At 45.1% G+C, this 144,179-nt stretch overlaps 2 protein-coding genes across 5 annotated transcripts; one reads left to right on the top strand and one right to left on the bottom strand.

Moving 5' to 3' along the window:
* Nucleotides 1–27,051: 27,051 nt before the first annotated feature.
* RNF41 (ring finger protein 41) lies at nt 27,052–86,112 on the bottom strand. Of its 3 annotated transcripts, none has more exons than XM_040425559.1 (6): nt 85,961–86,085; nt 60,393–60,504; nt 47,803–48,074; nt 34,201–34,336; nt 31,029–31,132; nt 27,052–28,070 (listed from the first exon to the last, which is right to left on the bottom strand). In XM_040425559.1, the coding sequence occupies exons 2-6, from the start codon at nt 60,480–60,482 to the stop codon at nt 27,719–27,721; spliced, it is 954 nt and encodes a 317-aa protein (XP_040281493.1). In that variant the 5' UTR covers nt 60,483–60,504; nt 85,961–86,085; the 3' UTR covers nt 27,052–27,718. The 3 variants fall into 3 exon arrangements, with proteins under 3 accessions (XP_040281493.1, XP_040281494.1, XP_040281495.1); XM_040425560.1 differs by lacking the exon at nt 85,961–86,085 and adding an exon at nt 85,742–85,871; XM_040425561.1 differs by lacking the exon at nt 60,393–60,504 and having other exon boundaries at nt 85,961–86,112.
* An 11,571-nt stretch (nt 86,113–97,683) lies between these two features.
* Nucleotides 97,684–129,168, top strand: NABP2 (nucleic acid binding protein 2). Of its 2 annotated transcripts, none has more exons than XM_040425557.1 (7): nt 97,684–97,801; nt 108,748–108,855; nt 112,451–112,589; nt 123,914–123,985; nt 125,333–125,414; nt 125,492–125,555; nt 127,465–129,168. In XM_040425557.1, exons 2-7 carry the CDS (start codon nt 108,777–108,779, stop codon nt 127,641–127,643), a joined length of 615 nt encoding a protein of 204 aa, XP_040281491.1. In that variant the 5' UTR covers nt 97,684–97,801; nt 108,748–108,776; the 3' UTR covers nt 127,644–129,168. The 2 variants fall into 2 exon arrangements, with proteins under 2 accessions (XP_040281491.1, XP_040281492.1); XM_040425558.1 differs by having other exon boundaries at nt 97,788–97,942.
* Nucleotides 129,169–144,179: the final 15,011 nt, after the last annotated feature.

The following is a 144,179-nucleotide window of genomic DNA, read 5'->3' as shown; positions in this document are numbered from 1 at the left end:
GATCTTTTAACCCCTGGTGGGAAATTTGTTTAGTCGATTGTACGTCTCTCAATGCTGTTTTTCATTATTCACAGTATGAGTACTCAAAGTCCAATTCTCGTCAATAAATGCCCAACTTCAGGGTAAATTGTTTAACCAGCCATTAGTAAGAATTTTTTTTGAAAGCCTTAAGGATCCTAAGATCCATCTTTCATCTTCCTGTGACTTATCCATTGTGTTGGCTTCCCTTACTCAAGCTTCATTTGAACCAATTATATCTTTCTCAAATCACTATCGTCCACAAAAAGGATTAGAGAGTTGCAGGCACTTTCCACCAGGGACCCTTAATTTAAAGACTGAGGTGACTGTCTAATTCTCAGGACTATGCCTGGTTTCCACCATAAAGTTGCTTCCGGGACTAACATTAACCAAGAAATTATCTTAGGGCTCTTTCACACCTGCGTTATTGTCTTCCGGCATAGAGTTCCGTCGTCGGGGCTCTATGCCGGAAGAATCCTGATCAGGATTATCCTAATGCATTCTGAATGGAGAGTAATCCGTTCAGGATGCATCAGGATGTCTTCAGTTCCGGTACGGAACGTTTGTTGGCCGGAGAAAATACCGCAGCATGCTGCGCTTTTTGCTCCGGCCAAAAATCCGGAACACTTGCCGCAAGGCCGGATCCGGAATTAATGCCCATTGAAAGGCATTGATCCGGATCCGGCCTTAAGCTAAACGTCGTTTCGGCGCATTGCCGGAGCCGACATTTAGCTTTTTCAGAGTGGTTACCATGGCTGCCGGGACGCTAAAGTCCTGACAGCCATGGTAAGTGTAGCGGGGAGCGGGGGAGCAGTGTACTTACCGTCCGTGCGGCTCCCCGGGCGCTCCAGAGTGACGTCAGGGCGCCCCAAGCGCATGGATCACGTGATCGCATGGATCACGTCATCCATGCGCATGGGGCGCTCTGACGTCATTCTGGAGCGCCCGGGGAGCCGCACGGACTGTAAGTATACCGCTCCCCCGCTCCCCGCTCCTACTATGGCAACCAGGACTTTAATAGCGTCCTGGGTGCCATAGTAACACTGAAAGCATTTGGAAGACGGTTCCGTCTTCAAATGCTTTCAGTACACTTGCGTTTTTCCGGATCCGGAGTGTAATTCCGGCAAGTGGAGTACACGCCGGATCCGGACAACGCAAGTGTGAAAGAGGCCTTACCAGTCTTCTTTTGAGAACAACAGGATGCAGAGTAAGCTGAATGGCATACTCTAGATGTCAGAAGGAGTGCCCTTGCTTATGTTAAGGAGATGGAGCCCTTTAAGAGTTTAGAAGATCTTTTTGTCCAGCACTAAGGAGGTAACAAAAGCCACAGGGCAGGTAAAGCTGCCTTAGCCAGGTGGTTTAAAGGCAATGTACACCTGTACATGGGGGCAATTTTATCATTATTGCATTGTATTCATAAAAATATGGAGCCCTTTTCTCTGTATATGGCTGAGATGCTCTAGTAGCAGGAACTGAATTTTCTCTCTGCTCCGTCAGCCAGCTCACCTGATGGACTCCTTATCTCTGCTATCTGACATTATAAACACTCCTTTTAGCTCAGTTCCTACTCATAAGAATGTGGCTTAAATAAGTGTTTATGAGCTCTTAGTAAATTAGAGATAAGGGTTATTAGATGACCAGCACAAAGTGAAAGTAAAAAAGTACCATTCACACAGCTAGAAAAAACTGTTAACTGTTTGTGACAGGCTCAATATTTTTAATAAAGACCGATTGAAAATTTTTATTTTTTTAGCCCAATTAAATTTCAGTTACGATGCATATAACTGAATAAAGGGGATAATATTGAAGAAACTCTCTCATGGGAATATTTATTCCCTAGTTTGATATCAAGCCGATAATTTATAAGTTTTATTGCAATAGTACTATTATCCAAGATTGGGCATAAGTTTTGGCAGAGCAAGGGCTCATATCTGTCATTTTCTTGATTGAGTTTCTGCACATAATCAATTGATTTTATATCTCTCACAATTTTTAAGCCGTATTGCATAATATTCTTGTGTTGGTTGAGTAGTGTTTTGTTGGCACCATATAGTGGTGAATTCTGGGTACTGCATATCATTGTATATTATTGAAATTTACATTGATTAATTTATATACCGTATATAGATGTATGTAATATAAGGGGCATACACACATCTATATATAACAATATATACCTGGGGGACAGCCATGGACGTATATATAGATGCATGTAATAACTGGGGCATACATATATATATATACATACCCAGACATACCTGTGGCATACATGGCCACAACCTGGGGAAATGAATGGGCAGTAATAAGCCCACATATATATATCTGGGGGAAAGCCCATATATACATCCATATATATACAGATGTGTGCAATATAAGGGGCCTACACACATCTCTATATATATATATCTACCCATACCTGGGCCCATACAGGGCCAATATATATGTATATATTAAAAGACATATATACATATATTTGCATAATACTCCTTCCCTCTACAGAGTCAATCTTGGTAAATTCAATTGATTGTTTTTGTGCTGACATGCATCGACTAAGAAATTATTTGTAGAAGTCAGGTTGAATTGTGTTTATTAAAATGTTGACGCTACAATTGTGGCGTAAAAAAGTCACATATTATGGCACATGCCATATGTGCTTCATAATTTGTGACTTTTTAGGGGGCATGTCTTTACACAACAGAAGTTATATCTTTAGTATACACCAGCTTGTAGCTGGTGTAGAGTTCAGTTTCTGGCACAGAGCAGGGCATAGGTGCATCTAATTTATTGCCTCTTAATAAATTAGGTACATCTTACACCAGCGCAGGGAAATCAAGACTGGCGTATGGAAATGCCAGTGTTGATAAATCTCCCCCATTGGCTTCTATCATTCTTACCTGAAGGACAATTGTAACTATCAGGAACTGGGGAAAAAGAGCCTTGGTGGCAAAAATATCCAAAAGAGTTACACTGAAATTAGCCAAAATGACTCGGACCACTAGAGACAATATTCTATGGTCTGATGAAACCAAGATTGAATTTTTCTGGGAAACTAGTTATGATCAAGGGAAAGATGAACAGAGGAAAGTATGGAGAAATTCTTGATTAATACCAGGAATGGACTGGGAAGTTAAAGTGGCCCTAGAAAAAAAAAACTAAAAGTGGCCCCATGTTGTAGAGGTGTCCAAATTGACACCTCTTATCAGTTGCCGGATGCACATAGAGGTGACCAGGAGCAGCACACTATATGTGTAGTCTGCTTTCCTGCACATAAACGCACAAGGTAGGTTTAGCTTAGGACCTGCCTGACTGAGAACACCTTGGCGCTTGGTAGGTGGGCAGAGATGTGTTTTGATCAAAATATATCGGCTAAGAGTCTCAGATTTTATTATATCAGAATGAGGGCTTAGTCTGTATATAATGCTTGCATCTATTGAGTTAGTGTAGTATTATTTGTTTTCTGTGATTTTTTTTCATAAATGTAGCCAAGGACATCTGCATATTTATTTATCATATCGTGCAGGATGTTTTTATCTTGGTTTTTTATCTTTTTTTCCTGTGATTTTTGTCACATTATACCACCCCAACAGAGCCAAATACCACAGTCCAGCACAAAATACTGCCATCAGCCCACCGGGAAATTTCCCTGTAAGGTCTGTGGCCAATCCGCCCCTAATAGTTACTAATTTCCCTAGTTCTATTCTGGCCCTTTGTTGACATGCAGTAGCAGAGTTGTGAGTATTTGTGGGTGCCAACAAAGACTGCCTTTCCCTTCCCCCTGCTCTGCAAAGGGAGTAAATAAAATTGGTGCCCTGTCTGCAGTCTTACTGCTGGGATACTCATGTTGTATGTGTGGGACTACAAGTCCCAGCCGTACAGTACAATCATATTGCTGATACACACAGGATCTTCCCTCTACCTGTTTGTGTGCAATGTTCTGTAGACACTTCTTCACAGCCAGTAGAAGAGTACAGAGTTAAGAATTTATCCAGTCATTGTTGCTGATGGTAGAAGGGGTTAAACTCTGCTGAAGAATCCATTGGGAGGGAAGACACAGGACAGACAGCTCAGCCAGCAGATCATCAGTGCAGGGGCGTGGCCAGCATATCAGGCAGTGCAAGGGGCGTGGCTTGTTGCTACAACCAGCACAGCTCTCACAGTGACGTTCCATGCACAGAGGCAGACCTGCTCCTCCCACTCCCTCAGGCTTGTGCACGGAACGTCATCAGAGCAGGGAAGAAGCTGACATCATAGGTCATGTGACGCTCAGCTAAATAGGAAGTGAATTGAAAACCCTTACATTTGCTTAGTCAGAAACATACAAAGAACAAAAAAATAACTTGGCCAACCCCTTTAAAGGCATATTCCCAACACGAACATGTATGGCATATCAAAGGAATATTCCATAGGTAAAAGATGCAGGTCCCAGAAAAGTACATATTTGCAGAACAGGGGACCTATAATGTTATCAGAATGGCTGCTGTACCAAGACAAATAGTTTTGTGGGGAATTAAAATTCCATACCTCTGCCCTGCTGGCAACATATTACAGCAGCCAGTATTCTGTCAATGGAGAGGAACAAAGCAGTTGTTGCAGCATTTTTTTTTCTATAACCAGAAGGTAAAGTGGTATTCTAATCTCAGGCATTTATGGGGTATCTAAAGGATATACCACAACTGACAGATACAGATCCCAGCTCTGGAACCCACAACCTCTTCCCTCCCAGATGCGGCAGCTAAAGATGGCTATTTCCGTAGTCACCACTGAGCGGGCTGTGATGTGCCGTACCTCTTTGACATGGGAAAATCCCTTTAACCAACTCCAATCTTTCCTTAACGCACTCTTCCTAAGCACGATTGACGCCACCAACTTTTCGTCCCTGACAGACCCGGTGACAATACGGGAGATTAGATTGGCCCTTCAGTCAACCCCATCAGGTAAAAGCCCAGGCCTAGAGATCTGATGACCAGTGGGAGGAAACAGTTGCCCTTACACCAGTAATTTCGCTAAGTGAAGCTTTATATGCTGCACAGAGTTTATAAGACACCGGTATTTCTATTCCAAGTGGGATATAGAGCTGACTCCTGTTGTCCGAAGTGTGGAGAGTCTGATGCAAACTTGTTTCATATGCTATGGCAGTGCTCTAGTGTGAAAACTTATTGGTGTAATATTATGCAACTGATTAACAAGGTATATAGCGCGTCTTTTTCCATAAATCCTAGAATGTGTCTGCTGGGTATTTTTGATGCAGATGGCTTGCAGCAGCCGATTGTCACTGGCATCCAGAGGATGTTATACCAAGCCCGTAAAACCCTAGCGGCAAAATGGATTCAACCAGTATCGCCTGTACTCACAGAGTTTATAAATAGAATGAATGTTGTGATTCGGCTGGAGAGGGGCATTTACCTAAAACGCAACTGTCTCTCTAAATTTGAAAGTATATGGGGCCTTTGGATTGACAGGTCTGGTGTATGTAGCCCTTGGCTGGCCCTCCAGAGAAGTGGTCTGGTCTCTGGAATATTTCTTGGTTGGCTGTCCCGGGTGGGGGGGAAGTTGGGTGGGTCCATATTTTCATGTATTTGGATAAGCGTACCGGTAGGTGGAATAATTGTCTAACCGCTTTCCACGCAGCAATTGTATCTCTCAGCAATACACTTAGTTTAACTGCTCTGGGAATTTCTAAGTATTTCGTGTGTAGTATAATGTTCAAACTCCAGGGTTTGGCCATTTCCGCCTCAATTGGTAGTACCGAATAGTGCGATGTGTCCTTTAGCCAGTCTATGCTATGCCTCATCAGCCCCGCTAAATTGTACCTCCTAATGTCTGGCATGCCAACTCCCTCTTTGCCTCTTGTCCTAGTCAACTTGTTAAAAGCTATCCTCAGTCTCTTTTCTCTCCAAATGAACTTTCTAAATTCCCTGTTGAGGTTCTGGATGTCTGTATGTTTAATTAGGATTGGTAGTGTTTGCATTGGATATAATAGTTTGCTAAAACTCATCATTTTTATAAGGTGGCAGCGGCCCAAGAATGATAAGGGTAAGTTTCTCCACATCTTAAGTTCTGCTATAATCTTACTGAATAGCGGGGGGTAATTTAGGGAATAGAGTTGATCCGGGGTTTTCCCTATTCGGATTTTTCCCTATTCGGATTCCCAAATATTTTATTGAAAGTGGTGCGATGATCACCGGACAAACATCTAATGGGAGACTGTTGCGGTTTTTAGTTGGAGATAAGTCTAGTAGCTCACATTTGGTCTGGTTTATTTTAAAGCCTGATAGTTTACCGAACTCTGTTAAGAGTTCAAAGACTTTGGGCAAGTCTCCTCGGGGTTGGGATAAAAACAGTAATAGATCGTCGGCGTACAGTGCATGCGTAAGCACGATCTTTCCTATTTTGATCCCTGAAATAACTCTGGGTTTTTTCTAGCTTCCTGGAGAGCGGTTCCAGGGCTAGGTTAAAAAGTAACGGTGATAGAGGGCAGCCTTGCCTGGTGCCTTTCTGCAGTTGGAAAGGTTGTGACAGGTACCCAGGTATATGTATTCTAGCTGTGGGATCTTTATATAGGGACGAGATATATGTTCTGAATGACCCCGTAAACTTCATGGCGTCTAATACCTTGTTGAGCCACCCCCAATTTACATTATCGAAGGCTTTTTCTGCGTCTATAGCTAGCAACGCTGGGGCTGGGTACATATTTGGTGATATCTTTATGGCATCCAAGACTGCTAATACTTTTCGAATATTGTAGACTGCTGATCTTCCCGCAATAAAAATAGATTTTAAGGGCCATTGCTTTTTTATTTTTTTGTTTACCAAGCTGTGTGGGGGCAAATTATTTGCGGGATGGGCTGTAGTTTTTAATTATACCATATTTGGGTACATATTACTTTTTTATTGCTTTTTATAAAAAAAAATTTATGAGGTGCCAGTGTTTTTTATTTTTATTTTTTATGGGGTTCTCCACGTTGGATATTCGATAAGATACTTTTATTTTGTGGGTTGATACAGTGATAGCGATACCAAATTTATATTGTTTTATTCACGGTATACCACTTTTATATCATAAAATCACTTTTTATTAAACTTTTTTTTTTTGCATCACCAAATCAAAGATCCCTAACTGATTCTTCCGTCAATGTAACTGTGTGAGTTTGTTTTATTGCAGGGCGGGCTGTAATTTTTACTGGTACAATTTTGGGGTCTATGTGACTTTTTAAGCGCTTTTTTCCATTTTTTAGAAGGTGAAGTGGGCAAAAATTATAGGGTTCTCCATGTGGTATATTTGATATGATAATTTTATTCTGTGGGTTGATACGTTTATGGCGACACCAAACTTGTATAGCTTTTTTCATGTTCTATGACTTTTATATCATTAAATCACTTTTTGTTAAACTTTTTTTTGCATCACCAAAATCTAAGACCCATAACATAAATTTTTCCGTCAACATAGTTGTAGGAGGGATTATTTTTTGCGTGATGGGCTGTAGTTTTTATTGGTATTGTGACGAATAGCAGACCTCTTGCCCGCTTGACGTCACCTATGTCGAGCTCATGAGACGCGGTATGGTCAAGGGTTACCAACGCGTGACGTTACGCCCTCCAGAGGAGCAGGTAAGGTCAGCTTGGTACATTTTACACAGACACCTCTTGTCCAAGCGGGTACAGAGAGGCAACAAGCTGAAAGAGCCTGGTCACTGCCGCAGTGAAAACAGCGCTTTCTCATCCCGGGAAATCTGCCATTAGCTTCTCGTTTGATATAAGCTCGGTCCGCTAACAGGATTATATAGGGTGAGAAACCAACCCGCGGGAGCTTATAACTAGGCCGAAACACGGACGTGGGGATTCGTGATCGAGATACAAGATAGCACAAGATAAAATTATATATTTAATCGCCGTAAGGGCACACTAGATATAACACAATATATACAGAGAATATATACAGTGGTCTGAGGTTACAGATACAGGTGATATAGGTACAACAGGGTTAAGCAGAGCAAAAGTCAGTTACCGGGTAGATGAAAGTCCCTTTGGGTTATGATGGTGGAATAGTCCTCGGCTGCAGTCACGTGGGGGCAGTGATGTCAGCTGGTTCCCGGTCTCTCCAAACACATTGGCATGATGTGACCCCCTTCAGAAAGGACACGCCCGCTTGGCACAAACCTTTTAAACTGTAGCCGGTCCCTCCCCTCCCGGCCTTTGGGAGGGGTCCACCCTCCTCTCTGCTGGGCTGGCAGCAACTGACCCACAAAACCCTTTAGGGTTCATAGCTCCAGGCCAGCAGGTCACAGGGAGATGGTTCTGGGACCAACGGATCCGCCTGGGTTCCGGCTACAAGTAGCCGGAGTCTAAACATGGTACCGTTAATTGGTTTCTGTGGGGAGATATGTATATCTCCCTTCCCTGGCATCCTAGCATCAAGCCAGTACAACGTGGATGCTTGGCTTTGCCCCAGGATCACAAACAAATAACCAAATTATGCCTGGGATGGATGGACGATTCATAATTCCTTATGAAATGTAGGTGCCAACATGTCTGGGAGGTAGCATTGATCCTGGGCAAGGGCTGAGACCTCCTGCTGGGGGTTTTCCTGCAGGATTAGCTTGCCTCCAACCTGGCAGGTTGAGGTGTGACTTTATCCACCTGGGGCCTCCTCCCTTGCCAGTTGACAGCAAATGGCTGGGGGGTGGGAAAATATTTTTCATGCACACTGACTGTGTACAGTCGTGGCCAAAAGTTTTGAGAATTACATAAATATTGGAAAAGTTGCTGCTTAAGTTTTTATAATAGCAATTTGCATATACTCCAGAATGTTATGAAGAGTGATCAGATGAATTGCATAGTCCTTCTTTGCCATGAAAATTAACTTAATCCCAAAAAAAAACCTTTCCACTGCATTTCATTGCTGTCATTAAAGGACCTGCTGAGATCATTTCAGTAATCGTCTTGTTAACTCAGGTGAGAATGTTGACGAGCACAAGGCTGGAGATCATTATGTCAGGCTGATTGGGTTAAAATGGCAGACTTGACATGTTAAAAGGAGGGTGATGCTTGAAATCATTGTTCTTCCATTGTTAACCATGGTGACCTGCAAAGAAACGCGTGCAGCCATCATTGCGTTGCATAAAAATGGCTTCACAGGCAAGGATATTGTGGCTACTAAGATTGCACCTCAATCAACAATTTATAGGATCATCAAAAACTTCAAGGAAAGAGGTTCAATTCTTGTTAAGAAGGCTTCAGGGCGTCCAAGAAAGTCCAGCAAGCGCCAGGATCGTCTCCTAAAGAGGATTCAGCTGCGGGCAGGGCCGGCGCAACCATAAGGCAGACCAAGCGGAAACTATTGTGTGGGGGCAGTGTGGGGTAAATGCTATGTGGGGACAGTGTGGGGGTAAATTACTATTGTGTGGGGGCAGTGTGGGGGAAATTGCTATGTGGGGGTAGTGTGGGGAAATTGCTATGTGGGGACAAATTACTATGTGGGGGAAACTATTGTGTGGGGGCAGTGTGGCGGAAATTACTATGTGGGGAAAATTGCTATGTGGGGGAAAATTGCTATGTGGGGGCAGTGTGGGGTAATTTCTATGTGGGGGCAGTGTGGTGGAAATTACTATGTGGGGCAAATTACTATGTGGGGGCAAATTACTGTGTGGGGGAAATTACTATGTAGGGGCAATATGGGGCAAATTACTATGTAGGGGAAATTACTGTGTGGGGGCAAATTACTATGGTGGGATTACTATATGGGGCAGTGTGGTGGAAATTGCTATATGGGGGTGTTGCTATTGGGGAGGCACTGTAGGGGCAATTCTATTATTTTTGGGGACACTATACAGGGATTATTGCCTGGAGCACAATAGAGAGTGGTATTATTACTGGGGTCTCTAGGGGACATTATAGCTGCTGTGGACACTATAGGAACATTTGGGGTAATTTATCAAACTGGTGTAAAGTAGAACTGGCTTAGTTGCCCATAACAGCCAATCAGATTCCACCTTTCATATTTGACAGCTCTTTTGGAAATCCAGTTCTACTTTACACCAGTTTCATAAAGGACTCCAATTATGTCTATTAGGGTCACAATTTTTTAAGCAGTATAGTACCTTGGACATTGGGGAGAGAAACGGGCACAGTATTGGGAGTGGCAGCAGGATGACACTGTGGGGACACCAGGATGAGGAGGTTGATGGAAAAATTGAGAAATCTAACATGTCTGTGTTACAACTGTAGAGATGAGATGCGGCTGAAAGAATTTGCCATGGTGGTCTGGGTCAAACGGAGGAGAAGAGGAAAGAGAAGGTCTACATGACAGGAGATGTCACTGGATGTCAGAGGTATGTGGTGCTGTATTCTCCTCCATGTCTTTTTTATTATAATTATATGTATTTTAAATTTGGCGACCAAATTTTTCAGTTTAGGACCCAATTTGGGGTATTTTTTTTTTGTCTGAAGATGTCATATGGCCCCTGCTCAGCGCGCTGCTCAGCTGCCTCAAGTCACCTGCACTGGCTGCACAGGGGGCGTGACAGCTGCATTTTATATACATACCAGGAACGCCACGCTCTTCTCTTTACAAGCCTGTAAGTTCCTCTATCATTTAACAATATTTCAGAGATTTGCTTTACAAGGTTTCAGGGCTATTTTTACTAAGCAATGCTTCCCGGGAAGTCATCAGCCATTTGGGCCTGTCAAAGTAATCTAAGAGCAAAAGACTTGATGGAATGAAGTAGAAATAAAGTAGATGAGGTCACGTCTTCCTATATTTGTCTGCACACAGCGCTTCAGACCAGTAACATGGTCACATGCATTATTATAACCAGGGTCCTATGATACATAGAAAAATCACTCAATTGAGTAGAAATCAGAACATGTGTATTGCAGATGCTTAGACACAGTGCAAATTCCTTAGGCCTATGAACACAACAATAAGTGTAATAGCTCCGCCATAGAGATGCATGAAGCCTCAACTGTACGACCATATGCTTCTGATTTTATATGAAAGAATACAGTTTTTTTTCTTTCAAATTCCATTTTGCTCTCTCTAACAGTAAAAGAATATGGCATGCTTTATCAGACTCCTTTTGTGCAAAGGCATCAGCCCCTAAACATACGCATGAAGGTATCACCCCCTATTGGTGCCATGATACTGGCACATGGAGGGGGGAGGAGAGAGGCACTTGATACTGGCACATTAGGGGGCAGGGAGAGAGGATGGCACTATGATATCAGCACATGGGGGGGGGGGGGGGCGGCAAGAAATGGACATGAATCATGAGGGGCAGAAATGTGAAATGATGGGGGGGGGGGGGGGGCAAGAAATGGACATGAATCATGAGGGCGCCAAAATGTAGATTCGCTTGTGTTGACAAAAATCTTTGCACTGGCCCTGGCTGCGGGATCGGAGTGCCACCAGTGCAGAGCTTGCTCAGGAATGGCAGCAGGCAGGTGTGAGCGCATCTGCACGCACACTTCTCTCCAAAAAAAAACATCAGGGACAGATTGATCTTCTGCAGAAAGTATGGTGAATGGACTGCTGAGGACTGGGGCAAAGTCATATTCTCCGATGAAGCCTCTTTCCGATTGTTTGGGGCATCTGGAAAAAGGCTTGTCCGGAGAAGAAAAGGTGAGCGCTACCATCAGTCCTGTGTCATGCCAACAGTAAAGCATCCTGAGACCATTCATGTGTGGGGTTGCTTCTCATCCAAGGGAGTGGGCTCACTCACAATTTTGCCCAAAAACAAAGCCATGAATAAAGAATGGTACCAAAACACCCTCCAACAGCAACTTCTTCCAACAATCCAACAACAGTTTGGTGAAGAACAATGCATTTTCCAGCACGATGGAGCACCGTGCCATAAGGCAAAAGTGATAACTAAGTGGCTCGGGGACCAAAACATTGACATTTTGGGTCCATGGCCTGGAAACTCCCCAGATCTTAATCCCATTGAGAACTTGTGGTCAATCCTCAAGAGGCGGGTGGACAAACAAAAACCCACTAATTCTGACAAACTCCAAGAAGTGATTATGAAAGAATGGGTTGCTTGCTATCAGTCAGGAATTGGCCCAGAAGTTGATTGAGAGCATGCCCAGTCGAATTGCAGAGGTCCTGAAAAAGAAGGGCCAACACTGCAAATACTGACTCTTTGCATAAATGTCATGTAATTGTCGATAAAAGCCTTTGAAACATGAAGTGCGTGTAATTATATTTCACTACATCACAGAAACAACTGAAACAAAGATCTAAAAGCAGTTTAGCAGCAAACTTTGTGAAAACTAATATTTGTGTCATTCTCAAAACTTTTGGCCACGACTGTACATGCCAAAAGGTGAACCAAATCCTCTGGATAGATCATCAGCATCTGATCGGCGGGGGTCTGACACTCGGGATCCCCGCCAATCAGCTGTTTGAGAAGGCAGCGGCCTTCTCACTGTTTACCGCAGGCCCAGTGACATCACGACTTCAATATCAACTGGCCTGGGCGCGGCTAAGCTCTGTTCACTTGAATGGAGCATAGCCGTGCCCAGGCCAGTTGATATTGAAGTCATGACGTCACTGGGCCTGCGCTAAACAGTGAGAAGGCTGCGCTCCTGGAGCGCCGCTACCTTCTCAAACAGCTGATCGGCAGGGGTCCTGGGTGTCGGACCCCCGCCAATCAGAGGACAGATCAGTTTAAACAAACTTCAGAACCCCTTTAAGGTTGATGTGTGTGTCCCTTTAGCTTTGTCATTTCTTTGGGGGACAACTCGTTTGATGAACTGTCTGACTTTCCTGTTACCTCCAGGCAACCACGCGTCTACAGTCTCGTAATATTAAGTTCTGGTCCTTTTATCCTTTTTTTTCAAATTATTATTTGTTGTATTGTATTTTTACCTTGTGATAACTGTATATTTTATACACTGTCCTTTAGCTAGTAAAACTCCACTTTAATAAAAGCCTTCTTGTGTTCTAAACAATTTCATGACCTCAGAAGAAGCGTTACGTATATTGGTGTATTAATCCTGTGAATGCTAAAGAGAGTAGTGGGTTTCAGTGGGTAATTCGGAGTTACCTAGTTGAAGGCGTCTTGTCTGCTTAATATGACAAGTGGTGGCAGCTAATATCCCTTAGATGTGGATTTCACATAGCTAAAGGGGGAAGATTTAGCATAACCCTGTGGCTCAAAATAGAGGAGTGGGAGGTTGACCTTAAAATATGGGTGAACCTTTAAGCTCACATCCTGAGTCTAAGTCATGATGATCCTGACACAATCTATTCTGAGATTAGTTTCTCGTGACACATTGTACTTCATGTTAGTGGTACATTTCAGTTGATATGTGTCACAGCCAGACAGCTGAGAAGCGCTCACAGGAGCTTTTCAGATCCTCCTCCTTGAATTTCTTTGTTTTGGTTTAGTTTCTCATCTCGTTAGTCTATCTCAGCTGTCATGCAGTCGGACTGATTGCTGCCCTTTAAATTCCTCCCCATAATGCAGTAGTGTGCGGCTGATACAACTTCCTGGAGTGTGTGTGCATGCTGTTCCCAGTTCCCAGTTCCCAGTCGTCAGTCGTCAGTCGTCTGCAAGTTAAGTGCTGTTTATGTATTTATGATTTTCTCTTTTCTGGATCCAGGTGACCCTGACTCCCTCCGTGTCAGTGTAGGGAGCCGGTGGTCGTGTCCCCTCACTATTGTAGGGTCTTCAGGTAATAGATAGCCGAGGAACGTGGATATGCGCCCATCCACCTTTGGGGTGTTCGCATAGGCTGAGCAGTGAGGGAGAGCGGCAGGTCTATTGCAGGGGTCTCCCTTTGTTCCTTAGTTGTGGATCCATAGAGACATTGTTTATATGGTATTGTCTTGTTTCGTGTACACCATCCGTGACATTATCAGCCGCCAAAACCGTCTCAAGCATGGATCCGGTTTCACTTTTGGCTGAACGCTTTCAGGGTCTTGCTTTGGAGGTAGCTGATCTCCGTAAGACTTTTTCTCAGCTTCAAGTGACCGGTTCAGCTTGCGTTCATGGAGTTTGTGCTGAGCCTAAGATCTCGCTCCTGGATACGTTCTCCGGGGGTAGTGAGAATTTTGTGTGTTTTAGAGAGGCTTGCAAACTCCATTTTCGCCTTCTTCCCCATTCTTCTGGTGATGAAGAACGGAGGGTGGGGATCATTATATCGCTGCTCAGGGGTAACGCTCAGTCCTGGGCCTTTTCGCTGCCGGAGGGGGCTCCGTTCAGTGGATGAATTCTTTTTAGCCCTGGGTCAGATATATGATGATTCGGATCGTATTGCTCTGGCTGAGTCTAGACTACGTCTGTTATGCCAGGGTAAACAATCCGCAGAGATATACTGCTCAGAATTTCGGAGATGGGCAGCAGATACGGGTTGGAATGATGCTGCACTCCGAAGTCAATTTTGCTATGGTCTTTCAGAGGGATTGAGAGATGCATTTGCCTTTCATGAAAGACCTACCTCCTTGGATTCTGCTATGTCTCAGGCTGTTCCTATTGACAGGCGTCTTAGAGAGAGAGGAGAGATCTCTCCTTCCTGTCATACTCAGTCCCGGGACAGTGCAGCGGTCTCATTCTGTGCACAGGGGTCTCAGTCGCTGTCAGCCCCTTCTGAGCAGGAGCCCATGCAGCTGGGGTTGATTGCCTCTGACAATAGAAGATTCAGCCCGCAGGGGAGGGTTTGTTTTTGTTGTGGAGGTATAAATCATCTGACAAATGTTTGTCCCTCTAGGAGATTCAGGCAGTTTTCTGGGAGTAATAAAGAGACAAAAAGGAAAAAATCTTTTAAAAATGTTCCGTCTGTTACTATTGGCAGGGTTGAGGCGGAAATTGAAGGTTTCCCGTTTGCTTGTAGTTCCCGTTTTGTCCTGCCTGCTAGGGTGGCGCTAGAGAGCAAGAGCATTTTTTGTGAGATTTTTGTGGATAGTGGAGCAGCTGTCAACCTCATTGATAATCAATTTGCAATAACTCATGGTTTCCAGGTATGCACTTTGGGAAAAGATATTCCTGTTTTTGCTATTGATTCAGCTCCACTTTCTCAGAAATCATTAAAGGGCATAGTTCACAATATCCGTTTAATTGTGAGTGATGCTCATGTTGAGGATGTGTCATGTTTCGTCCTTAGCGGTTTGCCTACTCCTCTAGTGTTAGGGCTACCCTGGCTCACTAAACATAACCCCACCATTGATTGGCAAGCGAGGCAAATAAATGGTTGGAGTAACTTTTGCAGAGAGAATTGCCTCATAACATCTGTTTCTGAGGTTTCTACTAAGACTGTACCACCTTTCCTCTCTGAATTTTTGGATGTCTTCTCTGAGAGTGGAGTTCAGGGTTTACCTCCGCACAGGGAGTATGATTGCCCTATTAATCTCATCCCAGGCGCCAAGCTGCCTAAATCTCGTTTATACAATCTCTCCCAACCTGAGAGGGTCGCTATGCGTGCTTATATCTCTGAGAGTCTGAGAAAAGAAAACATACGACCCTCGAAGTCACCTGTTGCCGCTGGTTTTTTCTTTGTTAAGAAAAAAGATGGTTCTTTAAGACCTTGTCTGGATTTCAGGGAGCTGAACAGTATCACTATTCGTGATCCTTATCCGCTTCCTCTGATCCCGGACCTGTTTAACCAGGTTGTTGGGGCTAAAGTCTTTTCCAAATTAGACCTAAGAGGGGCATACAACCTGGTTAGGGTCAGAGAAGGAGACGAATGGAAGACGGCTTTCAATACCCCTGAGGGCCATTTTGAGAATTTGGTTATGCCTTTTGGTTTGATGAATGCCCCAGTCGTTTTTCAGCATTTCGTCAACAGCATTTTTTATCATTTAATGGGAAAATTTGTATTAGTGTATTTGGATGACATTTTGATTTTTTCTCCTGATTTCAAGACTCATAAGGAACACTTACGTCAGGTCTTGCTCATCCTGCGGGAGAATAAATTATACGCGAAACTGGAAAAATGTGTGTTTGCGGTTCCAGAGATCCAATTTCTGGGGGTTTCTTGTCTCCGCTTCTGGTTTTCGCATGGACCCCGAGAAGGTCCGCGCTGTGCTTGAGTGGGAGCTTCCTGAGAATCAGAAGGCGCTGATGCGTTTTTTGGGCTTTGCTAATTATTACAGGAAATTTATTTTGAATTATTCCTCTGTTGTTAAACCACTCACTGATATGACCAGAAAGGGGGTAGATTTTTCTTCCTGGTCGGTAGAGGCGCGTAAGGCCTTTTCTAATATCAAGGAGAGTTTTGCTTCCGCTCCCATCCTAGTACAACCTGATATTTCGTTACCCTTCATAGTTGAGGTTGATGCTTCTGAGGTAGGGGTGGGTGCGGTCTTGTCTCAGGGTTCCTCTCCTGCCAAATGGCAACCGTGTGCCTTTTTCTCAAAGAAACTCTCCTCCGCAGAGAGAAATTATGATGTGGGAGATAGGGAATTGTTGGCCATCAAGTTGGCTTTTGAGGAATGGCGCCATTGGCTAGAGGGAGCCAGACACCCTATTACCGTGTTTACTGACCATAAAAATCTGGCCTACTTGGAGTCAGCCAAGCGTCTGAACGCGAGACAGGCCAGATGGTCTTTGTTCTTTTCAAGGTTTAATTTTGTTGTCACGTTCCGCCCTGGGGTTAAGAATGTGAAGGCGGATGTCCTGTCACGTTGTTTTCCGGGAGGTGGGAATTTTGAAGACCCGGGTCCCATTTTGGCTGAAGGTGTGGTGGTCTCTGCTCTTTTTCCTGAATTGGAGGCAGAGGTGCAGGCAGCCCAGTCAGAAGCTCCTGATCTTTGTCCTCCTGGGAGGTTGTTTGTGCCTCTCGCTTTGAGACACAAGATTTTTAAAGAACACCACGATACGGTCCTTGCTGGGCACCCGGGGGCAAGAGCCACACTGGATCTCATTGCTCGGAGATTCTGGTGGCCTGCGCTTCGTAAGTCGGTTGAGGGTTTTGTGGCAGCTTGCGAGACTTGCGCTCGTGCCAAGGTCCCTCATTCACGGCCATCAGGTCCTCTCCTTCCTTTGCCCATTCCTTCCCGTCCTTGGACACATCTGTCCCTGGACTTCATAACGGACTTGCCTCGTTCCTTGGGGAAGTCTGTGATTCTGGTGGTGGTGGACCGTTTTAGCAAAATGGTGCATTTTATCCCTTTTCCTGGTTTGCCCAATGCTAAGACGCTGGCGCAGGCATTTATTGACCACATTGTCAAATTGCATGGGATTCCTTCAGACATAGTCTCTGATAGGGGCACGCAGTTTGTTTCCAGATTCTGGAAGGCTTTCTGTTCTCGCTTGGGGGTTCGGTTGTCATTCTCTTCTGCTTTCCATCCGCAGTCGAATGGCCAGACAGAGCGCGTCAATCAGAATCTGGAGACATATCTGCGCTGTTTTGTGGCGGAGAATCAGGAGGATTGGTGTTCTTTTTTGTCCCTTGCTGAGTTTGCTTTAAATAACCGTCGTCAGGAGTCCTCTGATAAGTCACCATTTTTTGGTGCATATGGGTTTCATCCGCAGTTTGGGACTTTCTCGGGAGAGGGCTCTTCTGGTTTGCCTGATGAGGACAGATTCTCCTCGTCTTTGTCATCTATTTGGCAAAAGATTCAGGATAATCTAAAGAGCATGAGTGAGAGATATAAGCGTGTGGCGGATAAGAGACGTGTGCCTGGTCCGGACCTGAATGTTGGTGATCTGGTGTGGTTGTCTACCAAGAATATCAAATTGAAGGTTCCCTCCTGGAAGTTGGGTCCTAGGTTTATTGGGCCTTACAAGATCCTGTCTGTCATCAATCCTGTTGCCTACCGTCTTGATCTTCCTCAGACTTGGAAGATCCATAATGTTTTTCATAAGTCCTTATTGAAACCTTATGTTCAACCTATTGTACCCTCGCCTTTGCCTCCTCCTCCGATTATGGTTGATGGAAATCTTGAATTTCAGGTCTCTAGGATTGTGGATTCTCGTCTTGTCCGCGGTTCCCTCCAGTACCTCGTTCATTGGGAGGGTTATGGTCCTGAGGAGAGGATGTGGGTCCCAGTGACGGACATTAAGGCCTCTCGTCTCATCAGGGCTTTCCATAGGTCCCATCCTGAGAAGGTGGGCTCTGAGTGTCCGGAGTCCACTCCTAGAGGGAGGGGTACTGTCACAGCCAGACAGCTGAGAAGCGCTCACAGGAGCTATTGAGATCCTCCTCCTTGAATTTCTTTGTTTTGGTTTAGTTTCTCATCTCGTTAGTCTATCTCAGCTGTCATGCAGTCGGACTGATTGCTGCCCTTTAAATTCCTCCCCATAATGCAGTAGTGTGCGGCTGATACAACTTCCTGGAGTGTGTGTGCATGCTGTTCCCAGTCCTCAGTCGTCTGCAAGTTAAGTGCTGTTTATGTATTTATGATTTTCTCTTTTCTGGATCCAGGTGACCCTGACTCCCTCCGTGTCAGTGTAGGGAGCCGGTGGTCGTGTCCCCTCACTATTGTAGAGTCTTCAGGTAATAGATAGCCGAGGAACGTGGATATGCGCCCATCCACCTTTGGGGTGTTCGCATAGGCTGAGCAGTGAGGGAGAGCGGCAGGTCTATTGCAGGGGTCTCCCTTTGTTCCTTAGTTGTGGATCCAGAGAGACATTGTTTATATGGTATTGTCTTGTTTCCTGTACACCATCCGTGACAATATGTTTTACCTTTATTTGAAAAAAATCCCAAATTTACAGAAAATGGGGAAAAATTAACTATTTTCTAAATTTGAATCTCTCCGCTTTTAAGATAGTGATACCTCATAAAATACTTAAGGGGTTGTCCACTTTTTGGTATTGATGACCTCATGAATATCACATCAGCAGGGGTCCAACACCCCCACCAATAAGCTGTTTGAAGAGAAGGCAGGGCTCATACGGAAGCTGCTTTTTCTGCTTTGTTTACCTGCGTGCTGCAGCAATTGCAGTGGTGAGAAGGTGTAATCACAAGTATGGCATTCCTATTCACTTCTACGGGATGGCTCTTTCCTATGCACTTGAACAGACAGAGCTGTCCCATAGAAGTGAATAGGGACAACATTCTTGTAATTACACCTGCTCACCACTGCAATTGCTGGGGTCCGTGGTTGCTCATCACCATGTTCAGTGAAGAGGTTCGGGTCTGGGTGCCACATTCAGTTTTTTCTCACACGCGTGCAAAACGCATTGCACTTGCGCGGAAAAAACTGACTGCAATTGCGTGCCTACTCGTGCGGGTTTCCCACAATGCACCCTGACCCCTATTGATGACTTCCTCCTCCTCACCCAGGTTAGGGTCGGATGCGTTCAGGGTGCATTGTGGGAAACCCGCGCAAGTAGGCACGCAATTGCAGTCAGTTTTGTCTGCGATTGCGTTCTGATGTTCAGTTTTTTCCGCGCAAGTGCAATGCGTTTTGCACGCGCGTTCGAAAAAACTGAATGTGGCACCCAGACCCGAACCTCTTCACTGAACATGGTCATGAGCAACCACGGACCCCATTAAAGTCTATTCACTGTATTATTTTGCCTTATAACATTGTTATAATGGAAAATAATAGCATTCTGTATTAAAGAATGCTAAGTATAAAGTAAATTGAGGGTTAAAAAAATAAATAAAAAACATAACTCACCTCATCCACTTGATCGCACAGCCAGCATCATCATCTTTCAGGACCTGCAAAAGGACCTTTGATGACGTAATCTTCTATCTTAATTCAGAAGGACCTGCGCTGACATCACGTCATCAAATGTCCATTTGTAGGTTCTGAAAGAAGAAGAAAGAAAACTATGCCGGCTGCGCGATCAAGTGGATGAGGGGAGTTAATTTTTTATTTTATTTTTTAACCCAAGGCACATATTACCAAGCATTCTGTATTAAGAATGCTATTATTTTCCTTTATAACAAGGTTATAAGGGAAAATAATAGTGAATAGACTTTAATGGGGTCCGGGGTTGCTCATCCCCATCTCCTAGCAACCATGTGTGAAAATTGCACTGCATCCGCACTTACTTATGATTTTCACGCAGCCCTATTAATTTCTATGGGGCCTGCGTTGCGTGAAAAACGCAGAATATAGAACATGCTGCGATTTTCACGCAACGCACAAGTGATGCATGAAAATCACCGCTCATTTGCACAGCCTTATTGAAGTGAATGGGTCCGGATTCAGTGCGGGTGCAAAGCATTCACCTCACGCATTGCACCTGTGCGGAATTCTTACCAGTGTGAAAGGGGCATATATGTGCAGGGTCTGCTCTCCTGAATGTAGATGCCCAACGGCATAGGTAGGTTTAGAGTAGGACCTGCCTGACAAACCACCTTGGCACTGGTAGGCAGGCACAGATGTGTATTGATCAAAACACATGTTATTGGCTGAGAGTCTCAGATTTTATCATATCAGAGTGAGGGCTTAATCCAGGGCTGGCCAACCTGCAGCTCTCCAGCCGTTGTAAAACTACAATTCCCACGAGGCCCTGCTGTAGGTTGATGGCTGTAAGCAGTCTGGGCATGCTGAGAGTTGTAGTTTTTCAACAGCTGGAGAGTCGCAGGTTGGCCATCCCTGGTTTAGTCCATATATAATGTTTGCATCTATTGTGTTAGCCCCAGTTGCAGGATAAAATCACAGAAAATAATGCACTGATATATTAACTCCAGTTACAGGGGGAATATAGCCCCCAGAGAGGTTGTACAGACTCACGGCAGGTTTGATCGAAATCTAAGAAAGACCAGGCAGCTCCTACAGTCTCCCTCTGTCCTGGTAGTCACATGACCGTCAAGGCCGGAACGGGAAGCGGCGTATCGCCTCCTGATCTGTATACACAGTGCACCTTTAGCGCTATGAATACAGCGATCCAGAAGGCAGGAACACCCAGGAACGGTTCCCGCCTTCTCTATGGGATGCCCTGCTGTCACTGGAGCAAGTGTGACTGAGACTTTTTAAAGTGTCAGTGATAACTCTGGAGTGAAACTTACCACACCCACATTTCAAAACTGGAGTAAAAAAGTTCCAACATTTTTGAACAAGCTAGTGCAAAAAGTCGCACAAGACCTATTTTGGGACTTTTTGAAGCCAGAATTAAGGAGTGAAGGCATGATATATCAGGGCCTCAGTGTGACTCTAGAAGGACTGAAACACTGCGATTTGCAGCCATGAATTTAAGTACAGCATTTTACAGTACCAGAAATGTGGAAGAGATAAAGAAAAAAAAGCAGTGTGTCGATTTACTTTGCGGATGTCCACCCCAGATCTCTCCTTTGTAATGCAAAGGACAAAATCTGCAATGAAATCCACATATAAAGTCACTGGGATCCTTCCATGTATTTGACGTACAGATGTACTCTTCATACACCATTTTGGTTACAGGACACATTCACAGACTGGACTAAAATATACCAACAAATGCAGTTTGCTTTTATAAAAAGTTTATTTATTCATACCTGTGCCTGGAAAAATATGCACTTTCATTTTTAAAGTATATTTTAAATATGCGAGATGTATTTGAACTGAGAACAAATCGCTGAAGCAGACATTTCTAGAGCTTTTTTCCCCTGCACAAATGAGCTCCATTTAAAATGCCACACTGCAATACATAAAGGGCGGTCAAAGCCGTACAAAAATCGCACAATATACACACAGCTGCACAACAGTGAAGTCCAGTAGTTGTAGGGAGTGTTCACTTCTCTGGGAAGCTGAAAAAGTCAAAGAAACAAGAAAAATCCTACTGGAGAGAGACAGACACCACACAGGAAACCTCAAACGCGCGCTTCCATGTGCATTTTGTAACTTCATAAGCAATTCAGTTAACGTGAAAGCGAGTGGAGCTTGACGACAAATATTCAGCTACAGTTACCCCAATTTTTTTAGCAAAATGCAAGGTTATGTGCTTACTATAGATTTTATAAGTGATACATGCCTCCATATAATACTAATCCTTGAAGACTAATTAATGTATTCATATAGATTGTACACTGAATGACTCTTCTGCCGCACCAGGAATGGAGCAAGGAGTGGACACCATGCCCCCGTGCTTTTGTAACAAGTTAAATTGCCAGGTCATTTACAGACAGGGCTATGGCAGCAAACTGTACCGTTGCCTCTAGTGAAGCCAAGTCTAGCTAAAATTCTGCACCGTACACCTCAAAATGCTTCTAACCCAATAACCAACATTCAGGGGTATTGTAAAGCCATTTTTGCAGAAGACAATCTCATTGGACTCTTCAATTCTCCAGAAAATGAACTTCACACTTACACATTATGGTTCTGACTAATAAGGAAATGGATTGTGCAGTGTAAAAAACAAAAACCTCCATAAATCTAAAATATTAAGTTTTAGAACTTCCTACTATTATCCAAGTGCCTTGATCTGAAGATATCCACTCCTGACCCCTCCACGTCTGGCTTGTGCTTGAGGGCTGTATAAAATGTCATCAGTGTGTGAAGGGGACAGCTAAACGACCCCTTCTTCTGTCACCTTTGATGCAGATTAGGAGCAGTGTGGTTTAGCTACTGAATGAGGCGGTCAGGCAGCCCCCTGCAAACACTCGGGAAATGCTGTCCTATGTCAGGCTCAAAAAGAAGTGGAGGTGCCAAGACCAGATCTCTTCAGATGGGGGGCACAATGGATGACTAAAGTATATTAGGTTCCCTAACTTGCCATTTTAGCACATGTAACCATAGCTTCTTTTAAGCGGACAACCCCTTTAAAAGGATGGGCTACGATATTTTTTACATTTTGTGTGTGCATTTTCTGTGTTTAATGGTTCCTTTAAAGACATTTATTTTTGGATCATGATTAACGTGTTTAAATGGTGAGCGATATGAGCCAGCAGGCAGAAGAGAAACCACTGCTGCACTGTATTTTCTTGCATCTGCAAATTTGACTTAAAATGGGAGAGAAGCCGTATTCTATTGGATGTGACCTGCATTACAGAGGAGCTGTCACCGCTCCCGACTTGTCTGCTTTTAGTAAATCATCGTATTCCTCGTGAATGGACAATTGTGGAGCATCTTTTCCTATAAGTGTTAAACTGATCTTTTATTCCTACTAGAAGTTTATGAATAAATTGCCAACTGAGTGTTACCAGTGACTGTGTTTGGGGATGGGGGAGGGAGTGTCCCTGCCCACTGTCTAATCAGTGCTGGCAGTGGCAGGGACAAAGAGAATGGTAACACCCAGATGGCAATTTATTCATAAATTTATAGTAGTAATAATGGCATTAACAGCACTACATAGGAGCCATACAATGCTTCAGATTATGAGGCATGCAAGGAGCTACTAAAACAGAAGAGGCGACAGGTCCTCTATGTCCTTTTTATACGTGACACTACAATCTTTAGAACAAGCATTTTTTCCAGACAAGCAAAAAACAAAACCAAAAAAACTGCCCAATTCCCACCCAAAAATCCATTGCAGTATTATGTAAAATCCTAATGTGTACCCAGAGTTGTCGGCGCAGAAAAACACAGGGGTTCTGAATTGACCATCCCACTAAATAAATCACCACATTGTAACAGCTTTTCAATGTACCTTTAGGATTGTTTTTTCTTCCTTTGTTAACATGCCAAAGATCTATTACTTGTGTGACCCCAGCAAGTAACCCAATCCCGATGTGATCTATACCAATTTAAAACAGTTTGTTAAAATAGAAGAGTCTAGAAGATTGCACAAGAATCTCACAGGCATTGCAGTATTTTTAGTAGATAACACTAATACGCAAGCAGCACACCCAGTATTTTTCCAAAACCCCTGGAAAGGAAGAAGGAAAGAAAACACATATCCAAGGGGGATTAAGAAACCTTTCCACAAGGCATTTAATATCTGTATGGAAATGAGGGATTTTCCGTCTGAAGAATCGGCTCCTGTACCAAAGCTCTGTTGTATGCTGTGGGCATTTAAAATAAATGTATCTTGGCACAAAATACACACAACTAAAGAAATCTGCAAAACGTTGTCCCTATGGGCAAAACAAATCTCACAGGGGACTTATCTCCATCATAGTTCAATTTATAGTTGGGGGTAACACGGGCAAACAAAACTGCACAGACATACCATATATTTTATGTATATTAAACAAACAAAAAAAACACACACACACACACACACACACACACATTCAAAAGACCCCAGAAATAAATGAGGCCATGGCTTGGAGCACAGGAGACATATGTTCTGCGTAACTTCAAGTTTGACTGTAAACACAAAGTGAAAGGAAAGAGAATGCAGCTGGTCAAGATTTAAAACGAGCAAACTTTTGGGGGATTTTTTTAGTTTTTGTCCCCATATTGAAATGAGTTGTCAGTCATGTCCCTTTTTTGGGTGATTAAAGGGAGTCAGTCACCTCCGAAATTGGTTTCAAAGTAAGCATACCACTATACAGAGTAGGTGCCATGTAACATAACCATACCTTTTTCTTGTGAAAATCCAAACCTCAGAATTTTTCTATGCAAGTAAGGTTTTCAGTGCACTGCTCCACCAGTAACACTGCCCAGTGCCTGTCTTTAACTGACAGTCCCCAAGATTTCAATGCCAGTAGTGATTGGCACAGGGGAGGCCAGGTGCACCGGATAGAGGGGCCCCGCCAGCAATGCAACAAAGTGGTATTTGAATAGAAATCTAAAGCATTTATGTGGTATGGTAAGGTTTCTGAGCACCTTCCCTACATGGCAGTACGCTTACTTTGAAACAGATTTTGGAGGAGACTCCGCCTGCCTACAAGTGGGTGCAGGTTTTCAAACAATTTCCACACGGATTGCTGTACTGTTCTGCACCAAATCTGTCTGTTTTTGTCCCCCATCTTCATTCACAGAAACAATTAACGTGCTGCAGATGTTGTTAAAATACCATACGGCAGGAAAATTTCTGCATGGAAATAATTTTTTTTTTAAATATGCAAAGCGCACATGAGATTTGTCAAATCTTAACTTTGCTGGTACAGCATTACGCTACAAATTTCTGCAAGAAAATCTGCACATTATCTGAGTAGCCTAACGGCTGTTCACTCAGCTTGGAGCTTCATAGCCAAGAAGGATATGTGGTTATGTAGGTGCATATAGTAAAGACTAATTCACACGTCAGTGATTTCAATCAGTGATTGTGAGCCAAAACCAGCATTGGAGCCTCCACAGAGATAACAGAAGGGAAAGATCTGCTCCTGTTCTGTGTTTAGAGACGCACCTGGTTTTGGCTCAAAATCACCAATGGAAATCACTAATCAAAACACTGACTGTGAATAAGGCCTTGTTCACGTATCAGTATTACATATATAAAAAAACAAAACAAAAAAAAACAAAAAACACACGTCCTTAATTAACCTATGAAGATGTCCGTGAAGGATCAGTGTATTTTTACCCGCCGTGTGTCATCTGTAATTCACGGACAATGCTCAGCTGAAAATTAACATTAAGAGCATTTCCTATCTGTCTTCCATGAAAAAGAAGAAGACCAAGGAGAGGGGGAGATACTAAAAAGCTTCTGCTACATAGGGAGGCATACTGGATACATTAAATCCCAAAGGTCTTAATTGGGATTATGAATCTATAAGTATTTTTTTTACTATGACTAATCCTTGTTTTATGTACATCTCTTAGACCTCAGCTTTTCAGTAAATGACTTTGAACTGATAGTATGTGATCCTTGAATAGGATCTTGACTGAAACATTAGATCCAATTGTAAGGTAGAAGCCACTATTTTTCTTTTTTAACATTTTTTTCTTGCTTAATACTTTCTTATATGTACTGATTGACACTTAGAGTGCACCAACTATAATGGGTGTAGGACATCCTTGTATATATACACCACTTGTATTCCTATTAGGATGTACCTGTTGATAAAGGCATGTTTGCCGAAACACATCCTGGTTGTAGGACATGCTATATCTTGGAATAAACGGACTTTGCAAAGACACAGCTGCTGGGATTCATTACTACATGTTGACTGTGGAGGCAGCTCCTTTTCCCGTGCAGCGTGCATTGAGCGAGTGCTGACCGGCTTTGCTACTTCCATGAAAAACAGACGCACCTGTGTCCGTGATTTTCACAGATCCATAGACTTCAATGGTTGTGTTTGATCCGCATCATGGACCAAAGTAGTGCATGTCTTCATCATTTTTTAGTTTTTTTTAACTGACCCACGGTCAGGGAAATAAAAATAAAAAAAACCTGATATGTGAACAAACGTTAAAATAAATAGGTACATGTGCGGTCCATGGAAAATGCGAACAGCACACATCCATGAAAAACGGAAGTGTGGATGAGGCCTAATGCATAAAGCACTTCAGTATAGCTGTAGTAACTTGAGCAGAGACAAAAGTACATTTACAGAATGCACAAGGTGAACAAGTAGTCTTCTCCTGTCAGTTTGCGGTAGCATGCAAGATTGACTCCTAACTTTTTACCCACTGTGTTAGGGCTCATGCACATGACCATATACCCTCTGAGACATACGGGCCATATGTCCCAGAGTGGCATACATCGTGCACACAGCATAATAGGTTACTATGATGCTGTGCACATCAGGCTGCCTGCGGGGCCATTGTCTCACACTCATGAGATCATATCAGTGCAGGACAATAGTCCCGCGTGCGGCCCAATACGCACAGCATCATAGTAACCTATGATGCTGTGCGCGCGATGTATGCCACTATGGGACATATGGCCCACTCGCGGACTGCATGTCTCAGAGGGCATACAGTCGTGTGCATGAGCCCTTAGGCTGTATATAAAACAAAGAAAAATAATTAAGACTAGAAATAAAGTAACATTATGCTCAAAACATGGGCATCATAATTAAGAACCGCACTATACATAAGCATCACAAAAGAAAATAAAAACCTGGGGGGGGAATTTTTTTTAAAATAAATCATGACATTTTTTGTGCTCCATGTTCCCTTGTGTCGAGAGTGGAATTGGGAAAAACCAAACACATACATAACCCTCCACAAAAACAATTTTCACAAAAACACACAGAATTCAAAGCAGCAAGAGCCCCACTGCACATCCATAACTACTGCATCTTCTATTCATTCAAGGTGGAGAGAAGCTGTAGTGTGGTACCTTTATATGTTCACATCTATGAGACAGGATGAGTGGCAGGACCTCTATGGAACGGCTGCATAGTCTGCTGCTAATTTATTGTGACAACAACCAAAACAAACTGAACATCTGAAGCTAGTGCCAAATGACAGAGGGTTTAAAAAAATATCTACTTCTTTATTCTAGCCTACTTGCACAAAATTCTCCTGAAAAATCCAAGTCCATGGGGGTTTGCCCAAGTCCAGGTTCAAGTCGTAGCATAACTCCCGTTACAGATACCAGTGATTTACGAGCATGCCTTTGCACCTCATAAAAATGCCCATAATTCCATTACAATGCCTCTGCTCCTTCATAAGTGTTAGAGTTTCTTCTGAATGTTGCCAAATTGTTGAAATTTGCTTTGCTCCTCGTAGGCCAATTTCCATTACTTTCAACAGACGCCAAGTGGAACTAAGAAAATGAATATGGATTGTTTGACGTTGAAGTTGATATCATAGTGCACTGTGAGGGACGATATAAATCAGATTATGTACCCTTGGAGTGTCTTCCATACAAAAGTCAACAATGGCAAGTCCTTACCCCGCACTCAGCAAATAAGCACCGCCGGCAAGAGTGGGGCCCAGAGACTGTATTTGTTAAGCGATAGCCTGGGATACAAGACCCTGCTTTTTGGAAGGAAGGATGAAGCATATGGAGAAGCACAAGGAGTGCATATATTAGTTTGTGCACAATTAAATTTCTTCAACCCCATGAGCAAATATCATCACCAGACCCGGCTCTAAAACCATGTCCTCTCCCATGTGTTGGTTCTCACAGGCCATCACCACCACAGCCTGCTTTCCTGGAATTCGTTTTGCCACGTAGTTTTCATAATATCGCCGGTTCATTTGCCTCGTCTCAAGAGTAGCCAGACCCTGCGGCCAGTTGCGTTCATGGGCATTCTCAATCAGCTCATTTACTATGGACGCCGGGCACCCACTTTCTACTAATGAGCGCTTGATGACTGCTTGCAGCACAGCATCTGGTGTGGAGATCATTCCTCCCCAGCGAGTTACACGTGCAGGTTGTAAGGAGTTCACCCACCTGTATTTAAAAATAAATAAATTACACATACATATATTTCTAGCTAGAAATTCAACTAGCTTATGTATATTAGCTTTGCAAAGAAGCATTCAGCAATTTAATCTAGTCATTTATGGCTTCTGTAGTTTAGAGAAAATTTCACCTTTTGTAACTTCTGTTCCTACTCCTTAACCTATCCATTCCCACCATTCTGGATATGGCTTATTATCCAAGTCAGGTCTCAAGGCCTGTTTTTAAGGCCTCTTTCACACTACAGTATGTCCATTTCAGTGTTTTGCGTTCCTCTTTTAACGGATCCGTTGTTCCGTTTTTTTGGTTCCGTTGTGTTTCCGTTTCGTCGTTCCGTTCAGTTTTTCCGTATGGCATATACAGTAATGACATTGAAAAAATTGGGCTGGCCATAACATTTTCAATAGATGGTTCAGAAAAAACGGAACGTGTTCCTTTTTTTTGCGGACCCATTGACTTGAATGGAGCCACGGACCGTGATTTGCGGGCAATAATAGGACATGTTCTATCTTTCAACGGAACAGAAAAACGGAAATACGGAAACGGAATGCATACGGAACACATTCCTTTTTTTTGCGGAACCATTGAAATGAATGGTTCCGTATATGGAACGCAAAAAACGGACCGCAAAACGAAAAAAAAAAAAAAAAACGGTAGTGTGAAAGAGGCCTAAGACTGAACATTAACTTATGGGATAGCTACATTACACCTGGGGACATTAGAGGCTCAGCTTGTTAAAAAGAACCTGTCACCTGTTTTTAACCATAAGAATCAGCATCCTGAGATAGTTCTTCCCCACTCCAATCATCCTATTTTTTTTTTAAACACCTCCAAGTACTTCTACAGTGCATGTTCGCTTTTTTCCAAGTTATGTTAATTAAATGTGTCTGGAGGAAAGGAGGTTTGTACACAAACATAGAAAAGGATTCTTTACGGTAAGAGCAGTGAGACTATGGAACTCTCTACCTGAGGAGGTGGTGATGGCGAGTACAATAAAGGAATTCAAAAGAGGTTTGGATGAATTTCTGGAGCGTAATATTACAGGATATAGCTACTAGAGAGGTCATTGATCCAGGGAGTTATCTGATTGCCTGAAGGGAGTCCCCCCCTTAAGTGGGGAAAATTGGCTTCTACCTTGCATTTTTTTGCCTCTCTCTGGATCAACTTGCAGGATAACAGGCCAAACTGGATGGACAAATGTCTTTTTTCAGCCTTATATACTATGTTAGCTCATCACTTCCCATTCCTAACCCCTCCTCCCGTTATAAGAGTGACAGAATCTAAAGATCCTACCCTCCTCCCGAGCTCACGTCCCAAATCCCACACATGTGCAGAACCAACCAGTCACCTCACTCACTGATGGGGGAAAAAAAATAAAAAAAATAAATAAATAAAAATCTAGAATATTCGCGATTACAAAGATATAGCACTATATTCTATAGCTTCACGAATTCTCAAAGTGCTGATATTCGCGATTAGAATATTTGCGATCAACACTACTACTGATCATATAATGTATACTGCACAGCTGCGAGACTTTGAAGAGAAGGGGTGGAGATGAGCAATCGTAGAGGGTGTGGCTGCACTCCGAAAGTCAGAACGCTGGACTCCTCTCTGAAGCATGGAGGAGGAGACAGGACTCATCTAAAGGAGCATTTACATATATGGCGGGAACATTTATTTTAGGTTTTTTTTTCCTCTGAACAGATAGTTCGCTCAGAATTGATTTTAATATTAGGCCGAATGCACACGGCCGTGAGCGGTCCGTGGTAACCCGGCCTGGATTCCTGCTGAGAGCAGGACCGCACGGAGTCATTGGTTGCTATGACGCCGTGTGCTTCATGCCGCCGCTGCACTACAGTAATACACTCGTATAGATCATACCAGTGTATTACTGTAGTGCAGCAGGAGCTCAGCATAGCACATCGCTGCTCCTGCCTGTGCCCTCTCTGCTAAAGCATGGCATATCACATAGCTGACAGCTCCTGCCTGTACATCGCACACTGGGTCCACAGTGGAATCTGTACTCCGAATGGAAAATTCATTTGCATCTAGAACAGGTTTTAAACAGACCTTATTTGAATGCTCAATTGCACTTTAAAAGGGGTTGCGCCAAGTATGAAAGTTATCCCCTATCCGCAGAATAACTGATTGGTAGGATCTGACAGCTGAGACCTCTACAAATCTCAGGAATGGGGTTTCCATGTCTCTGTCCTGATAGCGCAGCAGGACAAGCACACGCCTTGCTACTCCATTCAATCTTGGTGGGACTACTGGAAACAGAGCACCATACTTGGGATCTCTGGGAATCCCATATTGAATGAATGTAGCAGGGTGCATGCTCAGCCTGACACTCCATCAGGACAGGGACATTGGACCCCCATTCTCAGGATCAGTGAGGGAGCCAGCAGTCCTGTGGATGGGAGATGACTTTATACCTTTAAATGACATTTCACAATACATCTTGGCTGGTCTACATAAAATTAAAAAAACATGTCCTTTTCGAAACAGTTTGCTTGAGCCAGCTTTGGATTACAGGTTAAGGGTCCATTCACACGTCCGTAATTTGGGTCCGCATTCGTTCCGCAATTTGCGGACCCATTCACTTTCAATGGGGCTGGAACGGATGCAAATCCACATTTCCTGGATCCGCATCCGCATTTTCGGGATCCGCAATTTCGTTCCTGGAAAAAAATAGAACATGTCCTATTCTTGTCCGCAATTGCGGACCAGAAAAGGCATTGTCTATTATAGTGTTTGTGATTTGCGGATCCGCAAATTGCGGATTGCACATTGCAGATGTCAGTGTTTTGCAGATCCGCAAAACACTTACGGACGTGTGAATGGACCCTAAAGTTGAGATAAGGAATTGCTGATGTTTTTTTGTCAACTGTATGGGAAGTACAATTAATCTACAAGATTATGAACACAACAAATTTTGCCACTTACTCGAGAATTTCATTATACTCTATAGTTTCCTCCAAGTTCTGCAGGTTTGGGTTGGCACTGCGGATCGCCCTCATGTACGCCTTTAAAAGCTGAATGTCCCGTTTCTGAAACAGTGCAAGAGGTAACTAAATGTTATTTTAAAAATAAAATAATTGGGTATCCCTGCATACAGTTTGTATTGAAAATGGAGACAAATGCTTGGCCCTTAGGGTACTTTCACATTTGCGGCAGAGAATTCAGTCAGTCATCTGGAAAAATGGATCCGGCATTTATTTTTTCAGTCCGAGCATGCACAGACCGCAATGCCGGATCAGTTTTGGCAAAACACTCGGGGCCAGATCCGGCATTAATGCATTTCAATGGGGGAAAAAAATTTGGATCCGGCATTCCGACAAGTACTGCGATTTTATCTCCGTCCTGAAAAGTCAAAGACACTGAACTGAAGACATCCTGAACAGATTTCTCTCCATTCAGAATGCATTAGGATAAAACTGATCAGTTCTTTTCCGGTATTGAGCCCCTCTGAGGGGAACTCATGGCTGGAAAAGAGTAATGCTAGTGTGAAAGTACCCTTAGTGATGCTTTTTGAAGATAATCATGTCGTCACCAAGCCACAGGCTACAAATTATAACTATATTGACCTGTTTAGTTACCAGAAAGGAGCCCATTACAGTCTAAGAAATTTTTAGGGCAGTTAGCCGACTCCAGCATAAACACATTTCCACAGAAAGACTTTCTTCAAAAATGGACCATAACAGTCTAAACTCACATCTGTGTCAGTAACATATCCTCGTGAAAACATCAGTAAAAAAAAAAACGCAAAGCGGACTATTTTGTCCGGTAAAATGATGGATGCCATTATAGTCAATGGTGTCCACATAGAACCAATAAGTTCAGTTATATGCTGGATTCTGCGCTTCTAATATTTTCATTGTTATGCTCATGCAAGTGCAGAATGGAAATCAAATCAATAGCGCTAGTGTGAAAACAGCCCAAGATGGTGAACTAAATTTTTCTTGCGAAAGAAATATAGGATCAAGCAGTCTGAATTTCAACAGGCCCAATCCTTTCCACTCGTGACATAAGCAGCTGTCAGCCTTCCTGCAGCAACATATTTCCTCTCTGCATTTAAAACTTATGCATTAGAGATGAGCGAATTTCTGCTTATGAAATTCGTTCACACTTAGATTGTTGGTAAAAGGTGAATTGCGTTATGGATTCCGTTACCAAGGACCATAACGCAATTCTATGACGGAATGCATAACGGAATGCCTTTAGAGGCATTCCGTCATATTAGAAGTCTATGGGCTGCAAAACTGATCCATTCCGTTTCAGTTACGCAGGGGAGTCCTCTCCAGCATAACAGAAACGGGACGGATCCGTTTTGCAGCCCATAGACTTGACGGAATGAATAACGGAATGCCTCTAAAGGCATTCAGTCATAGAATTGTGTTATGGATTCCGTTACCACAGACCATAACTCAATTCACCTTTTACCAACAAATTTCTAAATATGAAACTCATCTATTATGCACGCTTGATTTTACAAACAGAAGACCCAAGGTGACAACAGCAGTGTTCCCTATATACAGAAATGTCAGCTTAAAGTGGTTGTCCAGATTTCACATATTAACCATAGGTCATTAATACCATATAAGAGGGGGTCTGACTCCTGGCTCCCCTGCCGTTCAGCTGAGAGAGCAGCTGTAATTACACTGCTCTGCCGATGCAATGTAGATGGCAAGCAGGGTGCCAGGAGTTTGACCCCCTGCCGATATTGATGACCTATCCTGAGCATAGGTCAACAATATAAGAAAACCAGATAACCCCCTTTAAAAAGGAATTGTTCAAGATTTTGATGGCCTATCCTCTGGCTATATCATCAATATGAAAAATCTGTGGGGTCTAGCTCCTGCCACTCCCGCCGATCAGCTGTTTGTAGAGTGCAGACCTCCAGTGAACCTTGCAGCCTCTTTCTAGACCAGTAACGTCATGTTAATCGGTCACACAGCCTAGTGAATGGGGCTGAGCCACAATACCAAGCACAGACACTATCCAATGGATGGCAACGTGCTTGGTAACTGCGAGGAGGCCGCAGTGCTCACTGGAGCACTGCAAACCTCTTCCTATAGCCCTTTGATATTTCCCTCAACAAAGCGCGTGTGCATGTTCTTTTCTGTGGGGGCAACCTGTAGTTTTTATTGGGACATAACCTTTTGATCAGCTAATTCGATTTTTTTCTTCAGTTACAGCTTTTACCATGCAGGATAAATAGGTTTATATTTTAATAGTTTGAACATGGCAATAACTATTAGGTTTATTTTAATATATAAAATTGGGGGAAGGAATTTCAGTTTGTAATTCATTGGACTTTATATTTTAAAAGCATTTTACTTTTTTCTTTAGTCCCTCCTGGGGTCTTGAACATGTTGAATCATTCATACCATAAACTGCAATATTATACTAGTCCAGTTTATAGGAATTCTCCACAATGCCCTGAGACTCGGCTTAACAGGCAGTTTACCATGGCAAGCCTAGGAGCCTTCACAAGGTCCCACTCTGCCATAACAACCAACTGATTTCACCCCAAACGGGTCTCAGAGGAAGCCCCCCTCCCTTTGAAAAACTTCTTAGATGCCAGTCACTACTGACAGCATTTGAGTTAAGGGACCAGGATTGGAGTTACCTCCGAACGCGGTCATTGCCTGCACGTGTCAGTTGTATAACACTGGTCAGTGATCTCAAAGCATTTACTGTATGTTGAGGATGGACCAGAAAGCCGGAACCCAAGGGGTCATGGTAAATGTCAGAATGGGAAAAATAGTGGATCAACGAGGAGTATCCTTTATTTTTTTATTCCACTAGAAGCCTTTAATTCTCTCCCCCCACCCCCTCTCCTTTGAACAACCCCATTAATAAAAGATATTCATATTACTGCTGGATTCCCAAAAATGTCAGTGAAAGAAAGGGTTAGTGAAAGAAGTTTTATTGAGCAAGGTGTGAAATGCAGTGTCAACACATTAATGGATATCTGACATATTTGCCTGTATACACTACAATACCGGTGGGTAAATAAGTTGTCATGCATATGACAGAGCCCTGTACTAAAAGAAAGCACTTTATTCCAGGAACTGAGTAGTGTTCGTAGGAGTTCCTGCTGTTCATACTATACCTGCTCAGACAGCTGGTGCTTGTTCTCAGCCGCTGATTTTTCTAGCTCCCCTATACGAGTTTGCTGCTGCTGCACTACAGAGCGAAGATGCTTTATACAGTTATGATTTGGTAGTTCATCTTTGGGCATTTCCAGGCTGAAAGATAAGAAAAAATAACCGTACATTACTAAAAGATTTAGAAAACAAGCCACAAAAAAAAAAAAAAAAAGTTCCCTGGGGATAATTTTTCCCAGGAGACTGTAGTATGTCCTGTGCAGAGAAGCAGAGGAAGTGACTGCCCAGCATCAAGTGTAACGAAAAGACCCTCAAAACAGGATTTCCTGAAGATATAAGGAAAAATGCAATGGAGGGCCTGTTGAAAGCACTGTCCGCTCTACAACACCCAGCTGAATGATTATATACTAAAGTTTGCCCAAATGCACGGGATATAAGGATAATTTAACACACTGCCTATGGAGGTGCCCAGCCATAAGAATACCATGGAAATCACCTGGCAAGGAATTCACTCCAAATGTACAGGTCAATTAAACACTTAAAGGGGTTAGCCAACCCCTATAATGCCCAGGCAACTCATACAGGTTATAAATCAAGCAACAGGCAGGTGGGTGCACCAGGAGCACATCCTTCACTCACTGCACCAAATACAAAATGGGACAGCGCCGGTGCAGGATTTCTCCACCGATCAGGAGAAGTCAGACGTCACTCAAGAGGAAGGACCTGGGCGTGCTAAATGGTTCGTAGACCGAGCCTCTAGGTTAGCATATTTTTAAAGTGTATTTTTTAGGAGAATGGCGGCAGGGACACTATTATAAAATCACACTTCTGTACTGCTGACAATAGCACATCACTAATGTCAGTCAGCTACATAACAGAATTTCAGATGACAGAAACCCTTTAACTCTGAATTCCGGCAGATGTCAATTGACATGACTAGAGATGAGCAAATTTCAGGTTATGAAATTCCATCACGCTTCATTTACTGGTAAAAGGTGAATTGCGTTATGGATTCAGTTACCACGGACCATAATGCAATGCCTTTAGAGGCATTCCATCATAATAGAAGTCTATGGTCTGCAAAACGAATCAGTCCCATTTCAGTTATGCAGGAGAGGACTCCCCGGCATAACAGAACAGATCCGTTTTGCAGCCCATAGACTTCTATTATGATGGATTGAATAACGGAATGTCTCTAAAGTCATTCTGTCATCAAAATTGCATTATGGTCCGTGGTAACGGATATTGATACCTTGGAGAGAGTTCAGAGAAGAGCTACTAAACTAGTACATGGATTGCAGGATAAAACTTACCAGGAAAGATTAAAGGACCTTAACATGTATAGCTTGGAAGAAAGACTAGACAGAGGGGATATGATAGAAACTTTTAAATACATAAAAGGGAATCAACAAGGTAAAAGAGGAGAGAATATTTAAAAGAAGAAAAACTGCTACAAGAGGACATAGTTTTAAATTAGAGGGGCAAAGGTTTAAAAGTAATATCAGGAAGTATTACTTTACTGAGAGAGTAGTGGATGCATGGAATAGCCTTCCTGCAGAAGTGGTAGCTGCAAATACAGTGAAGGAGTTTAAGCATGCATGGGATAGGCATAAGGCCACCCTTCATATAAGATAGGGCCAGCGGCTATCCATAGTACTCAGTATATTGGGCAGACTAGATGGGCCAAATGGTTCTTATCTGCCGACACATTCTATGTTTCTAATTCACCTTTTACCAGTAAACGAAGAGGGATGGAATTTCATAACCTGAAATTCGCTCATCTCTAGACATGACTATACAAGTTATGCAGGGAGGAACAGAAGTATTTGAACACCCTGCGATTTTGAAAGTTCTCCCACTTATAAATCATGGAGAGGTCTGAAATTCACATTGTAGGTGCATTCCCACTCTCAGAATAAAAAAAATAAAAAATAATGATTTTTAAAGAATGTATTGGTCTTGCACTGCTGAACATAAGTATTTGAACACCTGAGAAACAGCAAGAATTCTGGCTCTCGAAGACCTGTTACTGTACCTTTAAAAAGTCCACTTCTACGCCACTCATTAATCTAACTTAGTAGCACCTGTCTGAGCTCTTTAAAGACCCCTATCCACCTCACAGTCAGACACCAACTACTACCATGGGCAAGAGCTGTCAAAAGACAGAGAAAATTTGTGGACCTCCACAAGGCTGGAAAGGGCTACGGGGCAATTGCCAAGCAGCTTGGTGAAAATAGATCAACTGTTGGAGCAATTGTTAGAAAATGGAAGAGGCTAAAGACGATTGTCAGTCTCCCTCGGACTGGGACTCCATGCAAGATCTCACCCCATGGGGCATCACTGATAAGGTGAGCCCAGAACTACAAGGGAGGAGCTGGTCAATGACCTGAAGAGAGCTGGGACCACAGTTTCAAAGGTCACTGTCTGTAGAACACTACACATTCATGGCTTCAAATCCTGTATTGCACAGAAGGTTCAGGCTCAAGTCATCACATGTCCAGGCCAGTCTGAAGTTTGCCAATGACCATCTGGATGATCCAGAGGAGGCATGTGAGAAAGTCATATAGTCAGATGAGACCAAAGTAGAACTTTTTGGTCTAAACTTCACTCGTCGTGTTTGGAGGAAAAAGGATGAGTTGCATCCCAAGAACACCATCCCTACTGTGAAGCATGGGGTGGCAACATCATACTTTGGGGGTGCTTTTCTGCAAAGAGGACAGGACGACTGCACTGTATTAAGGAGAGGATGAATGGGGCCATATATTGTGAGATTTTGAGCAACAACCTCCTTCCCTCAGTCAGAGCATTGAAGATGGGTCGTGGCTGGGTCTACCAACATGACAACGACCTGAAGCACACAGCCAGGATAACCAAGGAGTGGCTCCGTAAGAAGCATATCAAGGTTCTGGAGTGGCCTAGCCAGTCTCCAGACCTAAATCCAATAGAACATCTCGGAGGGAGCTGAAACTCAGTGTTGCTCAGTGACAGCCCCGAAACCTGACAGATCTAGAGGAAATCTGTATGGAGGAGTGGGCCAAAATCCCTGTTGCAGTGTGTGCAAACCTGGTCAAGAACTACAGGAAACGTTTGACTTCTGTACCAAATATTAACACGGATTTTCTCAGGTGTTCAAATACTTATGTTCAGCAGTGCAAGACAAAAAAAAATTATTTAAAGGGCTTCTGTCACCCCCAAAACACATTTTTTGGGCTTGTTAAAATCCTTATTGAACGACTATTCCCTATATAGGGCTCTTACCTTGGTCTGTGGCTACGTTTCATTAAAAATCGATCTTTTAAAATATGCAAATGACTTCACTACCAGCAAGTAGGGAGTCTACATGCTGGTAGCCGCCGCAAAAAAACGCCCCCTCCTCCTGTTGATTGACCGGGCCAGCGAGCGCTCTCCTCCTCCGGCTGGCCCAGTCAGCATTTCAAGTCCCGCGCCTGTCTTCATTCGGTGCAGGCACTCAGGACGCTCGCGGGATTTGAAATGCTGACAGGGCCAGCCGGAGAAGGAGAGCTGCGATCTGCTGCAGTTAACCCCTCAGGTGCCGCAGCTCCCTGTCATAGAGGTCGGATGCCGGCTATATGATTCCTGCACCCGCCTCCTGTATTTGTATTAACAGGTCAGTTATCTTCATTGGTGGCGCAGTGCCCACAGCCCCTCCCATCTTTCTTATTGGCAGCGGCAGCAGCACAGGGGAGAGTGAGACTTTCTCCACTGTGCTGCTCAGAAGAAAATCAGCGGCGGGGCAGAGAACTATCTCCTGTGCCCCGCCACTGTATTTAACTGCAGAGCTGCGGGTCTAGTTGCAAATGGCGACATTTGTAAATTCTACGTCGCATTAGCGACTATTTTGGACCCCCCCCCCCCCCCAAACTGGTAACACCCATCTGTACATTTACTGCTGCTGACAATTCATTCGTAAACTGCTAGTAGAAATAAATGCCAGAGGAATGGCACGACATGGAGTCAGAATACATGCTTCAGAATAAAAGGTAGTTACCAAGAAATCTTTAAAGAGGACCTTTCATCTGTTTTACTTATAGGAGCCAAAATACCTGTACTTGCGGGGTACACCCTGCTGATCCTACGCTCAGCTGTGCCAAACATTCCTGGCTGTGACACTCTCCGATGTGATTGGATTGCAGCACAGCCAGAGAGAAGCCCATTGAGAAACCCTGGCGTCTTCTCCTCCTCCCTGTTCCGATGCTCAGTATTAGCATACTGAGCGTGAAAACTTCAGGAGGGCGCAGCGGGGCGTAGGAGAGATGTTAAAAACACAGGTGGCAGCAAGTACAGGTATTTAGCTCCTATAAGTAAAACTGATGAAAGGTCCTCTTTAAATTCTTAATGCCCAATTCTCATGGGACAGACTAGGTTGTCATTATAAAAAAGGTGAAACCTGAAGAAAGGCGAGGAGGTTTGCCAGCAGTTTTCACCATGGCAAACTGCTGACAACATTAGGCAGGGGCTGGGGACAGCAGGACAAACATACCTTTTGTGATCCACTCGAAGTGCTGGAGCTTCACAATCACGTGCTCCCTGCACTGAGCGGCTTCACACCCTCCCCTCTAAGTGACAGCTGTGGGGGTCTCCTGGTTGGATGCTCCAGCTATAACTCAGAGGGGAAGGGGCTCTGATGCAGCTCAACGCAGAGAGAACTTCACTGTGAAGCTCCATCCTGGGCATAGTCACACTACTACTACTGAGGAAACGTCACAAAATGGGATGTTAGTATTGCTCTGCAAACTGCTGTCCATTCATTCATAACTTTATAGACGGAATAACAGGACTGGCATGACAGTTATTACAAGAGGAATGCAAGTAGTCACTACAGGAGGTGACAGCTCCTCTTTAACACCACTTTACAGAGACTACTGAAAATTAAGCAAGCCCATAAATACATCGCATTACTTATTTGCATTCCTTGCTGGCTTATGTCTGTACGGGCTTGTTCAGTTGATTTGCACGCTAAGGCTGAGTTCACATCAGCGTTCAACCTTTCCGTTCTTCTGCTCCATTACAGGAGCAGAAGAACAGAATGGACGGATTTGGCACATAACAGTCTACGGATCCCATAGACTAATGGGGTCCCTTTAGGGTTTCCACTCAGAGGAAGATTTTTGAAGCAAAAATCTTGCTGAGTGGAAACCTAACAGACCCCATTATAGTCTATGGGGTCCGTAGGCTCCATTCATCCCAGTTATGTGCCAAAACCATTCTGTTCTCCAGCTCCTATAATGGAGCAGAACGGAAAGGCTGGTGTGAACTCAGTCTAAGCAGTGTTCTTGGCACCAGGCAGTGTACAGTAACTTCAAATAGGAAAACCTGTCCAAATACAATATACATAATATACAGCACTTCCAAAACTACTCCTATATATTCTTGGTGACTGGAGATTTAGCACAAATGCCCAGCGGTGTCTGCCCCAAAACTTGTTACTCAAACGAGCCCCTCCCTCACTGCTTTGATTGACAGGGCAGTGGCAAAGCAGCAAAGGAAGAGCTGGCCACAGAAAGGTGCAAAAGGCCTAATTTGCATTAAAAAAAAAAGAAGGTGTTTTAATCAGGTGAACCACAGCTGTGTGTATGCAAATAGTTGGATAGGGAGGTCGCTGGTGACATTCCCTTTAACCCACCTCCGGACCGCTGTACGCACAGACGCGTCCTGGAGGTGGTTGATTCATTCCTCCTGGACGCATATACGCGTCCTCTCGCGAGACGCGAGATTTCCTGTGAACGCGCGCACACAGGCGCGCGCGCTCACAGGAACGGAAGGTAAGAGAATTGATCTCCAGCCTGCCAGCGGCGATCGTTCGCTGGCAGGCTGGAGATGTGTTTTTTTTAACCCCTAACAGGTATATTAGACGCTGTTTTGATAACAGCGTCTAATATACCTGCTACCTGGTCCTCTGGTGGTCCCATTTGTTTGGATCGACCACCAGAGGACACAGGTAGCTCAGTAAAGTCCCACCAAGCACCACTACACTACACTACACCCCCCCCCCCGTCACTTATTAACCCCTTATTAGCCCCTGATCACCCCTGATCACCCCATATAGACTCCCTGATCACCCCCCTGTCATTGATTACCCCCCTGTCATTGATCAACCCCCTGTAAAGCTCCATTCAGATGTCCGCATGATTTTTACGGATCCACTGATAGATGGATCGGATCCGCAAAACGCATCCGGACGTCTGAATGAAGCCTTACAGGGGCATGATCAATGACTGTGGTTATCACCCCATATAGACTCCCTGATCACCCCCCTGTCATTGATTACCCCCCTGTAAAGCTCCATTCAGACGTCCGCATGATTTTTACGGATCCACTGATAGATGGATCGGATCCGCAAAACGCATCCGGACGTCTGAATGAAGCCTTACAGGGGCATGATCAATGACTGTGGTGATCACCCCATATAGACTCCCTGATCACCCCCCTGTAAAGCTCCATTCAGATGTCCGCATGATTTTTACGGATCCACTGATAGATGGATCGGATCCGCAAAACGCATCCGGACGTCTGAATGAAGCCTTACAGGGGCATGATCAATGACTGTGGTTATCACCCCATATAGACTCCCTGATCACCCCCCTGTCATTGATCACCCCCCTGTCATTGATTACCCCCCTGTAAAGCTCCATTCAGACGTCCGCATGATTTTTACGGATCCACTGATAGATGGATCGGATCCGCAAAACGCATCCGGACGTCTGAATGAAGCCTTACAGGGGCATGATCAATGACTGTGGTGATCACCCCATATAGACTCCCTGATCACCCCCCTGTCATTGATTACCCCCCTGTCATTGATCACCCCCCTGTAAAGCTCCATTCAGACGTCCGCATGATTTTTACGGATCCACTGATAGATGGATCGGATCCGCAAAACGCATCCGGACGTCTGAATGAAGCCTTACAGGGGCATGATCAATGACTGTGGTGATCACCCCATATAGACTCCCTGATCACCCCCCTGTCATTGATTACCCCCCTGTCATTGATCACCCCCCTGTAAAGCTCCATTCAGACGTCCGCATGATTTTTACGGATCCACTGATAGATGGATCGGATCCGCAAAACGCATCCGGACGTCTGAATGAAGCCTTACACGGGCGTGATCAATGACTGTGGTTATCACCCCATATAGACTCCCTGATCACCCCCCTGTCATTGATCACCACCCCTGTCATTGATCACCCCCCCTGTCATTGATCACCCCCCCTGTCATTGATCACCCCCCCTGTCATTGATCACCCCCCCTGTCATTGATCAACCCCCCTGTCAGGCTCCATTCAGACATTTTTTTGGCCCAAGTTAGCGGAATTATTATTTTTTTTTCTTACAAAGTCTCATATTCCACTAACTTGTGACAAAAAATAAAATCTCACATGAACTCACCATACCCCTCACGGAATCCAAATGCGTAAAATTTTTTAGACATTTATATTCCAGACTTCTTCTCACGCTTTAGGGCCCCTAGAATGCCAGGGCAGTATAAATACCCCACATGTGACCCCATTTCGGAAAGAAGACACCCCCAGGTATTCAGTGAGGGGCATATTGAGTCCATGAAAGATTGAAATTTTTGTCCCAAGTTAGCGGAACGGGAGACTTTGTGAGAAAAAAATAAAAAATATCAATTTCCGCTAACTTGTGCCAAAAAAAAAAATTTCTATGAACTCGCCATGCCCCTCATTGAATACCTTGGGGTGTCTTCTTTCCAAAATGGGGTCACATGTGGGGTATTTATACTGCCCTGGCATTCTAGGGGCCCCAAAGCGTGAGAAGAAGTCTGGTATCCAAATGTCTAAAAATGCCCTCCTAAAAGGAATTTGGGCCCCTTTGCGCATCTAGGCTGCAAAAAAGTGTCACACATCTGGTATCGCCGTACTCAGGAGAAGTTGGGGAATGTGTTTTGGGGTGTCATTTTACATATACCCATGCTGGGTGAGATAAATATCTTGGTCAAATGCCAACTTTGTATAAAAAAATGGGAAAAGTTGTCTTTTGCCAAGATATTTCTCTCACCCAGCATGGGTATATGTAAAAAGACACCCCAAAACACATTCCCCAACTTCTCCCGAGTACGGAGATACCAGATGTGTGACACTTTTTTGCAGCCTAGGTGGGCAAAGGGGCCCATATTCCAAAGAGCACCTTTCTGATTTCACTGGTCATTTACCTACTTACCACACATTAGGGCCCCTGGAAAATGCCAGGGCAGTATAACTACCCCACAAGTGACCCCATTTTGGAAAGAAGACACCCCAAGGTATTCCGTGAGGGGCATGGCGAGTTCCTAGAATTTTTTATTTTTTGTCACAAGTTAGTGGAAAATGATGATTTTTTTTTTTTTTTTTTTTTTCATACAAAGTCTCATATTCCACTAACTTGTGACAAAAAATAAAAACTTCCATGAACTCACTATGCCCATCAGCGAATACCTTGGGGTCTATTCTTTCCAAAATGGGGTCACTTGTGGGGTAGGTATAATGCCCTGGTATTTTAGGGGCCCAAATGTGTGGTAAGGAGTTTGAAATCAAATTCTGTAAAAAATGACGAGTGAAATCCGAAAGGTGCTCTTTGGAATATGGGCCCCTTTGCCCACCTAGGCTGCAAAAAAGTGTCACACATCTGGTATCTCCGTATTCAGGAGAAGTTGGGGAATGTGTTTTGGGGTGTCTTTTTACATATACCCATGCTGGGTGAGAGAAATATCTTGGCAAAAGACAACTTTTCCCATTTTTTTATACAAAGTTGGCATTTGACCAAGATATTTATCTCACCCAGCATGGGTATATGTAAAATGACACCCCAAAACACATTCCCCAACTTCTACTGAATACGGAGATACCAGATGTGTGACACTTTTTTGCAGCCTAGGTGGGCAAAGGGGCCCACATTCCAAAGAGCACCTTTCGGTTTTCACTGGTCAGTTTTTACAGAATTTGATTTCAAACTCCTTACCACACATTTGGGCCCCTAGAATGCCAGGGCAGTATAACTACCCCACAAGTGACCCCATTTTGGAAAGAAGAGACCCCAAGGTATTTCGTGATGGGCATAGTGAGTTCATGGAAGTTTTTATTTTTTGTCACAAGTTAGTGGAATATGAGACTTTGTAAGAAAAAAAAAATAAAAATAAAAAATCATCATTTTCCGCTAACTTGTGACAAAAAATAAAAAGTTCTATGAACTCACTATGCCCATCAGCGAATACCTTAGGGTGTGTACTTTCCGAAATGGGGTCATTTGTGGGGTGTTTGTACTGTCTGGGCATTGTAGAACCTCAGGAAACATGACAGGTGCTCAGAAAGTCAGAGCTGCTTCAAAAAGTGGAAATTCACATTTTTGTACCATAGTTTGTAAACGCTATAACTTTTACCCAAACCATTTTTTTTTTACCCAAACATTTTTTTTTTATCAAAGACATGTAGAACAATAAATTTAGAGCAAAATTTATATATGGATGTCATTTTTTTTGCAAAATTTTACAACTGAAAGTGAAAAATGTCATTTTTTTGCAAAAAAATCGTTAAATTTCGATTAATAACAAAAAAAGTAAAAATGTCAGCAGCAATGAAATACCACCAAATGAAAGCTCTATTAGTGAGAAGAAAAGGAGGTAAAATTCATTTGGGTGGTAAGTTGCATGACCGAGCAATAAATGGTGAAAGTAGTGTAGGTCAGAAGTGTAAAAAGTGGCCTGGTCTTTCAGGGTGTTTAAGCACTGGGGGCTGAGGTGGTTAAAGGCTATAAACACTTTTTTTTTAAGTCAATCTTAATTGTTTTGTAAAACAAAAACAGAAAAATAACTTCAGTACCTGTAGCCTTTAAGAATTCACTAGCAATGACTACAGTTAGGGCTCATTCAGACAACTGTATATTTGTTTCAATCAAGTACTTGGGGCGACACCCGCGGACCGTGCACCCACAACCCACGCAGTGCCGCCCGACATCTATTACAAAACTGTATATCTGTGTCCGCATCAGTCCTGCAATTTTCCATTGAGTAAATGTATGGAGTGGGCTGCTGCAGTGAGCCGGCTACTTACGTGGCGGGTGCCGGCGAACCCCTTCATTTAACCCCTCATTTGCCGTGATCAACACAGACCATGGCACCTGAAAGATAATGCAGAGGGATGCAGCTCCCTCTGCCTTCCGATCGGAGCCCCGCAGTGAAATTGTGGGGCTCCGATTGGTTACCATGGCAGCCTTGACGCTGCTGAAGCCTTTCAGGCCTACTATGGCAAGTTCCCTGCTGCTCTGTGTATGAGGCGTGGACAGTGTAAAAATCCTATTCACCCTAAGAGATCTCCATTAAGGTGAATAGGACAAGGGATCAAAATATCACAGGTTCTATAATAATAGATTAACAAAAAAATAAAATGAAATCCACAGAATAAGGACATCAAGCCACACAGTGATGTCAAAACCGCAAAAAACCTTGGCGGAGTTGTGTGTGGTTCTTTCAATTTAAACCCACAACTTGTTTCCTGTTTACCAATAACTAAAGTAAATTAAATGGTGCCCTAAAATGCATCCTGTCCCATATGGCTATATGAACGAAAAATTAAAAAGAAAAGTTATTGCTATTTGAACGTGGGGGTAGTGAAGAGAGGAAAACAAAAACAACAAATGCAAAACCAAAAGTAGTCCCAGTACTTAGGGGTTAACCACAGTGAATGCCATAAATTCCACAAAATAAATGTTAACTAACTTTTTTTCATCTTTCCCTCTGAAATCATTAATACACCAACTGCTTGAACAAAGAGGGAAATGTTAATGGTCCTTAAAGGGAACCGGTCATCAACTTTATGCTGACCTCACAGAGCATAAATTCATGACAGAAATGCTGATGTCAGCGGTGTGTAACTCATGAGCTAAAAGTAAGTGGTTGCTGAAAACCAAACTCAATTATTGCAGCCCAGGCCTTGGGGGGGAAGGGGGAATAAAAGAGTCCAATCTACTTAAGAGTCATGGTTATTCATAATCACCTGCTCTGTCACCCATCTGCTGATTGGTAGTTCTCTCCTAGAGAGAAAGGGAGAAAACTAGGTAGAAGACTGTCAGTCATCAGCAGGTGGGCAGGGGGAGCAGGACTTCATGAATAACCAGGACTCTTCTCAGGTGGTCAGGACTTTTTCCAGGCCCAGTCTGCAATGATTGTGATGTTGGTTCTCGGCAACCACTTACTTTTATAGTATAAATGACAGACCGCTGAAATCAACTCACCTGTCTCTACTATATACTGCCGTTAGTATGGGCAGCACAAAGTTGATGACAGGTTCCCTTTAAAAGGGTTTTCTGAGACTTAACACTGATGACCAATCCTCTGGATAGGTCATCTGCCTCTGATCGGTGGGGATCTGACAGCACAGTTTGAGAAGGCACTGTTACTCCTGCGAGTGCTGCGGCATTCTCTCTGCTCACCAAGCACAATGCCGTAGATTGTATAGCAGCTGTGCGCGGTATCGCAGCTTAGCCTTATTCAATTTTATGGGGTTGAGCAGCTCCTAGGCAATGTGACCAATGAACATGTCATCACATGGCTTAGGAAAAGCTGGAGAAGGCCACGGTGCTACTGCCGCTGCCTTCTCAAACAGCCGATCGGAGGGGGTCCCAGGTGTCAGGCCTCCAAATGATCAGATACTGATAATCTATCCAGAGGATAAAATCTTGAAAAACCTTTTTAAAAGGCAAAAATTTGTTAAACATAACTTAGGCACAGCACAAAATGTAGCATCTGTCTCCCTTAGACAACCACCTAGAACAGGCATCCTCAAACTGCGGCCCTCCAGCTGTTGCAAAACTACAACTCCCAGCATGCCCGAATAGCCTACATGTATCAGCCTACAACAGGGCATTGTGGGAGTTGTAGTTTTACAACAGCTGGAGGGCCGCAGTTTGAGGATGCCTGACCTAGAGTAACGCCGTCTCCAATCAGCCTATACACAGATCTGTTCAGTACCTTATATCACTGTTCTTCTGGCTTGCAGTGTACTCCCTCTCTAGGTATGGTGGTGAGCGGTATCGTGGCAAATGCTTCACTGGGTGTATGCCCCAGCCGGCAGCAGCAGCACGCCTGACAAGCTCAAACTAAAGCTTGCGCTTTAGTCTGAAAAGATCTTAGCGTATAGGCTGGTTGGTCGTCCGTGGAGATACAAATGCTACAGGTTGCCCGGTGCCTACAAGTTATGTTTGGTTATTGAATTTATTCCTTGCAGCAGTGGTGGTGCCACAGAATTTAACGAGTGGGTAGAACTGTACAAATGCCTGTGGAGACTCCTTGAATTGATCCTAAAATTTGTTGTGTCAGAGGTTAAAAAAGCAATCGAGTCCCCCAAGTTGTACGTCGACAATAGTAACTTCAGAAGTAATAAAAATTGACAAAAAAAGGGGGACTTTCAGGAGGGATTTTTCAATTTTAATGTGACTACACCGAAGACATTTTCTTGATCTGGCCCTCATTTTCAAAAGCCATACATGGTTGTTGCATTGGAATCAAGGAGGGAATGAAATGTTTTTTTTTCCTCCCCTCTTCTCTATGAGACAAATGAAACTCTGGGATTCATTCATACACTTTGGGCACCAGACAAAGCAATAGCGAGCACGTTTTGCCTGGGATTCACAATACTATCCTTTTGACTACTTCATCCTCAATCGGTAGACAAGGCCTGGGACTTCATGGACTGAATGAAAAATAACCTGCAGTGAAATTGCATATGAGTGGTCTCTGTTTTATGTATGCCTGAAAGGATTAGGAACAGGAAATGTACAATTATACTACTCCCACTTAATCTCCTTAATCTCTGCTCATACTGCACTTGAGCCCTTCATCAGATGTCTGCATCAGTAGGATTGGTGAGGCTTCTATGTATGCATGTATTTGCTAACCAAGCTATTTCATATGCAATTGAAAAAAGGTATACCAGCCTGACCGATGCCAAGAGGACTGGTTTCTGGCATCTGCTGGATGAACATACCCTTACTTAAATACCATAGCTATGCACCATTATGTGACAGATTGGCATGTCCATTTTATGGGAAAGTCTAAACAGCCATATCGTGTGGACAGAAGTTTCTTGGACACATTCCCAAGATGTTTAAAGCTGCAGGTTTCATACAACTGAAGGTTGTTACACAGTGTGAATGCTTATGACAATATATCCACCCACAATAAAAAGGTAAATTTGTACTTTAAAAGGGTCAGCAGATTTGACCATGCTAGACTGCTGGCGGCACAAGGAAGGGGCTGGGTAGAGGAGGACAAAACATACCTTTTGTGGAGGTTCTTTCATCAGGGAAAATGCAAATATGAACTTTTATTCTATCAAATTCTGCTCCTTAAGTGCACTGGAGGCGGTGCTTCACTGAAGGGCTCTCCGCATTGAGCTGCTTCCCAGCCCCTACCTTCTGCTTTGAGTGACAGCTGCAGCAACCATCTGGAATACCCCTTTAAGGAGCAGAATAAAGGCTCATTCTCACTACTCTTGATGACTTACCTAGCACTGTAAGCAGTTTAGCGTCGTCAAAACTGCTGATCGATTCCCTTTAAATTAGCACTTTTTTCCCCTGTAAGTATAGAAACTCACCCACATCCCTGCTCACATGTCACTGGTCGCTTTGGATTATGTTCACAGTCGTTGAGGTGAGACATGAGGTTGTCCAGTCGCACAATGGTGGTACAGCCAAAAACAGCGTTGTCACATGTGATCTGGAGCTTTGAGAGCATATTCCGCATGATGCGGGGGACTGGGCGTAGATGTGCTACAGTAACAACGCTGCGGTCCACAGGACAGGTCTGCTGTTGAGAGAACCACTGTGTGATGCAGGCATTGCAGAAGGCGTGCTCACAATGAGGAGCCTGTGAAGGAAAAAAAGTCAAAATGAAAACCAATATATTTGCCATAAAGGTCTACAAAAAGGTTGAAACGTAAAACGTTCATAACCGGCAGGCTCTAAACAATAGTGATCCAGGATGAGCGCTCCCTTCTTTCACAGTAGAGAGTCACTAGTCCCAAAACAAACAATATTTAGGCTTTCGTATATTGATCATATACCGTTTAAATCCTTTATATCTACAACCTGTATAATTAAGGCTACTTTCACACTCGCGTTTGGTGCGGATCAGTTATTCATCTGCAGACGGATCCGTTCAGATAATACAACCGTCTGCATCCGTTTGCATTATCTTTAACATAGCCAAGATGGATCCGCCTTGAACATCTTTGAAAGTCTATGGAGGACGGATCCGTTCTCTATTGTGCTAGATTGTGTCAGAAAACGGATCCGTCCCCATTGACTTACATTGTGTGTCAGAACTGATCCGTTTGGCTCAGTTTCGTCAGACGGACACCAAAACGCTGCAAACAGAATGGCGGCAAACTGATGCATTCTGAGCGGATCCTTTTCCATTCAGAATGCCTTAAGGCAAAACTGATCTGTTTTGGACCGCTTGTGAGAGCCCTGAACGGATCTCACAAACGGAAAGGCAAAACACGAGTGTGAAAGTAGACTAAGTCGGTACTTTGAAGGCCGATTACTTTTAATAGTGTACTTTTAGTGAACTTTTAATAGTTCCCTGAGCTAGGCTGTTTCTGTCAATGCATAGATATAATTAACTGATTTAAATGCCATTTTTTTTGCTACATACTGCAAACATAAGAATAACATTTCTCACAATGGGGAAAAAAGGGAAAGGCACCAAAAAAAGTGGTATACCATGACTTTTTTACGATAAAAAAAAAAAAAGTACCAATTCAGCCAACTAGGACAGTGTTAGATTGTGTGGTCTGACTGTATACCCGATCTTGCACCTGGAGGATTTTACCGCATGAAATAAGGATTTCAAGAAGCTGGACTTCACCCTTTGAGTATTTGCACGGCGGAGTCCGTGCTTCTATAGCAATCAACGCAGGTGAGCGCTGCATTTATCCATTTTCTGATTAGGACAGAGCTCAATTTTAAGTAAAATACATGTTGCTTTGTGTACAGTGTTAGAGTAGAAAAATACGATATCTAGAAACTGTAAGACACACTGGACCATAAGACACGCCTAGGTTGTAGAGGGAAATGAGGAAGGGGGGGGGAGGGGGGACTCATTCAGAACTTTATGACAGCAACACATCTGAAAAAGATAGGGACAGAGGAAACAAAGGATGAAAGTGGTACCAGTATAAAATAGCTGGAGGAGCAATCTGCTACAAAATCACTTGACTGAGTAGAAAAGAAAAAGCATGTTCGAGAGGCAGGGTCTCTTAGAAGCAAAGGGCAGAGGTTCACCAATCTGAAGAAAACTAAAAATTCTGACAAATGTTCAATATGCAATTGCGAACACCATCTGCAGTACATACTGTAAATATCAAGATTCTGAAAATCTGGAGAATCCCATGTGTGCAAGGGACAAGGCCTGCACAGTCAATATTGGATACTCATGATTACAGTAAGAGTGCTCAGGCGGCACTGCATTAAAAGCAGGCATGATTATGTACTGGAAATCACTGCATGGGCTCAGGAACACTTCCGGAAGTCATCTTATCAGTTCATCATGCAATCCATAAATGCAAATTAAAGCTGTATCATGTAATAAAGAAGTCATGCTTCAACATGATCCAGAAACTGTCTTTTCTGGGCCAAAGTAAATTTAAAATGGGGGCAAAATGGAAAACTGTACTGTGGTAAGAGTAATCAAATTTTAAAATCATTTTGCAAACCACGAACACCATATCCTGCGGACTCTGGAAGAGAGGGACTATCCAGCTTGTATCCAATGCACAGTTCAAATGCATGCATCTGATAGTACGGGGTTGCATTATTGTCCATGGAGTTTGCAGCCTCTACATCTTGAAAGGCTTCCATCCAGAAAAGTCTCAGGGAAGGCCTTAACATACAGTTGCAAGAAAAAGTATGTGAACCCTTTGGAATGATATGGATTTGGTTGAGGTCAGGACTCTGACTGGACCACTCCAGAAGGCACATTTTCTTCTGTTCAAGCCAGTCTGTTTTACTTCTATGCTTTGGGTCGTTGTCCTGTTGCAACACCATCTTCTGTTGAGCTTCAGCTGGTGGACAGATGGCCTTAAGTTCTCCTGCAAAATGTCTTGATAAACTTGGGAATTCATTTTTCCTTCGATGATAGCAATCCGTCCAGGCCCTGATGCAGCAAAGCAGCCCCAAACCATGATGCCCCCATCACCATACTTCACAGTTGGGATGAGGTTTTGATGTTGGTGTGCTGTGCCTCTTTCTCCACACAGTGTTGTGGGTTTCTTCCAAACAACTCAACTTTGGTTTCATCTGTCCACAGAATATTTTGCCAGTACTGCTGTGGAACATCCAGGTGCTCTTGTGCAAACTGTAAACTTTTTTTTGGACAGCAGTGGCTTCCTCTGTGGTATCCTCCCATGAAATCCATTATTTTGTGATTTACGTATTGTAGATTCGCTAACAGGGATGTTAACATATGCCAGAGACTTTTGTAAGTCTTTAGCGGACACTCTAGAATTCTTCACCTCATTGAGCAGTCATCTTTACAGGACGGCCACTCCTAGGGAGAGTAGCAGCAGTGCTGAACTTTCTCCATTTATAGACAATTTGTCTTACCATGGACTGATGAACAGCAAGACTTTGGAGATACTTTTATAACCCTTTCCAGCTTTATGCAAGTTAACAATTCTTAATTGTAGGTCTTCTGAGAGCTCTTTTGTGCGAGGCATCATTTACATCAGGCAATGCTTCTTGTGAAAAGCAAACCCAGAACTGGTGTGTTTTTTTATAGGGCAGGGCAGCTGTAACCAACACCTCTCATCTCATTGATTGGACTCCAGTTGGCTGACACCTCACTCCAATTAGCTCTTGGAGATGTCATTAGTCTAGGGGTTCACATACTTTCCACCTGCACTGTGAATGTTTACATGGTGTGTTCAATAAAAACATGGTAACATTTAATTCTGTATGTTTTATTAGTTTAAGCAGACTGTGATTGTCTATTGTTGTGACTTAAAATGTGATCTGATCTTCTATGACCAATTTGTGCAGAAATCCATATCATTCCAAAGGGTTCACATACTTTTCTTGCAACTGTATTTCAGCAACACAATGCTAAACCACATACTACATCCATTGCAACCACATGGCTTCAGAGAAGAGTCCAGGTATAAAAATATAAGTTAGGAGCTTTTTCTTTTACTTTATAAAGCCTTATTTTCAGCAACAAAAATAACACCTCTTAAATTAATATATAAAGAAGTCTAGAACCAAACATGGTCATTAACATATACAGCGGCAGTGTACAGAACCGCACACATACAGTGGCAGTGTATAGAGTAGAGTTGTTGCGATACCAAATTTTTGATTCAATTTCTATACCATAAAAAAAAGTATTGCAATACTAGATACCACGCGGAAAAAATAAAATAAAAAAGCCAAGTGCATTCCGCATTTAGAAAATAAATAGCGCAGTTTATTTTTTTCTCTTCCGGCATTCAAAGCATAGATTTTTTTTATATTTTAATAGTTTGGACTTTTCTGACGTGGCGATATGTTTATTTATTTATTAATTTTATATGTGAAATTGGGTGATTTATACTTAATATTTCGGTGTTTTTTTTACTTTACTCTTTTTTAATTAATCTTTATTATTTCAAATTCCATGCATCTTCAACAATCAGTTTCGTTACATTATAAATCAGCATATCACTTAAATATATTACGAATATATATTACGAACAAACATATGCAATTATACATATTGACCACCCTTCATTACCCAGGGCGGATCCTGGAGGCTGCCGACAGAAACCTTTTAACCCAAGGATGCAGGGCCAGCTGGGAATCGAAGTAGTAACTCAAGGCTGCCACATGTACTCTCAGGGTGGAAGCCCTAAGCCCCTTATCCAAGCCAGCTTGTAAAAAATCTAGGACCCTAGAGACATTTGGAGGAGAGAAGGTCAGGATTGATCCCTAAAAAGGAGGAAAAGACTTCCCAGATTTTATTATATTTTCTGGCCGTGGTGGCTTTCCTACTTCCCAAAATGGTGGAAACTACAGATTGGGACAGACCCCGACCTAACCAAATCTCCCTCTCAGCCTCCATGCTGCCAGATGCAAAATTCCTGGATTGGGATGCAGGATCGGGCCCTGATATAATAGATCCTCCCGAGGGGGCAGAATCCAAGGGGGGGCTATTGCTAGGTCTTGGAGGCAGGAGTACCAGGACCTTTTCGGCCACACTGGGGCCACTAGGGTAATCGTTGCTTTCTCCTTCTGGACTTTTTTCAGGACCCGCGGAATTAGGGAACACGGAGGGAAGGCATAACCCTCCTCCTGAGTCCAGTTCTGTGCTAGTCCGTCTAAGGCTGTTGGATCGTCCAGACGATTTAGGGAGAAGAACCTTTCCACTTTCCTGTTTTTTCTGGAGGCAAATAGGTCGACCGTAGGGAGGCCGAATTTCTGCGTTAACTGGGAGAAGACCTCTGAGTTTAGGCACCTGCTTTAGCTGGGTGCAACTCAGAAAATCGGCTACTATGTTCTCCTTCCCCTTTATGTGGACTGCCGACAGGGATAGATGTTTCTGCTCTGCTAGCTGAAAGATCTGGTGACAGAGTATCGCCAGAGAAGGTACTCTTGTTCCGCCTTGATGGTTGATGTATGCCACTGTAGTCAAGTTGTCTGAGTATAGGACTATGTTCCTGAAGTATACGTCTGGAGCTATCGGTTTTAAGGCCATTTCTACTGCTTTCAGTTCTTTGAAGTTCGAGGTGGCTTTCCTGGTATTCAAATCCCACCTCCCTTGCCAACCCTTGTTCTCCGAGTGGGCCCCCCAACCCCACGGGCTGGCGTCTGTTGTAATTACCATCGGATCCTGAAAGGCCCATGGTACTCCTCCTGAGAGATTCTCTGTCACAGTCCACCAAAGAAGAGACACTCTCGCCTCTGCGGATAAGTGGAAAGGTCGGTCCAACGACTGCTTGCAGCCGTCCCATTGGCGCAGGATGCATGACTGTAGCTTCCTTGTATGAGCCTGTGCATATAGGACCGCTGGAAAGGTTGCTGTCAGGTGGCCTAGCACTGCCATTGCCCTCCTGAACGAGCAGAGGTAGGATCTGAAAAGATCCAAAACATGCTCCCTGATGGAAAATATCTTGGCGGGCGGAAGGACTTTTCTACTCGGGAGTCTAAAAGGATGCCTAAAAATACACAACTCTGGGATGGTGTTAGGCAAGACTTTTTCCAATTTATTTTCCAGCCCAGGCTCTTTAACAGGGCGCAGGAAACCTTGATGTTTTGAATCAAGCCTTCCTTGGTCTGGGAAACAAACAGGAAGTCGTCCAAGTATGGCAGCAACGGAACCCCTGACAACCTTAGGAAGGAGGCTACTTCCGCAATCACCTTGGTGAAGATTCTGGGGGCTTGAGAAACCCCAAAGGGGAGGGCTCTGTATTGCAGGTGTAGACATTCCCCCTGAACCCAGACTGCAGTCCTCAAATATTTTTGGGAGGACACATGCATTGGCACGTGGTAGTACGCGTCCTCCAAGTCCAGAGTCGCCATCCAGCAGTTCTTTGATAGGAGATCTATGGCCGACCCTATGGTCTCCATGCGAAATTTTTTGTAGCTGAGGAATCTGTTTAATTTCTTCAGGTTTAGAATTACCCGGAAGGAGCCATTGGGTTTTTTTACTAAAAAAAGAGTAAAAACCCAAGCCCCTCTCTGCCTGCGGAACCGGGACAACCACCCCTTTTCGCAGAAGCAGGACCTCTGATTCTAAGGCCTGTCTCTTGACTAGATCCTTGGGGTAATCTGTCAGCCTGAACGAGTCCTGGGGACGGGTCAGAAGCTCCAGCCGGAACTTTTCTCCAACCCCTCCCAGGATCCAGCCGTTCTTGGTTATGTTCTTCCAGGCTGGGAGAAAGAGATAATCTTCCCCCTACCTGGGATTCGGCGTCATTGCTTATCTTTGGGCCTTTGATCTTGGGGTTTAAAGAGGAAACCTCCGGATTTCTTAGGAAATCTATCCTTTTCCCTTTTATCATACTGCCTACCCTTTTGCCTTGGCATCTACGAAAAAAGGGGGGGCGTTGAGGAGCTGGAAAACCCTTCTTATCTGAGGCCTTTTCAAGTATATCATCAAGGGAAGATCCAAAGAGCCTGTCACCCTCACAGGGGATAGAGCATAACCTAGCCTTAGAACCCTGATCCGCCTTCCAGGACTTCAGCCAAATAGCTCTTCTAGCTGCATTGGATAAGGCGGATGATCTGGCTGAGAACCTAACTATCTGTGGAGGCATCAGCTAAAAAATCAACAGCCTTAAAAAAGGTGGGAAGAGAGGCCAAAACTTCTTCTCTTGGTTTCTTCTCACTGAGATGCTGTTCTAACTGTTCCAGCCAGATATGTAGTGACCTAGAGACCCATGACGCTGCAACCGCCGGCCTCAAGCAGGTAGAGGATGATTCCCAGGCCTTCTTCAAATAACAATCCGCTTTTTTATCCAGAGGATCAGATAGGTTACCAAGGTCATCGAACGGTAGAGCAGACTTCTTGGCAATCTTCGCCACCGGAGCATCAACAATAGGGGCCTTGTCCCAACAGGCTGCTAACTTCTCATCAAAGGGATATTTCCTTTTGACAGAGCTTGGAATAAAAAACTTCCTATCAGGATTCTTCCATTCATTTTTAATTAATGCCTGCACATTCTCATGAATGGAAAAAACTCTGCTTTCTGGGACCTAACCCCTGAAAGGCAACGTCTGCTGTCGACTTAGCCTGTTTCACCTCTTCTAACTGCATCGTCGCTCTGACCGCTTTAAGGAGGTTTTGGGTATCTTCAGGCGAGAAAAGGGATCCCCCTGTTTCCTCTTCTGCTGACGAAGTAGTACCATCAGAGAGTAACTGGCCTGCTTCTCTTTCCTCCACGTCAGAATGGTCTATATCCGAATCCCTCATATCCGGAGATCTTCCCGGAGACCGCGGGCGATTCGTAGTTAAGGACTTTAGGGAGGCTTTCACTTCAGATCTTATTAAAGATCGCATATTCCTGGAAAGGCTCCGTGACTCCTCCGCCACCAATTTATCAATACATGGGGAGCATAACGGCTTAAAATAGGAGGAAGCTAGGGGGACCTTACATCCTGCACACTCTTTAGGCTTCGTCTTTGAGGCCGCTTTTTTGGGGGGCTTTGCCACCTACATAAATCAAGCAGATAACACCCCATTAATAAAAAAAAAGGATATATCTCACCACCTTTTTTAGCCCCCACTCCTCAGGACTGGTACCGGACTCGCGGGCCTTGAGGGTTCCAGGGGTTCGGCGCGTCCGTCTGCCGGCTCTGACATCTTGCTGAACCACAAAGAGCCTCTTCAGCACCACAGTGTGCCACATCAGCCGGCTGGGTTCCCCCCCTCTGCCCCATTTATAATTTTAAAAGACGTGCCAGGGCACACATCGGCGCTCAACCCGACTTCCGGGTCAAGCCCCGCCCGCCCGCGTCGGGGCGCGCGCAGACGCCCCTTCCGACGCCGACAGGAAGACGGGCAACCCGGGAGCAAGGAGGGAAGCCGCCTGAACACGGCCACAGCGGCTCCCTCAGGCCAGCGCCGGAATGTGGGGGAAGAAGCCGAGACTGTAGGCAGCAGCCCCGGAGAGCATGACGCCACCTGGGGGAGGCCACCCACCGGATAAGAACCTGGGCCTTTCCCCGGCTGTAGGTGAGAACCAACGTGAGCTTCCCAGGGAGTTCCTATCCGGAGGACAGGAAACCTGAACTGGTGCTTGGTGGGGGTGTGAACCTTTTATCTTCTCAGGTTTCCTGTCCCGGATGGGAGGTCCCTGGTCGCATGGGGTGCCGTCATGGGTGAGGGGAAAAAAGAAATATATATATATATTTTTTTTTAAATCTCCCCTCCTACTTCCTCAGCCCCCCACCACCACCAATTCTATATCCCCTACGGCAAGCATCAAAAAAAAGAAATTGGTAGATACCAGGTGAAATTCTCTGACAAGAGACCCTAGTCAGGTGTTCCCATTCCCCGGCCGCAGGCACCGCACCATCTCACCAATGTCCAATAATGCATCTCCTAGCATGAAATAGGAGTTTAGAGGCTATGACTCGATGTTTAGAGTCATCTATCTTGTCCATTACCCCCAAAATACATAATTCAAACTCCCTAGGAACACTAAGGCCGAGTTCACACGGGCAAGATTTCTGCGTGGGTGCAATGCAGGAGGTGAACGCATTGCACCCGCACTGAATCCGGACCTATTCGTTTTTATGGGGCTGTGCACATGAGCTGTGATTTTCACGCATCACTTATGCGTTGCGTGATAAACGCACAATTTAGAGCATGCTGCGATTTTTCATAGATTTGATCCATATGCAAATTAACCTGAGATGTGTCCTGTACGTGAGAGGAGTCCAGCACAACCCCGCATCCTTCGAATCTCCTTGCTCCCCGACGTCAAAGCCAGAGGGCCGTAATCTCGTGATGCGTGAGCTAACGCATGCGCAGTTCCTTCCCTGAGGCTGATGCCAGCACAGGGAAGGAACACTGATGACACTGTGCATGCGCTAGCTCACACATTGCGAGATTACAGCGCTCTGGTTTTCTGACATCAGGGAGCAAGAAGGATATTCGGAGGATGTGGGGCGGTGCTGGGCTCCTTCAAGCTGGACTCATCTCAGGTTAATTTGCATATGGATAAAATCTGTTTTTTTTACACAATAAAAGCAGAGCTGTGGGGACTGGATATTGCGGATGTGCTAGCGGCCATCTAGCAACCCATGTCCTCAGCTCTATACACAAAATCCTGGTGACAGGTTCCCTTTAAGAAGGAAATGCTGCAGAGAGGGAAGCTATTTCCGGCTGGTCAGGAATGGAAAAGTAAACATTTCAGCAGTCAGCAAATTTTCCTTTTAGAATTTTTCTAAACACGACTCCAGATTCCCTAAAAATAGGCAAATTTACAATAGCCTAGAATGTCTGCATTTCTTATGCAGTTCTTAAAAGTGCAGCTCTTGTGTACATGGAGTTTATTATCCTGCCCTGATCACACTGCTATAAGCCTCCGCCATGACCTGACGGATGATATATGGAAGGGAAGATCCAATACTCTCTGCCTGCTTCAGGATCTGCTCAGACAAGTCTTACACCTATATTTGATGGGGCAAACATCATACTGAACGTAGTTAATGCAAATGAAACGGAACTAGCCTCGTGAGATGCAAGACGCACGAGTGGTTTATTGACGAACAAGGAATCGTTAGTTTCTCGCCAGTGTTGATCTTCCTCAGTCACAGATCCATTCTTATAATATGGAGTAGTCTACTCACTCACTTACAGATCACACAGAGGCGTGGTAGCAAACAATTAACGAGCGAAAGTACAAACATTGCTCTAATACATTTCTGGTCGCAAAATCTTGATCTACAATCGTTATCTGCTGGCCTGCTACAAGCCTTAGGCAGTATAGTCTGTCCATCCTTTCTTGTGCACACCAGTGTCACTTTGGCATAGCCCTACTTAGAGAGGTGACATTTGTACAGAAGCACTCAACACATCAGGCAAGCAACTAAATAATTAATAAGTGTTTGAAGTGCAAAACCATTACAGACATTCAAATCCATCTCAGACATGGAGAAAAATGTGAAATGACACTGACATTGTAACTTGATTTTACAACCGTAATGATAGGTTTGTCTGCTACACTAATGGGAGGGGGGGGGGGGGCCCTCGAGCTACAGCTACTAGGTACATTATCTCCAAGCACCAAAAATACTCAGCTCGCCTTCAAAGCATCTGACTAGGTCCCTAATGAGGTTTCCAGGTCCCCTACATCGCCCCAGTACCATAAGCTTTTCATTCTGCAGAGTAAGACTGCGGGTCATCTCACACAGCATAAAGATCTGCATTGCTCTTATACTACCGTTGGGAGCTGCAGTCTGAAAGAGGACCACAGATTCTTCAAGGATTTAACCTTGGTGCATTGCCCGGGATGGTGCAGATAGTACTGAAACCTCAAGACACCAGCTAGATCACCCATGTGACCCGCATCTGTGTGCTATGGAAGCCCAGGACCGAAGCATCCCACTGCCTAACTCACTCCAGTATAAGTAGGTCCCAGTACGTATTTCACAAATCTGTCTATGTTAGCTATGGCCAGCATAGACAAAACATATCAACCCTGCTTATCCTGTGTCTGGGTTAACCCCTCAGGTCCCAGAGACGCACCCAAAGCTCACCACACACAGTTTAACCATTTCAAAGGCAGATATCAGTTCTCCCAAACCATGCCCTTCTCACATACCCTCCCCCTCAGTTCAGACTCCTAGGGGCGAACTCATGACAACAAACAATGGGTCCGGGATAAGACATCCGCATTGCCTTGCAGTCTCCCTGCTTTGTGCTCCACTAAGAAACTAAAATTTTGCAGGGACAAGAACCACCTTGTGACTCTGGCATTCCTCTCTTGGGATCTACTCATCCAAGTGAGGGGTGAGTGATCAGTTATCAGACGGAAGTGTTGTGCCAGCAAGTAGCACCATGCAGCAGCCAAATTAGGCTTAAAAAGAGCTGCAGCTGACTCGCAAAAAGAAAATGCCAACACGAATGTACTTTTTATCAATGGGGTCTTTTAGGGACCCCATGTTCTCAAAAAGGGCATTAGCTCCTTTAACCAATTTAAAAAGGGAGATGTTTACCTTAGGACAGGATGTTAAAAGCGCTTAGTCTTCCTCATTGAATGTCTACGCTTAATTGTCCTGGGAATGAATAACTTTCTATCAGGAGTCTTCCATTCCCGTTTAATCATTTCATGCATGTTCTTATGAACCGGAAAAACTTTTCGTCGTTCAATGCCACTAAACATTTTGTCCTGTACAGAACTTTGTACCTCCTCATCCGAGAGGTTCATGGTCGCTCTAACTGCTTTAATAAATTTTCGTATCTTCAGAAAAAAAAAAAAAAAAAAAAAAAAAAAAGGAATCATCCGAATCCTGAGACTCTAAATCTGAGTCCTGTTCTGAGTCTGAGGAAGAAAAATATGAGCTGACCATTTTAGGATCCCTGCGTCCAGATGTAGAGGGACCAGGATACAGGATTTTCAGTTAAGGCTAAATGCATTTCTTGTCCGATTAGGTCTCCTAGTTCTTTTCCAATAGAGGGAACTAAATACTTTGCCATGTTAGAAGTACATTTTTTGTAAAGTTTCTTTGTGCAGGATTCAGGTCATTTTAAAAAACAAATCACACATTTTCTAGGTTTAGGATTTGTTTTTGCTCTCTGGGCGCTATCTTTATCACTCTACATGCATACAGGGAGTAAGCAGAGGTAACAAGGGGGTTAGCTTAGCTAAATTATATAACCAGCATCTCCCCATGTGCACAGACACAGTCAGCCCCAGAGTGGTCTCCACCGAGTCAGTCCCCAGGTCAGACATGCTGACAGGCTACCACATAGTCCCCCTTACATGCAGACCTCCGATCAGAGGGAGACTTCAGCCTTGATCAGCTCCGCCCACTCCACGCATCATCGTTTGGCCATACGCCGGAAGTAGCCACTGGAACGCATGGCGGCTTCCTGTAATGTCACCGCTAGAGCCGAACCTATCAGATTGCGGCAGAGGGCATGCAGGTGACTGGAGGAATTCACCGAGTGTCTGGTCTCCACATGGAATCTTCTGCCCGACATGTAGCGGACCCTCAAGCACCACAGGTACCCAACTAGGGAACGGGTGCTGCCTGCCTCACTCATGTGGCCAAGGCATAAAATTAAAAACAGCTGCCTGTCTGCCTCCACAGACATGGTCCCACAGCATTTGCCATGAGAAAAAAAATCTGGTTTTATTTTGTGTGTTTTTCACACAGCCCTGGCCCTATAGGAATTGCGTGAAAAACAGAAGGCATCTGGCTGCACTGCGCTTTTTGTAACCGATAGGTGCTGGGAGAGGTTGAGTGTTATTCAGTTTTTCTCCATGTGGGTGAAAAACACATTAAAACCCAATTGCAGACAAAACTGACTAAACTTAAATGCAAAACCATCAGACCCAGACTCCTTCCATATCGCTCGTGTGAAATAGGCCTTGCTCTGACTGGAGTGCTCATTTATCTGTGATTGTAGGCCTAGGAAGCAAAGCCACAAGATGTCTCAAGCTTTTCCCTTTCATGAAATTGGTGAAGTAACACTTACTTGAACTGGCTCCTCCAAAACCCCACTGCAGATGGGGCAGATAAGATCTTCGTCCACATCACCCTGGAAGCGTGTTACATCATACCCCATCGCTCATCACTGACACTAAGCACTGTAGATTAAAAAGAAAAACAAAAAACAAAAAACACATTATTAAAGAAATTACCGATAACTCCTTCAATACACTAGATATCACACTGTACACTTATCAGGATAAACTCTGATGTCTTCATCCTAAGCACAGGAAACATGGCGTACCTAAAATGAATGCTCGCCAATGCACTGGTCCGTCAAGTTACAGTGGCCTTAGTTTATGATATTTACAACTTAAATGGTCTCAGGCTAATGTAAATTGATAGCACCTACTGCATACTATGCCACAGAGTGCAGATTAATGGCACATCTGTGTGGCTGAAGGATCAAGCCACTTAAAGTATTTACTGGTAAAACACCAGATTTCCTGAAGAACATGCATTGAGGTAGCTCAATACAGGAATACCTGTTCTGTACTGCCCTTTACTGGGCCAGGGTGAGCTGCTCCATGATTACCAGCGATCAGACACTTATCCATAAGTTAGGTGACGAGTCTCAATCATTGGACAAACCCTGAACTTTTTTTCTGTTGAGCAGGTACAGCACTGAACATATCATTAATGTACATAAAAATGATCGGAAACAAATTTATTCCCCATCATTGAGCTGCAGGAGAGCTATATTACATGCAACAATCATCTTCACTGCATGGGGATAAATGATCACTGCTGCAGTCACTCATCCCCATAGAAGTTCATCCCATGCTTGTTGACACAGGGCAATGTGCTGACCACAAACGACTATTTTTAGGTGCCACGTGAAAGATGCAGTCACCTGAAGAACAAACTGTTCCTTGTAGGAAAAAAGCTGCTCACAGGTAGTTTCCTCTCCTGGCACAAGTCTTTGCTGGAGAGGGGGGGGGGGGAGGGGAATGGCAAATGGTGACCAGCGATACTACTGCGGCAAACAGACTGCAGGCTTTGTAGAAGACGACTTGCCAGCCGGGGTCAGAATCTGGGAGACCCTCTGGATTGTCTGGGACTCTTGCATAAGAGGAGTGGCAATTATGCATTCATTTTTAAACGTATATTGTAGATTTTATTTTTTCACATTCTGACTTTGCATAAAGGACACTCTGCTTTAAAAGGGCATCTGTCAGCAGTTTTGTTCCCATGATGCTGGCTGACCTGTTGCACGCGTGCTTGGCAGCTGAAGGCATCTGTGTTTGTCCCATATTCATATCTGCCTGCATTGCGGAGAAAAATTATATTTTAATATATGCAAAATGAGCCTCTAGGAGCAACAGGGGGCGTTGCTGTTATAAATAGAGGCTCTGCTCTCTCTGCAACTGCTGCCCCCTCTCCACTTTCATTGACAGGGCCAGGCAGGGAAAGTGTTATCACACCTGGCCCCATCAAAGTGCCAAGCACACCTGCAACAAGTTAGCCAGTGATAAAGGGAGATTTTGCGTATCGGAAATGAGATTTATATCTCCGTATTCCGTCCCTTCTCTGCCATTCCTAGACTGTTGCCCATATAACCCAGTTATTCTGTGTATTATATACACCCCTCCAGTCCTTCATATACCCCAGGAGTATATGACAAAGCAATGGACATTCTACATAAAGATACAGACACTACAAATATGACAGTACATAAAGGACACCCCCACACACAGCTGCCTCAGTTCCTGCCCTCCCTGGATGCTAAGTAAATGTGGCTAATAATGTGTATGTATATAAAAGTATATTCAGAGTCCACCAATATACAGTCTACTGGATCTACTCTTCTACCCAACTCACATCCAGTATCTGACCATTAGTACATGTACATAGAGACTCCTGCATAAATAGCATATATAATCTACTGGTAACACAATTGCAGACTACAAATATCTATATGTACACATATTAAGTCTACTGGGATATTATACTTGTATACATACAAGCTTACATATAACTAAGCTTGCTCCTGAAGTGATGTTGGTCCAGGAAGAGAGCGCGACTCCCAAGCTTCATGTCACCTATATGTTCCTGTGCCCCAGCCCCCACCAAGGACTCCACCCTGTAACCACCCAAATCTCTTCCCAATCTGTTGGCCACGATAATGTTGTCCAAATGCTTTTACAATGTGCCCTTCCTGCCTTTGATATGCTAACATGGGACACTGACCAAATAGCTACTGGCCATACTGATGTCACTAAATGGGTGAATACCACTGGATATCAATATACACTATATCCAATTATTAAGCATATTTGTGTGGTCGTCAGGCTGAGAGCCATATTTTCCTGTAACAGCCAATTTTATAGGTACAAGTCTAATGATTTTTTTTACAGGGCATCTGTCAGCAAAGGTTTTCCGGGATTTTAACAATTGATGACCTAGCCCCAGCACCTCCGACACCTGGCACCCCCGCCGATCAGCTTGTTGGAGAAGGCCGTGCGAGTGCTGCCTTCCCTTCATTGTTTACCTGCTCACCATCAACATTGCTGTGGTGAGCAGGCATAATTACAAGAAGCCGTCCCATTTACCTCAATGGGACAGATCGTTCCTGTTCAAGTGCCGTGAATGGGATGGCTTCTTGTCGGTGGCAAGGAGGTAAACAATGAAGAAAGGGCTGCGCTCACACGGACACTGCCTTCTCCTCAACGAGCTTATTGGCAGGGGTGCCAGACCCCTGCTATCTGATATTGATGACCTAAGGATAGGTCATCAATATTAAAATCCTGGAAAACACCCTTTAAAAAGGGATCTGAAAAAGTTCCTATTGAATAACTAATAGTTTTATATATTCTTCCGTCTTGGGGAGCCATACACTACTTCCACCCCACCCCAGCCTCCCTCTTACACAGGAAAACAATGGGGGATAAGGGAATAAGCCTCTGGACACCTCTTTTGTGCAAAGGAATGAAGGGGCATGCTGAAATCCAACCTGCCGTTTCCTTACTCCCCCTGGATTTGGGTAAGTATATGTATACATAAATCTACAGATGCACATACCCCCATGTATTTACATAAAAATATTTTATCTGCTGTATTACACCATTTATTAGGACTGCAGTAAACAATTTTAGCAATCGAGTATGCCATCTATTTTTTACGATTAATAGAGTACTCCAGTAAGAAAAAATTAATAGACCGTTTTTCTTTATAGGCCTGATAGGCCATCAGTCCCCAACACCCTTCGTTCCCCGCCATGCGATCAGCCCAAGTGTATCAGCTCCACTATCCCCCAGTGCTATCAGCTCGCTCCCCACCGCAGTGCCATCAGCTTCGTTCCTCCAGTGACTTCACCTGTCCCCCACCACAGAGCCTTCAGCTGCACTGCCTCAGTGCCATCAGCCCCTCCATGCCATGTCCCCCACTGCCATCAGATCAGCCCTTCCTTGCCATCCATTGCTGGCTGTCCCCCTTCACTGCCATGTCCCCAGCACCAGGGAAATAAAATACTTACCTTTCCTGTAGGGGCGCAGCTCCACAGCTCCTTCCTCTTCTCCGTGTGCTGCACTGGATCCTGACGTCACACAGCGTCAGGTCATAGTGGGCGCTTCCGTGCACCATGACCTGACGATGTGTCAGGATCCAGTGCAGCGCGGTACGGGCCGGCAGGTGATCATGGAGCGGTAAGTAATAAAAAGCGCTTCACTCCCGCTCCGTGGTCGCATGACAAAAATTTGCAATGATTGAATCGAGTAATTCGACAAATCAAGTAATCGTTTCAGTCCTACTATTTATTAACCATTTGCTCCATGCACCTCTACTCCACACAGACCATGCCGTACAGAAAGCGATGTTCTTTTGGCCAGAGGTGTAGGTTGTGATGGACTTTGCTGATGGACTAGCTGACGACGCTCATTTTTTGTTCCCAATCATTGCCCCTATTCCTGGCCTGTGTAAAAGGAATTTTAGACATTAGATAAAATCACGGTACCTCTACGGCTGAAATGATTACTCGATTGAATAGAGTAATTAGACACAAAAAATTTGTTTCATGTGACCACGGAGCGGGAGTGAAGCGCTTGCTATTACTTACTGTTCGGTGGTCACCCGCCGGCCCGTACCGCGCTGCACTGGATCCTGACACATGATCAGGTCATAGTGCGCGTTTACGTGAACTATGACCCGACGCTGTGTGACGTCAGGATCCAGTGCAGTGCACGGAGAAGAGAAAGGAGCTGTGGAGCTGCGCCCCTACAGGGAAAGGTAAGTATTTTATTTAACTGGCGCTGGGGACATGGCACTGAAGGGGGACAGCTGGCAATGGATTGCATGGAGGGGCTGATGGCACTGGGGCAGTGCAGCTGAAGGCACTGGGAGAACTGATGCACTTGGGCTGATTGCAAAGGGGGGAAACGAAGGGTGTTGGGGACTGATGGCAGGGGTCTGATGTTTTTATAAAGGAAAATAGTCTATTAATTCATTTTTTCTTATTAGATTATTTTTTCACGATTAAATCGAGTAATCGATAGAATACTCAATTACTGAAATAATTGTTTACTGCAGCCCTAGGTACCTGTGACTAGTGTGCTAGTAGTTTTCATTCATTATGCTAAATCTTGCCAATTTTGGACAACTTGACTGTTGTTTTTCCTGGTAATGTAAGCGGCAGTGTATTATGCGCTCCTCGTGAATTCTCATTTACAGTATATCTAGGTCAATAGCATGCAAATTAGATGCAAAGTCTGGATTTTGACCCTGCAGCAGTCTCTGCTTTATAGACAGACAGTAAACACATTCACACTAAACCCTATGTAACCAGTAGTAATGCCACATTTACAGAAAGTATGCAACATCCATGCAAAAGGTGCAATCCCATAAAATAAACTCTCATTTTAAAAAGGGGACAAAGTTATCTATATTTTCTGCGCATTTCAGGAGCAATGCCTGCCCCCTGCTTATGTGATATTAGCAGCTCCCTCGTGGTTATGGATAAAGCATTATAAAGGATTAACGTGTAGCTCCATCCAACTGATTGTCATGATATGCCGTTCACGAAAATCATCTCTGGACCAAAAGCTGAAGACAAGAAACATCGTTTTTCAAAGATACTGTGAAGATCAGGTTCCTGTCTAGTCCTGAAGCAAACGTGGTCATGTTCTTTTTGAAGCAGGGCCATCTTTTTTTAGAGTACTGAAACGAAAAGCTCAGGGTTTATAGAAACCAGAAAAGCCTTCTGTAACTAGAGAAAAATGCTAGGTTTCTTTATTCACATCTGTGTTTTCCTTTGCAGTTTTGAGATGTGGCAGAGGACTTCAAAACTGGAGAAAAACGCTTCCATTCATTGTCAATGGGGACAAAACTGAACAAACCGGAACCGAGTGCACCAGAATGCATTTCCTTTCGGTTGGTTGCCTTCCCATGGCGGACAAAACCGCTGCAAGCACAGTTTGTGTGCGGCATCGGAAACTGAACGGATCTGGCATCAAAAACGATGTATGTTTCTATAAGATTTAAAAGTAATATCAGGAAGTATTACTTTACTGAGAGAGTAGTGGATGCATGAAATAGCCTTCCTGCAGAAGTGGTAGCTGCAAATACAGTGAAGGGGTTTAGGCATGCATGGGATAGGCATAAGGCCATCCTTCATATAAGATAGGGCCAGGGGCTATCCATAGTACTCAGTATATTGGGCAGACTCTAGATGGGCCAAATGGTTCTTATCTGCCGACACATTCTATGTACAGTGCCGCAGACTTTTTTCGGACACGAAAACAGCATATTCATTTTCGATCGGAATTGAACAGATGCTGCTGGTTTCATTATTCAAACGGATATGGTTTCCGCCGGTTCTGAGGTCCTCTGTTGGATCTCAAAACCAGAAAGGAAAATACAGATGCGAGAGGCCTTACCGAGCTCCTGATAAAATGAGAATGACACACAAGCTGATTAATAGTATAGACTTCTATGGAACAGGCATTTTCAGCTAAAATGATTAATTTTTTTTACATAATTTGTTAATAAATATTAATCATTTAAAATAATTATGGGAACAGAGTACTAAGGAATACTGCAAAGCTGCACCATGCAGCAGCTACAAAGTAGATGGAGTGATGTAAATAATGGGGGGGGAGACACAGTTGATCTGTAGGGGTGCTGAGAATTGTACCAGAACAGTAGACCATGAAAATTCTGCACTTAGAAACCGCCCTTATATTACATACCTGCAAGTTATTACACATGCTGTCCAGCAGAGACATTATGACCGCCATTCTAGCATCCACACAGACTGCTGGGGTCATGGGAAACCAAGTCTCATTGATACGTGTGGAAAGAGAAGGAAGAGAAGGCTATCCTGTGTTCAGAACTCACAGAAAGGCCATTTAGCACAAACTGCAGCTAGTTTCTTAGTGTGGCATCTGACACGGACTAACCTGCAGCCACTTTGATGGCACGTTACTCCCCTGTACAGGCAGAGTTTTTACACAGGGGAGTAATTTACTAATGCAAATCAAAATGCACCAGCATTCTGGCATACATGCTCTGCACCACTTATTAAATGGTTAGACAACTCGTCCAACTAGGGGGTGTCCTTGCGGGAAAGCGGTGTAGCCCACCTGAAATGGATGGTTCATTGGGTGACAACATCACTGCTAAGTCATCGGTCGAGGGCAGCAGATTGTGCTTCTTCCACAGCGATGATTCTCTATGGTGAAGAGCAATCACAGTAACAGTTGGTATTCCAGATCGAGAGGAGATTATTGCTGCATGTAAATGCAGCTCTCACCTTCTCTGAAGAGCAGAACAGCTCCGTCTGGACAAGTGCCTGCTGAGTCGGCCATGTAAAGGAGCCATTTGTGACAGGGTCTTCATTAGTTTCAACAGCTTGAAGTATTTCATATGATAAGGTCATTAAAAGCTCTAACAGGATAGCACAATAACCAAAAAAGAAAAGTCTTCAAACTACTATACATTTAGTGTCATAAAAAGCAATACGCAAAAATGGTCTTGTACTCCTACCATCGGTAAAACAAATGCAAGAAAAAAATAAATGGTTTATTTCATTTAGCTCCTTAACAAGAAGATATCACACAAGCAGTTGGATATACACTAGACGTGGATACAAGAAGAAAATACTCCTGCAATCCACTCAAGTGTTTAGTTGGGGGGGGGGGGGGGGGGGGGGGGGGGGGATAAAAATATATAAAAATTTAAATAAATAAGGCCACAAGATCTGCATGTGTGATTGCAACCCAAAGCTAATTTCCCAAAGGTGTGTTTGGCTGGGGAAGCACCCTCTGTGTGATGGCTGCAGTTCCCAGACCACAGGTCTACAGAGTACAGCACAGTAGACCGGTGGTCGGACAGGAACTCACAGCATTATAAATAGTTATGAGAGTTCGGGTCAGAGGAGCAGGTTCCCTTTCCCAGAATGGACACATCACGCAGACCGTTTCCTGGAACGAACACGTGTGTTGAAGTTAGTCTAAGCCATGATGCAATTCTGAACTTACTTGCCCACCACAGCACCCTCATACAGCTGCATGCCGACTTTCACTCCAGCTTGCTCCACCAGGCAGGTCATGAATGCTTCTTTTAGCATTCTCCGATATACAGACACCCACATTTTGTGATTCAGAAGCCAAACAGGACTTCAGAATCATCTCATAAAGTAACGGCAAGTTAATATATAAACTTTACAGACTTATAAGTAACAACTACTCATCATGACAACCTGTATAGAGGAGTAATAGAGAGGAGCTGGTGTACACACCTTCAAATGAAGATTCACTGGGGGGGAGAAATCAGAGGTTCAATAAATTATTCACAAAATTCACTCTTGCGTATGTGCGTTCATATCATAAGTTAGATCACGAGAACAGGGGCCCCATACACCCGCAGCCGATTGGGCATGTGTGCGGCCGCACCATTCATTTCTTTTTAAACTCTTTTTATTGGTTTTCAAGTTACAGAAGAACAAAAACTGTATACAACACAGTAACAAAATAGGGCCTGATGTATACAGCATAGGTAACTGAGTACTTACAAATCAAGGACCAATAGTAAGTTAACTGGCCTAGCAACCAACATTGCGCTCCATTCGTGGCTATGGAATTCCAGATATAGCCGAGTACAGTGCTCCGCTATCTCTAGAATTCCCATAGAAATGAATGAAGCGGCCACAAGGGTGTGCGAAAGGCCACTACATTCATTTTAGAGGGATATGGGGCCCCTGTTTGTGTGATTGGAGAGGGTACCAGCAGTGGGATAGGGGATAACAATCTAACCGGAAAACCTTTTAAAAGAGAATTGGGGTCTTTTACTAATATTTTTATGCATAAATAAGTTGCAAGACCCAGCTCGTGCATCAGCCCTGACCTGCAAACAGGCGGCAAAAAAAAAGAAGAAAAAAAAAAAGTCTGGGGCTAAAGTCGTTTTTACACCAGACGCACAGACTGCCGAAGGTGCACCTAATTTATGACAAGTCGCAAGCCTCACCATAAATTAGGCGCATCCGCATAACCTATTGTTTTCAATTTGTTTTGGGGTTTTATTAATCCTACACACAGTTTTCACATTGGTCTCTAAGACCACTAATATGCAGACACCTCATGATCTGCAGAAATCACTTCTCAGCAGTCATCCCATTATCACAGGATCAAACATTCATAAAAAGGTGATATAACAGCTTATCTACTCCCTCCTCACCTCTGCACAGGTCACAGAGCATGTTTAACATGCATATGACTGCTGTAAAGAATCTCTAAATCATGTACCGAAAATGTAAAAATAAAATAAAATGTACAATCAGAAAGAGGGAAGAACATCAATTTTATCTAAGCCCTGGAGTGCTGTACCCTACATAAAAATCTCCCTGATGCTCCATTCCAGTGCAGAGGGTCCAGCCTCTTCCTGTCCCCGGCACAAACTTGGATGGGGTCACATGTGCTGCTATGGCCAATCACTGGCCTCAGCGGTGATGCATTTCCAAACACGTGAACCAGCAATGATGTGCAGCTTAGAGTACTTTCACACTAGCATTTTTCTTTTCCGGCATAGAGTTCCGTCCTAGGGGCTCTATACCGGAAAAGAACTGATCAGTTTTATCCCCATGCATTCTGAATGTAATCCGTTCAGGATACATCAGGATGTCTTCAGTTCAGTCATTTTGACGGATCAGGCAAAAGATAAAACTGTAGCGAAAAAACAGAAGTCTTGTATATTTTTTCACATTTTTACCGGTCTGCGCATGCACAGACCGGTAAAAATAAAAAATAAAAATATACAAGACGGATCTGTCTGCATGACAAGCAGAGAGACAGATCCGTTCTTGCAATGTATTTGTGAGACTGATCTGCATCAGGATGCGTCTCAAATGCTTTCAGTCACATGCAGATCGGCGGGTATTTCCGATGACAACTGCCCGCCGGATCACACTGCCACTAGTGTGAAAGTAGCCTTAGGCAAGGCCTGTGAATGACCACAGCAGTGATCCTGCCTGGAGGTTTACATGCCAGACAATGGCAAGTTTGGACAGCGCTGGAACGGAGCACTGAGTGCCTTTTTGTCCTGGTCCTACATAAAATTGGAGTTGAAACAGAAGTTGTTTTTTTCCCCAGGAAATAATTACTTTTTATCTAATGCCCACAGCCCGCCTCCATAATCAAAGACTCATACTCTACTCTGGTCCTCCATATTGCTTCCACTGTGTCCATATTGGTCTACGTAGTGTTTACATCTGCCACTGCATGGGTATGGTCACATGGTCCACTGCAGCCAATGACTGGCTTCAGCAGCAATGGAGCCACTTCATTCCTGAAGCCAGTTATTGGCTGCAGCAGAGCATGTGATCATGCCCATGCAGTGGCAGATGCCAATACTACCGTGGACAGAGGAGCTGAGCGCAAGGGAGCAGATAAGTATGCAGGCCGCAGGTGTTAAAAGTAATTATTCTTGAAAAACCCTTAAGCCCTTTTAAGTAAAGAGTGAAGGAAGGAAGTGAACCAACCATTAATATGTAAAGGTGAACATTTAGACATGGCAGCTGCATCGCACATGGAAGGAAGAGGAGGGGGGGGGGGGGGGGAATAAAAAAATAAAATAGTACAAACTGAGGTTTTGAGAATGAAATTCCTTTCTTATAAAGATGAAATTCCCCTGCAATGAATCTGTGTCACTATACTGTATAGCTCCATGCCAAACTGGAAAATCATAGCGGTGAACTCATCACTAAAGTAACAGATGCTACACTGCATGCCACAGAGTTTACGGGCAGCAGTAATGTGATTTAGTCAATAAGTAATCAGGATGCATCATTTACAACCTGATCCGCTTTGATCTTGTGACTGAATGTAGGCTGCACATTACATCATGTCACTGCACTAAAGTCTTAGGTGAAGCCTTACGATATAACGTAGGCTTTAGCAGTCTGACACCACATCACGAGCAGCAAGAACTGTCACAGACCTAATGCCATGTTCACAACTGTTAAAAGGGGTATCCCGGTTGTTCCCAGGTATCCCCTATCCACATGCATGTCCAGGATAAATACAATGGCAGCCTAAAGGTAAAGCTTATATTACACCTGCAGAGTTTGCATACAGTTGTCAGGAGGGAAGCGTTCCTCCCCGGCAGTCACCTGCTCTTACATGCCGCGATCCCCTCCATAGTAGGAGACGCAATCGCTATTGCCATCACGAGTCCTCATACATAATCATTGTTTGCCAGCAGCAGAGTGTAATTAGACAGCACAATCTGCCGCTGGTAAGAGATGATTTTTAAACCTAATGAAAGACTGATTGCTCGTTCATAGTGTAACTGGCGACAGTATTACACCGTCAGATCATCGCTAACGAACGCTCCTGCGAATTCTCATTAGTGCCGATCTTCAGTATTATCTGCAGGTGTTATATAAGCTTAAGACAGCCAACTAAAGATACTTTTACACGGACTGCTAACCAGGCCAATTACTGGAGAGAAGCGTAGAGATTCTTCTGACTGCTGGAGACAACACATCAGGGGGAGGGGAGGTCGCTGCCAGGCAAGAGGTCCCCTCTGGGGTCAAGACTCAGGAGAGGTATGATGAAGTACTGTGCACCTCCTGTCCTGTGTTCACCGCCTCCAGGCCCTCAGCATCTGTCCTCTCACCAAGCCTGGCTTCTATTAAAATTACATTACACTGCGGCTCTGACTGCACCAGCATGACCTGGCTGAGCCTCTCATACCAATGGTCAGAAGAACGAGCCGAGGCTCAGGTGCACAGCCAGAGCATGCTGGTGCAGTCAGTACAGTTTGGGCTACACAGTCAGGTGGCTGAGTTATTAGCAGTCTGTATCTCCTGTATTAATTTGTCCCACCAGCGCCATCCCCCCAAAAAGCTGGAGATACTTCTGTGCCGCTCTGAGGTCTCATCTCTGGGCACCTGATCTATGGTGCTGGTATCTAGAGCACTGATAACTTTGCTACCTGTGCAGCCCAGACATTTGGGCTTGTGGAGGAAAACATCCGAGTACACTGCACCAGCATGCCCCAGCTGAGCCTCTGATCAGTCTTCTGTCTCTCATCAGGTATAAAGGGCTCAGCCAGAGCACACTGGTGCAGTATGGAGGTTATGTTTTCCTCAGCATTTCTGGCTACATTATATTTTTAAAAATGGTGGGAAAACAGTTTTTTTAAATGGTGTACAAATCAGATAAATTTAAAAGTTGTCCAAGTTTGCTATTCATGCATGGAAGCCTGTTTTAGAGTAGACTAGTAACTGTTCCCTACATAAACAGCACTCAACATAATATATGCTGATGTATTTGAATTACTGGAACTTTGGTACGCCTACTCAGCTAAAAATATGCCTCGCAAATGCTAAGGGGAGCATTTTTTTTTACTCTTCCAGAAAAAGTTTAGCCCGACCTCTGTAGCCGAGTACAGCACTCCTCTCCGGAAATCCCATAGAAGTGAATGGTCGCATACACAACTGGCTGCTCCATTCATTTCAGGGGGATCCACGTGGCCCCTGTTCTCATGGTCAGCGGGTCCTAGCAGTAGTAAACGATTATTTTAGCAATAGAGTATTCTACCTATTTTTACAATTAATCAAGAACTCCAAAAAGGAAAAAATAAAATAAAAATTAAGACTGTTTTCCTTTATAAAAACTCAGAGCCCCTGCAATCATTCCCCAACACCCTTCGCTCTCCCCTGTGATCAGCTCACTTGCATCAGTTCCCCCCAGTGCCATCAGCTCCACTATCTCCCAGTGCAATCAGCATTCCCCCACCCCAGTGCCATGAGCTGCCCCCTTAAAGGGAACCCGTCACCGGGATTTTGGGTACAGAGCTGAGGACATGGTTGCTAGATGGCCGCTAGCACATCTGCAATACCCAGTCCCCATAGCTCTGTGTGCTTTTATTGTGTATAAAAAAAAAACTGATTTTATACATATGCAAATTAACCTGAGATGAGTCAGAGCTTGAAAATATGACTCTTCTCTGGTCACACAAGCAAGATATGACTTATGTTAATTTGCATATGTATCAAATCGATTTTTTTTACACAATAAAAGCACACAGAGCTATGGGGACTGGGTATTGCGGATGTTCTAGCGGCCATCTAGCAACCCATGTCCTCAGCTCTATACCCAAAATCCCGGTGACAGGTTCCCTTTAAGTTCCATCAGCTTGCCTTTCCTGTGGGGGCGCTGCTCCACAGCTCCTCAGTCTTCTCCGCACGCTGCACTGACGTCACACAGCATCGGGTCATAGTGCACGTATGCACTGTCAGGGCTGAAAGTGCAGCGCGGTACAGGCCAGCAGGTGACCACGGAGCGATAAGTAATAGCAAGCACTTCACTCCCGCTCTGTGGTCACATGACACAAACGAATCCTTGATGCAGAAAATTTGCATCGAATTACTCGATTCAATTGGGTAATAGTTTCAGCCCTAGACCCCACCAATCTAAAAGCTGTTCCCCATCCTGTGGACAGGGAATAAACTTAAGTGGAATACCCAGTAGCTCCATTGTGTAGTGGATGAGATCGTTATGCAGCGCTGCTCTCACTACATAATGGACGGAGCTGTATAGTTCCGTCCCCACAGCAGAACAGCTGATTGGAAGGGGTGCAGGGTGTCTGATGGTCTATCCTGAGGACAAAAATTATTGACCAAGTAGAGGGCCGGAAACTGAGACAAGTTATATTACAAAGATAAGTTGGATAAATTCCATTCTTTGTTGATTTCCTGCAGTGTTGTGGGACGAAAGAAAGCACTCTTCTTATAATGCCCCATTAAATTGGTTTTATGTCAATAAAGTGGAAACCATACCCAAGCATTATTGACACTGTATTAACAGGATGGCCAGGTATTCAGTCAGCTTGGAGACCAGAAAAATTATACAGAAAGGAATGTCTCAAGAGAAGTGTGAGGAAGTGATGATTACTGATAGAATTACTTCCTAAACCCCGAGGAGTCTTGTCCATCAAGGAACTAGATATGGAAGGTCAATCGAGTTTGCCCATATGGTAGGCAGTCAGAATAAATTCTGACATAAGGCTATATGCAGAGTGTGAACATTTTTGTTGCTACTCTAGCTTGTCTATTACCATAGTACTGTCAGCCCATGGCGATGTATAGTCCCACAGACATTTCCATATTGATATTTATCATATACACACACTGTAAAATGTAGGAGCCCCAGGCCACGTCTGCATGCAGTGGATTAGATGCGGATTATCAGTGCAGAATACATGTGAACTACACCCCATATAAGCGGTACAAAAAAAAAAAAAAAAAAAAAAAGTTAATAAATATGACTTGAGAATACACTAAAATATCTGTGGCCCTATGTAAAATGCATGGTCACTTATCGCCTGTGGGTGGATGGGCGTGCAAGTTCAGAACGGATCTGTTTGCATTATTCTTTTTTAAAAAAATAAATAAAAATTCTACGTCAAAACTGATCCGTCCTGAGTTACATTGAAAGCCAATGGGGGACAGAGGAGTTTTCAATTGCACCATATTGTGTCAGTGAAAACGGATTCGTCCCCATTGACTTACATTGTAAGTCGGACGGATCCGTTGGTCTCCGCATCGCCAGGCGGACATCAAAACGCTGCAGGCAGCGTTTTGTGTCTGCATCCAGAGTGGAATGGAGCCAAACTGATGCATTCAGAACGGATACTTTTCCATTCAGAATGCATTGGGGCTGAACTGATCCGTTTTGAACTGTTTGCGAGATCCCTGAAACAGATCTCACAAACGGAATTCAAAACGCCAGTGTGAAAGTAGCCTTACTGGTAGTTCAGTTTCCAGAGAATCCCTCATGACAACACAACAGGAGATTGCCCTTTGACCTTCTTGGAACAGGAAATAGAGGTTAAAAGCCCCCTTCCACCTCCACCCACCAGTGTTTCTCCAGATTACTACACCAGGATGGATGCAACCGATTAAAATCATAAGAAAATCTTATCTTAAAGGGAACCTGTCATCTGGATTTTGTGTATAGAGCTGAGGACATGGGTTGCTCATCCGCAATATCCAGTCCCCATAGCTCTGTGTGCTTTTATTGTGTAAACAAAAAAAAAAAAAAAAAAGGAGCTATGGGGACTGGGATGTGCTAGCGGCCATCTAGCAACCTATGTCCTCAGCTCTATACACTAAATCCAGGTGACAGGTTCCCTTTAATATTTACATAATAGTTAGTAAGGGAGGGAATGTATGCACTGTCCTGAAACACATGGCTTAATATTGCGATTGTGTTTCCTGAAAATGTGCTTGTGCCCGAGTCCCCATGAAGTTGCACAGGGAGGGGGAGGTTCTAACAAACCTCTCAGGGCCGACGCCTCCTTCTCCTCCCTAAAGAGCAGCACGGATAGTGTGATGTCTGAGGAAAAAGCTGCACCTCAGCAGCCATTTTTGAGAGTAATCTAAACGCCAGGAGTTAGTTCCATGTACCAGCCCATAGAAGGGAAAGATTATAGAAGATCCAGGCAATCCAGAGAGGAAGGCAACTGTTGTTTATCAGGCTCTAGTCTCCTTTGCATTAGGTGGAGAAATTCTAAGCTACAAGCTGCCCACCATAACCAAGGACAGAAAGGCCATCTGTCAGAATATAGCATTCCTAGAGAGGATACAGAAGTATATGATTATACAGTACAGTACAAATAGTACATCCCTCCAGCCTGGAGAAACCAGGGAGAAAGATCGATTGCTATAGAGTAAAACTACCCCTTATGCAACTTTTGGGAACTAACCTGAGCCATTGTAGAATCTGCCTTGCTGTAAATGATTTTTGCGCACATTGACGACCTTTGGATCAGCTTCAGTAAAGTACTTTGAATTTGTTAAGAGAACTGGTCTCATTGTGCAAACTTATCACCTATTTGCACCTTATGGTGCTAGCGTCACAAACACCAGGGACCCTGCCTACACGGCACCTCAACCACAATCTGGCAGGAATCCCTGTACAGCAGAGTGTACCCTGAAGGAACTGGTGCTAGCCTTCCCATCACTACACGCCACCCCAGGGAGCTACAGAACCCCCATCGGCCAACCAACACTCACCTCTGGCAGGGTCGCTGCAAGTACGGGTCCGGTCATAAGGGAATCTCTGAAAAACCAAATTACTGGTAAATCTAATTCCTATTTTCCAGCTCATCCCTCATGACAGCACAACAGGAGACGTACCAAATTATAATTTAGGGGGGGGAGAACAAGTCTAAAAAGGACAACATCTTAGATATTTATTATTAGAAGTGAAGAAGACACACACACACACACACACACACACACTTTTTGATTCTGCCAGAAAACAATCTTGATGACAGAATCCAGTTGCAACTCTGAAATTTCTTTATCTGCATCCTTGATCGACAGACCTACCTCTGTTTATAGACTTAAATACTTAGAGGAAGAATAAATTGTCTTATTAAAACATCGGCAATAAATAGGATGCCCTTTACCTCTAAGCCTAGTCTATATGGCAAGTACCATTGCGTAAAAACGACTCGCTCTAAAACCAGATAAAAATATTAAAAATGTACTGTAGACCCCCATTGCAGTTCATTCCCAAGAGCTTAAAGGGAACCCGTCACCAGGATTTTGTGTATAGAGCTGAGGACATGGGATCCTGGATGGCCGCTAGCACATCCGCAATATCCAGTCCCCATAGCTCTGTGAGCTTTTATTGCGTAAAAAAAAGCAGATTTGATACATATGCAAATTAACCTGAGATGAGTCCTGTATGTGAGATGAGTCAGGGACAGGACTCCTCTCAGGTTCATTTGCATATGTATCAAATCGGTATTTTTACACAATAAAAGCACACAGATATGGGGACTGGGTATTGCGGATGTGCTAGCGGCCATCTAGAAACCCATGTCCTCAGCTCTATACACAAAATCCCAGTGACAGGTTCCCTTTAATTGCTATAATCTGATAAACAACTAAAACGCCGGATGTCTACAAGGTATATAAGAAACCGAGCCAAGCTGACAGCACTGGCACATGGCAGACATGGACATCAACGATGAGGTAACCAAACTAACTTCATACCGATGCAGGACAAGCTTGGGATCCCGTGTTGGTATGAACTCAAGGGAGAAGAAAGGAGAAAGCCCTCCTGACGAAACCAGGCCAACCGAGAACCCACCTGCCTGCATAGCTTCAAAGTTCAGAAGTAGTCTTAAGGGTTTCACAAGATCTTTACATGGCACTAGCCAGGAGACACCGGGACTGAGGAGTGACAAAGGATTATAGGACCTGTGCAGCGTGCATAGCCACAGCTATATGTGTAAAAATGGCTGTAAGTGTCAATGTGGACAGAGGAATGCAGTGTCGCTATTGCAGTTTGTAGCTCCCTGGGTTGGTGTGCAGTGAGGGGAGTCTCCTTCCCGGAGGAGAGAGGTGCCCTTGAGTTTATGGGTATTAGGTGCAATGAAGGCAGGGTCCCTAATGTTCGTGAAATCAGCACCCTTAGGCTACTTTCACACTAGCGTTCGGAGCGGGTCCGTCTGATGTTTTATCAGACAGATCCGCTCCTATAATGCAAACGCTTGCATCCGTTCAGAACGGATCCGTTTGCATAACAGTTTATTTCAGATCTGATTTTTCACTTCGGAAAACTCAGATCCGACAGTATATTCTAAACACAGAAGCGTTCCCATGGTGATGGGGACGCTTCAAGTTAGAATATACTGAGAACTGTGTACATGACTGCCCCCTGCTGCCTGGCAGATGCTGCCAGGCAGCAGGGGGCAGACCCCCCCCCCCCCCTCCTGTATTTAACTTATTGGTGGCCAGTGCGGCCCCCCCTCCCTCCCCAGTATTAATTGTAACCAGTGCGGCCCCCCTCCCTCTATATTAATCGGTGGCCAGTGCGGATATTAAATATGAGCAGTGCGGTCTCCCCCTCCCTCCCTCCCCAGTATTAAATATGAGCAGTGCGGTCTCCCCCTCCCTCCCTCCCCAGTATTAAATATGAGCAGTGCGGTCTCCCCCTCCCTCCCTCCCCAGTATTAAATATGAGCAGTGCGGTCTCCCCCTCCCTCCCTCCCCAGTATTAAATATGAGCAGTGCGGTCTCCCCCTCCCTCCCTCCCTCCCCAGTATTAAATATGAGCAGTGCGGTCTCCCCCTCCCTCCCTCCCTCCCCAGTATTAAATATGAGCAGTGCGGTCTCCCCCTCCCTCCCTCCCCAGTATTAAATATGAGCAGTGCGGTCTCCCCCTCCCTCTATTCATTGGTGGCCAGTGCGGATTCAAAGTATTGTGATCAGTGCGGCCTCTCCTCTCCCCCCCCCCCCCCCCCCCATCATTGGTGGCAGCGGAGAGTACCGATCGGAGTCCCAGTTTAAATCGCTGGGGCTCCGATCGGTTACTATGGCAGCCAAGACGCTATTGCAGTCTTGGCTGCCATGGTTACTTAGCAACAAATAGAATCATTATACTTGCCTGAAGAGCTGCGATGTCTGTGACCGGCCGGGAGCTCCTCCTACTGGTAAGTGAAAGGTCTGTGCGGCGCATTGCCTATAGACCTGTCACTTACCAGTAGGAGGAGCTCCAGGCCGGTCACATAGATCGCAGCTCTTCAGGTAAGTATAATGCTGCTATTTGTTGCTAAGTAACCATGGCAGCCAAGACTGCAATAGCGTCTTGGCTGCCATGGTAACCGATCGGAGCCCCAGCGATTTAAACTGGGACTCCGATCGGTACTCTCCGCTGCCACCAATGATTGGGGGGGGGGGGGGGGAGAGAGAGAGGAGAGGCCGCACTGATCACAATACTTTGAATCCGCACTGGCCACCAATGAATAGAGGGAGGGGGAGGCCGCACTGCTCATATTTAATACTGGGGAGGGAGGGAGGGGGAGACTGCACTGCTCATATTTAATTATTTAATATCCGCACTGGCCACCGATGAATATAGAGGGAGGGGGGCCGCACTGGTTACAATTAATACTGGGGAGGGAGGGGGGGGGGGCCGCACTGGCCACCAATAAGTTAAATACAGGGGGGGGGGGGACTGCCCCCTGCTGCCTGGCAGGTGCTGCCAGGCAGCAGGGGGCAGTCATGTACACAGTTCTCAGTATATTCTAACTTGAAGCGTCTGTGTTATATTCTAACTTGAACGCCTCTGTGTTAGAATATACTGTCGGATTTGAGTTTCACGATGTAACTCAAATCCGATGGTATATTCTAACAGAGGCGTTCCCATGGTGATTGGGACGCTTCAAGTTAAAATATACCATCGGATTGGAGAAAACTCCGATCTGATGGTATAATCCTGACTTTACATTGAAAGTCAATGGGGGACGGATCCGTTTGAAATTGCACCATATTGTGTCAATGTCAAACGGATCCGTCCCCATTGACTTGCATTGTAAGTCTGGACGGATCCGTTTGGCTCTGCACGGCCAGGCGGACACAAAAACGCTGCAAGCTGCGTTCGGGTGTCCGCCTGCTGAGCGGAGCGGAGGCCAAACGGTGCCAAACTGATGCATTCTGAGCGGATCCGCATCCACTCAGAATGCATTGGGGCAGTACGGATCCGTTCGGGGCCGCTTGTGAGAGCCTTCAAACGGAACTCACAAGCGGAGCCGCGAACGCTAGTGTGAAAGTAGCCTTAGGTGCAAATAGGTAGAATAACAGAAATTTTAGAGTTTAGTTGGGCACAAGTTGACATTTACTGAAAATCACTTGTCGTGAGGTAGACATACCAATTTATTGCCATAGAAGGGAAAGCTGTAATCCATACAGGAATTCCCAGCCAGGATGGTGCTGCCTCCCATATAACAGGTCTGGGTAGGAACTTTCCTAAATGTCAGTGCTCTGGTCACACTAATGTTCCTTTAACTTCAGGCTGACCCATACTACTAGCTCCAGGTGTAGAGTAGACTATACCCTAAAAATCACATGGCCCGTACACATACATGTCTTGCACGCCTTGAATTACATACAATTTCCATTAATATGGTCCATGGAGGAATGTGGCTCCAAATACAGCTTTGAGCTAAACTGTAGATCGTGAATAGGCACTGTCGGGGAACAACCTCCTGTTGTGCTGTCATGAGGGATGAACTGAAAAAAGTGTTTTATTTCGGGAACCCCCCCCCCCCCTCTTATGCAATGAAAGGTGTCAGCAGTACTGATCAGCGAGAGGGATGGGAGAGGTGGGGGCGTCTGCACTGTTATTTATATTTAGTACCGATGTTTCCAGATATGCTATGGTACATTGTGAATCATCAGTTTACAGATTATACCGTACACCACTATGGTGCGAACATGGCCTTGCTGTGAAGCAACTTACATGCAGCTCCCACCTCCCCACGGCTGGTTTACACAGATATATTAAAGGGGTTGTCTCACTTCAGCAGATGGCATTTATCATGTAGAGATGTTAATACAAAGAAATTACTAATGTATTGTGATTGTCTATACTGCTTCCTTTGCTGGCTGGATTCATTTTTCCATCACATTATACACCGCTTGTTACCATGGTTACGATCACCCTGTAATCCAGCATTAGTGGCCATTAGGGATGAGCATTCGGTTATGCATTCAGTCATGGAATTGCCTTATGGTCTGTGGTAATGGGATGCATAACGCAGTTCCCATTATACCACAACCCAATGAATTTCAAAATATGAAATTTGCTCATCCCTGGTGGCCATGCTTTCACACTATAGGAAAAAAAAAAAAAAAGCACAGGCCTCTCTGGTGGCTGGGACTGCGAGGGTCCGCATAGTCCAGCATTTTTTTCTATAGTGTGCAAGCATGTCCACCACTGCTGGAATGCAGGATGGTCGACTCGTAACCATAGAAACGAGCAGTGTATAATGTGATGGAAACATTAATCCAGCCGGCAAAGGAGGCAATATGGACAATCACAATACATTAGTAAGTGTCTTGTATTAACTTTGTCTATATGATAAGTGCCACTTGCTGGGGTGAGACAACCCGTTTAAATAGGGGTATTTCACACAAATACAGTGCAGGCAGTTACCACAATGCAAACCGTGGCAGTGGGGATAAACGCACAAAACTATTTAATGTGGCTGATAGCCACGCGTCTATTACAGTGGTATTCTGGTTATAACACATTATTCCCCATTTCCTGGAAAGGGGATAACTGTTAGATTGGTGGACCACCACTGTTCCCGAGAATGGGGGTCCCATGTCCTCCATTTGAATGGAGCAGTGGTCAAGCATGCTCACTGCCGCTCCAATCAATGAGATGGCTGAGCACTGTACAGTGCAACCTCTGGCAGTTCCCTACAGCCGAACTGAGCGGGAGGGCGAATGCTTGACCTGTTGCTCCATTCATATGGGGGAACCCTAGACCCCTGCTGGAGCCCCCACGATCTAACAGTTACCCCTATCCAGTGGATAGTGAACACGAACACAAACACTGCTGAAGTCACCACTGCAGCAGCCACGTGCCCAGGTCAACACATCAATGCTGAAGGCCGGTATACAAAAAGGTGGGCTAGTGACCGAAGTGTAGGCACGAAAGCAGCTATTGACAAGTTAGGGCAAGCCAAGATCAGCGTTAGAGGCTTTGTTCACCATCTACGTCACAGATTCCATTAGACAGGACAAAAAATTCCTGCATTCAGGACTTTTGTCTGGGTCAGTTATTTTCCCTACCGGACATTTCCATTATTTCTATTGTTCTGCTACTCTAACGTGAACACGGCCTAATATGAGCAGACGTCAGTGTTTTTGGCGGATCCGTTTTATGTGGACCGCAAAACACATACGGTCGTATGCATAAGCCCTTAGTGTAAAAGCACATGGAACTACAATGCAGATATCATGGGGGGTTTTTTGCAATCCGTATACGGAACCATTCATTTCAATGGGTTCCGCAAAAAAAAAAAAAAAAAAAAAAAACACACACACACTGAAACAATGCATCGGTGAAAAATGGACCACAAAACACTGAAAAAGCCATACGGTCGTGTGAAAGAGGCCTTACTGAATGAGGCTTGTTCACACTGGTGCTTTGGCTTTCCATTGTTCTGCTCCACTGTAGGAGCACAGCAACAAAAATACCAGAGGCTCCAGGTCTCTGGCATAATGGACAAATGGTGTGCCAACAAACTGACTATATGGAGAGAAGGTCAGAAGATGCAGGAGACATCTAGAAGAGCGTTTCGGCGGGGTGGCTCCAGATAAGGCACCGTGCACACAAGCGCATCTTTGTGATCCACAAAATATGGACTGGACTTCAACGGGTCCGCATTTTGCAGACAAGTACAGGACACGTGCTATCTTTCTGTGGAATGTCCATATGGATGCAGAAAGCAGGCAGAGGATACATGCGCTTTCTGCTTCTATATAGTCGCAAATTGCAGACCACGCACCAATTGAAAACAATGGGTCCTCAAAGTGTGGACCATATCCGTATTTTGCTGATCCACGATTTACGTACCACAAAACGAACAGTCATGCGCATGGCGCCCAAGTCAGAGTACTTCACTGAATGAACGCCCAGCAGACATTAGCACATAACACCTGCATGAACAATTTGCTCAGGTAGGATTCTAATATCACAGCAAATATGGCGATGTTCCAGCAAATATCCCCCAAGACCCATTTAGCATTGGTTCAGCAATGGGCTCCTTACGTTCATGACCTACTTCAGAGGTATTCAAACCTGTATACTTTAATGCATGTCCTACATTAAGAAAAAAAATATTACCGGGTGGTCGGACAGTGTGTAAAACAACAATCCCCTCACCTGAGCAGTGACGTGTGCATGAATGGCGCACACAACCACTAAGCAGTCACATGACATTTATGCCCATCACTGCCGAGGCCATTAGGGAGTTTTCTTCTTTTATACACAGTCTGTCCTGTGAACACTTGACTAACCTGGGTCATGGTGACACAAACATGTCATCACTCGGCCTAGGAAAAGCAGAGAGAAGGTTATGATGCTCACAGGAGCTTGTCGGCAGGGGTACTCGGGGTCAGACCACCCCAGATTAGATACTGATGACCTATCCTGAGGATAGGTAGTCAGTATAAAAATCTCAGAAAACCCTTTAAAGGGGTTATCCAGGAAGTAATATTGATGACTTATCCTCAGCATAGGTCATCAACATCAGATTGGTGGGAGTCCAACAACCAGCTCAGCGCAGTTAATGGAGGCCGTGCGCTCTGAGCACTGCAGCCTCTTCGGTCATGTGATGTCACCGTACATTGGTCACATGGCCTATGTCTACTGGTCACATTACCTATTCAAGTCAATGGGGCCAAGCTGCAATAGCAAGCACAGCCATTATACGATGTACGGCGCTATGCTTGGTAAGCGCCCAGGAGGCCACTACGCTCACCAGTGGTCTGGTGAGGGCTGCAGCTTCCTGAAACAGCTGATTGTGGGGGGTGCTGGGACTCAGACCCCCGCAGATGTGATACTGCTGACCTATCCTGTCTGACCATGGCAGCCCGACTCGCAGCACCCCTGCAGATCAGCCGTTAGAAGACACCAGCCCGTTCCTGGGCCAGAGACGTCATGGGTCACATGACCAAGACGCAGCTCAGTCCCATTTAAGTGAACGAGGCAGAGCTGCAATACAACGTACAGTGCTGTCCGGGGGTCGCATTGCCCACCAGAGTGCCACAGCCTCTTCAAACAGCTGCTCGGTGGGGTTCAGAGGAGTCAAACCTCAGGATAGGTCAAAACTATTAAACACTCAGAGAAACCCTTTAAATTAGGTTTTCCTGTGGCTCTAAACAGCACAGTAGTCTACTCAAGACACAGGGTTATGTTCACATCCACAACTCCATGTAGCGATATCTTCCCACAGGGTGGACATGTCAGCGTAACCGTGAAGTCACAAGTTCCATCAGGCACCGCGGTGAGGTTTCCATTTATACCACTGATGTGAACACAGCCTAAACCTAAGAGACATAAGCCAAATTCACACACGTGTCAGGGGCGTTGCTAGGTTAAAACATTCAGGGCCTGGGCCCCCGATGTTTTGTCCCAGGCCCTGAATATCCTGACTGCCAGATACAACTGTATTGCCGTCCTCAGGACGGCAATACAATTGAATCCAATAACCTGCAAGAGCTGAAGGACCTGTGGTGACATCACAGGGGATGTGATCAGTTCTAAATGCAGTAGCTGAAAAGGACCTGCGATGATGTCACCATTCTGTGACCAGTGCAGGAGAGCACGGCTCAGCAGTGAAGAGAAGTCCTGGGAAGAAGCTGTGATGATGTCTGCTACATGAGGAGAGGTAAGTGAAGGGAGAGGCAGAGCTATGCTGGGAGTTGTGGTTATTTAACTGGGAATGTATGTTAGGGCTGTAGGGAGGGAAGTTATTTACATGGGACTGAAAATTGAGGGGGTGATGTTATGTACAATGGGACTATGTTGAAGGTGGCTGTGGAAGGGAGTGATATTTACACAGGACTGAATGTTGAGGGGTAATGTTATTTACATGGGGCTGTATGTTGAAGGCGGCATGGAAGGGGGTGATGCTATTTATATGGGACAGTATATTGGAGGGGGCTGGAGAGGTGGTGTGATATTTACATGGGACTATGAGGGAGGGAAATAATATTTATATGGGACTGTATGGTGGAGGGGCTGAGGAATTATTATTTCAGAGGACACTAAACAGAGGAATATTACTACAGGGGGCATTATAAATACTGGGGCACTTCAGGGTGAGCATGATAACAGTAGGGGGAGATATAAATATGGGGGCACTTTAAAGGGAACCTGTCACCGGGATTTTGTGTATAGAGCTCAGGACATGGGTTGCTAGATGGCCGCAAGCACATCCGCAATATCCAGTCCCCATAGCTCTGTGTGCTTTTATTGTGTAAAAAAAAATGATTTGATACATATGCAAATTAACCTGAGATGAGTCCTGTCCCTCACTCATCTCACGTACAGGACTCATCTCAGGGTAATTTGCATATGTATCTAATCGGTTTTTTTACACAATAAAAGCACACAGAGCTATGGGGACTGGATATTGCGGATGAGCTAGCGGCCATCTAGCAACCCATGTCCTCAGCTCTATACACAAAATCCCAGTGACAGGTTCCCTTTAAATCCAGGGGACATTAGGCATTCTTCTTACTACTGGGGGCTCTATAAGAGGGTCTTATAGATCCACCTTCTTTCTACTAAGAGCACTGTGGGGACTTATTACTACTGAGGGGTCTGTAGGGAGCTTTATTACCACTGGGGGGACAATAGTGGGCCTTATTTCTACTGGGGGGGCTCTGCAAGGGCATTATTAATACTGGAAGGCTCTTCTACTAATGGAGGAGAGCACTATCACTGTTGGGGGGGGGGCCGTATTACTAATGAGGGCATGCTAGAAGGGAATTACTATTGGTGGGACTATGAGGAGCACTATTACTATGGGGAAGATTATCTGTATGGCACTCATTTTTCTTCAGAATTGTATTCGGGGGGTACAGAAAAGTGAGGAACCCAAGATGTTTGTGTGTCACACTCTGCAGAGACGAGGCGCCTGAGAGAAGTTGTCCGGACCGAATGGAGAAGATGATGACAGAGAAGATATACATCAGAGGAGACGTCACCTGGGAGACCCTGGATGTGACAGGTATTGCTGTATAGCAAGTACAGTAAAATGTCTTCAGTGCTAGTGTTTGCGGTGCTAGTGGTGGGGGTTGGGGTCGGTTGGTCGACCTAGAGAATTGGTCAATATGCATTGGGCCCCGAATCTATTGAGACCCTAGTAACGCCCCTGCACACACAGAAACAAGTGCATTATAGGAAACCTTCAACCTATGCAATAAATGCATATAGTCTGGCAGGATATTACCCCAGCCTCTGACAGCAGCAGTGTCACAGGCCAGGACACCCGACCTGCTCTCCTCCTGCACACAGCACTCACTTCAGACGCCATAACACACAGGGGTGCAGAGGAAACACTCCAAAGTGCTGTCCATAGAAGTTAGCTCGTCCTCCTCCTCCCCCCCCGGCCAGGCTCCCTGCACAACAACATCCTCGCGGAGTTTTCCCCACCTGCCCGAAGATTTACTTCCTTCAGGGGCCTCTCCAAGCTCCTCAGCCAGGAAGGCGAGCACTTCAAAGGGGAGCCGCATTAACTCACCGTAACTATCCCCGACCCCAACGGAGCGGACGCCGCCTCTCCCGGGGCAGGGAGACTCCAAAGCCCGGGCGCTCCGTCTCTCCGTTTGCCCCTGACAGAGGCTGACGCCACCACCGGTCTCTCAGCTCTGCTGCTATGCAACCCACAGCCAAGTCACGCCCGTCCGTCCCGTGACTAATAGAAGACATTACCCAATGATATGGCAGAATTCTGTAGAGTGGGCGTGGCCTTTGCACTAGCTGGCGAATTAGAAACAGGAAAGGGGAAAAAGGCGGGGAAAAAGGCGTCGCTGTGTCCTGAGAGAAGGGAGAACCTTTAACTCATTCCTGTGCTTATGACGTAGCAGGGCTGCCGGCCAATCAGAGCGTAGTTGCTAGTCAATTGTTTCTATACGTCACCGGCTCGTACGCCCACAGAGTTCTAATTACGGCTCACTGTAAATTGTGGCCGCCATCTTGGTTCTTTCCATTCATTGGTTGCAGGGGGAGCTTCCTTGTTCCGGGGGATAATTATTGTGGGCTGTGCATTATTTGCCGCTTTTCTATGTGACATTTACCTCATGTCAGGGAGACTCCTCAGCTGCAGGTGTAATTATGGGATTGAAGTGTGACTAGGAACACCAGCCTCTGATGATGATGCCAGTGGGCACAGGTGTACCTAATGATGGATGGCTGTGTCATACATCCAGATCGGTCACGACTGTCGGCAGTACCACCGGTCAGTGCTGCTCTTACCATCATAATGCCTAATGGCTGGTGTCTGTCCTCCCTGAGGTCGCCTTAGGACACCTGCATTACGGTTTGACAGGTGTACCGCCCCCAAACTCCCCACCTGTCCTCAGAACAGGTGTGACAGACTGTCCGTCAGCGCAGTGTGACCCTATTCATCAAGAGAGGGCACGGCCTGTGAGTGAATCTTCTCAAATAGATGGAAAACAATGCTAGGTCAGACGTGCTGGATTGTCCTATGATGGCCACCAACTGGGCGACAGACCCCCACCAACTTACAACGGGTCAGTGGGATTCTCATCACAGAGTTTGCCATTTTGATGGGAAGGTTAGCACTGCATGCCTCGCTGTTTTTCTCAATAAAGGCGATGTACTGCTTTGGAGGCAATTTTTTTTTTTTATAATTGCATGTTACTCATTTTTGGCAAAAAATTATTTTTTCAAATGGCCTTTATTAAAAATATTGAGCTGTTCAGTCACAAAGGGTTAACAGTTTTTCTAGCTGTGTGACTGGGGCAGGTTATCTTCTAAACCTTATTTAGGCCACCTTCTTATCACAGTAAGATAAGGATTGAGCTTTGAGGAGTGTTTATAATGTGAGCGAGCAGAGATAAGGAAACCACCTGCTCCTCAGATGACTGAAAAGACAGAAAATCCACAGGCTGCTACCAGAGCATGTCAGCTCTGTACAGAGAAAAGGACGCCATATTTTTAATAAAGACCAAATTAAACAATGATTTTTTTTGCTCAAAATGAGTACAATGCAATAATAATAAAAAAATCCCCCCAAAGGTGTATATAACCTTTAAATATGACAAACTCGGTGACAGAGGCTCCGAACCCCCTGAGGACAAATTGTACTTTCTAAATAAAGGAAGCATTTAGGCCTCTTTCACATGGGCGTCACAGATTTTGTCCGGATGCCTTGCGGCAAACCCGCGCGAGTAGGCACGCAATTTCAGTCAGTTTTGTCTGCGATTGCGTTCCGTTCAGTTTTTTTCCGCGCGAGTGCAATGCGTTTTGCACGCGCATGATAAAAAACTGAATGTGGTACCCAGACCCCACTGAAGTTCGGGTTTGGGTTAGGCGTTTTGTTGATTTTATTATTTTAACATGGTTATAAGGGAAAATAATAGCATTCTTAATACAGAATGCTTACTAAAATGTCGATTGAGGGGTTAAAAAACAAAAAAACTCACCTCATCCACTTGATCGAGCAGCCGGTATCGTCTTCTTTCTTCTTCCTGCAGGACCTGCAAAAGGACCTTCGATGACGTCAGGTCCTTCCATCTTCATTCAGCAGGACCTGAGCTGATGTGGTGAGCGCGATGACGTCATCGAACGTCCTTTTGCAGGTCCTGCAGGAAGAAGAAAGACGACAATACTGGCTACATGATCAAGTGGATGATGAGAGTTTATTTTTTAACCCCTCAATGGACATTTTAGTTAGATTCTGTACTAAGAATGCAATTATTTTCCCTTATAACCATGTTAGAAGGGAAAATAATACAGTAAATTGACTTGAATGGGGTCCGGGGTTGCTCATCCCTATTTACTAACATCATCTCCTAGCAACCATGCGTGAAAAATCGCACCACATCCGCACTTGCTTGCGGATGCTTGCGATTTTCACGCAGCCCCATTAATTTCTATGGGGCCTGCGTTGCGTGAAAAACACAGAATATAGAACCTGCTGCGGTTTTCACGCAACGCACAAGTGATGTGTAAAAAACAACGCTCATGTACACAGCCGCATTAAAATGATTGGGTCAGGATTCAGTGCGGGTGCACGGTCCGTAAAAACCAAGCCTGCCGTCCTGCTGAGTGCACGGCATCATTGGTTTCTATAACTCCTTGTGCTTCGTTCCGCCGCTGCTGTACAGTCATACACTCGTATAGATCATACGAGTGTTTTACTGTACAGCAGCGGCGGAACGAAGCTCACGGCGTCATAGCAAAAAATGACGTCGTACACTCAGCAGGACGGGTTTTCACGGACCGTGTGAATGAGGCCTTATTTTTTTTTTGTTATTACAGGGATAGGGGGTGATTTTTTTAATTTTATTTACACATATTTTAAGTCCCCCTTAGGGGACTTGAACATGCAATCGTTGGATCGCTTGTCCCATAGACTGCAATGAATTACCATTGCAGCCTATTGAATGTTCAGGGCTCCACAGGAACTATCACTGTGGAAGTCTTGCATCCTTCAGGCTGGGTTCACACTTGAGCGTTTTACAGCGCGTTCAAACGCGCTGTAAAACGCTCAACACATGAAAACCAATGCTTCCCTATGGCCCTGGTTCTCACTTGAGCGTTTTACAGCGCGTTTGAACGCGCTGAAAAACGCCCTACGCTCAAACAAGTTCTTGAGCTTCTTTGGGGCGTTTTGACGCGCGTTTGTGGCCATAGGACACTGCAGTCAATCACACAAACGCGCGTCAAACGCGCGTTTACTATTGCAAAAAACAGGCATAAAAACGCGCGACAAAAACGCACGTTAAACGCGCATATCAAATACGCTCAGGTCTGAACCCAGCCTCAGAGCGACCCAGGCTACCACAAGGAATGAATCGCTCTGCCAGTTATGGCCAATCACAGACATTGTCTGTGGTGTTTGCTGTTTAGAGCAGCAGAAACCTGGCAGCTATGTGTACAATGGGTCAGGGGGAAGCGGTTGGCGTTTTCATAGCCGATTACACTGCGGAAAAAATATTGGATGGCTGAACTGACTGGCACCACCCTACCTCTATATTTAACAGGGTTTTCTGGTCATTTCACCTAATCGGTAATCGGTGATAACCTGAGGAAGGAAGATGTTCTACATAGTACTTACCCACCGCTGGCTCTGCCGATCCTGGCGTCTCCACTGCGCTTGCAAATACACTGGACTCTTCCACAGGAGCACAGTACTTTAGATCAGCAATCAAATAGGAACTGACTATCATAAGTCACTATGATGCTGTCAGTTTGGGTCAGGGGAGCGGCAGTCTCGGAGATGCAGCCCACACATGGGCCGTGTTTCCCGGGCGAGCGTGGCCAAGTGAATCAGCCCTATAGATGTTCTCCATCTATAAAAGTGTTCCATTGGGATCTCAAATTCCACTTTCAATCACAGTCTGATGAAAAATCACAAACAGTGCACATAGAGCAATACCTTTATCCAAAAAGCCGGGGGAGGGGGGGGGGGGGGGGTTGATCCCACTCACCTTGTGTCATTGTGCTTTATTATAGCGTCTCATTCTGGATGAGGGATTTTTTCATGGACCATCATTTCAATGCAGATAGAATCACAGCATCCTCTATGTTCATCTGTTTTATACTCGGGACTGGTCCGTTCGTGTCATTGGGTCCATGAAAAAAAACAAGGACGCCATCTTTGTGCAGCGTTTTTCACTGGAGACACCTAGTGGGCCCTCCAATTTTTTTTATTTTAGTTTTTTTACGGATGAGAAAAACAGATGACACATTGATGCCACACTGCTGGAAGAAATGGACAGACTGAACATGGAGACAATACTAATTTTAACACAGTTTCTTATGGCCAGAACTTGGGAGAATTTTACATCACTCATCCGAATGAGCCTTTGGATTCATGAATACCCCCCAATAAATTAAAGGGGTATTCCCATCAAGGATAATGGGGTCCCTAACAAAGCTGGGTTCAGTGTAAAACAGATAATAAAACTGTAGAGGAGAAACTGTCAATAAATTGATAATAAAGCCCAAATGAAAAAAAATATGCCTAGCACAAAATGCAATCCTAAAAAATACTCCAAAAGTTTTCCTTTTCTTCTAAAGTTGGTCATACACATTCAGTGACTATTGGCTGACCGCTATTTCTCCCATTGCGCTCCTGACTTCCACATACACATTCGGCTGAGTGTATACGTGTTGTCAGTGGGAACCTCTGGGAGAACAAAAGGATCAGATGAAAAAAATGTAGTTCATCGATTCTTTTCTCCTCCACATCATCTGTTGGGGGAGAGTCTGGAGCACCCCGCACACATAAGACCGCCGGCCAAACCCACCGTTCCCCATAAGGTGTATGAGGGCCTTAGGGTTATGTCTCATTGTCAGGACAGTGACTTTGCAGCACTGAACCCCATCTGCACAGAGTAGCAAACTCTCATTGTGTTTGCAGTGACTTGCTCTGGGTGTTTCGGTTTCCTCCCATACTGATAGATTAATTGGCTTTTAATAAACATTATCTCTAGTTTGTACCCATCATTGCCAGAATCTTCACCTGCCATTGCTGTGCACTGAAATCAATAAAGGGGTTATCCCATAAATTAAAAATGACTGGTTGATGGACATCCCTTGCCAGGGGCGGACTGGGAACTTAAAGTGGCCCTGGAAAAAAAATACTAAAAGTGTCCCCGTTTTGTAGTCGGGGCCAACACAAGTAGGTGGGCCAGCAATCCCATATTCTGGCACATTATACCACCCCAACAGAGCTAAATACCACAGTCCATCTTTTGATGGTATGTAATTTGTTTTTGCATATATATTATGTACTTCATGGATTGAAATGTGAACATGTTAAATGTTTTTGAAAAATGAACTGAATAAAAACAGTTTAAACATAAATACCACAGTCCATCAAAAAATACTGCCGCCAGGAGCACAAAATACATCCCCAAAACCTTCCACTGGTCGGCCGTGAGGAGGGCCCAGGCGGCCCCCTGGGCATTGGCCCACCGGGAAATGTCCCTGTAAGGTCTTTGGCCAATCCGCCCCTGCTCCTTGCTATGCAGACTATGACATAGAGTAAGGGCTCATTCACACGGCGGTCACCATTTTTGAGGTACGCAAATTGCAGATTTGCAAAACATGGATACTGGCTAAGATCCTCTGACCATTTTTTTCCCCACTCCTTCACGAATGCCCTATCCTTGTCTGCAAAACAGACAAGGATAGGACATGTTCTATCTTATTTGCGGGCCATGGAACGGACTTACAGATGCGGACAGCACACGGGTTTGCTGTCTGCATCTTTTTTGGCCCCATTGAGATGAACTACGGCCACGTGCATGAGCCCTAAAGCTTCACTCCGCCCGTCACTCTACCCACTATGTTGCATCTGCCCTGTAAACAATTACATTTTAATTTAGGGTTGTTTCACACATGGGTATTTTCTGGTATTTTGAGCATGTTTTTGTTTTTTGTTTTTTTGCACCTGCGCCTTTTTTGCTGTAAAAACTTCAACTTTAGATGTTAGATGAAGGTCTATGGGAAATATGAAATGCGGGATGCACAAGCATACCCATCAGAATATAGTTTTACTCTGGGGAGTAGGAAACTCTTACGCAGTTTTAAATACCATTTAGCAATTTTTGATACAGCCGCAACCCCCTCACAAGAAGAAACTAACCTTTTCCAAATGAAATGGGTGGAAGCATGTATGTGGAAGGAGGACAGCGTACAATGTATTCTTTCAAGTGTTATTCCTTCCTAGAGAGGCTGGTGGAGCCTGATGGCGCTTTATCATGGACAACAGGTGGTACTGTATCTCTATGACCGCAGACACTAGTTTCTTTATCTGTATTATTCTTTTAGGTTACTTTTGTTTTATTACAGTTATTTCTATGGTCAGTGTGCTACACAACTGCATTCAACCTTAAAGCCTCGTGCACATGGCCGTTGCCTGGCTATACCCGTATTGCGGCCGGCAAACAGCGGGTCCGCAATATACAGGCACTGGCTGCATGCTCACCGCATCACGGATACGGACCCATTCAAGTATTATACGTAAGGAGCGGTGCGGAACGGAGGCATGGAACCCCACAGAAGCACTACTGAGTGCTTCCGTGGGGTTTCTCTCCATGCCTCCGGTACGGACGGATCACAGACCCATTCAATTTAAATGGGTCTGGATCTGTCTGCGGCAACCACATGGAAGGTGTCCGTGCATTAGGGACAGCAAATTGCGGTTCCCAATGCACGGAACGGACGGCACATGTTCTTGTGCATGAGACCTAACTGTGATAGACTATATTTGCCATAATTGACTCTATATATTTGCATTAAATGGTGACAACTCCCTATTATTCCTGCATGTGACATCAGTTTGAAATGCTGATTGTCATGTTTTGTTTGAAAAATGTGAAAAAACTTAATAAATACAAGTGTAAAAAATATCTGGAGTAATGCACATAATTATTTATGTGAGCTCGTTCCTTGCGCAGTTCCTTCCCTGAGGCTGATGCCAGCACATGGAAGGAACACTATGCCAGCACTGCGCATGCGCAAGCTCACGCATCGCAAGATTACGGCGATCTGACTGCATGTGCAAGGAGAAGATTCCTGGATGCAGGCGGTGCTGGGCTCCAGAACAGTTAGCACAGCCCCTTGGGCTCCTTACTAGGCTGATTTACATAAATATAAAATCTTTTTTTACACTCAATAAAACCACACAGAGCTATGGGACAGGTATATTGCGGACATGCTAGCGGCGATCTAGCCGTGCATGTCCGCATCTCTATAGGGTAAAAAGAGGTGACAGAATCCCTTTAAATATATTAAAGGGTTATTCTCACTTCAGCAGATGGCATTTATCCTGTAGAGAAAGTTAATACAAGGCACTTACTAATGTATTGTGATTGTCCATATTGCGTCATTTGCTTGTTTTATTCATTTTTCTATCACATTATACGTTGCTCGTTTCCATGGTTACGACCACCCTTCAATCTATCAGTGGTGGTCGTGCTTGCACACTATAGGAAAAAGCGCCAGCCTCTCTGGTGGCTGGGACTGTGGGAGCACACATAGGCTAGTGTTTTTCCCATGGTGTGCAAGCATGACCACCACTGCTGGATTGCAGGGTGGTCGTAACCATGGAAAAGAGCAGTGTAGATTGTGATGGAAAATTCATCCAGCCAGCAAAGACGACAATATGGATAATCAGAATACATTAGTAATTGCTTTGTATTAACTTTATCTACATAATAAATACAATTTGCTGAAGTGAGACAGCCCCTTTAAAGGGTTTCTACCACCAGGAATAACGTTATGTAGCTGACCAATTGCGGAAAGGACGCGGACGTGTGAATGGAGCCTTAGTCCTCACTCCTCCTGGATGGGCCCCTTCTAGGTCAGGGCCCCAAAGCAGCCGCTTCCCCTGCAGCTACGCCCCTGGCACCGGGGTAATATAATTAAGGGGTATCAGGGTACATTGGGTGTAATATAACTGAGGAGGGCTATCAGACATTATAAAGGGGTAATATAGCTTACATTACCCCTGTATTACGTCCCTGATAGGATAGCACTCCTCAGTTATGTTACCCCTGTATAATGCACCCTGATACCCCTTAATTATATTATATAACTAAGGGATATCAGGGTACATTACACAGGGGTAATATAACTGAGGAGGGCTGTCATGGGACATTATACAGGGGTAATGTAAGCTATATTACCACCGTATAAGGCCTGATAGGCCTCCTGGGTTATATTACCCCTGTGTAATAATGTACCCTGATACCCCTTAGTTATATGACCCCGCCGGGATCATATAACTAAGGGGTATCCGGGTACATAATTATACAAGGGTAATATAACCCAGGAGGCCTATCAGGCCTTATACGGTGGTAATATAAGTTATATTACCCCCTATATAATGTACCCTGATACCCCTTGGTTATATTACCCCCTGTATAATGTACCCTGATACCCCTTGGTTATATTACCCCCTGTATAATGTACCCTGATACCCCTTGGTTATCAATATTATAACTAAGGGGTATCAGGGGACATTATGGGTAATATTGTAACTTAGGGGTATCAGGGTACATTATACAAGGGTAATATAACTGAGGAGGACTCAGTGCTATCAGGGGACATTATACAGGGGTCCTCAGTTATATTACCCCTGTATAATGTACCCTGATACCCCTAAGTTATAGGGGTATCAGGGTTGAGGAGGGGCTGGGCGCAAGCAAGCAGGCCATGAGGCGAGGTAGTGGGGGTACATACTTTTTTTTCAAACTTTTTATTCTTACTTTTCTTAGCTTGCCTAGGGGCCGGCCAGGGCAGGGCCAGGCAGAGTTCTTGGGAGAGTGCCTCGTCCTCTGGTGCAGGCGCAGCAGTGCCAGTGCTGCCACACACAGTCCTCCTCTCCTGTCCGAAGCTGGGGCCTGGGCACAGACAGGCTCACTAGCAGTAGCAGAGATGCAGAAGCAAGCGTTCGCGCGGGCGGGCACGCAGCTTTACGTGGTGATGTCAACTCTGCGGCTGCCGCACTCCCAGCCTGCGCCCGCTCTGCCTCCGCTGGGTCCAAATGCCGCCCCCCATCTGTCATGTGTATGTTGTCTTTTGTTGTGAATCAGTAGTGCGGGCGCAGCAGGCAAGGAATGACCTGGGAGGGGGGGGGGGGCAATTGCCCCCCCCCTGTAGTAACACCACTGGTCATTCTCCACTATCTAGGGAAAGATATAGCTATATATGTCTATGAATTCAGAAGTAGGGATGGATGAAAGGTGTCTGGGCCACTTCTCTATGAGATCACTATGCCTGCACAAAGAGGAGGAAGGGAGCAGGGACAGGGAAGATACTGAGCATGTCAGGGCTCTTTCACACTTGCGTTATTGTCTTCCGGCATAGAGTTCCGTCGTCGGGGCTCTATGCCGGAAGAATCCTGATCAGGATTATCCCCATGCATTCTGAATGGAGAGAAATCCGTTCAGGATGTCTTCAGTTCCGGAACGGAACGTTTGTTGGCCGGAGAAAATACCGCAGCATGCTGCGCTTTTTGCTCCGGCCAAAAATCCGGAACACTTGCCACAAGGCCGGATCCGGAATTAATGCCCATTGGAAGGCATTGATCCGGATCCGGCCTTAAGCTAAACGTCGTTTCGGCGCATTGCCAGAGCCGACATTTAGCTTTTTCAGAGTGGTTACCATGGCTGCCGGGACGCTAAAGTCCTGACAGCCATGGTAAAGTGTAGCGAGGAGCGGGGGAGCAGCATACTTACCGTCCGTGCGGCTCCCCGGGCGCTCCAGAGTGACGTCAGGGCGCCCCAAGCGCATGGATCATGTGATCGCATGGATCACGTCATCCATGCGCTTGGGGCGCCCTGACGTCATTCTGGAGCGCCCCGGGAGCCGCACGGACTGTAAGTATACCGCTCCCCCGCTCCCCACTACACTTTACCATGGCTGTCAGGACTTTAATAGCGTCATGGGTGCCATAGTAACACTGAAAGCATTTGGAAGACGGTTCCGTCTTCAAATGCTTTCAGTACACTTGCGTTTTTCCGGATCCGGCGGGCACCTCCGGCAACGGAAGTGCATGCCGGATCCCAACAACGCAAGTGTGAAAGAGCCCTTAGCCGGTCACTGAATGCTGCACAAGGTGGACCAGAATTTAAAGGGAACCTGTCACCTCCAACAAACATCCCAAGCCGGCAGCAGTACCTGAGAGTAGCCAGCAGCATGTTTGTAACGATCATTATCTTCCTGCAGGCAGATGAAGCAAAAGCTGTAAAAGCGATCTTTAATCCCCTGCCGGCGCGCTTCTCTAGTCAGGCTGGAAGTCACGGGGGCAGCGGCCTGCTTGCTTCAAGTCACGGTAACCACGCCCCCTTCCCTGTGATTGACAGCGCTTATGCACGAGAGTTCGGCTGGCTTTGCCGAACTGCCGGCTGTCAGTCACAGCGAAGGGGGCGTGGTTACCGTGACTTGAAGCAAGGAGGCCGCTGCCCCCAAAACCGCAGCATTAGGCAGTTTCTAAATTGATTGTTAAGCGACTCCATGATTTTGCCTCAGTCTTCAGCTGAGTTGCAGCTATGTCATTACCACCCAGTGTGGCCTCACCCTTAAAACACTGACAGATTAAGTGAATAACATTGATTATTATGTGACAATGGCACCTGTCAAAGGTAGGAGATATTAAGCAGAAAGTGAGCAGTTATTTGGGCAACTTATAACGGGGTTATCCCATGGAAAGTGTTGCTATGCAATGAACAGGGCATTGCAAATGAAGTACTATTGCAATATACAGGCGACTGTTTTTTTTTTATATACATGCTACACTTTTCATCAGGTAGCGCCTCCTGCTGTTACTACTGTGGATACAATTCTGGTCCACCTTCTCCTGCACAGTGGTGTACTAATATGCACTCCTGGGGTTACAGGAGCTTGATGAGCCGCTACCCACTCCCAGAAAGGGAAGAGGAAAGTCCTCAACATAATGTGAGTAAGGGCTCATGCACACGAACGTGTGCCAGCCATGCTTATATTACGGCAAACAGCTGGTCCTCAATATACGGGCACCGGCCGCACCGTATCACGAATGCGGCCATCATTCACTTGAATGGGTCTGCATTCCGGAAGATATAGAGCGGAGGCACTACGAAGTGCTTCTGTGACATTTCGGTCCGTGCCTCCGCACAACAAAAAGAATAGAACATGCTCTATTTTTTAGCGGTGTGGATGGATTGCAGACCCATGCATCCACCAGTGCAGGCCACATGGATGGTGCCATGCAATGCACAACACGGGCGGCACACATTCGTGCGCATGAGCCCTAAAACAGAGGGAAAAAAGCGTAAAAAGGACACCATAGAGCACTGACATACGTGTACATGATTACAATATTAGAACGAAAGTATAAGTTTATTGGGGAAAAGTGTACAATTGAATGAAGGCTCCAGTGTCCTGCTGGGCGCCTCTGGATACAAGATGAGATTCGGGTGGCCATGGAGGCATCAAGGTTCTGCTGCAGCACAGGCTCGTGTGCAAGAGGCCTTACTGTGGAGGAGAAGCAAGTCAACCCCCGTGTGACTGGTGCTGTGAGCCAGAGCCACTGCGCCTACCGCACTACTTCACTCTGCACGTCTGACAGGAGCCCCGCCTCCGAGAAATCGCCCCGCCCCAAATATGACGTCATGAAAGGCTTCAGCCTTGCGCGGCCAGAACGTTCCTATTGGTCACTCTTGTGATGCTAAGTGGTGATTGGCTCCCTCCTCTTCTCTTAGGGATCTGATTGGCCGAGGAAAATCAGTGACTTCCTGCAAGTGCTGCAAAAAGAAAGCGGGGACTGTCGGAGAGGGATGTGATATATCGGGACTGGAGAAAGCTGTCGTGACAGAGACAGTGGACCTATTTACCTGAGGTATTGTTCTGTGTGGCCGCGTCCTAGCGCAGTGCCGCTTTCCCCGGACACGTGAGCTCAGTGCATGTACATTACATCCTGTACTTCCTTTCTATTCAGGAGTCTGCTGGGTGCTGTGAGGAAAGTGATGGAGTTATTGAAGTAAGGAAGACTTACCTTCAGCTGGTCATACTGGACAATATTGATTTATTTAGTTTGATCCCTGGATGGTAGATACATATGACTGCTGGTCCATGGTGCCAGACAGCATATAGATGAGGGGCGTCACCGTTTGGATGAGCGCGGTACCCTATAGATGGAGGCGTCGCCCTGTAGATGAGCGTGGTACCCTATAGATGGAGGCGCCGCCCTGTAGATGAGTGCTCCACCCTACAGATGAGGCACGCCACCTTTATAGATGGGATGCACCATCCTATACATCCCTCCTGGGTCCCTCCCTCATCTATATGGTGTCATCCTACGGATTCATAAATAAAGTTAACATGGGAAACCGTATTAATGTGTATATTTGGGTTGTATTTGCAGCTGGATGCACTCCTCTTTATAGTTGTGATTGTAGACACATTACTTTCGGGTACTGCTATGTATGTACACTCACGTCAGTCTAATTGACACCCGGCTCAGTCGCCGGGACCGCACTTGTACAGGCGGCGCATGCGCCGTCGGACTCAAGCGCGATCCTGTAACTGAATCGCGCATGCGCCGTCCCCGATGCCTGCCTGTCTTCTCTTCCTCACGCGCGCCGCCTGTACAAGCGCGGTCCCGACGACTGATCCGGGTGTCAATTAGACTGCATAGAGGCGGGGTTAGGGCAGGGGAGTTACAGCCTGGAGTGAGGGAAGGGCTACCCCCTTGACTTCTACCGTGACTTGTGGAGCTGGAGAAGAGTACTTTATAAGGCGATTTTTTTATTTATTTTTTTATGCATATACATGGCAGAAAAGCAGGACAAGCCTGTATGATAACATGCTTCCTGTGGCATTACCCTCTACAAATGATCCGTTAACGGGGGAATCGCTAAGCATATTTGCATGCTATAATTCAACTACGCCATGACACTAGATGCCTTGACTTCCTTCACAGGTGGTCCGTGGCAACAGTCGGTACCCGCTGGTGCCTGGTACTCTCCGTCTAGTGGATACTGCCACTGGATACTATGGCTACTTCCATATTGTATCCTTCTTTTCTTCCGGCACGGGTTGGGGGCACAAAAATGTTGACCTTTGTGCTCTCGGGGGTCACCCAGCAACACTTGTGTCCTAGAGACCCCCCCCCCCATCCCCATGGGCCTCCACCGTTCAGGTCAGTCACATTACACAGAATACTGTGATCACGATCCAGCAAGCAGAATATTCCACTGACTCTGGATTCTTTGTCCACCACTCTTCCTTATCTAGGTGAGGGTGTTATCCTGGCGCTCTGCAGTGACTACTACAACGGGTTCTCCTTCGCAGGGGAAGTCTTCACGCTAGGGCTAGAAGATCGTAGTCGCTGCAGTGGGGCAGCCCCCCTCAGGTAGGGGTTCTACCCTGGCACTGCTTCGGCAGTTGCTCCTGTTCAGCGCCCTTTTCAGGTGGAGTGTTTAAGGTTAGCACTAGTTAACTGGGACCGCATAGTACCATGACTTCTACTGGATGTCCTCAGGCCCTCCCCTCAGTTTTACGCTGGCAGAGCATGCGGTAGCTCCTACTGCACAAGGGGTGTTTGCGTCACCATTACATGCTAGGCTTCCTACTGCACAGCTCTTTCGTCAGGTGACGGATTCTTCTAACACTGGAATCGGTGGCCTCCTCCTCAGCTGGAGTATTGCGTTGGCATTACTCTTGTGGCTTCCCTTGTATGGCCTCCTCAGGCGGAGTATTGCATTACCACAAGATTCTGTAGAGCACCAGTCTCAGATGGGAATGGGCTTTAGTTTTGGCCTCTTACTGGTTTACACTACCGATAATTGACCGTTGCTCTGACAACTGTTGTCCTTCTGTCATCAACTCGGGCGTTGCGATGGCGTAATTGCCATTGCTGATCAGCACCTACCTTCGGGTGCGTTCTACTGGGTAGCTTAGTCCCTGCGGTACTCGTCAACCACTAGATTGCCGTTATAAGCAGGACTTGGGGGCAAATAGTTGATGCCGTGACGCCATCGGTGCTACCTCTCTTCAGATATGAGTAATGTGTACGTCACCTCATGCCAATGGTGGTCATTCTTTTCACTGCTCATTCCGGGGGTGGACCAGGAGTCTCCCCACGACGGGTAGAGTGGGTGTCTGTCACGCCTTGCCACCGCTGGTAGAGGTTTCGTCCCTGGAACGGAACACACTTTTCCACAGTCGTCTCTATGACACCAAGTCCTGAGATTGACTTCCTTCTGATTGGACAGGAAAAACACAGAGAGGTTAAAACCCCCACCCCCTCCTCACATCACCAGTGTTTTTACTGTCCCATCAGGATAGGAAGCAGGAGAGGTGCACGGAGCTCGTTTGGGCTCACCTGGATTGATTCATTTACAGGCCGAGGTCGGATCTGCAGTGCAGCTCTCCCTCCTCCGTTCGGTTAGGCCTGGGCTCGGGCGCATACGTAGTTGCCCCTGCGAAGATTCCCTCTGTGGCGGTCCCGGAGGGCTTGATGCAGGGGGAAGGAGGAACGCGGCGGATCGGCACAGGCGAATGACGTCAGACGCCGGGGGCGGAGAAAAGCGCGCTGACGTCATCCACATGCGCCACAGGTCCTGAAGCCTAGGAAGGCACTATAAAACCTCACAGGACCTGTGTAATGGCGCCCTGCATAGCGTGGCTCACGTGTCTGGTGGAGCATCTCTGGAGCGGTCGGGAGTAAGGATGAGCACCCCCCTCACGCCGGCCTCTGGAACCGAGCCTGCATCAAACCCTGGGACCGTGAGTAACCTGCTCTCAGGCACATGCTTTGTATGGATGGTTCAGTCTGCTCATCCCTTCCTCCCTTACCATTTCAGGAAGAAAAGGATTCGGCTTCTACAGCTAAAAAAAACTAGGAAATGTGGTATCTGCTGCAAAAGTTTCCAAGATCCAAGCCCCTGTGTAAAGAATGTACCTCCAGTGTCGTCAAATCTGAGTCTTCTAGTTTAATTGAGGACATTAGAAAAGTGGTTAAGGAAGAGGTTCAGCTAGCCGTAACTGCCAGGGAACCTACTCCCCCCAAAGTCCCCCCCACTCAGGACTCCCGTAGTGTTAAATCGCTTATCCTGGATTCCGACTCTGAGGGGCTGGCGGTCTCAGACTCCGAATCAGTGCAAAAACACCCGGCATCTTCAGATGAAGAGGGTGAATACAAGCGCTTTCTGTTTAATCCCGAAGATATTGATGAACTTATCAGGGCCACCATTCAGATGGAGATGCCAAAACCTCCTAAATCTACCCAACAAGAAATTTTTGGGGGTCTAGGAGAAAGGAAGAAGGCGGTTTTCCCAGTTCCAGATGGTGTCCAAAAATGAATTCGGTCAGAATGGGAAAAACCGGATAAAGGATCCTTTTATCCCAAGGGGAATTAAGAGGCGCTACCCCTTTAGCCAAGAGGACTGTACTGACTGGGAGGCCATACCGAAAGTAGACGCGCCAGTGGCTAAGGTGGCAAAACATACGGCTCTACCGTTCGAGGACTCAGCGCAGTTAAAAGATCCTCTAGACAGGAAAGCGGAGAGTCTCTTAAGAAAGACCTGGGAGACTACGGCGGCCCTTCTCAAACCGGGTGTCGCCTCTACATGTGTGGCCAGAACACTAAACCTTTGGCTAGACCAGCTGGAGATACATCTGGTCAATAAGACACCGCGGGATCAAATTCTTGAGAGCTTGCCTCTGTTAAAGATGGCAACCTCCTTTCTAGCAGACGCAGCAGCCGAATCGGTTAAACTATCCGCCTGTACAGCTGTTCTCTCAAATACAGCGAGGAGGGTACTATGGCTTAAAGCGTGGTAAGGAGATATCACGTCTAAAAATAAATTAATCGCACTCCCCTTCCACGGTCAGTACGTTTTCGGAGAAGATTTAGACAAAATCCTAGAGAACGCGACAAATCTTTCAGCCCGAGAATAAAAAAGATAAAGGGAAGACTGGGAGGTGGAGCTATGCGAAGGGAGGCAGGGGGAGAAGTTTCCTCTTCAACCCAAACCGGGCTGAAGCCTCCTCATCCAACAGCAAACAATGACGCCATACCAGTGGGGGGAAGACTCAGCTCCTTTCTAGGATCTTGGGAGCATGTAACAAACAGCCGGTGGATTTTAAGTATTATAGAAGAGGGTTATTTGATAGATCTACTCTCTTCCCCTCCACAGAAATATGTGATCACTACCCTTCCCCCATCTCAAACTACTACCTTTAAAAAATGACAAAAAGAACTTGTTAACCTTGGCCGCGATACAGCCCGTTCCAAAAAATCAGACAGGACTGGGATTCTATTCCCGTCTCTTCATTATAAAGAAACCAAACGGGAAATCCAGAGTGATTATAAATTTGAAACACCTAAACAAATATGTGAGATATCAAAAGTTCAAAATGAAGACCCTGAAGTCAGCAGTGAAGCTCTTAAAGAAGGATGCAGTGATGGCCACAATAGATTTAAGCGACGCCTATTATCACGTCCCAATTCACAGGTCATCAAGGAAGTTCCTAAGGTTCGTGATAGAATTGGAGGGAAACATTCAGCATTTCCAGTTCAAGTGTCTCCCCTTTTGGGATCTCTTCGGCCCCAAGGGTTTTCACCAAAATAATGGCGGAAGCCTTGACAACCTTAAGAGAAAAGGCAATTTGTGTGATCCCCTATCTAGACGACCTACTGGTAGTGGCAGACAACATAGAGACCCTGGAAATCCATCTCAGGTTAGTCCTGGATTATCTACAGAACCTAGGTTGGCTCATCAATTGGGGAAAATCGGATTTAATCCCATCCAAACGGAAGGTTTTTTTGGGCATAACTTTAGACAGTTTCCCAAAGATCCTTTCTTCCACCCCAAAAGATAGTAAAACTTCAAACAGCTTTGAGGAAGTTCAAGAAGGAGAAATTCTGTTCAATAAGACAGGCCATGAAGGTGTTAGGGAGTCTTTCAGCCTGCATCCCAGCAGTAGCCTGGGCACAGTTCCATCTAAGGCTACTCCAGAAGTTCATTTTAGACAAATGGAACAGATCGCAATTAACTCTAGAGAGGAAAATATTCTTAGATGCGGAGACCAAAAAATCACTAAATTGGTGGCTCAGCAAATCCAACCTACAGAATGGGATTTTCTGGGCACAAGATCTCCCTCTAGTCATTACAACAGATGCCAGCCTCCACGGTTGGGGAGCGGTCGTCCAGGGGAACTCCTACCAGGGAACATGGAGGAATTACGGGAGACAACAATCCTCAAATTTCAAGGAGCTGAGGGCAGTGTGGGAAGCACTGAAACACACGAGTCAGTTGGCAGAGGGTCGTCACGTACTAGTCTACTCGGACAACGCTACAGCCGTGGCCTTCATCCAGCACCAGGGAGGCACAAGGCATCACCTACTACAGAGCCTGGCAAACAAAATCTTTTCCTGGGCAGAAGACAACATACAATCTCTTTCAGCGGTTCATCTGAAGGGAGTTTTAAACATTCAGGCCGATTACCTAAGCCGGCACAGACTAGACCCAGGGGAATGGTTGTTAGCACCAGAAGCCTTCCACTTAATCACAAAAAAATGGGGCAGGCCGACGATAGACCTGTTTGCATCCAGGAGAAATCCTCAGCTAAACCAGTTCTTCTCCCTCAACCCCAGGGATCATCCTAGGGCAGTAGACGCCTTAAACCAGAGTTGGACAACAAACTTAGTCTGCTTATCCCCAGAGTGTTACAGAAGTTCCTAAAAGAAAATTGTACACTAATCCTGATAACCCCCTTCTGGCCCAAGAGAAGTTGGTTCTCTCTCTTGAAAGCCCTCAGCGTGGAAGCTCCTCTCCTTCTACCTCGGAGGCCGGACCTTCTAAGTCAGGGGCCCATTACTCACCCAGACCTAAAAATACTAAAATTAACAGCCTGGCTTCTGAAGAATCCAACTTATTAAACTTTGGTTTATCTAAAAAAGTAGTGAACACCTTACTCCTTAGCAGGAAACAGAGTACCAACGACAAGTATCTAAAAATATGGAAGAAATTTGCTGATTGGTCTGGAACCTCCTTCAACCAGTTCAGAGCCAACATCTCACTAATCCTCGATTTTTCTTCAGGAAGGGCTAGATTTAGGTCTATCCCCCAATACCCTTAGGGTCCAGGTATCGGCTTTAGGAGCACTTTATAATACCAAGCTAACGGAACATCCCTTGATATCCAGATTCCTTAAGGCAGCAGATAGGATCAGACCTACGATTAGAAACATGGTGGCACCATGGAACCTCAATACGGTACTAGGGGGTCTAACCTCCGATCCGTTCGAACCTCTGGACTCTACCCACATCAGATGGCTTACCATTAAAACTATTTTTTTGGTGGCAATAACCTCAGCCAGAAGGGTCTGTGAGCTACAGGCCTTGTCCATCCAAGAACCATTCCTTTCAGTATTTGAGGACAAATTAATTTTCAAATTAGATCCGACTTTCCTCCCCAAGGTAGTTTCGACCTTCCATAGGTCTCAGGACATTGTTCTCCCTTCGTTCTGTGACGATCCGAAAAATGATCAGGAAATCACTTACCACACATTAGACGTCCGGAGAGCGGTCTTAAAGTACCTGGAAGCTACCAGTCTTTGGAGAATAGACAAAAATCTGTTTGTCCAATTTTCAGGTCCTAACAAAGGGAAGAAAGCGGCAAAAAGTTCCATCTCCAGATGGATTAAGATGGCAATCTCAGAAGCATATAAAGCTCAGGGAAAAGACGTCCCCGCTTCCCTAAAGGCACATTCTACGAGAGGCATAGCTGCCTCCTGGGCGGAAAAAGCTTCAGCCTCCTTACAACAGATTTGCAGGGCAGCAACATGGAAAAGAGTTCATACTTTCACTAAGCACTACAGACTAGATTTAGCTGCTTATGATGACCTAAGATTTGGACGTAAGGTCCTGTCTGCAGTCGTCCCCCCCTAATTGTATCTTTGATATTGTCTCAGGACTTGGTGTCATGGAGACGACTGGGGAAAAGAGTATTACACTCACCGGTAATCCGGTTTCCTGGAAGTCTCCATGACCCCACATACATCCCACCCTTTTTTTCTGCTATTAGCTATTATCCTCTCATCCTGGGGTTCTTCGTTAAAATACACTGGTGATGTGAGGAGGGGGTGGGGGTTTTAACCTCTGACTTCCTTCTGATTGGACAGGAAAAACACAATCTCAGGACTTGGTGTCATGGAGACTTCCAGGAAACCGGATTACCGGTGAGTGTAATACTCTTTTCTTTTCCTGTCCCTCCTCGAGCTGGATGACCTGACCACCTTCCCCTTCTGTCTAGCTGACCAGTATCCATGGGTTGTACGACTCTGGAAGCCCATCTCTATTTTTTTCCACGTGACCAGGGTTCCTTGGGTACAGTGGAGGCGTTGGACGTCGTAATTGCACTCCACCCGGCAAGAGTATTTCTCTCATCTTTGTTCCACTCATCTGCCCTTCCAGGCAGAATTGCCACATTGTCAATATATGGTCACTGACGGGGTTTCCCATCACCGGTGATGCTCACATCGGCTTTACTTTTACCTTTCTCCGAGGTATTGGTTCTTTGGCCTGCAGTGGGCCATGCCTGGCTCAGGCTTTTTTTTTTTTTTTTTTTTTTTTTTCTCTGTGGTTTCTAAAGCAGCTTTTCTCGCTAGAAGTCTCACCACAAGGCTCTACGGCTATAAGGGCATTGGTCTTACAATTTACCGCTTCCTAGGGGGCGTTCTCTTGACCAGAGGAGGATCCTGCGGACCTGGATTTTTAGTTCTACTTCCACAGTTGCGGCCAGGAGCTGGCTTTGTGGCGTTTCAGTCCTACTGATTGTTTTATGCTAAGGACTAACTAAGGTTCATTAAACGAATACATACATATTATATATTTTGCTTCATTAATAAATGCCTAATTGTATAGGTAATTATCACCAGCTGCATAGAGCTTATCTTTATCTCCCGTCATAAATTTATAAGTAGACAAGGAGTATTCTTCTCAGACTGGTACATTAATGAGAAGAATAACACTGAAGAGTAGAAACCTTTGTGCGACCTTACTTCGGCCTACTCAAGACATACAAAATTGTAAATATAGTCGAGCATGGCTCTTAAAGGCAATGAACATCCATCTTGACTAGAATAATTGGATATCAATGCATTTACCTATGAAAAGGCACAACAGTACTCTTTTTTTTTTTTTTTTTCTTTTATCATTAACATAAGGCAATGCTCCGCCCAATATCCATTTTCTTTGCAGAAGGTAGTCGCCCTTCCACGTCATCACAGACATGAATTTCTCTTCTTTCTCCCTCGCATTATACAGAGCGAGCTCTCCATCAGCCATGTGATTTGGCCTCTGAGGTTTGCTTTCCATGACCTTGTCAAAGCTTGACGGCCTTCAAGGGATGTTTTCCAGGTATATCTGTTTAACAGTTGCTCGGGCATTCCGCTCCCGGGGTAAGGCACCGCCCAGCGGAGTTTTGGCCCACCCAACCATACTACATACTAAATGGTAAAACACTCGGTAACACTGACATGGAAAAGTACCTAGGAATTTTAGTGAACAGCAAACTAAGCTGTAGAAACCAGTGTCAGGCAGCTGCTGCCAAAGCCAATAAGATAATGGGTTGCATCAAAAGGGGCATAGATGCCCGTGATGAGAACTTAGTCTTGCCACTTTACAAATCACTAGTCAGACCACACATGGAGTACTGTGTACAGTTCTGGGCTCCTGTGAACAAGGCAGACATAGCAGAGCTGGAGAGGGTCCAGAGGAGGGCAACTAAAGTAATAACTGGAATGGGGCAACTACAGTACCCTGAAAGATTATCAAAATTAGGGTTATTCACTTTAGAAAAAAGACGACTGAGGGGAGATCTAATAATTATGTATAAATATATCAGGGATCAGTACAGAGATCTATCCCATCATCTATTTATCCCCGTGACTGTGACGAGGGGACATCCTCTGCGCCTGGAGGAAAGGTGGTTTGTACACTAATATAGATAAGGATTCTTTACGGTAAGAGCAGTGAGACTGTGGTGAGTACAATAAAGGAATTCAAGAGGGGCCTGGATGTATTTCTGGAGCGTAATAATATTACAGGCTATAGCTACTAGAGGGGGGTTGTTGATCCAGGGAGTTATTCTGATTGGAGTCGGGAAGGAGTTTTTTGTTCCCCCCCCCCCCCTTAAAGGAAACCTGTCGCCATGATTTTGTGATTAGAGCTGAGGACATGGGCTGCTAGATGGCCGCTAGCACATCTGCAATACCCAGTCCCCACAGCTCTCTGCTCTTTTTATTGTGTTAAAAAACCTTTTTGATCAATATGCAAATGACCTGATATGAGTCCTGTGTCCGGAGATGAGTAAAGCGGAAAGGAGCCCAGCACCGCCTCGCGTCCTCCGAATCTCCTCCTTGCTGGCTGACGTCACAGAGCGCCGAAATCTCGCGATGCGCGAGCTAGCGCATGCGCAGTGTCGGCATCATGTTCATTCCCTGTGCTGGCATCAGCACAGGGAACGAACTACGCATGCGCTAGCTCGAGCATCGCGAGATTTCGGCGCTCCAGCTCTGTGACATCAGCCAGCAAGGAGGAGATTCGGAGGACGCGGGGCGGTGCTGGGCTCCTTTCCGCTTGACTCATCTCCGGACACAGGACTCATATCAGGTCATTTGCATATTGAGCAAAAAGGTTTTTTAACACCATAAAAGCACACAGAGCTGTGGGGACTGGGTATTGCAGATGTGCTAGCGGCCATCTAGCAGCCCATGTCCTCAGCTCTAATCACAAAATCCTGGTGACAGGTTCTCTTTAACTTTGTGCTGCCCATACTAACGGCAGCATAAAGTAGAGACAGGTGAGTTGATTTCAGAGGTCTGTCATTGAGAAGTTAAAAGTAAGTGGTTACCGAGAACCAACATCATAATCATTGCAGACTGGGCCTGGAAAAGTCCCGGCCACCTGAGAAGAGTCCTGGTTATTCATGAATTCCTGCTCCCCTGCCCACCTGCTGATGACTGACAGTCTTCTACCTAGTTTTCTCCCTTGAACTGCCAATCATCAGCAGATGGGTGAGAGAGCAGGAGATTATGAATAACCATGACTCTTCTCAGGTAGATTGGACTCTCTAAGTCCTGGGCTGCAATAATGAGTCTGGTTTTCAGCAACCACTTACTTTTAGCTCATGAGTGACACACCGCTGAAATCAGCATTCCTGTCAATAATTTAATCTGCCCTCAGTGAGGTCAGCATAACGTTGATGACAGGTTCACTTTCAAGTGGGGAAAATTGGCTTCTATCTCGCAGTATTTAAAAAAAAATTGGCTTCCTCTGGATCAACTTGCAGGATGAGGCCCCTTGCACATAAACATGTGCACCCCGTGGTCGTGCTGCGGGCCGCAATGCACGAACACAGTCCGTGGGGCAGCCGCAGCGGATTGCGGACCCATTTACTTTAATGGGTCCGCGATCCGGCTGTTCCGCAAAAAGATAGGACATGTTCTATCTTTGTTCGGAATGGAAGTACGGGACGAAACCCCACGGAAGCACTCTGTAGTGCTTCCATAGGGTTCCTTTCCGTGCTTCCGTTACGCATCACCGGATTTGCGGACCCCTTATTTAATTTTTTTATTTTTCCTTCTAAACCATTGCATAAAAACGAATTGTGGATGGTAACCTTTTTTATAATTTCCTCTCATACTTGTTGCATTCATTTATAATGTGTAACCATTTTAATAAAACAACTTCAGGCACAATACATGTAATTGGGAATTAATAAGTGAATTTCGTTTGCATAGAAATATGCTGACTATGGTCTTTTAATTTTGTAGGGATTAGAACGCTGTTGGCTGGGGCCACTATGACCACTGAAACCTTTGTGAAGGATGTGAAGCCTGGACTTAAAAATCTCAATGTTCTTTTCATTGTTCTTGAAACAGGTAAGGCACAGTCAAGAATGCCGACTTCCTAAACAGGGAAGATACTTAAAGGACATCTGTCAGCAGATTTATACCTATAAAACTTACTGACCTGTTACATGTGCACTTGGCAGCTGAAGACATCTGTGTTGGTCCCATGTTCATATGTGCCCGCATCGCTGAGAAAAATGATGTTTTAATATATACAAATGATCCTCTAGGAGCAACGGGGGCGTTACCATTACACCTAGAGGCTCTGCTCTCTGCAGCATCCTCTGCACTTTAATTCACAGGGCCAGTTGTGATGACTGCCTGGTCCTGTCAATCAAAATGCAGAGGATGCAGCAGCTGCAGAGAGAATGGAGCCACTAGGTGTAATGGCAACACCCCTGTTGCTCCTAGAGGATCATTTGCATATATTAAAACATAATTTTTCTTAGCAATGTGGGCACATATGAACATGGGACCAACACAGATTCCTGGGACCAACACAACTGCCAAGCGCACTAGCAACAGGTCAGCCAGTTTCATTGGTATAGATGCCCTTTAAAGGGGTTCTCCAGTTTAATTTTTTTTTTTAAATCTTCCCAGAGTACCCCAAACACTGCATATTTTTGCCCCATACACCAGGAAACCCCTCTTTTTTTTTTAAAATGTTGTATCTTAAAGTGGTATTTCATTTCCCTCAAGTTATCCCCTATTAGACCAGTTCAGGTCCAGCTAGGGTTGAGCGATATACCGCGGTATTAAAAAAATGGCGATATCGCCGTTTCGTAAATACCGCAGTATTTCGTGACGTCATAGAAGCGGTCATGGGCGCTGACCGCTTCTAAATCTGCGGCCGCCCGCCCCAGCATGAACCGATACGGGACATTTGCAGAGTACTTGTACTCGTGCAAATGCCCCCGATACCTGCTGGCCGCTTGCGGCGGCTCTCTCAGCAGTTCGGCCAGCGTGGGGGAGGGAAGGCATTCTGTGACTCGCATTTCCTGCACCCGACCTCTGAGAGGACGCTGTGATCCACGCAATTAACCCCTCAGGTGATCACAGCGTCCTCTCATAGGTCGGGTGCCGGGAATGTGGGCAGTGCCCCCCTCCTCCCTCCCTCCCCAGTATTAATCATTGGAGGCCACAGGGTCGTCCGCCCATCATTGGTGGCAGTTTTCAGTTCCGATCGGAGTCCCAGCAGTGTAATGCTGGGGCTCCGATCAGTTACCATGGTAGCCAGGACGCTACTAAGGCTCTGGCTGCCATGGTATGTTAGTGAGCAGCATTATACTCACGTGCTTCGTGGCCGCCAGGCGCTCCTTCTTCTCATAGGTCTGTGCGGCGCATTGCTAATGCTATAAGCCTTAGCAATGCGCCGCACAGACAGAAGAAGGAGCGCCCGGCGGCCACGACGCACGTGAGTATAATGCTGCTCACTAACATACCATCGCAGCCAGAGCCTTAGTAGCGTGACTCCTGGCTGCCATGGTAACCGATCGGAGCCCCAGCATTACACTGCTGGGACTCCGATCGGAACTGCAAACTGCCACCAATGATGAGGACGACGACCCTGTGGCCTCCAATGATTAATACTGGGGAGGGAGAGAGGAGGGGGGGCCCACTGCCACCAATGATGGGGGGACGACCCTGTGGCCTCCAATGATTAATACTGGGGAAGGAGGGGGGGGCCCGGGCCCACTGCCACCAATGATGGGACGACGACCCTGTGGCCTCCAATGATTAATACTGGGGAGGGAGGGAGGAGCGGGGGCCGACTGCCACCGATGATGGGGGGGGGGGGGGAAGACCCTGTGGCTTCCAATGATTAATACTGGGGAAGGAGGGGGGCCCACTGCCACCAATCATGGGAGGGGGACCCTGTGGCCACTGCCACCAATGATTAATACTGGGGGGGGGGGGGGCGCACTGCCCACTGCCACCAATGATGGGGGGGGGGGGGGGAGACCCGGTGGCGACTGCCAGCAATGATTAATACTGGGGGGAAGGGGCACTGCCACCAATGATGGGGAGGGGGACCCTGTGGCCACTGCCACCAATGATTAATACTAGGGGGGGGTTACCAGAGGGGGTTGATAAGAGGGAGAGGCTGGGAGGCACATGAGGGGCTGATCAGAGGCTGGGGAACTGCCCGTCTGCCCCCATACAGTGTAATGTCTCCTTGTGGCTGCCCCCATACAGTGTAATGTCTCCTTGTGGCTGCCCCCATACAGTGTAATGTCTCCTTGTGGCTGCCCAGCTGCCCCCATACAGTATAATGTCTCCTTGTGGCTGCCCCCATACAGTATAATGTCTCCTTGTGGCTGCCCCCATACAGTATAACGTCTCCTTGTGGCTGTCCCCATACAGTATAATGTCTCCTTGTGGCTGCCCCCATACAGTATAACGTCTCCTTGTGGCTGCCCCCATACAGTATAACGTCTCCTTGTGGCTGCCCCCATACAGTATAACGTCTCCTTGTGGCTGCCCCCATACAGTATAACGTCTCCTTGTGGCTGCCCCCATACAGTATAATGTCTCCTTGTGGCTGCCCCCATACAGTATAATGTCTCCTTGTGGCCCCAAGTGTTTTTTTCTTCTAAATGGGCATTTATCGCAATATATATTGTTATTGCGATAAATTTCTTAATATCGTTATCGTGGGAATATTTTTGATATCGTCCAACCCTAGGTCCAGCTGCTAGGACCCACTGCGTTAACGAAAACAGGAACCCCAAATGAATGGAGCTGCAGGTTGGGCATGTTCACTGCTGCTCCAGATGTGCCATAGTAGTAAATATTGTGCACACTGTGGCACAGAACCGTCTGTTTATAAGAGGTATTCCCATCTTCAGATATTACTGGAATATAATATAACATTATGATGGGTCAGAAGTTTGACCTGGAGAACCAAGAAACCCAGGACCCTTTGATGTTTGTGCCTCACAGCGTCGCTTATGTCCATCTGCTACGCTGCGATTTTCTGCACAGACCCAGTCATAACAGATATAACATTGAATGGGTCCATGAAAGGGCTACAAAAATGGTGCGAGGTCTCAAAAGGGTTGTCTCTGTATGGCAACTTATCACCTAACCACAGTGGGACTGCTGTGACCGGCACCATTAGAATGGAGCAACAGTCGCGTTTACATGCTGCTGCTCAAGCTATTCTATGGGACTGCCAGAGATGGTTCACCCCTAGCCTTGTGGTAAACGTAATACAGTGTATCGGTTTTGTCTGGACAGTTCCTTTCAGTGGTATTGAAATGCAACTTTAGCATGACTTCAGCCATCGTGCAGTGTACGGGACAGCGACACATCCGCAGCAGGTACACACATTCTGCAATGTACAGCTGCCCCATACACCTCAACTAACGGCGTAACAGATTGAAGTCCTTAGAGCCGCAGTCAGGCTTGGGTTTACAGTTCTATTGTGCATGTGTGAAAACCGTCTTACATTGAAGATGGGGGCTGTCGGCTTGTGATTACATTCTGAGAATGTAGAGTTATGTGAACATCTCACTGATGATGGACTTACTGTTCACAATTGGCCTGGAAACATTAATGCATGATAGGTGGAGGCCTGACCCCCTAGGGCCCCCAGTACTTAGGATTCTCCTTCGTCTTGCAGGTAGAGTGACCAAGACAAAGGATGGACATGAAGTCAGAACGTGTAAAGTGGCAGACAAGACTGGCAGCATCAACATCTCTGTGTGGGATGATGTGGGCAAGTTGATACAGCCTGGAGACATCATCAGACTTACAAAAGGGTAACTACTTAGACTTTTATCTACATGTTGATGGTCTCCGTAGTATCATAAAATGAGAATCTGTGGACAGCAGATGTCTCTTTACAGAGGTTGTCTGGTTTTCTTAGGGTGCATTCACACCACCATACAATACGTTGTAACAATGCCTATCCTTGTATGCAAAACGGACAAGAGTAGGACATTTTTCTTCTTTTATTTTTTTTATTTGCGCGGGACTGTGAACAGCACACGCTGTGCTGTCTCCATTTTTTGCGGCCCAATTGAGCTGAATGGGTCCACATCCAATCCGCAATAAATGCAGATTGGATGCGGCGCAAAAATATGGTCGTGTGAATAAGGCCTCTATATTGATGTCCTGTCTTCAGCATAAGTCACCAAAATCAGATCAGCAGGAGTCTGATTCCTGGCACCCCTGCCAATTGGCTGTTTGAAGGAGCGGCAGCAATAATCATGCAAGCACCGCATACTTTTAATGTGTACCTGCATGCTGTCGACATTGTAGCGGCGGTGCTTTTTCATCCCATTCAAGTGAAAAAACTACGTGCTCGCTCCCTGCAGTGCCGCCAGCATCCTATCCCTGAGGAGGAGCAAGGACGCAGCTGGCGTCCTCGTCTCCATAGTGAGAAGGGGGCAGGGAGGAGCATGCCTCCTCAGCGTGGCCCGGCGTTCTTCCTCCCCTAGACAATGAGTGGGGGGGGGGGGACTGAGCGCCAATGGCAATGAGTCAGCAGCGCTCAGGTGTTTTAGATCTGATGGACATGGGTCACGTGACCCATCAGGTTGCCTGTGATTGGTCTTATTACCTCACTAGCGTAATCTGCATGTGTGACTTCGGCTTGTATTTGACCTTGACCTGGTTTTATCCCTTGTACTGATGCGATCTCTTGGCCCCTGACCTCTGCTTGTATTGACTTCGATTTTTGTATTAACCCTTTGTGCCTGTGTTATCTCCTGGCTCTTGACCTCGGCTTCCAGTTGTCCCTGTTGTGGTACTTTCCCAGCCTGGGAAACTTTGCGCTTCTGTTTTGTTCTGTCTTTGTCTTTTGTTTTCTTCCTTCGTTATTTTCTTCCTTTAGGCCCCTGCACGTATGTAAGCTAGGGACTGCTGCCCAGTTGTACCCTGTCGGTTAGGACGGACCGTGCAAGTAGGTAGGGATAGAGGAGTGGGTGGAGTTTAGGGCTGCACTTATCCCTACCTTTTCGTGACAGAATCACAGGCCTTACCTAAACCATGGACCCTATGCGAGTCCTTACGGATCAGGTACATAATCTCGCCCAAATGGTGCAGGAAATGGCAGAGAGGCTACAGCAGAAGGAGTTGCTTAAGACCCCACCTATAGCGGCCTCGTCCTTTTAGAATCTTGAACCTCATGTTAAGTTGCCGGATCGTTTTTATGAGGATCATAAGCAGTTTCTGACATTTAAGGCTACTTTCACACTTGCGTTCAGAGCGGATCTGTCTGGTGGCTGCACAGACGGATCCGCTCCTATAATGCAAACGTTGGGATCCGTTCAGAACGGATCCGTCTGCATTATAGTTCAGAAAAAAATTCTAAGTGTGAAAGTTAGTCAGACGGATCCGTCCAGACTTTACATTGAAAGTCAATAGGGGACGGATCCGTTTGAAGTTGACACAATATGGTGCAATTTCAAACGGATCCGTCCCCATTGACTTACATTGTAAGTCTGGACGGATCAGTTTGGCTCCGCACGGCCAGGCGGACACCCGAACGCTGCAAGCTGCGTTCGGGTGTCCGCCTGCTGAGCGGAATGGAGGCCAAGCGGAGCCATGCTGATGCATTCTGAGCGGATCCGCATCCACTCAGAATGCATTGGGGCTCTACGGATCCGTTCGGGGCCACTTGTGAGAGCCTTCAAACGGAACTCGCAAGCGGAACCCCGAACGCTAGTGTGAAAGTAGCCTAAGGAGAACTGTAAACTTTATTTTCGTCTATGCTCACACTCTATTATCTCTTTGTTTCAAGGAGACCCACATGAATGGGCTTATTCGCGTCCCATGGATTCCTCTTGCCTAGCTACTGTCAAAGCATTTTTTTTCAGGCCTTAAAGAGGACCTTTCACTAGAATAAAACATCTAAACTAACTATACAGACATGGAGAGCGGCGCCCAGGGATCCCCCTGCACTTACTATTATACCTGGGCGCCGCTCCGTTCGCCCAGTATAGCCTCCGGTATCTTCATAGTTAGGCTCCACCCAGGGGAACCTGCCGGCGTCTCATTCTCCCATGCTGTAGCACTGGCCAATCGCAGCGCTCAGCTCATAGCCTGAAATGGTGCAGTTCCTCTGGCTGGAACGATCCAGCGCTTTAGATGTCAGTTCAGAGTAGTGCTTTCTGAAGGATATGTTTGTCAGTTATCCCGACACCTTAGAACAGACTATGACGTTGAACTGGACCGACGAATAAGGGAAAGGCAAAGAGAACAACTGACGTTTCCACAGGTGGTGGTTAAACCTGACTCCTCACCCTTGAGAGTCAAATTGGAGGATCGTCTAGAAGAGCCCATGCAGCTGTGAATGACCATGAGGGATCAAAGACGTCAGAGGGGTGCCTGCTTTTATTGCAGCGAATTGGATCACTGGTTATGGCAATGTCCTAAAGTCCCTCCCTCCAGGAGATCTCTGCGTCCTGACGCCCAGAAGGATAAGGTACTCCCCAAGGTGGTTAAAGAGAAAGTATTGATATCTTTGGTTATTTCTTTTGAAAGTTGTAAGGGTTTTGGGAAGGCATTTATTGATTCTGTGTCTGCCTCTAATTTTATTGACCACAATTTTGCTCTGTCCCTTGGTGTGGGCATTTTGTCTCTTGCTAACCCCATTCATATTGTTGCTATTGACTTCACTCCTTTGGTGGGCGGAACAGTAGGATTTTGTACCCCCTGAGGTGACCTCGACTGTGGGGGACCTTCATACGAAGTGTTATTTTTTGATAGTTATTGGCTCAAGGTTCATAACCCAGTCATCAACTGGTCGAAAACTCTTCCCATGTATATCAATGACTTTGCTGATGTTTTTTCCATGTCCAATGCTGATTTCCTTCCCCCTCATAGACCATATGATTGTGCCATCAATCTTGTTCTGGGGTCTAAGTACCCTAGGGGTCGTATTTATAATTTGAATGGAACAGAAGTCTGAGGGATTACTTTAAGGAGAGCTTACAAAAAGGACATATTAGACCCTTGGTGTATCCTATGGGGGCAGGGTTTTTCTTCGTTGGGGAAAAAAGGATGGTGGACTAAGACCATGTATTGATTATAGAGAATTAAATAAGATTACTGTTAAGAACCAGTACTCTTTGCCTCTAATCACTGACCTGTTTAATCAATTTCTTGGAGCTCACTGGTTCACTAAACTTAATCTCAGGGGGGCCTATAATCTTATTCGAATTAAGGAGGTGAGTGAGTTGAAAACTGCTTTTAATACCCCTGAGGGTCATTATGAATATTTAGTGATGCCGTTTGGTTTAAGTAATGCTCTGGCGGTTTTCCGAAATTCTGTCAATGGCAAATTATTGGAAAATTTGTGATTGTTTATTTAGATGACATTCTGATTTATTCATCTGACTGGGATTCTCAAGTTATTCACACTAGCCAGGTACTTGAGGTTCTTCGAGAGAACCGATTATTCGCGAAAGGTGAGAAGTGTATATTTGGAGCGCAGGAAATTTTTATTTTTGGGATATAGTCTCACACCCCAATCCTTTAAGATGGATCCGGGAAAGGTGCAGGCTATTTTGGAATGAGTGAGACCCTTCTCTCTTAAAGCGTTACAATGCTTTCTGGGTTTTTCTATTTATTACCAGAAGTTTTTTATTAATTTTTTTTTCTATTTATTGCAAAGCCTCTCACTGACCTAACCAAGAAGGGGGCGGATATAGTCAATTGGTTGCCTGAGGCCATACAAGCGTTTGAAACACTCAAGAGGTGTTTCGTTAACGCCCCATTGTTGGTTCAACCAGACAAAGAGAGGCTTTTTGTGGTTGAAGTTGATGCCTCCGAGGATGGGGTAGGGGCAGTACTATCCCAAGGGTCATCAACTCTCACGAACCTGAGGCCATGTGCTTTCTTTTCCCGTCAGTTCTCTTCTACTGAGAGAAATTATGATATTGGTAATCGAGAGTTACTTGCTATTAAATGGGCCTTTGAGGAATGGCGTAATTTTTTGGAGGGGGCTCAACATCGTGTTACGGTACTTACTAATCATAAGAATTTAATGTTTTTGGAATCTGCTAAACGTTTGAATCACAGACAGGCTAGGTGGGCATTGTTCTTTACATGCTTTTAACTTTTGCATTACTTTCAGGCCAGGAAGTAAAAATGTCAAAGCTGATGCCCTATCCCGGAGTGTTTGCCTTTCAGTCTCCTGATACTCCCACCAGAACCTATTTTGCCAGCAGGTATCATTGTGGCTGCGGTCTCTTGCAATTTGACAACAGAGATTACTGCAGGACAACACTTGGCTCTGGTACAATCCCCTAAAGATAAGTTGTTTGTCCCTGGTCATTTGCATCTCCGACTATTATGTGAGTGCCACAATTCTGTTTTTAGTGGGCATCCTGGCATTAATGCCACCAAGGAACTAGTTTCCAGGTTTTATTGGTGGCCCACCTTGTCTAGAGATATCCAGTCATGTATCCTCTTGTGAGGTTTGTGCCAGGTCCAAGACACCTAGGTTCCATCTGGTCGGTGAGTTGTGACCGCTGCCTATCCCTAGTAGACCTTGGTCCCATTTTTCCATGGATTTTATTACCGACCTACCGGGTTGAGGGTAAGTCGGTTGTGTGGGTAATTGTTGACAGGTTTAGCAAAATGGTTCATTTCATTCCTCTGTCAAAATTGCCCAATGCTAAAACCTTTAGCTCCTCTTTTCGTGAACCAGGTAATACGTCTACACGGAATTCCGGAGAACGTGGTTTCGAATGGAGGTGGTCAATTCGTCTCAAATTTTGGAGGGCCTTTTTGTCATAAATGTTCTATTTCTCTTCTTCCTCTTCTTCTTTTTTTTTTTTTTCTTCGGCCTTTCATTTTGAAACCAACGGTCAAATTGATCGTTTAAACCAGTCTCTGGAACAGTATTTGAGGTGTTGCGTCTCCGACAAGCAACATCTTTGGGTGAAACATTTGTCCTTGGCTGAATTCGCCATTAATAATCAAGTGAACTCTTCTACTGATATGTCTCTCTTCTTTTCTAATCTTGGATTTCATCAGCGATTTAGCTCATTCTCGCCATCTTCCTCATATTCCTGAAGCTGATTTTGGTAGTTAAAGAACTGGGACCAGGTTCAGACGAACCTGAGAAAAGCCCAGGAGGTTCAAAAGATTGATTCTGACAAAAGGCGTTCTAAAGGGGTGGATTTTGGGTTGGGAGACAAGGTGTGGTTATCCACCAAGAATTTGTGTCTTAAGATACCTTCGGGTAAATTAACCCTGTGTCTTTTAAGTTACTGTTACCTGACTCCTTTCATATTCATGTTTTTCACAAAGCTCTACTCAAAAAGTATGTGTTGCTCATGTCTCCTGCGCAGAAATCTCTGCCGCCAGTCGAGGTTGCAGGTCAACTAGAATACGAGGTTTCTAGAATCCTTGATATGAGAAAAGTAAGTAATTCTTTGCAATATCTAGTTCACTGGAAAGGTTTTGGTCCTGAAGAGAGGTCTTGGGTGCCAGCGAGTAAAATGCATGCTACGAGGTTGGTGAGGAGATTCCATTTGGCTCATCCGGAAAAACCGACACCAGGGATTATGGGTCATGTGACCCATCAATTACACCTATTAAAACGGGTAACCTGCTGACCACAGGTTGCCTGTGATTGGTCTTATTACCTCACTAGCGTTCTCTGCATGTGTGACTTTGTTTGACTTCAGCTTGTATTTGACCTTGACCTGGTGTTATCCCTTGTACTGACGATCTCTTAGCTCCTGACCTCGGCTTGTATTGACTTTGATTTTGTATTAACCCTTTGTGCCTGTGTTACCTCCTAGCTCTTGACCTCTGCTTCCAGTTGTTCCTGTTGTGGTACTTTCCCAGCCTGGGAAACTTTGCGCTTCTTTTTGTTCTGTCTTTGTCTTTTTGGTTTTCTTCCCTCGTTATTTTCTTCCTTTTAGGCCCCTGCACGTACGTAAGCTAGGGACTGCCGCCCAGTTGTACCCCGTAGGACGGACCACGCAAGTAGGTAGGGATAGAGAAGTGGGTGGAGTTTAGGACTGCACTTATCCCTACCTTTTCGTGACACTACGGTAGTTTATGCTGTCAATGAGCGAAAATGTATATTCTGACTGATTAAAATCTAATAGGTGCTAAGTAGTGTTCAGCGAACTTCTGTTTTAAGTTCGGCGTCTAAAGTTCGGCTTCCGGTTAGCGGAGAATCCCATAATGGATTCCGAATTCCGTTGTGGTCCGTGGTAGTGGAATCAATAATCGGCCATTATTGATTCCGCTACCACGGAATTCGGCATCCATATCGGGATTCTCCGCTAACCGGAAGCCGAACTTTAGACGCCGAACTTAAAACAGAAGTTCGCTCAACACTAGTGCTAAGTTATCGCCATTACTGTAGATTGTAACCAGTATCACTAGAGAAGTGGTCTGTATGTTTTACTCTATAGATCGCGTATGGACAGGGTGGGGACAGTGTAATATGTAAACTTTAGTGTTTATGGTGTGTTAGGTACAACTTATTTGGTGCTCTGATCTGGACACGGGTAAATGTCTGAGTCATGGCATCAATAAAATGACCAAATTTGGTACATGAGTGAGTGATCATCTTCTCACTCCTTTTCTGGAAAACAAAGTATAAATATATACCTCCTGACATCACAGCCTGCTGAAAGGTGGGAGGCGCTGCTTTATCCTGGCATATCTCGGGCTGTATATTAGTTAGAGCTATAACATCTCGGCTCTCTGTTTTACAACAAAACCAGGATCGCAACACTAGCTGTAAAAGATCGTGGGTTACAGCCCTTAGAAGTTGGGTTGGATGTAAGAGCTTTAGGTACATGCAGCTTTCATTGGGATCAGATTCTAAGGGCTCTAACTTGCAATGTATCGCCAGTAGTGTTCTAATCAAAAAACTTTAGCCTTAAAACAAGATTTGGCTTGCATCTCTAGCTGATGGACAGCCTGAGATTAACCCATATGAGATACGTTGTGGATACTGACGTACTGCCCTGCGAAAGACGTACAAGATACTTCCTTCCTTGGCAAGGAAAGAGTTAGGGGGTTATTTAATATTCTGAAATACACTTACAGCAGGTGTAAAATTGTGGAAGGGAAGTGGACGGGCCAGCAGGCCCATCTCGTTCATCATTTTCTATGCCTGTTTTAGGCGTAGAAAATGAATTAAATGTAAGACAGCTTGGAAGTTGTCTTACATTTAGAACTGGCGCTGGATGTGCCAACGTTATGGAGAGGCCTGCGCCTCTTCATAACTTCGGAGGAACTACCGCAAGCTATGAGCCTTTTATTAAGACCGGAGTCTAAAACGCTGTTGTTAGTAAATGTACCCCTTAATCTTTACTTAAACCCTTAATGACCGCCAATACATAGAGGTGCTGCATGGGTCTCCTGTGCTCTTTCTCGTATGAAAGCTTGGCTCCTGCTATAAAGGCCTGGACTGTCAGAATTGCTGTTTCGGCTCGTTTAACCCCTTAGCTGCCACAGTCAATAGCGATATCGAAGCGGTTACAGAAGGAGCGAACTCCCTCTGTCTCCATCAGCACTCCACGAATGAGATTGTGGGATGTCTGTGCATGGCAGACTGGAACATAGTGAAGGCCCCAACCCTGCCTGCAGTGCATCCTAGCAGGCTGTGCCTCTGTGGCACAGCCTGCTGGTAGGTGTCAGTATAGCACTGACCTACCATGGCTGTGCCTGTCTGGTATTTGTAGAGGGAACATTGACCAGTTTTATGTATGTCCCAGGACATTTTGGAACCAGTCCTACTGCCTTTTTTGACCTGGGGAAACTGTTCCAAGAAGATGGCACACTCCCGCACACTGCCTTTACTACACAATCTGCTCTTCAGGGTATCCAGCCGCTCCCCTGGTCAGCTCAATCGCCACATCTCTCTCCCATCGGAAGTGTCTTTCACCAGATAGATCTCCATACACAGCAGTCAACAACCACCTAAGCTGAACGATGGGTGCAACTTGAAATAGCCGAGATACCACAGGAGGATGTCCAAAGTCTGTGTGACTAACACCATGCCACAGGAGCTGCCTATATCACAGCAAGGGAGGTGCTGCCCTGTATTATATGCCTCAACATATAGCCTGCTCCAGACCCCAAACTAAAGGGTGCACCACCATGGTTGTGTGATCATTGACCAAGTACCACAAGCAGTTTATACATTGTCAATCTCAGCTCAACCACATTAAGTTCAGTAGTGTATTTTTCAGCTTAGTACCACATTCGTTGCTATAAATATTAAATTTTTTAGAAGCCATTGTTTAGCCTGTTTCTTTTAGCTTGTGTAATTTTTCATTAGTATAATAGGGAAGATGTAATTGGTGATAACGAATCACAAGTAATAGTTACCGTACTCCTTCAATAGTTGATGGCTGTTCCTCCCAACTACACCTATGCTCAGCTCTGCTGAGTATGCGTATGTTCTCCATGGGCAAACTATTGCCATACACTTTTGGCAGCAGTTTATCTCCTTTGAGAACAACAGGATTGTACATTGAAATTTAACATGCCTGACCCTTTTCTCTTACAACATCATCTGCCAACTTTGCGATAATGTGTAGAGAGGCAGGTACGGATCTGGCATGTGAGCTGCTGCAGCCAGTGGCTGTCTTCAACGGTGATGTGTCCCCAATCAGCACATCACACTTGGGGACAATGTTGTTGCTGAGGCCAGTCATCGGCTGCAGCAGCACATGTGACTCCGTCCATACCCTAGTTGAAAGTGAACAGGCCTGGGACTGGAAGATTGGAGAATAGCGCCAGAACAGGGAGCAGGTGAGTATGACATTTATTTATATTTTTATATATATACACTGCTCAAAAAAATAAAGGGAACACTTAAACAACACAATGTAACTCCAAGTCAATCACACTTCTGTGAAATCAAACTGTCCACTTAGGAAGCAACACTGAGTGACAATCAATTTCACATGCTATTGTGCAAATGGGATAGACAACAGGTGGAAATTATAGGCAATTAGCAAGACACCCCCAATAAAGGAGTGGTTCTGCAGGTGCTGACCACAGATCACTTCTCAGTTCCTATGCTTCCTGGCTGATGTTTTGGTCACTTTTGAATGCTGGTGGTGCTTTCACTCTAATGGTAGCATGAGACGGAGTCTACAACCCACACAAGTGGCTCAGGTAGTGCAGCTTATCCAGGATGGCACATCAATGCAAGCTGTGGCAAGAAGGTTTGCTGTGTCTGTCAGCGTAGTGTCCAGAGCATGGAGGCGCTACCAGGAGACAGGCCAGTACATCAGGAGACCTGGAGGAGGCCGTAGGAGGGCAACAAACCAGCAGCAGGACCGCTACCTCCGCCTTTGTGCAAGGAGGAACAGGAGGAGCACTGCCAGAGCCCTGCAAAATGACCTCCAGCAGGCCACAAATGTGCATGTGTCTGCTCAAACGGTCAGAAACAGACTCCATGAGGGTGATATGAGGGCCCGACATCCACAGGTCGGGGTTGTGCTTACAGCCCAACACCGTGCAGGACGTTTGGCATTTTCCAGAGAACACCAATATTGGCAAATTCGCCACTGGCGCCCTGTGCTCTTCACAGATGAAAGCAGGTTCACACTGAGCACATGTGACAGAGTCTTGAGACACCGTGGAGAACGTTCTGCTGCCTGCAACATCCTCCAGCATGACCGGTTTGGCATTGGGTCAGTAATGGTGTGGGGTGGCATTTCTTTGGAGGGCCGCACAGCCCTCCATGTGCTCGCCAGAGGTAGCCTGACTGCCATTAGGTACCGAGATGAGATCCTCAGACCCCTTGTGAGACCATATGCTGGTGCGGTTGGCCCTGGGTTCCTCCTAATGCAAGACAATGCTAGACCTCATGTGGCTGGAGTGTGTCAGCAGTTCCTGCAAGACGAAGGCATTGATGCTATGGACTGGCCCGTCCGTTCCCCAGACCTGAATCCAATTGAGCACATCTGGGACATCATGTCTCGCTCTATCCACCAACGTCACGTTGCACCACAAACTGTCCAGGAGTTGACAGATGCTTTAGTCCAGGTCTGGGAGGAGATCCCTCAGGAGACCGTCCGCCACCTCATCAGGAGCATGCACAGGCGTTGTAGGGAGGTCATACAGGCACGTGGAGGCCACACACACTACTGAGCCTCATTTTGACTTGTTTTAAGGACATTACATCAAAGTTGGATCAGCCTGTAGTGTGTTTTTCTACTTTAATTTTGAGGGTGACTCCAAATCCAGACCTCCATGGGGTGAAAAATTTGATTTCCTTTTTTTTTTTTTTTTTGTGATTTTGTTGTCAGCACATTCAACTATGTAAAGAACAAAGTATTTCAGAAGAATAGTTAATTAATTCAGATCTAGGATGTGTTATTTTTGTGTTCCCTTTATTTTTTTGAGCAGTGTGTGTGTATGTGTGTGTATGTATGTGTATATAATAAATATATATATATGTGTGTGTGTGTGTATATATGTATATATATATATATATATATATTATATAATTTTTTTTTTTTTTTTTTTTTAATTCTTCTCATTAGGTACCACATGCTGTGGGGCTAATTAAAGTGTCATGATACTGGAAAACCATTTTGTCATTATTTTTTGGGAGTGTTAAAGGGGCTGTCTCAGCGAATAGCATTTATCATGTAGAGAAAGTTAATACAAGGCTCTTACTAATGTATTGTGATTGTCCATATTGCTTCCTCTGTTGGCGGAATTCATTTTTACATCACATTGTACATGTTTCGTTTCCATGGATACGACCACCCTGTAATCCAGTAGTGGTGGCCATGCCTGCACACCATAGGAAAAAGCACTATCCTAAGTGCACTCCCACGGTCCCCGGAGGCCAATACTTTTTCCTATGGTGTGAAAGCACGACCACCACTGCTGGATTACAGTGTGTCCATGACCATGGAAACGAGCCGTGTATAATATGATGGAAAAATTTATCCAGCCAGCAAAGGAAGCAATATGGATAATCACAATACATTAGTAAGAGCCTTGTATTAACTTTCTCTACATAAATGCCACTTGCTGAAATGACACAACCCCTTTTAAGTTAATGTTTTGTGCCACTCATCAATGGATGTGTAGGAATATAGCTGTCTAAATGTTCTTTGATTTCTAATTTCAGGTATGCCTCTCTCTTCAAAGGCTGTCTCACTTTGTACACAGGTCGGGGAGGTGATCTGCAGAAGATTGGAGAGTAAGGAATATTACCGTACATGTGGATTTTATGGAACGCTGTCAGGAAGCCGTATTGAAATTCTTAGCACATTTTAATGGACACTTCCATCAACATCTTTTTATCACATATTAACAGCCTGAATGTGAAAATTGTACATAACTTGGGTGGACTGTTTTCTGAATATATATATTTTTTTTAAGTCACTCCATGTATTCTCCTTCCTGTCCTGGCTCTTTAACTTCCTCTCTGATTGGACTATTAGTACGTCAGATCGTCTCACTTAACTTTGTTGACTGCTACAGAAAAAATATATTTTGTAGTTGATTTTCAATGGCATACTACTGCCAAAATGAAAAATAAAATGCCAAAAATTCAAAAAAATTGTTTTCTATTAATATTGAGTTAAAAAATGCCCCATTCTGATGCAAATTTCCCTTTTTAAAGGTGTGTTTTTGTGGGTTGACTCATTGACTTATTGATACCATTTTAAGGTACATACGGCTTTTTGGTCACTTTTTATTTTATTTTTTATTTCATATTGGGGAGGGGAACAAAGTGACCCAAAAACTTTACTTTTTTTTTTTTTCCATTACAGTGTCTATTAGATGGGATAAATACTTTTATAATGTACTAGCCATTTTTGGACGTTGGGGCACTAGTTATGTTTCTTTTAATTGTTTGTTTATTTTTATATGCAAAAGGGGATGATTTGAATGTTTAAATGGGTATTTCCATCTTGGACATTGATGGAATATCCCAGCAATAAGCCATCAATGTCCCGACCTGCTCCTGTCTCCAGAATCTCCTGAAGTGAAGAGAGAACAGCCTCTCTTGATATGCCAATAGTGTCCCAAATTGGAATACCCCTTTAGTGTGTGTGTGGTGTTTTGTTTTTTTTTTTGTTCTTTTTTTTTTCTTTCTTTCTTTAATTTTTAGTCCCCAAGGGGACTTGAACCTGTAATTATTCGATCCCTTATACCTGTAATAGTATATTATTGTAGTCTATGGGAAATTTCTTCACTGCCTGTTAAACCTTGCTTGAGGAAGGGTTTAACAGGCAGTTTACTGTGGCAGTCCTGGCAGCCTTCACAAAGCCCCAGATCGCAGCCCCTCAATATTATTGTGGGGGGATGTAATCGGAGGGCAGAGGGAACCTTCTTTCTCACCATTGACCGCAGCACCAGAGAGGTTAAATTACCGGGATTGGAATCGTGGACCAGAATTTTGGGAATATTAAACTACAACATGCCCAATCCTTGTTTTCCTTGACCATAGACGCCGAAGGACATTTTCTTATGGCACACTGTTGGATTTTGAGACTATTTTGCCTTTTCATTAAATATACATTTATTTATGTTTTCTCAGATTTTGCATGGTTTATTCTGAAGTGCCTAACTTTAGTGAACCAAACCCTGAATATGTCTCCCAGCAATCCCAAAGCAAACAGGTAAGTGGGTTTTATGTTCCTCCAAGGTAATCTCTCTACTAATTTAATTGTTATAGTTGTCTTTTGAATTATTTCAGGCATCGGTTGAGAGCGGATCAGGAGCAACGAATCACAACTCCTCCAACACCACTCCTCCTCCAGGTAACGAAAAAATATTTTCTGCTTTTAGAACTCATTTGCATGGATGTATCTTCTAAATGTGTACATTAATATATTTTATGTCTGTATGAGCCCTATATACGGAGGTCTGATTATTCAGTGATGTTTCTGGTGTGCCTGGGGCATCCATATATCAGTTGTGTATTATTAATAATAATAATAATTTATTATTATTATTATTATTCCAGTCAAGCCTCCATAGCCTGACAGTGCCAGACAGAAAAACGCTGCATGCAGGGTCTATCTTTCTGGCACTGTTTTACATCCAGAATCAAGACAGGATTGGTTAAAAACTATGGGGCCAGTTCTGGAATTTTTGTACAATGCCAGAGGGAAAATGAACTGGATTGCAAAATGTATGTGAAGGGGCTTTTTCCCTGTAGGACTGCAGATTCTTCTGCTCAGGACAACACAAGTAACACTGTATTCATCACTCAACGGTCCTAATGTTTACTACTGAGCGCTTCAATAATGGAAGCGCTCATGAGTATTCGCATTATAAGATGCACTGACATTTTTTTCCCAAACAGCCAAACCAAATATCCATCCACAAACAGCTGTTTTGAGTTATTTGCCCCTAATTGGTACAGAGTAGGATTCTGGCTGGCTGAATAAGATGCCTTGGGTGCAGCTAAGGGGGTTACTAGCTCTTCTTTAAAAGAGACCAGCTGTGTACGGAGATTTACTGGTGGTGCTCTATTGTATGGGGTCACAAGGTGGCGCTAGAGAGATGGTTCTCTTTTCCTGTGAGATAGCTCTTTGCATTTTCCCATAGAGCATTGCCACTAAATCTCCATACACGGGTCGTCTCCTACATATTTGAAAATGCCTGGATGAATTGGCACTTATTACTGTAGCTAACACATGCCGCATCTCTTAAAGAGTATTTGTCTCAGATTTTTGGGGTGTAATCAGTATTACTGTATGATTTATTCCCGCGTGGAGATTTCGGGGATTATCTTTTACTTTCTAATGTCTTTGACCAATTACTCTGTAACTTTTAATTTGACTAGAATTAGGTCTCATGCACACAGTAGTATCCGTTTTGCTGATCAATAAAATACGGATGCGGTCCTGGTGCCGTCTGCATTTTTGTTTGCAGACCCATTGTTTTGTGTACATGGTCTGTTCTGCAAAAAGATAGACTTACGGATGCGGAAAGTACACAGATAACTCATACAGTCCGCAAAATGCGCATCCATTGAAGTCGATCAGCAAAAAATGCGGCTGCAACACGGACTGCATCTGTTTTGCAAATCTGTAATTTGCGGACTGCAAAACGGATACAGATGTATGCATGGGGCCTTGATATCCTTGTATAACATGTCCCCAGACATCAAAGTCTTATTGATGGAGGCAGCAGTCCCTTCAATCCCAAGAAGTCATTGTATAAGGTTACTTTCACACTAGCGGCACGGACCTCCGGCAGGCTGTTCCGTTGGGTGACCAGCCTGTCGGATCCGTCCTGCCGCTAGTGAACGTGTGCCCCCGGACTGCCACTCCGTTCCCATTGACTATAATGGGGGTGGAGGCACGGCGAGAGGCAGCCGGAATAAAACTACGACATGTCCAACGCTTAGTCCGGCAGCCTCTCTCCGTGTGCTGCCGTGCCTCCGCCGGAACTCCGCCCCCGCACCCATTATAGTCAATGGGGACGGAGCGGCAAGCCCAGGGGCACACGTTCACTAGCGGCAGGAGGGATCCAACAGGCTGTTCACCCGACGGAACAGCCTGCCGGAGGTCCGTGCTGCTAGTGTGAAAGTAGCCTAAATCTTTTAATTAAGAGGGTATCTATGTCATGAATTTGATATTTCTCTACCCTAAAACCCCTTTTTTAGTTAGAAAATACATTATGGGAATCATTCATAAATTATGTTAATTTTACTTCTAGCTTCAGAGCTACCAAACGGTAACGGAAACAACAACCAAGTTGGCGCTGTCCTCCAGCCTCCAGCAACTCCTCACCAGTCGAGTGGACGAATTACACGCAGCCAGCCCAACCACTTGCTCCCTGGAGCTCCAAACTCAGTCAGTAATGGCAAAGAGACACGGCGGACTGGGAAAAGATAGCGGACCTAATTCTTAGAAATGGTGACCAAAAACTGTCTTCTATTCTTCCCATCTTACACTCTGCTCCTAGTGTAAATCTGGAGAGAAGCCACATTTGTGTTTTACTCATCACTCGCCAGCAGAGGGCAGGATCTGGATGATGTTTTAATGGCGCCTCCTAGTGCGTTATATAACATGTCTGTAAGAAAGTGTTCTTACAATGTGAAAGATAAGTATCTCTATATAGTATTATAACCTGTGCAAGCAAAGCCCTAGGAAGTAGGGCTCGAGATGTGCACACTTGGCCCATGGTTTTAACATCAGGTCATTCATTTTATCATGAGACACTGGGCTTGGAATGGAAGTTGATGACACAAGTGGATGTATTCAAGGCATGTATAAACCTCCTTTATTCTGGCATCTGCTATTTTATGGTAGCCTTTTTTTTGTTTTATCCTATGTAACCTTTTTTTCATTGGGTTGCAATTCTTCTTTTATCTCTGTCTTTATTCCTTTTAATTCTCCTTGGGAGATTTATCAAAAGTGGTGTAAAGTAGAACTGACTTAGTTGCCCATTGCAATCAATCAGATTCCTCTCATTTTCCAAATGAACTCTGAAAAATGAAATGTGGACTTTGGTTGCTTTGGGCAACTAAGCCAGTTTTGATAATTGATGATAGTTTTACTAATTTGACAGCAGTTGCTGGATTAAAGGAACTTTACTGTAATGGCAGTATACGTCAGACATGGAGACTATGAATTGTGTTTTGAACAGTAGTATTTTTTTAATCTGTCTTTTAAATGTGATTCACATTTACCACATGTTATCAGGTTACTCCTACAAACGTTTGTCATGAAAATGTCCTTTGGTATACGACTTCTCAAAGGAAATATGTACGGTAATATAGAAAACTTGTCCGTGTAATTGCGCAATATGTGTGCTCCCCGCATCACGGATGCTGCGGTGCAGAACGGAGGCAAGGAACCCCACAGAAGCACTATGGAGTGCTTTCGTGGTGTTTCTGGGCATGCCTTGGCCCCGCAAAAAAATAGAACATGTTACATTTTTTATTTTTTTTTGCAGTGCGGACAGATCACTGATCCATTCAGGTGGAATAGGTCTCGATCCGTCCCCGCCGCTACATTGACGATGCCCGTGCATGAGTCCTTAATTGTGTTTTAATTTTGCTGTGATCATAATGTCAATTTTGACCCTGTAAATAAACTCTTATCCAGGAGGACAGAAAGCTGGCTAATATCACTTATTGGATGGCTGCCCAATAAGTCAATGTCTTTCCCACTGAATAGGACTTGGAAGAAAAAAGACCCATCCACAGACAGCTGTTGTGCCACGTTTCAGTGCAGAGTAGGGTACTGGTTTGGCATGTCAGGGGGCACTTCCTTTCCTGCATCTTTCGCTCACTGGGGTGTGTCCTTTCTCAGTTGGTGTCCATTCTGCTACAGCTCATTACCTGTAAGAGCTCATGCACACCTTTTCAGACGCCGGTCTTAATAAAGCCCCATAGCTGGTGGAGGATCCGCCAAAGTTATGAAGAGGCGCAGGCCTCTTCATAACGGTCTATTCACACATCCGTAGTGTATTGTGGATCCGCAATACACCCGGCCGACACCCTCATAGAACTGCCTATTCTTGTCCACAATTGCAGACAAGAATAGAACATGTTCTATTTATAATTAATTTTTTATTTTTTTGGGAGCCGTGGACGGGAAGATCAGGACCACGCTCTGGAAATGCGGATGCAGACAGCACAGAGTGTGCTGTCCGCATCTCTTCCGGCCCCATAGAGAATGAATAGGTCCAGATTAATTCAGCAACGTTGAGGAACGGATCTGGACCCATTCTACGAATGTGTGAATGGACCCTTACTTCGGCAGATCCAGCGCCAGTTCTAAATGTAAGCCAGCTCTCTTGCTAAATGATGGCCCATCTCCTTCCATGCCTGCACTTTTAGACCTAACCGATGCGCCATCTGCGCCTGAAATATGCCTAATTTAGGCGTACTTCAGATTAATAAATGACCCCCAATATCTTAAAACTAGAGCATTTTTGTAACAAAGTAAATTACAATAGTAAGGTTACATTCACATCTGCATTGGAGGCTCCATTCTGGGCCTCCGTCACAGAGTTTGTCAAAAATAGCGGAGAGAAAAGTCCTGCATGCAGGATATTTTTTATTTTTTTTTCCCTCCTCTAAAATTAGTTCTCCCAAACGGAAATCTGACTGATCCCAAGTTGCCTTTTTGTATCATAAAGTACATGTGAATGTGGTAAATCCTGACAACCCCATCATGTCACATGCACTGTGTAACAAATTGTTATATATACTACTGTGTCACATCCTACTGTGAATACAACGTTTCTGTCATATGTGATCATTTTTTGTGTCTTACTCAGCATATGTATGTCCTCTGTTTGCTTGGCTTTAATTCTAATGGAACTTTCAGTTTCTTTCAACATTAATTAGTTTACAGCCTATGAATGGGTTAATTGGTTAATAAAATGGCTGTGTTTTTATTTTTCTGCAGGTCTATAGTGGTTGGTTGATACTAAAGGGGGTCATCCAGGGCTCAATCACTGATGGACTGTCCTTAGATGATTATGCCTGGTACTGCAGCTCAGTCGCTCTTGAATATGACTGAACTACAGTATCAGACCGGGTTGCCCATACGGACAAGACATTGTGAGTGCATAAACATGAAGGGGATGTTTATTTTGCCTGCTGCAGGAACATCTATGGCTGTGTGATTCATCTTTTGGGGTAATTTTTCTCATGTCAGTACTTAACATGTATCTCCCAGCATAGCCAATGGCCTGGCTACTATCACACAGGTTTGGGGACAACCTTTCAGAGCACAATGCAGTACAGGAAGTGTGACGTAGAAGGAGGATAGTGGAACCCATTGTGTCTGAAAAGGTTTCAAAAGAATTTTCATATCCTTTAGGCCAGGGATGCTCAACCTGTGGCCCTCCAGATGTTGCAAAACTACAACTCCCACCATGCCCTGCTGTGGGCAAATAGCTGTAAGCTGTCTGGGCATCCTGGGAGTTGTAGTTTTGCAACAGCTGGAGGGCTGCAGGTTGGGCATTCCTGCTTTAGACCATCTCCACAGCACTGAATCTTTGCTGAGTCTGCACACTGCAAAAAGAAGTTGAGTTTATTAGACAATTTTAAATTGTATTTTATTTTGCTTAATGCCATTATTTTAATGTGACTAAGGCAGGCTTGAGGTTTCATATATAAAAGTTGGTCAAATATAACCCACTTACCTCCTTTCTTTTCTTTAACAATCTTTTACAGAACACTTTGAATAAACAAACTACTGTAGCATCATAAAAAAGAGGTGGCTACCTAGAGGAGCACAAATACATAGCACCTTTTGGGAGCAGAGATTTAGGAGTAAAATAATAAGTAATAACAGCATAAGAGGAAAAAAAAAACAGGGGAGATGAGTATGGTTCTGTAAGTTTAAACTTTTGCAGGGTAAGTTGTAGGTGGGCATAAGTGATACACATTTTTCAAAATTTATCATGGGTATTTATAAGAATGTTTGTAAGTAGTTAATCAAAAGTCTAGGCATCTTCGCCAAAGTGGACAGAGGGCTTCTTCCAGGCATGTGCAATCAGGCTGGATTATAAGAAGGGTTCCTATGGTGCGCACCACTGGACCTCCACCAAAATCAGCCCAGCCTCCTTATCTCAACCTCAGTGGGCTAATAGTGATACTGGTGAACTGCACTCTTCCTTGACTGCAGGGATGGTACATCTGTAAAGATGCTGCCTGCCCTGCATTACCAGTTAGTGGGTAGAAGCATAAAGGACCTGCTGTGACATCATGGTCACATGGCCATGAGTGCACAGGTCCTTTAAAAAGTGTTCTACAGTTAGAGACTGGAAAACGACTGCAGAGGAGGTAAGAGAGAAGTGTGCCTGGCAGCAATGATCCTCTACTGCTCCCCCACTGGCAGTGGCATTCCCTCCACTGACAGCAGCTTTCCCTCATCGCTCCCTCCCTGGCAGCAGCATTCACCCATGACTGCAATAGTCTTCCACTTTCAGCAACATTAGGGCTCATTCAGACAGCCATGACTGTTTTGCAGTCCACAAATTGCGGATCTGCATAACACTGATTGCGTTCCACATTTTGCGGACCGCTAACGGCCAACCCTATACAGAAAATGCCTATTCTTGTCTGCAATTGCGGACAAGAACAGGACATGCTCTATATTGTTTGTGGGGCCACGGCTGGCATGAGCTGCTGTCATAAGTGCCTTTCAACATGCCTGCATGCACCAAGTCCAAAGACTGAACACCTTAGATCTGAATGGAAGGACATTATAGGAGGGTACAGGAAATGAATCACATGGTTGCCCATTGGTTACACCACCAAACACTTCCAGTCAATTGAAAACTGAAGTTGTTACTACAGGTGGGGGACTGAGTTATGCACCACAACAAACCCATAGAGAAGCCTCGTAAGCTGTAGTGGAACTGGGTGACATTCCCTTATGAAGTTGTACAGCAGTCTCCCCCCCCCCCTTCGTTTATTAAACATTTTTCGATTTACATGTGAGAGTTTACTTTGAGATATTGCATAGATATCATTAAATTACATGAAAAAACAAGACATATTGTATATTATTGCACCAACTTATAGAGTACGAAACAAAACTGGCATACAGTACATGTGAAGAAAATTTAAGGAAAACAAAAAAAAGGAGGGGGGGGTGTGGAATGTATAGGTAATAAGTAATTCTCTCTTTCGCTCTACAAGTGCAGAGGGACCAAATCTGCAAAAACCTGTCCCCGGTTCCCTGCGATATTGCCATATGGTATTCTAAGGTGCGTATCTCTTGGATACGAGAATAAAAATTCACCCTAGATGGAGGAGTAGTTTTCTTCCGGAAAAGTGCTATCGGACATTTTTGCTGCAGTAAGTAGGTGGAGGAGCAGCCTGGAGACGGGACCTCTCATACCTCTAGGTGGTACATTTAACAGGCATGTCAGTGGATCCAACACCTCTGAATACCGTAGGATTTCTCCTATTACAGAGGCCACCATATTCCCGGAAGGGCAACACTAAAGGACATTCCCAGAAAATGTGATAGATTGATGCGCCATTAGCCAAGCATCTCCAGCAAACATTAGGAATACTCCTATTCAAATTGTGCAGCACCTCCGGGGTAGGACACCAATGCATCAACAATTTTAGTTGGTTTTCTTTGTAGGTTACACAAGATGAACTAGTAAAAGCACTCGACCATATCACGCTCCAAAGATCTAGTGGGATTTGCCTATTTAGCCACTTTTCCCACTTTCTCATATATAAATGTCCTTATCCTATTAGATAGCTCTTGGAAGAGAGCAGATCATATATGTCAGAAATAAGACCTTTAGCTGATGGACCTCTTAGACATATTTTCTCAAATGGGGCAAGGGGGGTTATTAGTCTAAAGACAGTGACCAAGTGGCAGTAATGGGTTATTTGTTGATGGTGGAGGGGAAACCATAATTACTTTGTAGTTCTGTAAACGATAAGAGACCATTTGTGAGAGGGTTCCGCAGGTCATGAAATTGATAAAGTCCTCTTTCAATCCAGGGACCAGCCATGACTGAGTCACTGCTATTATGTGGAGTGAATAGAAACTGCGTAAGGGAGGAATGTAAAGTGGAGAGGTTAAATTTAATCTCGCAGGTTAACCAGAAGTTTCTAGTGAATATCATGGGGCCTAGTAAGTTCTGAGGCCTGATATTAGCTGGACACCCCCATATCATAGCACTCATGTGAGTCGGTGCTAGCCATAACCGTTCTGCTTCCATCCATTTATTAAAAGAATGGAGAGTAGTCCAAGAAGCTAGGTGTCTAAGATGTGTGGCATAATAGTAGAGGGTTATTTCCGGTAATGAAGGGCCACCCTGAGTTTTAGAGGTCAGGACCAACTTGGCAATTCGGTGTCGTTTATTGTTCCATTCAAATGTGAGAAAGGCCGATTTGGATTTGGCGTAGAATCCCTGCCGGCACTCTAACTGGGAGCGTCTCAAATAAATAAAGGAATTTAGGCAAAACTGACATCTTAATTGCTGCTATGCGGCCTAATAAAGATATGTGCAGGGATTTCCACTTATTAAAAAGTGTGTTGACATTGGCTATTACTAGGGGGAAGTTTGCTCCATATAGAGCAGGGTAAGTAGAAGTAATATGAACCCCTAAGTATTTTATAGAACGATTCTGCCAGGAGTAGTAAAGCGTTTAAAGTTTGTGGTGAGATTCTGTTTTTGTATTGTTTATTTTGTATCCTAAAAGTCTACTATATTCAGCGATAGTTGCATGTAGATTAGGAAGTGAAATGATTGGGTTTGTTAGTGTTAAAAGAAATCATCTGCAAATAAAGATATGGTAAAGAATCTGTCTTTTATTTGGATGCCCCAGATGTCTAGGTTTGCGTGGGTCCGAGCAGCTAGGGGCTCAATACTCAGTACGTAGAGAAGCGGGGATAGGGGACAGCCTTGCCGAGTTCAATTTTTAATATGGAACACAGAGGAGCATGCATGGGGTAGATTGACACGAGCTGCAGGAGCCGAATAAAGCCCTCTGAGTGCTTGTAGGAATGAGCCTTTAAACCCAAATCTCTGTAGCGTATGGAACATAAAAGACCAGTTCAGACGGTCAAAAGCCTTTTCTGCGTCAAGGCTGAGAAGCAGAGCCTCAGTCGACTTCTTATTGACCGTGTCAATCAGCCGTCTTGTATTATTCCCCGCCTATCTGAACCGAACAAACCCCACCTGATCTTTGTGGATCAGCTGGGGGAGCCAGCAGTTCAGACGATTAGCAAACAATTTAGTAAAGATCTTAAAATGTGAGTTCAGCAGACTAATTGGACGGTAGCTGGCACACTCTAAAAGATTCTTTCCTGGTTTAGGTATTACTGTTATAATGGATTGGACCATGGTCTGTGGTATAGGTTCTCCTGACAGGAAGGAGTTGAACAGGGAAACCATATGTGGAAGCAAGATCTCATCATACGTTTTATAGTAATGATATGTGAGGCCAACAGGCCCTGGCGCTTTTTTTCCTGGCAGGTTCCGTATTATCTCCCTCAGCTCCTCCAATGTAATCTGCCTATTGAGGTATGATAAGGCCTCTGGAGGCAGAGTAGGCAAGGCACAGTCAGATAGTTCTCTAACGCTTGGGATCTAGCCTCTGGGTCGTTGAGAAGCTCTGAAGGGAGGGAATAGAGGGAGGCATAATATGAGTGAAAAACGTCAGCAATCTTTTCCGGATCGAAATATCGAGTGCCAAGTGGATCCTTAATAACCCGGAGGTAGATTCGGTTTCGCGTTCGCGTAGCTGTTTTGCTAATCTGTGAGGTTTATTACCAAATTCGAAGAAACGTTGCCTAGAGTATCTCAGGAGCTTTTCGGTTTCATTAAGTGAGTGGCTTTTTAATTGGTTTCTAAGGTCGAGAATCTTCCATAAAAGGTGTTTTGAAGGTCGGAAGCCAGATCTCGTTCGGCCTGGTGCAAGTCCATCAGACACAGTCTATGGTGACTATCTCTATCTTTTTTTAACCCTAGAGGCTGTTGAGTAGAGATGGCTTTGCGGTTCGCCCAGCGGTCGTTTCATGGCGAACTTTGCTTGTTCGCGGTTCGGCGAACATATGGCGATGTCCGCCAGCGCCCTATTCTTTTACATTGTGAAGAACTTTGACCCATGACACATCATCACGTGGAACAGGACAGCCAATTGAGACGTTTCAGCACATGGACATGCCCCCCTACCTTATAAATAAACCCGATCTGGCCGCCATTTTACATTCAGTCTTTTGCCAGTGTAGGGAGAGGTTGCTGTGTGGCGCAGGGACAGACTGTTAGAGACACCAAACACTAGCCAATAGGGCCACAAAAGTCCTTTTAAGGACTGGTATAGGTGTGCTATCGATAGGTGTGACGTACTGAGGGGTGTAATATACTTATAATATACTTTCTAACATAGAAAGTATATTATAGTGCATTTGTATTGTGCAGCAGTTGTGTGCGGTTCTGCGATACTGCAGCTACACAGTGTGACAAATGCTATTGGAACAAATAATTTCTACTGGTGTGATATACCAGTTGCCCCCCCAAAAAACTGATTCAATCAGGGGTGTTATATACCAATAATATACTTACTATATAGTGCATTTAGGTAGTGCAGCATTTGTTTGCGGTTTTGCTGCGTTACCGCAGCTACACAGAGTGACAAACGCTATTGGAACAAAGAATTTCAACTGGTGTGATCTACCAGTTGCCCCCAGCCCAAGGAGGGTGGTCCCCGCTGTTGTTGCCTACTCCAAGATCTCGAATGTCAGTGGTGGTGAAGTTGACGATGATGATGTATTGATGGATGTCACGTGGTTGCCCACAAGAGCGGAAGGGAGTTCAGAGAGAGAGATGGAGCAGCAGATGGGGAGGAGAAGCAGGCAGAAGTTACAGTGCACAGGAGGCAAAAAGCAGACTGCTAATGTATCTGGAACGAGCCATGCACCATGCACGGTCACATCTGGCGCTCCCAGGACGCCGGCACATGGCTCCGCAGTGTGGGCTTTTTTTTAACATATCCACTGCTGACAATAGTGTTGCCAGCTGCAGCCTGTCAACGCATAAGTTGCAGTAAGCCCAACACTCCCCTCGGGACGACCGCCTTAAGAAGGCACCCGGCCTCGTCGCGTTCATCTGGCAAAAGGCAGGCTTCCGTGGCCCAAATGTTTAAGCGTAAAAAGATGATGCCGGATAACCCTCTTGCCCAACGGCTGACCGCTGGCTTGTTGGAACTGCTAGTACACCAACTACTGCCATATAAACTGGTGGACTCTAAACCCTTAAGAAAATTTGTGGCCATTGGCACACCGCAATGGAAGGTCCCCAGAAGAAAATATTTCTCCCAGAAGGGCATCCCGGAGCTATATGGCCACGTTCAGCGGCAAGTGAATGTATCTCTGGCACACAGTGTCGGTGCCAAGATGCATCTGACCAGGCCAGGAAAATCTCTGGGCATTTTAGAAGATCTTACATGTTCATGGCTCGCCTTGCTGACGTTCAGTGGCGACACCACTTGCCCGTCAGACGTCTGATTTGTGACAGCCCGACGCGCTGGAACTCTACCTTGTATATGCTTGATAGGCTGCTCCAGTAGAAACGTACAGTTAACGACTACCTGTACGAACTCTAAGGCAGGACAGGTTCTGGGGAGCTTTGTTTTTTTTTTTTCACTGTGCCAGTGGCTGCTCATGCGCGACGCATGCAGACATCTGTGGCCATTTGATGAGATCACCAAACTGCAGCCAGGGCGCAATCAGTGACATTTTACCTTACGCCTTCTTTCTGGAGCGTGCATTGCGTCGTGTCATTGATCAAGCCGTCGAGAAGCGGGAGCAGGAAGATGAGAAAGTCGCAATGCTGGATGAATTCCCAGGGGGGCTACTCCATCTGAGACAAGTCAACAGGAGTCTGAAGAGGAGTCAGAGATGGATGGTGCCGAGGCAGAGGAGGAGCAAGAAGAGCATGCTTTAAACTTTTCTGGGATCCCTGGTGTTGTCCATGGCTGGGGGGAGGAGACCGAGGATGACATTCTCCTGGGCTATGAGCAGGCGTCAGGCCACTCCACTGCTTCCAGTTTAGTCCAAATGGGGGCCTTCATGCTGCAGTGTTTGAAGAAGGACCCCCGTATAAAAAGCATAATGGGCAAGGACCAGTATTGGGTGGCAACGTACTTAAACCCCCGGTACAAACACAAACACAAAATGGCGGACATGTTACCAGCATCACAGAGGGCTGTCAGAATGCATCACTTCCAGTCCTTACTTCAAGAAATGCTGCATTCTGCTTTTGCGGGCGCTGGCAGAAGAAATTTACACTCACAGAGAAACAGTTGCGGGTACCAATCCAACAGCGCATGCAAGAAGAGGGCGGTTTGAAGATGTGCTGGTCACTTCGGATATGAGATCATTCTTGCAAGCAACCCATCGACAGCCGCCCTCCAGATCCAGCCTCAGGGAACGCCTAGACTGACAGGTGTCCGACTACATCAGGTTAATGGCCGATGTGGACGCTCTGAGAAGCGAGGAACCCCTGGACTACTGGGTGTGCTTGACCTGTGGCCAGAGCTGGCACAATTTGCCATGGAACTCTTGGCTTGCCCCTCGTCGAGTGTCCTGTCCGAAAGGACGTTCAGCGCAGCAGGGGGGGGATCATGACCGAAAAGCGCACTCACCTAGCTCACGACAGTGTGGACTACCTCACATTTCTAAAAATGAATGAGGCATGGATCTCGGAGGAATTCAACACATGTGACCATGTTTAATTGAATTTCCTCATGACAGCTCACAAATATCCGCCACCACCCAGAACAAATAATGGTCCCTGTCTTAGGTAAATACAGCGGCATGAAAAGGCTTTTTCTGTCCATTGAATGCCTAATGTTTTGGGCCTCGGAGGAATTCAACACCTGTGACGACCACGTGTTTCTACTTTTATCATTAGGGTTTTTTTCAAGAGGGGGGATTTCGTTAGCCATGTTTTTAATCCAATTTTATATTTTTAGTTCTTTTAAACATGTATTTGACCTGTATTTGTACTGGCCTTCAGTAAAATTGATATCCATTGACCGTCTAATCTAGCCACATAAGCAATTGATCTTTTCTGTATGGTGAATGCATAATTGTTGGGGCCTGTAATACACTGGCCTGTAGTAAAATTGATATCCAATGACCGTGTAATCTACCTCTAGCCACATACTTACTTGTTCTTTTCTGTACGCTGAATGCATAGTTTTTGGGGCTTGTAGTACACTGGCCTGCTGTAAAATTGATATCTAATGACCGTGTAATCTAGCCTCACACTTACTTGTTCTTTTCTGTACGATGAATGAATAATTGTTGCAGCCTCGGAGGAATTCAACACCAGTGACAACCACGTGTTATCAAATTTCAACTATTATCGTTAGGGTTTTTTTTCAAGAGGGGGGATTTCGTTACCCATGTTTTTAATCCAATTAAATATTTTTTGTTCTTTTAAACATATGTATTTGACCTATATTTGTACTGGCCTGCAGTAAAATTGATATCCATTGACCGTGTAATATACCTCCGGCCACATAATCACTTGATCTTTTATGTCCGGTGAATGCCTAATGTTCTGGGCCTGTAGTCCAGTGGCCTACAGTAAAAATTTTATCCATTGACCGCATAATGTACCTTGAGCCACATAATCAGAATTTCTTTTATGTCAGGTTAATGCCTAATTTTTAAGGCCCATACTCCCGTGGCCTAAAATTAAAAATTTTCTAGGCTCCAACAGGGCACATTTAAGAGAATTTCCCTTTTAAGACACATAAAAATGTCCCCTGATTAAGACACATTTTTTGTTGGAATTTTTGTCATTGATCCCCATCTAGTATGTCACTGTCCATGTTGTGGGACTATTTGACTATTTGTGCACTTCTACTAAGTATTTGGCGGCTGCAAATATGAGCTGAAGGTTTTTTAGGTTCTGTATTAGTATATCCGCGCAGGCTAGTGGTGACAATACATGCAGACAGTGTGCATCATTTCCTTCCAAATTCCCTACAATTCGCATATAGAGTCGCACAGGTCTCCTACCTCACACTGTTGCTCTCTCTGATTCCTTCCTGCGAATATGCGCTGGGAGCTCGTTGCGTTTTTTTTTAGGTTTGCCTGCCATTAAAGTAATTGGGGCCTGCCGCAAACTTGCGGTTCACGAACATTTGTTCGCGCGTTCGTGAACCGTCCCAGCCGATGTTCGTCCATCACTACTGTTGAGATACAACATCCTCGGAAGACTGCCTTGTGGGCCTCCCATAGTATCCCCAGTGAGGATATTGATGATTTGTTAATCTGGAAGTAATTGATTAAGTGAGCTCTCAGTTCCTCCCGCGCAGCTACATTAGTCAGAAGGGTTTCATTTGGACGCCAGTGAGTACGTTTCAGAGGGTGAGCCGCCAAATTCAATTCTACGCTTAGGGGGCGTGGTCTGACCAGGTCATCGGGCCCAGCATGGCTGAGGACATTAACCGAAGGGTCAGGATATTACCAAAGAAAAAGTCAAGTCTAGTGTGCGTTTGGTGCGGATGGGAAAAGAATGAATTCTAGATAACAGTAGGGTTATCTATTCACCATAGATCGTAAAGGTAGTGGGAATGTATAAGTTTACGAAAGCTCCTAGCCAGACGGGAGCAAGTTTGGGAAGGAGTGGAGCGTATGACAAATCTATCAGACGTTTCAGAAAAATGGACATTAAAATCCCCGCCCAGTATTAAAGCAGAATTATGATATGTCCTCAAGGTTTTTACAAAACAGAGGAGAGAGAAAAGAGATTTGGCCTGAATTAGAAGAGATGATGTTGCACAGAGTTAGTTTCATGCCAGATAGGGTGCCATCAATAATGAGATAGCGTCCACATGTGTCTGCCTTTGGGCTCGTTCACACGAACGTTTTTTGCGTTCCGTATATGGACCGTTTTTTGCGTTCCGTATACAGTCCGTATATGGAACTATTTATTCCTATGGGTCCGCAAAAAAAACGGAATGTACTCCGTGAGCATTCCGTTTCCGTATGTCCGTAATTCCGTTCCGCTAGATTTTGAGTCTTGTCCTATTCTTGTCCGCAAATCACGGTCCGTGGCTCCATTCAAGTCAATGGGTCCGCAAAAAAAACAGATGGCATACGGAAATGCATATGTATGTCTTCCATATCCATTCCGTTTTTTGTGGAACCATCTATTGAAAATGTTATGCCCAGCCCAATTTATTCTTTGTAATTACTGTATATGCCATACGGAAAAACGGAACCGAAACAGAAACAAAAAACGGAACAACGGATCCGGAAAAAACGGCCCGCAAAACACTGAAAAAGCCATACGGTCGTGTGAAAGAGGCCTTTATCTTTTCAATTTGTAAAGGACATGATTTAGCTATTAATATAGCAACTCCTGCCGTTTTGGTTGGGGCGTTCGCCACGCAAGATGTAGGGAACTAGTGTTTTGCAAACTGCAGTGACCCCGTCCCAGAAAGATGTGTCTCTTAGAGAAATATTATCTCCGCCTTAGACCTACGCATTTCTTGGAGGGCAAGTCTCCGTTCCATCCCTTTAACATTTAAGGATAAAAACTTAACCATACTGACCAAGAGAGTATCTCAACCGAAAATGATGAGGGGGTTTATGTTCAGCATTCGGTGTACCAGGTCTCAACGGGTCTGCCTCCAGGCCGCCACCTCCCCCCCCCCCCCCGTTGACCTCCCAGCCATGTGGACTGGGATAAAAAAAGAACCTCTGGAGAGCAAAGGAGAGAGTCAGACATAAGGTAGGATAAATCATAAGAATGAAGAATACATAACATATAAAAAAAATCCCTGAGTAAAACCCATACTATAGGGTATAGCAAAAGGAACATTCTGAAGCATATCATTACTAATTTTCTCAGCATAGGGTTTCAGTTGTAGTCTAAAGCTAAGGCCCTGAAACAAAGCAGGCCAAAGACTACCAATAAGACTTGCATTGGGAACATGGCGGGAGCCAGGGAGAGTACAACTAGAGCCGTGCCTAGCAAGACTCCACAAAACTGAGGCAAAATGTAAACCCTCAACAATAGGGAAGGAAGGCGAGGCTAGTGAGGTAATCACAGGGAAAGAAAAACAAATGCTACTCAGGCGACCGTCCCATGATCGCGCAGAGATTCTGAGCATCTGATGTTTCTGAATGCAGCTTTCAATGGGCTGTTGTCGATGATCTCAGACGGTGCTTGCGTGGGCCCACTGTGGTCCAAGTCGGCGGGAGCGGAGGAAGATCTGTCGGGGTCTCCCAGTCAGGTAATGATGGAGGTTGAATGCCCAGGTGTGCGCAGAATTCATGCAGATCCTCAGGTGCCCTCAAAATTGCTGTAGAGCCATTTTTCGATAGGGAATAGCATTCTGGCGAAGTAAATCAAGTAAAGGTTGCTGGAGGGTTATCCATGATGGGTCTTGGAAAATGGATACTTGTGCGCCTTTGAAGTCAAGGTTACGGAGGGAGCAGGCTTTAAACATTATATCCTCCTTCAGGGTAAAGTCATTAACATAGCATATTATATCTCACGGTAGTCCTCCCATACTTTTAGGTCGTAGGGCCCTATGGGCCTGGTCCATTTTGATGGGTTGGGTTACTGGACGTCCCAAGATAGTATTGAAAAGGTGCTGTAGTATTGCAGGGACATCTTCGCTGTCTTGAGATTCAGGAACCCCTCTCACCCTTATATTGTGGCGTCCTCTACATACCGCTGTAGGTCACGCAGGAGAAGAGACTGCTCAGACGTGTGGTCTTGGACATGTATGACTGATCTGGCAGCATTGTGATCTTCTAGCTGATTAAGACAGGCCTATAGTTTGGACATCTTTTCGGATAGCCGCTAGTCAGTGACTGATGTATCCTGGAGGTCAGCGCTGTTCTTGGGGACCTTTACCAACCTTTTCTTCCCCATATTAGTGAGGGGTGAGCAAATTTAAAGCTTGTTGGAGCTTGCTGGCTACGGAGCTCAGGGATCAAGCGTCTCGCACCATCGGCTTTCGCCCATGCCCCCCGTAGAGCAGTCCTTGATGTGAAACCTGAAGGGAATTGAGGGATTTTAAGACGGTGCACAGAAATAATTCACACACCAGAACCCACCTTCACCAAAGCCCCAACAGCAGAAGTCACCCCTCTGGATGAAAACTGTGGTTGTTCCCCCAAGAAAGACCAGAGACATTGGAGAAGAGAGAGGGGTCTCCTGTGCCACCAACACTGCAAATGTGTTTCAGTTTATCAATATAGCTGGGATGCTTTGCATGCACTTCAAGTCATGCCAGAGGATCTCGATTTATTTTTCTTATATAGTGCCATTCTTTCCCAGGCGCCTCCACGACTGCACTCTCAAGAGGGTTTCCCCACCTCCACAGGACAGGAAACAACGTAAAAGCGCAAGTTTAAAAGGCCCCCTCCCTTTACCTGCTTCAGTTGTTGTTTCCTGTCCTCGGGATCGCGTGGAAGACGCTCCTGTGGTGTCAGGAGTTCAAGTTAATACCACACGGCTTATTTCTGTTGCCCCATTCTGGGAGGCCCGGTGCAGAGGATGGGTACCGAAGGGGTCTGAAGCCTCCTATCCATGTCCTTAGGCATAAGCCCTTCAGTGAAGACAGGGCGGGGAACGAGGGATCGCACGCATGTGCATATGCGCAAACAGGCTGGAGCTCTCGAGGGCCGAGAGTTCAGTTTGCCAGACCTCTGTGCGTCACTTCCGCCAGGGCATGACGTCAGAGGCCTGGCGGATATCGGGAGATGTCGGCAGGAAGAAGCGCTGCAGTCCTAGCGTCTTCCTGACACATGCAGCATGTCGGCTCCACTGGATGTGCCAGAAATGTCCCACAAGCCTGTGGATCCTTCTGTCGCCCAGAGCCTGTTAAGCCTCCTTCCAAATATTGTGCTACTTATATTGCTCCTGCTACAGGGGGAGAGGGGGCTCAACTTAAATTATTCCCCCACTGGTGTGGTGTTGGTCCCAAGTTAGAGTTATGGCCACTAGAGTTTGCTCTGCTTTGCGGGTGCATTAAATTACTGAAGAACAACTGTATCTTAACTCAGTGTTGGATTTATTTACAAATAGGTATATGCTTACATTCTAATTACAATTAAGGGAATGGGAGAGGGGATTGGAGGGGGTCAGGATCCTTGAGCTAGCTACACCATTCTCTCTCTCTGTCACACATGCCATGGGTTTTTCTCCATACTCGGAACACTCCTCTCCAGCAGGTCTCAGCGAATCATATTCTTGATTGTAGAGTCCAGAAAGACTTGTCTTGTCCCAGAGGTCACCAAGGTCACCATTGCTCCTACTTGTGAGCTAGGTTAGTGCAGATAATTACACAAGAAGAAAGTTCTATCATATACCCCTGCCCCATCCTAGCATATATGTCCTTGCTGACAGGTGTGGGCAGTAAATACCAGCAGGGATTCAGGCTTGCCCCAGGACATGACAGTCCTGACAGATCTTCCTTTCATCAGTGTCCCACCCCAAGAACCCTTTGATGGTCCTCATTTGCATATCAAGCAGACCCGGGCTGATTCAGTTCAAGCTATCAAGGAACATCTTTGCATCAAAGCTGTATCATAGATGTCAATTTTATCGGTTCCAACACCTTGATTTATATGATTACCTTGTAGGGCAGGGAGACCAGCACCATTAAATCCTCTGGAGGAGAATCGGGGCGGAAAAATTGTGCAATCTGCAAAAAAATCCCTGCCTTCAAAGACTAAAAAGGCACTCTGTCCCAGATGTTGTGACTGAAGAGTCTCCTTCCTTTCTAGAATCTATAAGAAATATGATAAAAGAAGAAGTAAAGACAGTGATTGACACAAGACTACCACCATGTTCCCCTCAACCATCCACCTCTCAAAGATCACAGACGTCGGAATTCCAAGTTGAACCTGACTATGATGATGGGGAAATATTCTCAGATGTAGGTTCTGGGTCCTCTG

Source organism: Bufo bufo, chromosome 3 (assembly GCF_905171765.1).
Source record: "Bufo bufo chromosome 3, aBufBuf1.1, whole genome shotgun sequence".
Taxonomy (NCBI): domain Eukaryota; kingdom Metazoa; phylum Chordata; class Amphibia; order Anura; family Bufonidae; genus Bufo; species Bufo bufo.
This window is presented reverse-complemented; position numbering and strand designations above follow the sequence as displayed.

What these genes read in the sequence shown, in the direction of transcription:
- RNF41 (XM_040425559.1), bottom strand. Translation starts at nt 60,482, where the DNA reads ATGGGGTATGATGTAACACGCTTCCAGGGTGATGTGGACGAAGATCTT. An exon ending in ACATGTGAGCAGGGATGTGG is followed by an intron (nt 34,337 to 47,802) that starts GTGAGTTTCTAT and finishes CTTATCTTTCAG; the next exon opens with CCTGGAAATGCCCAAAGATG. An exon ending in AGCACCAGCTGTCTGAGCAG is followed by an intron (nt 31,133 to 34,200) that starts GTATAGTATGAA and finishes GCACTGTTTCAG; the next exon opens with AAACGGGACATTCAGCTTTT.
- NABP2 (XM_040425557.1), top strand. Translation starts at nt 108,777, where the DNA reads ATGACCACTGAAACCTTTGTGAAGGATGTGAAGCCTGGACTTAAAAAT. An exon ending in AGCAATCCCAAAGCAAACAG is followed by an intron (nt 125,415 to 125,491) that starts GTAAGTGGGTTT and finishes GAATTATTTCAG; the next exon opens with GCATCGGTTGAGAGCGGATC. An exon ending in CAACACCACTCCTCCTCCAG is followed by an intron (nt 125,556 to 127,464) that starts GTAACGAAAAAA and finishes TTTTACTTCTAG; the next exon opens with CTTCAGAGCTACCAAACGGT.